Consider the following 107340-nt stretch of genomic DNA (forward strand, 5'->3'; position numbering starts at 1 on the left):
ATATAAATAAATACATTAAGCTGTAGTAAAGGTGTTGTGATATCAATAAATACACAACTTACATTAAGTTGTAGTAAATGTGTTATGATATCAATAAACACACAACTTACATTAAGCTGTAGTAAAGGTGTTGTGATATCAATAAATACACAACTTACATTAAGCTGTAGTAAAGGTGTTGTGATATCAATAAATACACAACTTACACTAAGCTGTAGTAAAGGTGTTGTGATATAAATAAATACACAACTTACATTAAGCTGTAGTAAAGGTGTTATGATATCAATAAATACACAACTTACATTAAGCTGTAGTAAAGGTGTTGTGATATCAATAAATACACAACTTACATTAAGTTGTAGTAAATGTGTTATGATATCAATAAATACACAACTTACATTAAGCTGTAGTAAAGGTGTTGTGATATCAATAAATACACAACTTACATTAAGTTGTAGTAAATGTGTTATGATATCAATAAATACACAACTTACATTAAGCTGTAGTAAAGGTGTTGTGATATAAATAAATACACAACTTACATTAAGCTGTAGTAATGGTACTATGATATCAATAAATACACAACTTACATTAAGCTGTAGTAAAGGTGTTGTGATATCAATAACTACACAACTTACATTAAGTTGTAGTAAATGTGTTATGATATCAATAAATACAAAACTTACATTAAGCTGTAGTAAAGGTGTTGTGATATAAATAAATACACAACTTACATTAAGCTGTAGTAATGGTACTATGATATCAATAAATACACAACTTACATTAAGCTGTAGTAATGGTACTATGATATCAATAAATACACAACTTACATTAAGCTGTAATAATGGTACTATGATATCAATAAATACACAACTTACATTAAGTTATCTACCTATATGCATACATAGCTACCTTCATATATACATAAATAGTTACCCAATATGGGTGTCATACTTACAAGGTACTTTACACACAATTAGATAGAAGTAAATTCCATGTAGTTCCCAGGTAAACCAATAATAAATTACACAAGCATGAACCGCCTGACTAAAGCATACAGGTATGCTCCACGTCTTTCCTAAAACTGATTAGAATTTACGTTTGTATATTCTTCTGAATAATTTATACATCAAGGAAAATCTTAGGCTTTGCTTTCTGCAATATACATTAGCAACCATGTCTTTCCAAGCTCAGGACCGACACAGTGTGAAGAAAAGATCCACCACGTGGTCTGAAATTACACACTGGGATTTAGAACAACAAGTTTACGAGCTAACTCTTGATAATACATTGTTATAGGGCCTTGTACACTATTTAAAACAAAACGTCATGGAACCCTTAACGATAGCTATTAATTTATGTTTCAAAAACACAACTTACACAAATAGAAGAGTTAATTGTGTGTGTGAATAAATCGTATCAGAAATGTTAAACGTCGAGTTATGTTTATTGTTCTAACAGAAGAAAGAAAGAGTTCTGATTATCTCAACCCTTTTATATTTAAAATCCGTTTTAATTAATTTTTAAAAATTGCTATAATAAAAATATATCGATTAATATTCATAATAAATGTTTCTCTGTGAATAAATCCCGAAGCAAATAGGTGGTTGTTTTAGCAATACTGTCGTGTGATGCGGAGAAATCACACTTCTGCACACCCTTCAGCGATTTCCTAAACACCAATTATCATTGTGACCCTAGCGGATCTTTCAAAACATCGTCTAGAAGTTAACACAATAGCTTTAACTATCACCAGTAACTTCTGAAGGTAAAATATAGTGGCAGGTCTATTTTTATAGTATCTACATAATTTCAACGATTTTTGTTGTTGTTTTGCAATCAGAAGTGTAGTTTTCAATGGACTATCTGCATCACCGTCCAACAAAGGAAATCCTCCCAGGATTGTAACGTTAAAAGTCACAAAAAGTGATGCTGACTTTATTAATTAGTCATAATCTCAAATGTACGTTCGTAGTTTGCAGTTTGTCTCCAGATTTTTTTTGCCACCCCAGTGGCTCAGCGGCATGTCTGCGGACTTACAACGCTAAAACTGGGTTTCGATACAGACAGCCCATTGTGCAGCTTCGTGCTTAATTCAAACCAACAATAACAACATATATATTTTTATGCTGTTGTTTTTAGCCCAAAGATACACAGTGTGCGCTCTGTTAATCGTACGGAATTGAACCCAGAATTTCAGCGTTTCAATTATTGATAATTACCACTGACCCATGAGAGACCTCCAGCTATGAATACTACACATCAAACATGTGTAGTATAGAACAAGGTTTTCACTGGATACTTGTTTTCTGGAAAGATAATTTTACTTATCCAAATACCACAAGATTAAATTTAAAAAATAAATCCGGACAACATATTTGGTTAGGTTATCTTAAAGCTTACATTTCAGAAAGAAAACAACATGTATATAAAGTAAGTGCTTAGCGGTGCTTTCTACATTGCACGAGTTTCAAGTCATATGTGTTTGTCATGCTGCGTCTGTCCACAGTGTAAGCCTTAGCATTAAGTATAATTTAGAAACTGCTGTTTATCGAACTGACCACTAGCTGAATCCACACCTCACATTTTGTGTGCCACAAAAAATCCAACAAGAACCAAACATTCATCTCGTAATCGCCCCTAAATAACCTCTGATCTTTGTCACAGACATTCGTCCAACTCGACGATATTTCGTCTTATAACGGCAGCTTTTTATACTGTCAGAAAATCCGGGTGTGAATGAAGTAAGGCAGCGGAAAAGCTTAAGGCATAATCCACGAATGAACTAAAAGTATTATTTTCCCAATATACCTCATAAAGCCACCAAGTTTACTGTTGGCTTGAGGCCCGAAAGAGGTTTAGCGTACTACTCTTTGAGTCGGATCAGGGTTTAGCCTAAATACAACGTGCTAAATTAAGAAAGGCTTAGGCTCGCTCATATATTACGTTTTATTTTCATTTTATAAACGTAGTTCAAGGAACAGTTACATTTCACTTCTTTTCCGCTTTTGCTTTGATATTGGGAAAGGATCTGCAGCTTCGTGAAGGGTTAGTAGTAAAGACATGCATTCTGTTTGATACCCACCAAACATGTGTAGTTAAGGAACACTGTACTTAAAGTATGTTTGTTTAATCAACATAACAAACAAACATATCCTGTTTAAGATGAATATCAGTCCATTCACACTGCTCGTCTTGTTAGAAATGAGAATCTACGAACGGTAAGCAATGATTTTATTTGTGATCAAACTCAAAGCCACATGACCTGCAGTGGCACAGCGATAAATCTGAAGGCTTATAATATTAAAAAACCACGTTTCGATACCCGTGGTAAGCACAGCAAATATAACGTTTAGGCTTAACTACAAGAAACCAAACAAACGCCACAAAACAGACCATCTTCTCAACACCCAAGCCCGGCATGACCAGGTGGTTAAACCACTCGACTCGTAATCTGAGGATCGCGGGTTCGAATCCTCGTCACACCAAACATACTCGCCTTTTTATCCGTGGGGACATTATAATGTTACAGTCAATCTCCCATATTCGTTGGTAAAAGAGTAGCCCAAGAGTTGGCGGTGGATGGTGACGACTAACTGCCTTCCCTCTAGTCTTACACTACTAAATTAGAGACGGCTAGCGCAGATAGTCCTCGTGTAGCTTTGCGCGAAATTAAAAAAAAAACTCACCGCCAACCTCGCGTATCAAACCCCCAATTTTAGCGTTATAAGTGCTCAAATGATCCGTGAGCCAACAGGGAGCGTAACCAATGAGAGCGAAACACATATTAGAAAACACAGTAATATCCACAAGCATATTTAATCTCACATACTTCGCCACAAAATAAACACACCTTAACAACAAATAACGTCTGAAAACTAGAAAACAACAGTAACAAACGTGAAATGGACAGGAACTACTTTACAAAACAGCTGTAAAATATCCTTCAGTTGACAGAATTTTTGTGAATGGCACAGAAATATTTGTTAAGTACACGTAATTTCCAGACCGATACCACGAACAGAATATTTTCCCTGTATAAGAGTATTTCACTTTTAAACACGGTTTTCTGGACGACTCTACAGTTATAAATGTCAGTAACTACTACGGGTGAGAACCAGCATTTTATGAGCAGTAATCTATTTCCTACACAGCAAAAACACTTCGCAACGAGTGGCTCTAAAATATAAGATATCAGTTAACAAGTATTAAAGCATAGGACTTGAAGTATCCCAACTTGCTGTTTGTTACAACATTCAAGTGTTGATAAATCTGATGCTTGTAAGTATTAATAATAAACATGTAAATACAAGATGTAAACCTTTATTTCATTAGGTTAATGTTGGCAACCATTTTATTTGTTTTTTAAGATTTCGCGTCAAGCTACACAAAAACCTCTACACAATTTTAAATTGAGAGACCAGAGAGAAGGCGGCCATCCAACAGGACTCTCCATATACCGTGACGTTTCGTGAGATTCCTCACGAAACGGTCAGAAAATAGTACCTCAAGAGTTGTTTTTACCGAGAACTTAAAACCCCTTGGATTAAATATTTCGCCACGCCCAACCAACGTAGCCTTTTAGTAATTCTTCATGTAAGAACTATTTGTCTAGCCGTCCTTAATTTACCAGTATAAGACAAGAGGGAAGGCAGCTAGTCATCACCACCCACCATCAACTCTTGGGCTACTCTTTTACCAACGAATAGAGATTGACCGTCACATTAATACGCCCCACGGCTGAAAGGGCGAGCATGTTTGACGCGACGGGGATGCGAACCTGCAACCCTCAGATTACGAGTCGCATGTCTTAACACGCTTGGCCATGCCGGGCCGCCAGTATTTAGTTTAGAATTCTCGGGAAAAAGCGTTTCTAACAATGTGAGATTTGTAGTGTTTGATCGAGAAATTTGCGAGGAAAGTTCTAGACAGACAAAAAAAAACAAATGCTAACGTATTATTTATATCGATTTTGTATCAATAAATATCTTACCCATTTAAAACTAATATTTTTTTCGTATTTAAGGATAAACTAGGTAATTCAAACTTTAATTTCATATTCATATTTAATTTTCATGGCAAAGTTTGTGGCTATAATATATCAGCTGTCTTGTTTGTTTGTTTGTTTTTTGAATTTCGCACAAAGCTACTCGAGGGCTATCTGTGCTAGCCGTCCCTAATTTAGTAGTGTATGATTAGAGGGAAGGCAGCTAGTCATCACCAGCCACCGCCAACTCTGGGGCTACTCTTATAACGCCCCCACGGCTATTTGATCAGACCGGAATTCAAATCCGCGACCCTCGGATTACGAGTCGAACGCCTTAACACGCTTGGCCATGCCAGGCGCTCGTAAGAACTGGGACGATCTGTTTTCTCAACTGTACTTGTGAAAGATCAGGTCGGACACTCCTATAATTCGAGTACAGTCGTCCCTAACTGTGTACGGTGGACCAGAATAAAAAGAAACTGCTGCGTAAAACAACTACTGTTAACCAATGAGCTGATATTTCAATATTGCTTACGTAGTGGAAAGATTGAAGGGTGTGAGGTAACTAACAGTGTAAGTAATATCCGGTCACTGACACAACACACACAATTCACGTGTGACAGCAGCTAGAGTAATATCCTGTCAGTGACACAACACACACAATTCACGTGTGACAACAGCTAGAGTAATATCCTGTCAGTGACACAACACACAATTCACGTGTGACAGCAGCTAGAGTAATATCCTGTCAGTGACACAACACACACAATTCACGTGTGACAACAGCTAGAGTAATATCCTGTCAGTGACACAACACACAATTCACGTGTGACAACAGCTAGAGTAATATCCTGTCAGTGACACAACACACAATTCACGTGTGACAGCAGCTAGAGTAATATCCTGTCAGTGACACAACACACACAATTCACGTGTGACAACAGCTAGAGTAATATCCTGTCAGTGACACAACACACAATTCATGTGTGACAACAGCTAGAGTAATATCCTGTCAGTGACACAACACACACAATTCACGTGTGACAACAGCTAGAGTAATATCCTGTCAATGACACAACACACACAATTCACGTGTGACAACAGCTAGAGTAATATCCTGTCAGTGACACAACACACAATTCACGTGTGACAACAGAGTAATATCCTGTCAGTGACAAAACACACACAATTCACGTGTGACAGCAGCTAGAGTAATATCCTGTCAATGACACAACACACACAATTCACGTGTGACAACAGCTAGAGTAATATCCTGTCAGTGACAAAACACACACAATTCACGTGTGACAGCAGCTAGAGTAATATCCGGTAAGTGACACAACACACATCAACATTAGTCGTGTCTGTTAGCAGCTTTATGAACATCGTGACACAACACACATCAACATTAGTCGTTATTATGAAGTTTCGAGTGTTTGTCTTACTCGTCCTTGTTTCTTCATCATTGTTAACCACGTTTCGCTTGTTTCTGTTAGTACACTAATGTAATGCAGACAGATATCTGACCCTAACGTCAAATCGTTCAAAGTAAAAATGGTCAGCTTTTCTGAGTTAAGGTGACATTCTTCACTAGGTATGGCTGAAGGAGAAAAGAAGGTAAATAAGTATGACAAATACAAATATTTCGTATTATGTGTAACTTTAATAAGTCTGCGCTAGCCGTCCCTAATTTAGCAGTGTAAGACTAGAAGAAAGGCAGCTAGTCATCACCACCCACCGCCAACTCTTGGGCTACTCTTTTATCAACGAACAGTGGGATTGACCGTAACATTATAACACCCCACGGCTAAAGGGCAAGCGTGTTTGGCGCGACGGGGATACGAACCCGCGATCTTAAATTACGAGTCGCACGCCTTAACCCACCTTGCCATACCGAGTCAAGCGATGTAGGGTTAACATAACAAATAACGTGGCATACATCAACAATGGAAAAATGTGGTAATATTTCTCTGAACACTGTCAGTTATATGACGTTAAACAAACAGAACAACAAAGAGATGAATATATATATATATATATTATAAAGAGAATGACAGGCTGATAGACAGAATAGTAAATGGTTAACTGGGTAAAGACTTTTGTAGAAATATACGGGATATATATATATAAGCGGATATCCGAGTTCCTCACTTTTCCTGAGAGAAATAATCCGTTTATAGAACAGTTTCCGGAAACAATCGATACCAGACAATAGTATCAAGACAATGAGAGAATGAACATACAAAATGGTGGAACGGCTGGTAACACAATGTAAAACCATTGCTTTCACTAATAATAACCTGTTTTCATATCCTTCACGTTTTTTTAAGTCTGTGTTATATTACCACCGAGCCAGTACCTATCGAATTATTGTTTAAAAACTATCAACATGCTACGGAGGGCTGAATACGTTATTTTAAACCGATTTTTCATGTGCAAACCAACATGTCACATGACAACCACAACTGATATAAAGTAGCGGTGGAACAGACTGTATAAGGTGTATTCATTCTCTGTTCTTCCCAGCTGTTATTATGGATTTTGTAAACGTCACTAAGCCCTTACAGTGCCTTTCACCTCATTAGTAGCAAGCGATATTGTAGAAAAATAATCCAATGCCTTATGAAAAAAATTATGCACGATACGACCCCTTATCTTATTAAGTGTTTGGCGACTGAGTGTAAGAATTTACTGGCTTACTAGGTTCCTCAATATCACATAGAAAACCGACATATAGAGGCACAATTCTAAATATAGCGTTTAATAAGCTGTCATGTGCTAAGCACACAACACCTCCATGCAAGCTTTCCATAATTTATATAATGTATGAGAATGATGTTTTCCAAGCACCACTTTCAAAAGTCCGATCGCATAAAAATCCATAGGTGCTGCAGTCATTGAACTGACTGGTAAATATTCATACTGACTGGTAAATACTCATACTGACTGGTAAATACTCATATGGGGTATCATAGACATCCATTCTGTTTTGCAACTACTGAGGTATGTAATGGTTAAACGGACGAGGCTTGGGGGTAACTTGTGCTCGTGATACTTGTTTCGCTTGTCCAAATGGAGATTCTTTGTGTTTATTTTGCATGTTTTCTGTGGAATGTGGAAGGATTTTGCCAGTGATTTTTGTGTTCGTGGACTCTCAAGTATTGCAATCACGGTATCCAGCCACAGGGTAAACTTCTTCCTTGCAAGGAAAATACAAAGAATTTTACCGGCCGAATTACATTTTTTTTAAAAATCAGTTATACCGTCCAATTTGATGTAAATACAGTATATAGGAATAGGGAGAGATGCAACATTTATAGATTATCTATCATTTTTTTCAAAATACAAAATGGCTACTAGTGATTTTACGTGTCTTATAGTAATGTTCTGAGTAAGCATGCACGTAAAGTCAAAACAAAAATAAGCAATAAGATACTGTACTTTACGTACGACATCTGGGGACGATTTATCATAGGTCTATTTGCATCCCCGTCGCGCCAAACATGCTCGCCCTTTCAGCCGTGGGGCGTTATAATGTGACGGTCAATCCCACTATTCGTTGGTAAAAGAGTAGCCCAAGAGTTGGCGGTGGGTGGTGATGACTAGCTGCCTTTCCTCTAGTCTTACACTGTTAAATTAGGGACGGCTAGCACAGATAGCCCTCGAGTAGCTTTGCGCGAAATTAAAAAAACAAACTGAATGTTGGCTTTTCCATTCAGAATCACCTTACCTATTTTTTGCTCACTCAAACTTTTTAATGCAACAAGTATGCTACAGATGGCACAATGGCACTGTCATCATGTGATTACTGGCTTCAATTTCAACTTTAGTTGGTTTATTTGCAAAGTATTTCAGAAAAACAACATTAACCTGCATGTATTTTTTAAATTGAGGCATTACACAAAATGCAATCGTTATAGGCTTTCTTGACTTATTTAGGTTTAAAATACGCATGCGCAGTTGGTTCAAAACCATATGATTATCACTTTGTAAACATGCATTCAGGCGTTTCTGTATGATCAGCTACGTTTGCCTTCTTTATAACTTTATATTTATATCAATTTGCTTCCATTCGTTTCATAAACTGATATACAGATATTTCAGCTACTTTTTTCTTCACCACGGATCTTTTTACGAGATTTTGTTTCAGTTTCTAAAACCACGATATCTACTGACTACTCATAACTGTATCATTATCAATATCATTACTTTACTGTTCACTTTACGTGTAGTGTCACATCTACACGAGTTTGTTTGTCTAACCACATAAACGTTTTGCAAATACACTTGAATGCAAGAAAGCGTAGCTTAAATACCGTGGATGAAAATGATACAATAAGGAAATTCAAGCGAAGTGAATGAAAATTACCACAAATATTTTGCGGGCTGCTACAAGTTATAATAATGGCAAAGCAAAAGAGAAAATTGTATGTTACCTTTATCAGTCTCTGATAACTTGTTGTAAGTATAGTTGTCATAAGTTATAGAAGTATGTGGTTTCCAACAAAGAACCATTAAGCTAAACAAACCATAATATGCAGTACAGAACCTAGTAATAAATCTGCTGTTAACAACATGATGTACGAAACTCACTTTTGCTCTTCTCATCATGTGTATAAGTACACTAAAACTCCCAGCGTGAAGATAGTCGTATCTTGTAGTTATTCCTACACTATGCGTTTTACAACATTATTTTGGATAGATATGGACATTCCAATTATAACACTGCTTGCTAGCCGTTTCAGTGAAGCCTTAATGAAAATAAATCACAATATCATTAATTCTGTATTGATACACAATAATTTGGTGTTAAATATAATTCCCTTTATCGTAAACTAACCTGATGGCAACGTCCAATGCACAGGAAAGGCGTAGGGACCCCTCTAGAAGGGGGATGGGTGGAGGAATATGGGTCCCAAGATGTAGGGACCCCTCTAAAAGGAGGATGGGTGGAGGAATATGGGTCCCAAGATGTAGGGACCCCTCTAGAAGGGAAATGGGTGGAGGAATATGGGTCCCATGATGTAGGGCCCCTCTAGAAGGGGGATGGATGGAGGAATATGGGTCCCAAGATGTAGGGACCCCTCTAGAAGGGGGATGGATGGAGGAATATGGGTCCCAAGATATAGGGACCCCTCTAGAAGGGGGATGGATGGAGGAATATGGGTCCTGATTGCCATATTTCATTCTCTTTAAATCCTAGGAATACATGCTATATTTTGTGATCACTCGGTCCAGCAATTCGTTCAACAGTTATAAGTACACAGATTTTGTTAAATAATGGCACTTTTAAACACCACGGTTATCTCGGTTGGTTGTTTTCTCCGCAGCATCTGAGGAGCTCCCCATTACAACAAATAATTTATTAACTAAAATAATACAAACGATATAGAATAATAATTTTATTTACACGATAAAACAAATAAACAAAGGTCTAACAATAAGAAATGTGAATTGTGCAAAAAATGAGCACACATTTTGTAACCATTTTTTTTATTCATGTCATTTCAAAATCTAGGAACCCAAAGGCACTTTCTATGTTGCACGAAACCGAGCAATATATTTTTGAGCTTATCAATAAATTTCCCGAGTATCTAACTGTGGATAACAGGAAACGGAAAATTTTAACCTCTGCAGTGAAAAAGGTATAATGAAACATCGCATTATTCACATAAACATCATTAAATAAACCAGACGGCCAGGCACGGTCAGATGGTCAGGGCGCTCGACTCTGAGGGTCATTGGTTCGAATCCCATTTATACGAAACATGTTCGCCCTTTTAGCCAAGGGAGAATTATAATGTAACGATCAATCACACTATTCGTTGGCAAAAGAGACGCCCAAGAGTTGGCGGTGGGTGGTGTTCACTAGCTACCTTCTCTCTAGTATTATACTGCTAAATTAGGGACGGCTAGGACACATAGCTTTGCGCGAAATTCAAAACAAACAAACATAAAACAGACAGAGCTAACAGGAGGTACATATTCCTTCTTCATGGGTGTCAAAGGGTCCTCACAAGCGTTCAGGCTATCATTGTGTTAGAGTTACCGATTTCTTTTAACCCATACCTCAGTATCATCAACCTCAGTTAGGACTAAGTCCTATCAGTTGCTGTACCTACTAACCTTCTTTTCACCGTCCTGCCTCAATAGCATTTTCTATTCCTTTTAACCATCTCATTCGAAGTCATCCTTAATAGCATTTTCTATTCCTTTTAACCATCTCATTCGAAGTCATCCTTGTGGTTTCCAAGTCATCTGCAGTTCGTTTTATTCTTTGGTTTGCTCACTTTTAATATTCTAAATAACATTGTATGATTGGTTTGGTTTGGTTTGAATTTCGCGCAAAGCTACACGAGAGCTAGCTGCGCTAGTCGTCCCTAATTTAGCAGTGTAAGATCAGAGGGAAGGCAGCTAGTCATTACCACCCACCGCCAACTTTCGAACTATTCTTTTACCAACGAATAGTGGGATTGACCGTCACATTATAACATACCCACCGCTGAAAGGGCGAGTATGTTTGGTGCGACGGGCATTCGAACTCGCAACACTCAGATTACGAGTCGAGTACCTTAACCACTTTGCCATGCCGGGCCCATTATATGATCCGAGTCTCGTGAAACATATGGTACAACTTTAAAATATCTTAATACATTTTAACTGTCAGGTCTATCATCAGTATGTTTACACTGGTTCTGCTGTTGGTCACTTATCAATACAACGTCTACTTACGATTAAGATGTAAAACGTGTTCGTTGTTGCAAAACTATAAATTATCCAAAAGTCTCCTACATACAATTCCTATAACATTTTTATTTCCAATATGATTTCAAGTTACGGTTAACATTTCCTGAGCCAAAATTAGTTCATCGAAGTCTCGCTAGGCATGTCGCAGCATCCCAGGACTAAATAATTAATGCTCTCACAAGACCTTTCGGTAACAGATTTTCAATTCTAAAATCCAAGCAAATATTTTTTGACAAATGTCATTTTTTAGTATATCTCATGATCATAAAATTCATCATGTGTTATGACAAGTAGGATAATATTAAATTAGAAATAAGTTTTTTGTTTGTTTTATGAATTTCGCGCAAAGCTACTCGAGGGCTATCTGCGCTAGTCGTCCCTAATTTAGCAGTATAAAACTAGAGAGAAAATAGCTAGTGAACACCACCCACCGCCAACTCTTGGGATACTCTTTTGCCAACGAATAGTGGGATTGACCGTCACGTTATAACGCCCCCACGGCTGAAAGGGCAAGCATGTTTGGTGTGATGAGGATTCGAACCCGCGACCCTCAGAAATAAGAGATCACTGGCAAATACACAACCAGTAAAGTTAAAATAAGTAAATTTAAATGTGCATTAAAGTGATATGAAATGTGAAGTAAAATTATGTTTAAACAACGCGAAACTCCAAAAAAATCAAATCGTTTTATACAGTTCAGTCAAAATAAACTATAACTTCATAATAACAACCATTTATTTCCAAGTAACAATAAATTAATTACTGATTATAAATATTTAATAACTTATTGTCAATTCATTCTAAATTGTGGTCTTTATGGGAACAAAAAGACCTAAGAAAAACAAGGTACACATTTCTAGATACTACAATATAAAAGTGCAACAACTAGAAAAACGAAATGTAATACCATTTCTCTGCCATTTATGTTGTCCTAATTAATATTATTACATATTATGTTACGTAAATTAACATAATACACGTACAGCTAGCTGTCCTTAAATGCGCCACTATAATACCGATATCACAAAATGTGCCATCATTAGTTCTCTATCCCAAAACATGTCATAAAGATGAATTTATCCTACAGTCTATCACAAGAATAATGCTGCCATAAAATGCACTGTCATTATTTGCATATCCCAAGGTGTATCATAAAGAAACGTTTGTCCAACAATGTGCCACAACTACACTGTTATCATATGTGTCATCATGACTGTCGACCCCAAGGTGCATCATAAAGAAACAACTGTCCTAAAATGCGTTGTAAAGATACGTGTACATAACAAATGTTGCCAAGCAAAATTAGATTTTTTGTTTTTTACAGTTACTTTACTTTTTGGAGAATCACGGGTTTCCGTGTTGGTTATTCCGGTTTTTTTTCTTTTTGTTCTAAGGTCGCCTATTCTTTTCTTGTAGCCCTACGCTAGTACAACGGTATGTCTCCGGATTCACAAAGCTAAAATCAGGGGTTCGATTCTCCTCGGTGGGCTCAGCAGATAGCCTGATGTGGCTTTGCTCTAAGAAAACACACGCAAACAAACACTCTTTTCTTGTAATAGTTGACTTCAAAACACAGTATAATGTTTGTACAAGTGGCGAGTGGCTATGTCAATGAATAGCCTATATATAATTACAATTTTAGAAACGTTCTGTCCACATTCTTGTTTGATTAAAAACAATATTCTCAGTTGGTGATTTTTTTCCCAACCCGCCCACTTGCGCGTGACTGATATAAATGTCTGATCACGATTATACTTGTCATAAGGCATTAGTGTTGAGCCTATTACTTTCAGATACATACGTATAACTGTCCTAACATTTACATACTAACCCTCCCCCAACTTGTGTATAATAAACTACTACGCTAACGTTGGTTTTCCATGAATCTGTATAATTTCATAACTCGCCCTTTATTAACGCGAAATATTTTCTTGATAAAAATGTATCCAAACTTATGCGAAATCCGTACGGAAAACAATGTCTCGTACTGCAGCTATTGCACTGATACATTTTACCTCGCCCAGTGGCATGTCTGCGGACACATCGCTAGAAACTGGGTTTCGATACTCGTGGTGGGCAGAGCACAGATAGCCTAGCGTGTAACTTTGGACTTAATTCAAAACAACAACAATTTACCTCAGACTGATAGATGTTGGCATTGGGTCATGTATTACCTCAGACTGATAGATGTTGGCATGGGGTCATGTATTACCTCAGACTGATAGATGTTGACATGGGGTCATGTATTACCTCAGACTGATAGATGTTGGCATGGGGTCATGTATTACCTCAGACTGATAGTTTCAGAATGACATTTATATCAGGAGAGGTAACACATGACCCCATGTCAACAACTTTATTTTATTCCACACCAACATGTTGTTAAAAACACTAAATTTCTTTAAATATCCTTGAAGTATCAGTTTGAAAATCAAACTAATCCACTAAAGAAAGTTTCACGTCCTCTGGAGATTCACTTCAACACATCAGATGATTCTAGAACTTTCTGTTTCTCAACTAGGTAATTCTCTAGTACTTGTAAAGATATTGCTTCAATTAATCATAAGATGTGTCACTCGTCAACCTAATATTTACCAGTTAAGTGAAGACACAATAAAGCTTCTGATATTCCAATAATTAGACATCATATTAATATCTATATAAAGGCAAAAACACGTATAAACGTACTATGGACTTATTTTCCCCTGTACTTGCCTACTGAAATAACGGTCTCCTTGGAGATATTGACTGATATAGGCTTTTTCCTTCCTACAGAACAAAAGTCAGTTTCAAGTTTGTTATCTCCAGTATTCGATACACGAGTTTGTGTTCTCTAACCTCAACTCATACGAGCTAGATAAGCAAGTTAGTACAGTAGACGTCTATGTTTTACAGCGTCTGTTTTTTTTTTATAGCAAAGCCACATCGGGCTATCTGCTGTGTCCACCGAAGGGACTCAAACCCACTGATTTTAGCGTTGTAAATCCGTAGACTTACCATTGTCCTATCAGGGGTCTACAGAAAACACACTAGTTGACAGCCATGTGTTATTCCATAGCATTGAAATAACTGGACTATGTTGTATACACGTGTATCTTACAATCCACTTATTAATAACGATTGTTAGGCAACAATCTATTTCACTACAGCAACAGTAGTTAAAACAATTTAAAATGTTCTCTAGCCTTATCTCAGAAACTGGGTAGAATATGTTTTGTTGTTGTTGTTGTTTTTTGGATAACACTGTTCAAAAGTTTTCTTTCTATAAACTCTTGAATTATATTCACGTTATCACATTGTGTATAAGAAAAACAAACAAAAATGGTTAAATATTAACCATATTTATGTACTAACTCATAAAAAACTTATTAATGTTTTTATTCAACGTTTCATGTGATTATTTTAAGGAATATACAGCACTCAAGTGAAAGACACAAAAGCAGAGCATCGCTATGTCTTCAGTTACACCGTACTTTGCGGCCAGGACTAAAGTCGCTGTCTTTAGTTATGCTGTACTTTGTCGCCAGGACTAAAGTTTGCCGTTGCTATGTCTCTAGTTATACCATACCTTTAAAATACGTTAAGACTGGTGTACGTGCCTTGGTTCTAAATAGCAGGAAGACTTGTCCTGCTTAGATGTTCTATTTCAGTTTTAAACAAGAAAGGAAGTTCGTATTTTTATTTATTTTGGTGAAGAATACAAAATGAGTGCTGGATGTGACATCCTCACAGAAACGCTTGTCATGTGTTAATAATTTGCGTTGGGGCTTTAAGCTTATGAATATCTCGCGTTGTTGCATGAAGAATCTATCAACAAGTGCATGTCATTTTTATATTATTGTTTGTTACCGGTTATAGCACAGTTACACATAAATAGTTCTGTGCGTGTTACTTCTTCTGTTTCAGGTGATGTGTTGTTAACATGTAATATTTTTCTTCTGTAATGGCTCATATAAAAGGCAAACTCTCAAAAACACGTCACAACCGACATTAACCGTGCGACATAATAGCTCCCTTTTCGTTTTTCTTTACAACAGTAAGAAAAACAGTGAAAACACTGTGTACGTCATGTACATTTGTAGAGAGACATTAATTACAATTGTATACGCACTGAAAGCATACAACTTATTTTGTTACGAAACAAAAAGCGTCACATTACAGGTTTACTGTGTAACCAGATAGTGTCATATACCAATTAGTTAGTTCGTGAGGAATCATATTGAGTTGAAAATGACTTCTGTGATATTCGATATTTTTGTCTTTCTAATAAACATAGAAAAACGACAACATTTGAAATTCTATATATGTCAATGCAATATTTTCTTATATTAGTGTAATTGGATGTTACTGTATTTTATAGAATGCTTTCAGAGGGTAATATCACTTCCTACCAAGTGTATGTTCAAGACATCACCTATGATGTCACTTCCTTCCCTCACAATGTCTTCAAAATACCAGTATGTCACAAGAATATACACCGTGAATTGTACAACGTCAGTTTTGTATTCAAACATATGTTGTTTTCATCACAAACGAACGTAATACATTCTGATAGAAAAATTATATACTGACAATAAATAGTTACAAATTAGTTACCTACATACGAAAGTAAAATTTGAAGCAATAATAGAAACGTGTATCAAAAGTTTAAAGGTCATTAGGGCTGTTTTGTTTGTTTATAAACTGCAAAAAATGTCATTTAAATGTGGTTAGGGTCACATTGGAGGGTACATTTAACAGAAGTAAACCACTAAAAATTACAAAAAAAGTTGTTTTTTGAATATCGCACAAAGCTACACGAGGGCTATCTGCGCCAGCCGTCCCTAATTTAGCAGTGTAAGACTAGAGGGAAGGCAGCTAATCATCACCACCCACCACCAACTCTTGGGCTACTTTTTTTACCAACGAATAGTGGGATTGACCGTCACATTATAACGCCCCCACGGCTGAAAGGGCGATCATGTTTGGTGCGACCGGGATTCGAACCCGCGACCCTCGGATTACGAATCGAATGCCTAGCTCCCCCCACTCCCCCAAACAAATCGGGTCAAGACATACTATAATAAAAATATACTTCCATGTACTGCCAATAGAGGTCACGTTAAACTTTATAAATCTTAATATGTGAATGATGAAATTTATCACACAAACTGGATCATGCATAATTAGCAACAAAACGACAACTGAACTTTCCAGACTCAAAATGTTAGTAGTGTTGTAATCGTTAATGTAATTCGAGTTCACTTTTTATAATTTAGGCTGAAACTTGCAGTTTTATAAGGTTTATTTGAGATGACATTTTATCTATGAAGTATAGTTAGTAATTTCTACCGTCAAATAATCACCCGTGGTTTTATAAATTATTATATACACACGTATATAAACTTGAGATTATAAACATTCAGAACCCAAAATACTTTTTAAGTTTTGAGATCGATTGTTTTCTGTTTTGTTTTGATTTTCATTTAAACTTTTTTAATAGTACGCAATCTGGTTTTTACAGTGTATTTAAAACTCATGAAATATGTTTATATCGTTAAAGTTGATATATTTGTGTGTTGATTTTATAGGGCGTTTCACAAACATTGTGGATATTTTTGAGTAAATATATATACACAATAACAACGGATTGGTTGTTTGTTTTAGCGATTCAAGAGGTACATATGCGGACTGCTGTGTCACGTACTCTACTTTTGTGTAAAAAAGTGTAGGTCTAAGAAGTGACACCTATACGTGATATGGTTAAACTCTTGAAACAAATAAGCGGAATAACTGATAGATCCAGAATATTGTACCCGACTATTTGTTTTTCTTATCTCTTTGAGACTTAACCACTTAAGAACCACCTGCTGGATACGGTTTCTAGCTCTGTCCAATCTCTAAAGTAAACAAACAGCGCAGGCTCACGAGACAGGCTCGCTGTACCTATACTTCTACACAATATCCCCTTAGTCCGAAGATATTTCAAACAAGCAGAAGAAACTGTGTAAATACAGATCTGCTATTGATAAAATCAGTTAAAAGGATTGAAGTACTGAATACATATCCGGATACCATTTTGTTCTGTTACATTATAGACTCCACTAATAATCCTACTAAATTGTTATATAAATTGTTATACTACATATAATAAGTACGTGTCAAAAATATCACAATAAAATATTGTTCACCTTTAATGTAAATTCCAGGCGCTGTGTCTACCGCCAAAATAAAACAAGCCCCAAATTCATGTCTTATAAGCCTTCAAATTTAGCGTTCAACTACCTGTAGACCTTGTTTTGCAACCCCCAGATAAGAATTTTTGTTTTTTAATTTCGCGCAAAGCTACACGAGGGCTATCTGCGCTAGCCGTCCCTAGTTTAGCAGTGTAAGACTAGAGAGAAGGGAGCTAGTCATCACCACCCAGCGCCAACTCTTGGGCTACTCTTTTACTAACGGATAGTGTGGATTTATCGTAACATTGTAACGCCCCCACGGCTGAAAGGGCGAGCAAGTTTGGGGTGACGAGGATGCGAACCCGCGGCCCTCAGATTGCGAGTCGAGTACGTTAACCACCTGGTCATGCCAGACCCTAGATTAAAAACCGATGTAATATAAATAAGTTAGATCAGCACTTCAAAATTTCATCACTAATATCTTACTAAAACAAAAATTCGAGAATCAACATTAACTAGTACAGGGTGGCCCGTAAGTCCCTACCCATCCGTATATCTTATGTGTCCAGTTAAGTACTGACTCTTCCACGCTAGCACATGACTCTCTACGTTGAACTGGTCTTCCTGAACGAGGTGTATCCTTAATATTGCAAGTTTCCAACGATCTGCTCTCCCAAAAACGAAACAACTTTATAATGCATGCGTAATTGAAAATAACATAATAACATATGGATGGGTACGAACTTACGGGCCACCCTGTACAGTATTTCTAACAATAAGTTGCATTTTCATCTACTGATCTTGTTTACGTTTTCGGAAAACCAGGTGTTCGGATACCGGCCGATACAACAACATGCTTCTTTGTCCCCCGATAGTACAGCGGTATGTCTACGGATTTACAACGCTAAAATCAGGGGTTCGATTCCACTCGGTGGGCTCAGCAGATAGCCCGATGTGGCTTTGCTATAAGAAAACACACAAACACACGGAGAACCAGAAAAGTAATAAAAGCATGATTAAAGGCTAGAAACATTTTATTTGTGTGCAAGGCTGACATACACCTGTGCAACATGCAATACGAAAGCACAAGTGTTTTTGTACCAAAATCGTAGAACACACTTAACCCAGTTTAAACAGCAAAATTGTATAATAAGCACATATGTAACTAGCAATTCAACATCACCTGGGAGTAATTTCGTATTTTTATTACTGTATATTTATGTTAAAACCTGAGTTTCTTGTAGAAACTTGGAAACCAGATTCAAAGAACATAAAAAGTCACCTTCACACGTTTTCGAACACTGCAAGTCAAATAAACACAACATAACCATAGAAAACACTCAAATATTAAATAAAGAAACAAACATAAACAAACGTAAAATTAAAGAAGCCTTACTTATACAACAACTTAAACCCAAAATAAACCAATATAAAGGAACGCCTTTATACCTATATTAATATAATAAATTATATATTCAAACATCTAATACCGCCCTCTACATTTCGACACACAGTTACACAACCCCTTTCAAACATGTGGTCAGCTTCCGGTCAGTTACCTCTTTCTTTGTGAACCTGACGATGACCGAAGAAGGTCGAAACGTTGTTCGCTCTTCTATGTAAAGTGTTTTCTCAGCCCAAACGAGCCGTTTTTGCATATAAATGAGTTCAAAAGAGATTACATTAATAATTCGGTAATAGATCGTTCTAAAATATTTAATTACAAAAATTTTGAATCATGTAGTTTTGGTTTTAATAATAATATGGACTTTTAACATAATTTGGATTATACTTGTAGTTGCTTGGGTTTCCTGACACCTATCTTATGAGAAAATTGGACCATCCTAGACGCTCCAAACGCCATGCCTCACATTTGACCAAACGTCTGTCAGATGATAAAAGGGTAAAAAAGCTTTAACATAAATAAAAAAATCCAGTTAAATGATTATTAACCAATTAAAATAATTTTGGATAATTCTGCCAAAATATTTTGTGTGTATGTGTGTGTGTGTTAGGATATAATATTAATTACATGTTCAGACCTTATTTTAACTGTTATTTTAAAAAGTTAATATTCGATTTTCCTCGGTAGACTTTGCAGATAGCCCGATGCGGTTTTGTTATAAGCAAAACACAACACATAAGACAACAAAGTTAAAAACCTCTTTCACTCGAGTTAAAAAGTTGTGGTAACTGGCACTCCTTTAACTTGAATAACATTAAAGATATATTTCAAAAACATACATTGTAGGATATTATAAAAAACCCACAGCAAATACTTTTTAACTCCAAACAAAATGGAATTTCGTTATTATTTTCATCAAATGAGCGAACTCCGACAAAAGTAAAGTTTTAGTTACAACTTTTAGCACATTGAAATGAACTTTTAAGTTAACACGAAATTTATTTTAAATTAAAATTGAAATAGTTATCGAGGGTATATTAAGTTTTAGCTTATTAGAAAATATTTCTCTAGATCACTGGTGTCCACACTAAGCCATTTTAATTGATGGCCTCAAAGACAAGGGCTGGACCCTAGTTTATTGGGAAATAATTACAGTTTTGCTTACGTTCGCATTATCTGATCATAATTCAGGCCACGACTCAGATTTTGAAGATCAGCAAGTTGTCTATTCAATATCATCTTTGAATTATCAACGACTTTTTATCTATATTCTGTACTGCTTCTTTTTTCTTACATAATTAACAATCTGTCATATAATCTCTATAAAAAAAAGTTATATACATCTTTTAATGTTTTCATTTTTTTATGATAAATGAATTTTATTGACTTTCAGTAAATAGAAATAAAATTTTGTTTTGTCAGCGTATTTGTTTTAACCGATCTTGTGTGTTATTATTATTATTAACCCTAACTTTCAGATGTAACACTAACACGACCTTAAAATGGTCACAGTGATACTGTACTGATAGAAACTTTTGTTTCAGGTCATCTGGGCAGAGCAACAGATTGCCAAAGAGCGAGTTAAACGTAACTTATTTCGAACTCGAAGAAATCAAAACTATCTAACTGCGGACGAAAATGAACATCGATTTGAGGATGACCTCTGGGGCCATCAATGGTATCTGGTAAGGTGACTGCTTCCACTAAGTTCATTACCAAACCTAAACGTTATAGGCCTACGCTAAATTCATTGCTAGGCCTATTTCCATACAACTGTTCTGTGTAATTTATGACTGATGTCCTTTTGGTATGATTAATTTCTAAATAATGGTTTGACAAAAACACTTTTTATGTTTAAGTTTCAGTTAAATAACCAAATTTTGAAATGAAATTTCGGAACAATATTACCAGTTTGTCTAATTAAGACGTTTCTTATTCCATAATGTAACTTATCTTGGGTAGGACTTTTAACTTGGCATTTTTAAGGCCTCGTATTTCAAAATGAGCAGTTGGTCTTCTGTTACTATTTCCCTGTTATTTGTAAAAAACAAACCAATCCCAATGAAAATATTTTATCCACATTGTTAATATTCACAATATATATATATATTTATACAGCATGACACACGAAACATGCCTGACTTACCTGAATTAGACTTACACGTCACAAAAGTTTGGGATATGGGATTCACTGGAAAGAACGTAGTTGTAACTGTGATGGACGATGGTAAGATAAGTGACGTTACGTATACTTATATCAGTTATATATGCGAGTAATAATTAATTGTAGGTTTTTAATCAAATGTATATATATATATATCAGATATATTGTGAAAACTAGTTTGATTATTATTTATTCAGAAATATAGGAATACCAGAAGAATTTCCTTATATATATATATATATATATTATAACCATGATTTTTTTAAAAAGCCAAAACACATTTAAATAAAAAAATTAAAGAAAAAACTTTTAAATTCAGCGTATTTTTTATTTTAATGTGTTTTGTTTTGGCTTTTAAAAATACTGTGGTTATAATATAATTAATCAGAGGTTGGGATTTGCTATTTTTAACGCAGTCCTTCCGCATAATTTTTGTTTACTTATTTAACTTCATTTACATGTATTTATTTAATTTCACTAGTATATATATATTGTTATTAGTTATGTTCTTAATGTCATAATTTCAAATTTAATTAAAGGGTTTGTTTGTTTTGAATTTCGCGCAAAGCTACACGAGGGCCATCTGCACTAGCTGTCCCTAATTTAGCAGTACAATACTAAAGGGAAGGTAGCTAGTAATCACCACCCTTTGCCAACTCTTGGGCTACTCTTTTTACTAACGAATAGTGGGATTGACCGTCACATTATAACATACCCACCACTGAAAGGGCGAGTATGTTTGGTGCGACGGGGATTCAAACCCGCGATCCTCGGATTACGAGTCAAACGCCTTAACTCACCTGGCCATGCAGGGCCTCGCAGCGATATGTCTGCGGACTTACAACGCTAAAAACTGGGTTTCGATACCCATGGTGGGCAGAGCACAAAGAGCTCTTTGTGTAGTTTTTGGTTGATAACAAACTACATCATCTATACGTTCTAATAAATATACTTGATTATTTCATTTTCTTTCTAAAAACTATACAATGTTTCACTTTTTAGGATTGGAGTGGAACCACACGGACATAAAGAGAAATTATGTAAGTGTACATTTAAATAGTATGTCTTAATAGTTATGTAAGTTTGCTGAAGGTCCTTTGCATCAAAACCCCCAAATTAATAATCACTGTGTGTTTAACGGTGATGTCTTACATGTTCTAAAATTTCTAAATTGTTTGTCTCACGTTTTAAAAGGTTAATTAATTATTTATTTACACTTTGACGTTCTTATTGGTTGATTTCAAAAGCACGTTATGGTGATTGGTTGATTGATATATTTACAATTAAAGTAATATTACAATATAAAACATCTATCATCAACAAAGATCCCTGAGCGATAAATATTTAAGAGTAAACCTCATTTGTAAAATAGGAATAAATATCTACATTGGAGGCATTATATTAACTAAAATATAATAGTTTGAAAGCTGGGTCTGTCAACGAAATCACTCGAAATTTTTCTTTTTTTATAATATCTTCCTTAAAAATATGTGATTTTTTTATTTTAAATAACTGTTTAATAGTTTCCAATAATCAAAATCACACTTTATTTCAAACGAAGTCAAAAACTATAAAAACAAGTTGTGGATTTCATAGCATTTGTCAAGGACTGGTCCTGGCTTTTACTCTCTTCGATGTACGTTTTATATTTAAATAAGATGATAAATCGATTAGTTTATAATAATATTAGCGATCGATACAAACCAGTTCATACCATGACCGATTTTACTCTGGCCGATTTATTTATACGTAAATGTATTTAATTTTGAGTACGTGAATGAATTATTTCTAGCCTTTTGTCCAACAGTTTAAAAATTACTTTAATTAACTATTACAAATTTAGAGAAAATTTGAACTTTTCCAACAACAAATTTAGACTTACTAGTATATTTTTTATCGTTAAAAAGTTCCTTGTAATATTATAGGACCCCAAGGCCAGCTGGGACACAAATGATAATGATCCAGATCCCTTTCCTCGATATGATGAATTTGATTCCAACAAGTGAGTCCACATTTTCAGTATATATAAAAACAAATCTAAACAAAGTAAATTTTCTGTCAATGTTTTTCTTTTAATTCTTTTTTTCCAATACTTTATGCGGTATGACGTTTCTGTAGATTAAATGTTTTAATTTCCCTGTAATGTATTTTATTGGTGGAGTCAGTTGTTGTTTTTTTTAAATTATATACGTTTTTGAAAACATCTCAGTAAAATGACTCGAAATATTCCCTACTTTATAGTGTTAAAATCATGTCTTGAGAATGAGATACACGGACAACGGTTGTTTGTATTCATTACCTATTTTTTTGTTTCTAGTCATGGAACTCGCTGTGCTGGAGAAATTGCGATGGAAGAAAATAACCTCAAGTGTGGAGTTGGTGTCGCGTACAACGCAAGAATTGGGGGTTAAAACCTTTTTTGTTTTTTTAGATTATATTTGGAAATATTGGTTCTAAAGAATAGTTGTAAACTGTGTACAACAATTATTTTTACTGCTACATGGTTATTATCTGTATGTTATGTAATCTTTCGACTGGCTAAATCATCACATTATGATGTCAACCGCACTGGTGTCTTTAGCGCCATCTAGTGCTAAACGAAAGACAATCCTTATCGCTTGTTGATGGCAATACAATATTTTTGTTACGTGTTTAAGTATTTGTGTGTTTCATGGTGCTATAACTAAGTCATAGAATCAATGCTGTTAAATTACACTTTGATATTTGTTGTTAATTACAATGTTCCTTGCAATCTAACGTTTGGACTGATGTACATTTTCTTAAAGTAACGTTTTACTATTACGTATTCAGGTATTCGTATGTTAGATGGACCTGTGACCGATGTGGTGGAGTCAGTATCTCTGGCTTATAATGTGGACTACATTGACGTATACAGTGCATCATGGGGTCCAAATGATGATGGGATGACAGTGGACGGCCCCAAACGGCTTGCAGTTGAAGCTTTAGAGAAAGGAATTTTTAAAGTAACCATTAGATTCTGTTGTAAATAAATAACTGTTAAAGATTTTTATTTTAAATTCGAGATAATATTAGATTTCATTTATTGTATTTTCAAGTAAAATACTATTCAATTACATATGTATATTTCCTTATATCGTGTACCACTTTCCTTAGGCCTAATGTTTCTTGGCATTCAGTAACCAGTGTAATTCAAAGTTACTCAAAACTAATTGTGTTGTTTAGCGTCAATGGAGATTGTCGACTCTCCATGTCATTCGGTTTTTACCAAGTTCACAATGAAGACGGCTATAACTTTACTGCAAAAGATAAAAATTGATTATTTCTATTTTGAATTAAAAACAAATCTGTCATGGCTGTATTGTAACAAAACGTTAAAGATAAAATTTATATAATTACTCAACAGTATTTCTAGAAATATTCACGAATAATTTCACGTGTTTTACGTAACCACAGTAAGTTGACGTAACGAGAATGAAATTATAAAATTTGCTTATTAAAGTTAATTATAGTAGTTACGAAACATTAATTGTATTTTAGGGTCGAGGCGGCAAAGGTGTCATCTATGTGTGGGCTGCAGGTAATGGTGGATCAAGATCTGACAACTGTAACTGTGACGGCTACACTAGCTCCATCTATACTTTATCCATAGGTAGCGCAAGTCAGCAAGGCCAGTTTCCATGGTACGGCGAGAGATGCGCTTCGACACTAGCTGTGACGTACTCAAGTGGAGCATACTCGGACCAGAAGATTGTAAGATCATTCTTTACCGGAGAACTCTTGGCCTTATCTTGTCTGACCGCATGGTGGCACTTCACCGTCACACTCACGGTGCAAACATGTTCCCAAAGTGCGGATCGTGTTTTTTTGTGTCGAAGGGACAAGAAAAATGAACAGTCTGAGCACGCTAACAACTAGGCCACGCACAGCCTTTATTTTATAGAGCAATCATATAATATAAAGCATACATTTCTTTACGGTAAAAACCCACACACACAACTTAAGCCTACTCATGATATTAAATTAGAAAGATGTTATTTGCTTATAATTCAACTGAAATGGTAAAGAGTACAAGATTGTACACACGAGTGCATAAATTATGCTACTTTCTCTTTGTCAGATGGTTAAGGCACACGACTCGTAATCTGAGGGTAGCGGGATCGAATACCTGTCACACCAATCATGCTTGCCCTTTCAGCCTTGTAGGCGTTATAATGTGACGATCAATCCCACTATTCATTGGTAAAAGAGTAGCTCAAGAGATGACGGTGGGTGGTGATGACTAGCTGCCTTCCCTCTAGTCTTACACTACTAAAATAGCGCAGATAACCGTCCCTAATTTAGCAGTGTAAGATTGCAGTGAAGGCAGCTAGTGAACACCACCCACCGCCAACTCTTTTACCAACGAATAGTGGGATTGATCGTTACATTATAACGCTCCCACGGCTGAAAGGGCGAACATGTTTAGTGCGACCGCGATTCGGACCCGCGACTCTCAGATTACCATTCGAACGCCTTAACCCCAGAATTTGTTCAACTTTATTGGCAGTAAACACCAAATTAGTACAACAATACATCACAAGCAGTAAACAACGAAATATAAAAGTTAAATATACTAAAAATGAGATCGATCTTGTATATATAAATATAAATTTAACTTTATCCTGAAAGGTGGCGCGCCGATCGAAAGTACAACGTGGCCCATCATTAGGATAATCTCAATGTCAAGGATTTCTGCATTATATAATGAAATAAAAAAAAATCTCTCTCTTTCCCAGTATCAGCTGGGAAGTCAGAATTATAAGTCAGAATTTCGTCTTTAAGTATTTCACTTGAAAATATTTTTAAATGTAACTTATTTGACTTATACAGTTTTGACTGAGATATGTTTAGATCTACGTGTTAATTCCACTTTTAATATTTTTCCCATCCAAGTCTACGGTTGATATTCACAATGGATGTACGATTGAACACACAGGAACGTCTGCATCAGCGCCCCTAGCGGCTGGAATCGTAGCTTTAGTGCTTGAAGCCAAGTAAGATTCAAATTATTTACTTTGTGACTGTATAAAGTTTGAATTTTCTTAATTTTGTTTGTGTTATAAAAGGAAAAAAACTACACAGAAACTATTATTTCTAGCTAAAGTAAATAAATATGTATATTTTTTAATTTCGCACAAGGCTATACGAGGGCTATCTGCGCTAGCCGTCCCTAATTTTGCAGTGTAAGACTAGAGGGAAGGCAGCTAGTCATCACCACCCACCGCCAACTCTTTGGCTACTCTTTTACCAACGAATAGTGGGATTGCCCGTAACATTATAACGCCCCACGGCTGGAAGGGCGAGCATGTTTGGCGCGACTCGGGCGCGAACCCGCGACCCTCAGATTACGAAGCGCACGCCTTAACGCGCTAGGCCATGCCAGGCCCGATAAATAAATATATGAATGGTATAACAGCCTTCATGAAGTTAGCGAAGTGTTATTGTGATTTAAACATTGGCATTTAAGGTATATCATTTATCTAGTTCATTATGAAACTTCAAGAATTAGAAAAGTATATGATAACAATATTTATATTTTTACGCTTTTCGAAACCATTTTGACAAACGACAGCGACAAAAATAACGGGCCGGCATGGCCAAGCGTGTTAAGGCGATCGACGCGTAATCTGAGGGTCGCGGGTTCGAATCCCGGTCGCACCAAACATGCTTCCCCTTTAAGCCGTGAGGGCGTTACAATATGACGGTCAATCCCACTGTTCGTTGCATGCCGTTATGGGACACCCAGTTGTTTCTCAGTTAATCCAGTAATGGCTACCTTTGGTTGTTATTTATTTTCAGTTTGGAGTAACTTTAAATAGCATTGTAGACATACGAGTCACTGACGTTTCCAACTTAACTTGCATCACGTTGGCTAAACGACCATCTCAAATTCTCCAAAGTACAGTTACAGCCATCACCAACTTAGAACAGTTGACCACACAGCTGAACCGACCACCACAAATATGTCACTTAGCTGGAAAGTGAACTGTACTATACGAGTGCAACATATCACGGTTTAACCCTTGTGCCTTTCGATCCGGTAGGTCATGCCTGATCCAGTTGGAGTTTAATTCACGTGTACTAAATGGGACTGGTACAACTAAAGGTACATTTCTACAGAAGTCATTCAATTAAACCATTTTCACTAAGTAACTTTGCGCTTAAAAATTACACAAGCTACGTTATACTGCAGCTGTAAATCCAACTCTTTCTGTTCTCCCGTTGACCTGCGATAAGATTAAAACACTGCGATACAGGGTTCATTTCATGCGAAGAACACTTCCTAAGTAAGTAACCTTTTGTACAAAATAAACCAAACATTTTTTTATTTACAAAACTCGTTACAGTTTCTTTAAAATAAAACATATAATAAAAAGACAAAGCGTTTGCGATGTTGCTGTCAGTCAGCCTCCAACTGTAAATTTTAAATGTGTTTTAACTGTTTAGCAAAAACCTCAGCTGGAGGGACGTCCAACATCTGGTGGTCTGGACGTCTGACTACGAACCTGTCAAAAACAACATAGGCTGGAAAAAGAACTCCGTTGGTCTGATGTTCAACAGTCGATTTGGGTTTGGTGTGATGAACGCAGAAGCACTGGTCAAAGCAGCTGAGACGTGGAAGAATGTTCCTCAGAAAGCCATCTGCAGTTCGACCACTGACACGAGGTGTGTTAGCATACAAAAACAATGAAACATTTCATTCACTGTATTTGATATTTTCACTCAGGCCCATACACAAAAAGATTGAAAGAGGTAGGTTCTAATTTGAGAGATAAAAACCCAACGTGATAATGCCATGGGTGTGGGTGTAGCCCAGGATTAAGGCATTGGTTTACCGGGCTTAAGCTCAGGGCATCACATTAATTATGAGCCCTCAAGCTATAACTATAAACGTATTCTCGAGATTCTGTTTCGAGAAGGCCTCAGAAGCTGAAAAACGTGGGACCATTAAAACCCTTAATTAGACCACGTGTGGGTGGGAGGTCTGGAGACGTCTAAAAAAACAAAAGGCATTTCGAGATTAAACCTGGAATCAATTGTACATCAAATATAACTTAAACAATTACGTAAAATCCACAATCCTTCAATACCATAAAAAGCTGTGTGATAACTATCTAAGCATAATGATTTTACAACACAAGAATACGTTACCATAATAAGTATGTGAATGATAAAGGCCGGCCTTGATATTTTAGAAAAAACAAACTGAATTTAGATTACAAGACATTATTGTTTTGTTTTTAATTAAGCACAAAGCTACACAATGGGCTATCTGTGCTCTGTCCACCACGGGTATCGAAACCCGGTTTTTAGCGTTGTAAGTCCGCAGATATACCGCTGAGCCACTGGGGGGGGGGCAGTTTACAAGACGAGCAGCTGATATGAACTGGTTGGTTCGATGTTGTCTCAAAATGTCTTACAAACAAACTCGTCAACTTCTATCAGGAAAAACAATGAAAGCTGAAGAAACTGTTTGTTGTTGTTTTTTTAATAACGTGGTAGTTGTTTAGAAAGCGATTATTCCTAAAAAAAAACAACGAATAAAACACGCAAGTTTTTGCGAAAATGCGGCACTTTCTGTAGTACCGCCACCTAGTTTGTGAAATGGTTTCTCTTTAATTAATAAATAAGCCTCAGAATTAAATACACACACCGATTACTTAACTAAACTGTATCAACTACTTTTTTGTTTGTTTGTTTTTTGAATTTCGCACAAAGCTACTCGAGAGCTGTCTGTGTTAGCCGTCCCTAATTTAGCAGTGTAAGACTAGAGGGAAGGCAGCTAGTCATCACCACCCACCGCCAACTCTTGGGCTACTCTTTTACCAATGAATAGTGAGATTGACCCTCACATTATAACGCCTCCACGGTTGAAAGGGCGAGCATGTTTGGTATGACGAAGATTCGAACCTGCGACCCTCAGATTATGAGTTGAGTGCCTTAACCATATGGCCATGCCGAACCAAGTACAACAGTTAATATCCCATCAAACCTGTTGTCCTCGGCGAATTAACCCAAACGATACAAGCCTTTTATTTTTACTGTGTTTTTTTTCTATCTAGTTCTATTACTGTTTAAGTGATAAACCTAAACTATCTGACTGAAATATAGATAAACGGCCCGGCATGTTAAGGCGTTCGACTCGTAATCCGAGGGTTGCGGGTTCGAATTCCGGTCGCACCAAACATGCTCGCCCTTTCAACCGTGGGGGCGTTATAATGTGACGGTCAATCCCACTATTCGTTGGTAAGAGAATAGCCCAAGAGTTGGCGGTGGGTGGTGATGACTAGCTGCCTTCCTTCTAGTCTTACACTGTTAAATTATGGACGGCTAGCACAGATAGCCCTCGAGTAGCTTTGTGCGAAATTCAAAACAAGACAAACAAAAATACTGTTTAAGTTTGGAGTTCTTTTAGGGTTGATATTTTGTCTTGTTTGTTCACTGACTTTTTACGTTATACTTTTAGTCTACCCGTTAGCATCGCTTCGAACCAGGCCGTTTCTGTTGCGTTCGTCACTAATGCCTGTAAAGACACCAACAACGACATTAACTTCCTAGAGCACGTGGAAGTAACAGTCGATATTGAATACAACAACCGTGGGGCACTGGACATATTCTTGTTGTCGCCTTCAGGTAATTATACAAACCTCTCTGCACGCACAATTTAGAAAGGAAAGTAGGCTTAGCATTCGTACTAAGTCGTTCGATTGTACACACACTCATAAGCAATACTAAAACGTCCCATCTTCACTGTTTTCATGGTGACATGTTCGCAACTTAGTTGTCTTTTTTTATCAAACTGTTTTATACCTCACCCGCCACCTAGTTGTGAAATACTCAAACTCAGTTGTTGTTGTTTTGTTAATGGTACAAGATACGATACATATAAGAGGCCTTTTTCTCTCCATGAATATACCGTGCTAAGTAGCTCGTAAGTTAGAATCCTAATTACAGGTTTACTCACATGAGACAATGATCGAACCCATAATATAAGAATTATAAATCCTCTAGTAAGCCACTGGTTAGAAGAAATCACGCTTTTCTGAAATTTCAATGCGTTATCAAAGTTCCGTTTTATAATCAAAATAATTTATGTTTTTGCTGACCAAAACTGCCTTTTACTAAATTCTGATTTGGTCGAATTTGATTTCTTAAGGCTTAAACTTACCTTTATTAGAAATTCAAGTTTACTTTTATGAGCTGACAACGAAACCAATAGCAGATTTTACATTAGTATTGTTAATTTATAAAAGGATCTAACTCTTATATTTATCAGTAATATTTTTGTGTGTTAAAACCCTCATTTTTTCCCTCCTCCGGATTAAGGTTCAGTCAGTATGTTACTATCAAGAAGACAAAAGGACATTTCTTCACTCGGGTTCCGAAACTGGACTTTCTTGACTGTCCACTTATGGGGAGAAAACCCGAAAGGCAACTGGTCACTTCTTGTTCGTGACAAGGTTAAATATATTTTCTCTAATGTTTGTAGTTAGTAAAATTTTCTTTAAAGGGCACTAAAAAATAGTTTCTGAGATTTAGATACGAAAACGAAACCTAAACCTTATTTCACTGATCTAGAAATACTACGATACTATAACCTATTGAACTACCACCTGTCCCTTAACTGTTTAAGATATCACTAATATGAAACTCCTTTCAGTCATTCCATATTAACTGCGCTTTTTATATCGGTAACTTTTTAAACTAAATAAATTGCCCAACATAAAACATTCTAGTTTATCTGTGGTTTGGAGCTCTAAGATTTCCGACATATCTTTCGTATTTTTCCATTACATATTTAACGTTCTGGTTTATCCAAACGTTTCTTATTCATCTGTAAAATTTGTGACAAAAGTGTTTGTTTTTAATTTCGCGCAAAGGTACACGAGAGCTATCTGCACTAGTCGTCCCTAATTTAGCAGTAAGTTTGTTTTTTGGATTTCGCGCAAAGCTACTCAAGGACTATCTGCGCTAACTGTCCCCAATTTAGCAGTGAAGGTTTGTTTGTTTTTTGGAATTTCTCGCAAAGCTACACGAGGGTTATCTTCGCTAGTCGTCCCTAATTTAGCAGTGTAAGACTAGAGGGAAGGCAACTAGTCATCACCACCCACCGCCAACTCTTGGACTACTCTTTTACCAACAAATAATGGGATTGACCGTCACATTATTACGTCCCCACGGCTGAAAGCGGCGAGCATGTTTGGTGCGACAAAACTACAAGAGTTTACTGCATTTTTTAAGCACTCTCAAAATCTACACCTTATAGTTATTGATATCGATAATTGTACATCTTTATGTACCTTCTTTAACATTCTGCTATTCTGTGTTATAAATATCACACACCTAAACTTTAATATCCAAAACAATTAATCAAATTTAACATTAAGGATGAACCCCTAAAGTGCCCCAACTATTCAATAGTCTAGAATCTATAGACTTTTAATAAATTTGGTTTTAAGTGAAAAAATAAACTATCTTACGTCAGAGCTTCATTTTATAATACCAATTTTACAAATATCACATTTTTTTACCAGTTTTAAACAATTTTTTTTTTCTCCTTTAGTATGGTGAAAACTATTACGGACACATCAATAATGTTACCTTAACATTTCACGGAACTCGTGACCAGCCAGATCACATGAAGAACGGACGAAGGAAATACCCCAATGAAAGAGATATCGAAAACGTTATCGATAGAAAAATGGTACGTACAGTGAGGACTAGAAAGCTTTACTGATCTAAACACTTTTAGTGCCTATTTATCACGGTAATCAGTCCTTACTGTCAACGAAACATATATGATAGATGATGATTTGTAAAAATGGCCATACTTCGTTTAAAATCCTTCACTACCATACACACACTTTTCGTACAATACTGTAGCCTAACCGATCTGATTAGTTATTGAAACGAGCGAAAGGCCTAGCCCGTTAAATAGCGAAACGGTAGGTTGGAAGTTTGTATGTGGCAAGTAAAGAAAGATTTATTAGCAATTACCATTTATTTTAGATGTCACGAAAATATTTGTTTGGAATGAGGTGATTTATGTACATTAATGACAGAAGGTCTTGATGAATATTTTGAAAGCCGTAGAAAGAATTTTATGACGGTGATAGTACAGTCGAACCTTGTGAAAACTTAGTAATACGTTAACACTAACTAGGCATACTTTTGGGAAATAAAAGGTTATGTTACATCATATCTCAACTAACCTGGTGTTCAGAAGAACATCGATCATTGGACGATACCGAAGAAAAAGTTGTTTTTTGGGTGTTATGAGGGAGATTGTTGTACCATGGTGTACCTCTTATAAACGAAGATTAGGCCAAACAAAGGATAGCTTAGTCTTAACAAGCACGTCTACTCTCGACCACAGAGAACATCCTGTATTGTGACGTGATACTGTTGTTTTTAACACTCTTTACTTAGCATCACTACCAAACAATACTGCTACTTTATTACAAATATTGCTATAGTAAAAAATATATACCTAATTCTATTGTCCTATAACACGAATAATTAACCATTATCAAGCTTCACCAATTTGTAAGGAAATGTTTACACCATATTTTTTGCTGCAACAAATTATCTATTAATACTAAAATAAATTATTTAAACCATATGAAGCTTTGTACTGTAAGTTTCGTTTGTGTTTCAGTGAACGCTACTGAAGAAACGGTTACTGTCTAATTAAATAACATTTCGGTGTCATAAGGTCGTTCATTTCTAGTATTCTTATGTTTGTTCTATTCAGTGGTGGGATTCAGGGGGTTCGCAGGGGTTCGCGCGAACCCGTTCTTAAAAATTTTCGAGCTTAGCGAACCCGTTGATGGCTTCAATTATACCGTCGAATTGTTGATGTCGTGGAAACTGATTGCGTCACACTTCATCACACATTTCGACAAGAAAGATTTAATGAGAAAATCACAGACCGTATTATTGACAAAGTTCGTCAAGTGAATGCAGTCAGTTTCTTAATTGTCCATACGTTGAACCCCATCTCGTCGATGTAGATGACACGGGGTGCGCGAAGTGCCGTCTCCATGAACCACAGGGCATAGTCTTTCCTTTCAGCCTTCACGTCAGGCCGATTTCTGTCGGCTGGGGCGGCTTGCAGTTTCTTCAGAGTGAAAAGCATTCCATGACAAATTTTCCCCAGATGTTGTGGGGTGACAGAAGGCTTATCTGGAAACTGTCTCCGGAGCTCAGCACCACAGATAATAGATAAAGTAGATAGCCACACTTCTCCCATTTGCATGTCGGCGCGTGTGACCGTTTTCCTATTACCATTCCCGCTACGGGGGAAAATCGATAGAGTAAGTAACTCGCTTGCTTGCGCTGCAGTCATGTCGGCTTATGCACGAGTCATCATAAGCGTGCATTCGTTTAAGTTTAATTGACTATTTGGAAATTTTAAAATGAAATAAATAAAAGATTTTAAAGCACTTTTTCCATTATTTTCCTTTTCAAATGATGTATCAGTATAGACTTCCGGAAAAGTAAGAGAACCCGTTATTATTGAGGCCTTCCCTTGAGATAACCCCTTCTTAAAATTTTTGAATCCCACCACTGGTTCTATTCCAGCCGGCCTAATGAGCTCTGGAACTGAACTCAGAGCGTCACTGGTATTAAATATGGCGAATACAGTGTGAAATACTAATATCTGAAAATATAATGATATTGTGATTAAAAATACAACAGGCCTAATACTCATGTCTTACGAAAATTAATCATAAATATTAGCTGTTCTACACTACTAGCAATAATTTATGGTGTTCTCGATACGATAGAAGTTACACAAGAGTAAACTTTAATTTGTCTAGGAATACGACGAAGACGATGAGCAATTCGTCACAGAAGAAAAACAGAGAGGCGACACCCTGAACGAAATTAAAAGTGCCAATGGTGGAGAAATAGATTGGAAAGACTTGCTTGGCTACCAGTTACGGAAGTCACTTCCGGTTATTATTCCTAAACAGGGAATCTCGTACAAAAACCTACAACTTCTATACAGTTACCCGGATTTGGCAAACGAAGAATTCGATATTGACGACATACCACGTTCTCAATACCATGGAACCCGTCTAATTTGGTAAAGTAATATAATAACGTATTGAAAAAAATAGTTTTGCATATAAATAAGAAATATGCACGGATAAGGGCAACACAATGAATTAGGAACTTTTTCTTTTAAATTATTGACGTTTGTAAACAGTTTACTATTTTTAATCATTGGGGTTTATATCAAAGCATAAAACTGTACAAAAATTGCGGTACTAAAAACAAATTTATTCACACAAGTAAAACTTTCAAAGAAATGTTAAAAAAGAATAATTTATAAAAAAATAATTACTTCTTAATTAACTCCAAAGAGGGCTATCACTAATTATGGAAATATTTCGGTTATCACAAGGTAATGTTTAATGTATAAAAGTGACATAAATAAAAATATATATTAAAACTATTGCTACAGGAAATTTTTACATGTTCCCAACAAATTACACATTTCTTTTACTTGATAAAATTACATCAAAATCTCAGACATGGTATATTTGTCAGATCTATCAGTCGTTTTTCCTGAAGCAAAGAGCAATTTTGACAAACATCTTCTTTGAGTGCTTCTAGTTTGTTTACAGCGAGGTAATTTCTTGGACAATACTGATTATGACAAAGAGCTACCTTACTCCCCCAGAAATGCCCTCTCTGTTGGGGAAAACGTGAGACAATCTGATGTATCCATCATCTGTACTTTAATATTTCTACTCAACACTGTAGATAAAAAAAAACCTACAAAAATAACTACATAAAATGCTACAACGAATCCACAATTACCTTTTATAAATTAAAATAAAATCGTGTTCTGAGTAAAAAAAACGAGACTTTAAAAGGAATGGACTTTTGTCAGATTGCAGATTCTACTAGGTGATGTCATATTCTACAATCTGAGTCAGAACACTAGCTGGAAACATCATTCTCTGGAAATAAATATACAAGAAGTTTCTCGACATGTTTCTACTGGTCATTTATTTCACCGTAATCTAGTCTTAAGCTCTCTTTATAGCTCTGAACTCAGAAAAATATGTATTACAAAAACTTAAATTTATATATCATTACCCTAGCATATTTTGAACAATGCTAAATTTAGTACATGGTTTTTACATGACACAACATTAAAATTCAATTTTTCTAAAATCTTACTTTTAGAAAACACATTGCTCAATTTACCTACCAGAATGATGATTTAATACAAAAATTAAAACTTGTGTCGTTAAAACATACAATATTGTTACCAGTTCCTTACTTTGTTAACATCTATGTTCACATTACCTGCTACTTGTGTATGACAATAAAATAAACACCACGTATTTTCACTTGATTAAAACCTTCACTACTGCTATTTTGAATACTTCTACAAACCTATTTGTATCTGATCCTAAGTTTTTGATTTGTAGGTTTAATTTCAAAGCCATAATACAACCACACAAATATTGAAAAAGTTAACCCTACCCACAAGTCTTATCTGAGGGCTGTGTGTGGCACAAATGGCAATTATCCAGATTTATTTTCATAATGTCAGAAAAATACATAGCTTCAAAAAGTCTTTATATAAAATGATAAAAACCCAAGCACTTATAAAAGACAAATCTATCTTCTTACCTTTTAAAAGCACACAGATTACAAGGTTTTTATCATTTTCAATTTAAAGTACACCTTTCCCAAAACTAGTCATTACAATATAACACACACACATTAGTTGTAATTCATGAAGTATATACACTAAATAATATACAAACAAACTTATTCTAAGTATATTTGTGTTGTGGTTGGGTGGATCTATGTAGGAGTGCTAAAATGTTTGTGATAAATCATTTTAAATATCATAATATATTCAGAAATACAAGGCTTAATACCAAAACAGGAATAAATATTACTTTCTATATAACCAGTATAAACTCACTATATTATACACTTGTAGGCACATTTATTCACATGGTACATTGCGTGTGTCCAGCAAGGCACATGTATCTAAGGTTGTACCAAATGTTCATAAAACTTTTGTTCTTATGAGAATGAGTTTTACACTTGTTTCATACATTTCAAGGACCCTTATAAAGACAGTGTTAAAACTACAGAACCTTTACTGAAAATAACTCCAAACTACAAAATCCTGTCGTGAGAAACGTTTAAACTACAGTGTCCTTGATAGCTTCACTGTTATTTAACATGGTGCATATTAAAATTCACTTCCAGACCAGTCTAGTGTTTCCACCCCAAAAATGTATGTTTGTCATACACTGAAAACTTAAGAACTGATACAACTGTACTTTAGAAATACTGCTGTTGCTTAACAGGGCTGCTGTACACATATTCATGTATTACTTTTATATGGTTTAGCATCTGTGTAAGTGTATTTATCTATATATGTAGTGGAGTTGATGTTTGTAGGGCTCACAATATACAGACATTCCACTCATAGAGTAATAATAGGGATAACATTACTGCCAAAAGCCTAAATATATAATTAACGACAACCCATCTACATCCCTTACAATTCTTTATCTTGCTTATTGTGACTGTTATTCTTCTAAGTAAAGATTTTGTACTTGAAGAATTCTTTTTACACATTTCTTTATCTGTTACCTGTCTGTGGAAATCCATTAACATAAATAAACTGACCACACGTGATTCACCTACACTGAATACATTGGCCACTTTATCAGTTAACTGTAACCTGTCACCAAACCTATGGAGATAAGTCTTCACTGTCATAGTACGGTTTGACGGAAGGTCTGCCATTCTTATCTTCATCATGGTAAGGCACTGCCGAAATGCTGTTTTTAATATCCACGTGATTGGAGTTTTCAACAGGAAGCTCGCTATACTTAGTTTCTTTTGTTAAACAGCTGCATGGAGAGCGGGCTCTCTCTGCTATCAAAATAGCAGCTAATATTAACGTTATAATGCACAAGACGACAAACGCTACCGTTACAGTAGTATACCAATGTTCAGATTCTCTAAGTTGTAACAGTTCCAACCGGTGGCTGCAATATTTCTCGTTTAAATCTGCATCTTTGTGACAGCTGGTACACTGGTAATCGTTTGGACCATTACAAGTTTTACACGTGTAGTGACAAGTGACACACAGTCGTATTGTCTCACCGTGGGTCACTACAAGAGGATCTTGTTCATCTGGGTAGTACCCATCGGGACATTGTTCAACACATTCTTCATTCAGAAGATAATACGTTTCAGGACATGCTGATGACAAATAAACAAAATAGAAGTAATAATTTGATTATATTGAAAATAAAAACATTAACAGTCATTGTGTAAGTAAGCAAGCAACAGGTCACAAGTATATATCCAAAATACAAATTAACAAACTAATGACTAAATTACAACTTGAGAGAGACTAGCTTTCTTACTATAAAAAAAAACTGAAATGTTTTATTCTTTGGTTACCTAAAACCAATGAAATGTATTAAAGTATTCAAGTTTTTCTGAAAGACTTAAAAAAAAATTCGATGTTATTCATAATTTACACGCTACCAAGACAGATCACAAACGATTAACACAGCAAATGTTACAATACAAATATTTATGGTGCATTTATTTACTAGCTAATAATAACTGGAAGGTGAAGTCCTTCCAAAGTTGTTGCATAACAACTCCTCCCAAAAGCAAAATTACAAACATTTTTTAATAAATTAAGTCAGAATATTCTAAATGTTTTTCTTGCAAATGCCTGAACCCAGAACGTACTTGAAACATGGCCACCTTTGCGTATTTCAACAGATTCAATCTCCTGTTTTGCATCTACAGAACTGCCATCTGTGTGCTTAAAGATCAGCTGACTTGTACCAGGAAACGCTGATGCATTATAACCTAAACTATTAATACTATAGTTGATTCCACTTGTAAGATCTTTATCCCGAACCACGGTGCTTATTGCAGAAGAAAGCAGCGTTCTCGTTTCAATTGAAGTGACCGTTGACACGGAATTTCTGTAAGCAGGTGTGGAAGACATAAAGGGGTCATAACTCATCCTCTGCAAAGGTTGGGGATCCTCGGTTGTACCATACAAAATCATCGTCCAGTTGGTGAGTGTTGCTCGACCTGGTGGACAGAAAATAAGTCAATTTTCATAGGTCATTTCTAATTATTTAGAAGAGATAACAAAATCAACTAATAAAATATATTTACTGCTATCACTCGTGTCTGATTTGCATAAGCTCCTCAGTAAAATGTTACACTGGTTATGCACCAGTAGTAAAAGTGAAGAAAAATATTATTTAATGATGTGATGCCATGGTGTTGAAATATGCCACAGGTCTCATGCTAATGAAGTGTTATTGCACATGATAATGGATGCAGAGCTAACATGAGCTATTTTTGCTTCACCTGGATAATAATCAGTTGCTGACACCTAGTTTTATAGATAAAATCATTGCTACAGATGGGACTTTGCCTAGTTTAAATACATACATTACTACATGTGAGACCTCGCTTAGTTTAGATACAAACATTACTACAAGTGGGATCTTGCTTAGTTTTGATACAAACATCGCTACAGATAGGACCTTGCTTAGTTTCGATATAAACATTGCTACAGATGGGACCTTGCTTAGTTCAGATACAAACATTACTATAGATGGGACCTTGCTCAGTTTGGATATAAACATTGCTACATATGGGACCTTGCTTAGTTTAGATACAAACATTACTACATATGGGACATGTATCAAGTATTTTATTTCATGCTCATCACCTCTTTAAATTATTCCTTAACAGCACTGGTCATCATTTCACATCTCTCCTATGCCTATAGTTACTTAGTGTGTGCATACATCTATAAAGCCAGTAATCTCTTACACTTACAACAAACATTCACTACTATATTTAATGATGAAAACTTTCTTTTACATAAATGTACACAAGCTTATATGCAAGGTAAATTAAGAATGTTTGTGAGCTTTTACTTTACTGCTTGATTTATTAGATATAAATAAATGATAATTTTCAACACATTAATGTTTTTACCTTAACCTTCAGACTCGGGTAACAGTCAAGATAAAACAACGAACAAGAAATGTATCACAGTAACACTGTTCAACAAATAAACAAACTCTGTTCATATTTACCAAAAAAGCGTCCTTCATTATGAATCTCAAGTTTCCACTCTCCGTTTGGGTTCTCTCCCCAGTTATGCACGGTAAGAAAAGGCCAATTAACAAAACCAGACCGATACGTATCAAGAGGACGTCTTTCTAGAAGGGTCGACCTAACAAATAGTTAGAACAATTAAAATATGTTATTTGTTCTTATTCTGTTCGTAAATATAGAACTTCATAAAGAATTTACAGTTCTTAGGCCTTACCATTTTTCAAATTATCTTATTAATTAATCTCTACCTCTTAAAGGCTCACTCCTTTTCTCACTCTGTTGAGAACACTTACACGCTTCTCTTTTGGTAATATACAACACTGTTGAGCAACAAAACTATCACCTGCTGTTCTTAGGCCTAGTATGGTGTTTATGTTGAATGCTCAATATTCGTGTTGATTAGTTATAAAGGTTTTTTTTATTTATTATTCTTTAATTTTAGATAATTTTTGTGATATGTCAGCAAAATAGTTTAATCAGAAGTTTTATGACACTGAGTTAATCAAAAGCAAAATAAAATTTACCAACAGTGTCTCAGCTAAGCCTTACATTAAGTTTTTGTTTTAGGCCTGATGCATAATGAAACTTCAAATAGGCCTACTGTTACTGACATTATAGAGTCAATGTTTAAAACGTTTTAAGTGCTGAGTAAGTGCTAATTAACAAATATTCTTATGATGTTTCAAGGAAATTTATCTACATGGCCTTAAAACATAAAGAATAAACATTTATTACTACTAAGTATCTTTTATCCTTTGTACAGTTGAAAGAAATTAAAATTTGTTTTGGAACATCTACACTATTTTTCCACTTCCTGATCTACAGGGTGTTCGGAAAGTCACTGTGCACTTATATATTTATTAACAGACATGTTTCAATAAAGAATACAGGAGGTAAATATGAATGACAATTATAAACAATGTTGAAAGTGACCCCCATAGACATCAATACAGGTCTGGATCCTTCTTATTTTGTTTCTAAACACTGCTATCAGTTGTGGCTTGAAATAGACTGAATAAAATATGATTACAAACTGCACAGTGACTTTCCGAACACCCTATATAATACAGTGAAAAGACACACAAGAGTGCAATTCTTCAGAATGTACATGTGCTTCTGTTCATCATAATATTTAATTTTTCTGTGTGGTTATTTTACTAAAAATGCATTGATTACAAAATAACTCTGAGACTGATAAAATACATGAAAAGTAGAGGGATTTTGAACGTACAGATAAATTGTCATAAATCATTAAACAATAATTATCCATTATTTTTGATGGACTTTTATACTAGTTTGAAATGTGTGATAATAAAATCAAACTTGTACTCAAGTATTTCAGAATGATTTGAATCTGTTGATAAGTTGAGTGTAAGGTAATTTACTTAGGTTATGACAATTTGAGTGACATGTTTAAAATGGTTTAGAACCCACTCTGCATGTGTACTGAAGGAAAGATTCTTAATAAAGTAGTAGAGCTAACAAAGTTAACGGGTGTTACTAATCACATGTCAAAACAGGTACTCTCTATGCAAATAACAAGTTAGGTCTTCAGTGGAATAACAAGTACTATTTTGGTGTCTCTATCTAAGAATACTTGTTTACTGGAAAGTCACTACGATGCTGATAATAAAAGGTAAAATATGATACAAAACTTTACAAGATAGACAGTAAGTAGAATAAAAATCACTTACTTCATTGTAATGAGATTGCAACAGGACAAGTAGTGTTAGGCTTACGGGTGGATGTGTAAACACAGCCTATTATGTTATACGAGTTGCAAGAAACGATCCACAGAACATGGAAACAAGCTTAAAGACAGACCATTGTTCAATCTTGTGTTGTTTTTTTTAAACACAGAACAGTTTTACCCATTACAAGAGAACACAGTTGTTATGACCCTGACAAGCTTCAATTTTTAAATCATAATATTTTGCATGTTCTACTGGAATTATTTTCAGTGTTCTGGTAATTACCACCATACCTTGTAAACTTCTCAGCCCATTTATAAAAAGTGGACATTATCAGAAACCGGATTAGTTTTCAACCAAAGAGCCACAAATGTTATCAGTCTTTATCAGAGTCTGATAGTTGATCCAAAATATTTGACTGGATGCTGACAGCATCAACTTGGGTTAAATGAACTAATCCAAACTAAAATTTGAGTACATTATCTGTGTAGCTTTGATAAGATTATCTCACACAGAATTGTTATGATATTTATGCCTGTGTAGTTAATATACATCAAGAACTTTGAAGTATACACAAGGATCAGTTAGCTACTGCTGAATTATCTCTACAAGACAAGGATGACTTACTTTGTACCCATTGGAGACTGAAGATAAATGTGGATATCACCCCTCCGAGTCGACGACAGAGTGATTTGTGCCTGAACGTGTTCCAAGTACTTTACATTTTCACAATGGATTTTCAGATAAACTTCAATGTAACTCTTTGGTGATATCATCCTAATGAAAACAGGAACACTTTAAAATCCAAACACATTATTACATCTTTTTCATTCCAATCTGACTTTGAAAAATGTTCACTAACAAATAACAAACTTACAAATCTTGACACTGTAAAACTTATTTTTCTTCTCAGTCTTTTTTTTGTCCAAGGTTAGTGACTTCAACAAACTTGCACCATTAGTGGATCAGGTCTATGTATGCAAAAACAGCTCGTTTGGGTTGAGAAAATATTTTACGCAGAATAGTGAACAGCGTTTCGACCTTCTTCGGTCATCGTCAGTTTCGCAAAGAAAGAAAGAGGTAACTGACCGGAAGCTGACCACGTTTGGCAGGGGTTGTGTAACTGAGTGTCGGAATGTAGAGGGTGGTGTTAGATGTTTAAATATATAATTTTATTCAGCAGACAAATAACCAACTTTTGGCAAAAACTAGTAACAAAATATGACATTCCAGTTAATACCAAATTTATTCAAAAACCAGGCACAAAACTGAGATCTGTACCATGTAAAAACTACACTGACAAATACCACACCAACATTATTTATAAAATACAATGTGATAACTGTCGCGACTTCTATATTGGAGAAACAAGTAGAAAAATGGAAACCAGATTCAAAGAACATAAAAAGTCATCTTCACACGTTTTCAAACACTGCAAGTCAAATAAACACAACATAACCATAGAAAACACTCAAATACTAAATAAAGAAACAAACATAAACAAACGCAAAATTAAAGAAGCCTTACTTATACAACAACTTAAACCCAAAATAAACCAATATAAAGGAACGCCTTTATACCTATATTGAATATAATAAAATAAATAATATAAAATTATATATTAAAACATCTAACACCGCCATCTACATTCCGACACTCAGTTACACAACCCCTTCCAAACATGTGGTCAGCTTCCGGTCAGTTACCTCTTTCTTTCTTTGTGAACCTGACGATGACTGAAGAAGGTCAAAACGTTGTTCGCTCTTCTACGTAAAATATTTTCTCAACCCAAACGAGCTGTTTTTGCATATATATTTCCCTACAAGTGGGTTTTCTCGACATCACTGAGTGGATCAGGTCTGTTGAGGTCACTAACTGAAGACAAAGAATATCCTCAACACTGCACTTTATCCCACTGCTTACCGTTGGATTTCCTGAGCAAGTGACATTGAATGTAAGTTTCTTCATGTAATTTATCAAAGTTGGAACGTTTCATGAGGCTAAATATGAAATTACTCACGATGTAGGCCTCCAGTAGCCAACAGTAAGCAGTTGGATTGTGTACAATACTGATGATATTCTGTTTACACTTATCTGTGGGGTTCATTAAAGACCCACGACCAAGTCAGTTTTCCCCCAAACTCGTTAAGAACAAATTAGGTGAACATCAATCAATAATTCTAAGACTGGTCATGTGTTTGACCTCAATTTCTGTTCTCAACTGAAATTATTTCTTACACTAAAAAATGCTACAAGATGAAGTGAAAAAGCCATTTTGAATATGTCCATGAACTTCCTTCATAATCTGAAACTGCTTGTTACTGTTATGAAATTCTGACAAACTATTATTTTGCCAACTGTTTCTTTCACTTTGACGTGGTGGCAACACTGAAAGCTTAGAGTCTGATTTACGACGGAAAAAACAAAATAATACAATAAGCTATAATGAAAGTTTCCACACTAAAGTAAACAAGTTTTAAAACAGATGCAACTACTAGATTCACATTCTTTAAACATAATTTACAATACACTGTGTTTCTAATTACAGAAGACAATAATATTTATACATTTCATGAAGGATGAGAAAAATAATGCAAGTTTGCCAACACTTCTAAACATTATGTTTGATCTATAACTTCCTGTGACCAAAAACAGACACGAGTTTCTCATTCAAAGTTAATTTTAAAATATAGTATAACAGTTCTTACTTGTCCATGGGGTGAGCACGGACTGTGCAAACTTTCTGTTGTGGAACAGTCTTCCATTTTCTGGACAGTTTTACCATTGCTGCAGCATCCATTAGTCCATATCCAAAGGAGTGACTCACTGAAGGATAAAATAGATATAATAACATGATAAAACTTTCAAGAAAAATAGAGTTGAGATTGAACTATCATAGAACTTCCTACTTTGCTAAAAGCACAGGAAGGTTTAGCTAAGCTACAGATCTGTCTCAATCTTGTGGTGGTGTGAAACATGAACTACTATCTCTTTATGGTGAACTCAACAGACAGAAACCACGATAGCATTTTTTTCACGAAAATTTATCCATCATAAAAACCCAGGTATCAATTTCTTACACTAGTAAAGACAACTATATGATAGACTGGAAACACCTCGTGTCGAATATCATATGAAAGACATTTACCATTCCTTCCTACGCCGTTGGTCTTCCAATCGGTGGAATGTAGATTAGCCATTCGGGCTGTTCTTACAACAATATGCTGCATATCTCTCCACGTTAAATGGTTGCTACAACAAAAATAATTAAGTTACTTTTCAATTATGCCTTTGATGTATTTTAGTTACTGAGTGAGTTAGGGTAAGACTAAACTTTCAAAATAATTCTAAATGGTTCTTATTATTTTACAGCTTTGTAAAATGTGTATGAAAAAAAAAACGTGGCCACAATATGAGAAACAAAACAGTAACAGTGAAAGAGAAAAAGATATTTTAATTTGGAGTTTACTTATAAGTATTATTTTATTGTTACGACAAATTATCCTTAAACAAAAGGATATTAAGAGATTTGACTAACTTAGCTTCAAGTGCAAGAGCACAAATTCCAGCAGCTAAAGGAGCAGAAGCTGACGTTCCGGTGTGTTGTGAGGTGCACGAGTGATGCAGGTCCGATGTGATCTACAAATAAAAATACATTCATTTTTGTTCGTGTCTGTTTGCTTTAAAGCACAGAGCTACACCATGGGCTATCAGTGCCGTGTCCAACACAGGTATCAAAACCTAGTTTTTAATGTTGTAAGCCGTCAGACTTAACAAATGAGCCACAGCAAGCTTTTCTTGTCACACAAACTTTATTTTTTAATGAAATACAATGCATTATTTTGTTAAAAAATAGAAAAGACATAACCAGAAAACAGCATATAAACAAATGTAGAACATTTAAATGTGAAAGAAAAGCTGATGATGTTTGTATTCAAACTCTTAACTACACATTCTTTGAATTATTTAATCAGTTAATAAATTACATTTCATTCCTGGTTTCAGTAACACACACACACACACATAGCATTTAAGAAAAAGGCAAATATTTTTTTTTAAATTGTCCCACCCCCCGTCCAGTTGACTACTAAACATAATGATTTATGTAGTAAGAGTAAATAATTGTATTAAAATTAATATAAACTGTATCAGTCCTGCATCATTACTAAACGTAATGGCTAAAGTACAAGGGGTAAAAAAAAGGCTGTTTATATGAACTTACGATTTGTCTTTCCCCTCCAGATCCACTACTGTATGTCGTTGCCAATGTGGAGGAACAAGCCTCACTATACCATGGAACCAGCCCATTCTCTGTGGCACTGCTGATGGACAAGGTCCAGATGGAGTTTGTGTAACCATCACAGTTACAGTTGTCATGGTTTCTACCTCCATTACCAGATGCCCACACAAATATTGAGCCCAGTCCTGCTCGACCCTGAAAATAAAGAAAGGGTATTTTTAGTAACTTCTATGAATGGTTCTTCTTTTGGCCTCAGAGCAAGGAAAGTTAATACATTTGTTACTCCTTTCTATTTCAAAATAAGACACAACAAATAAGTAGCTATCTTGTTACACTTACAGATTAGTGATGTGTTCCTTATCAACTTTGGTATAACAAACATTCACGATGAAGAGAAACCCACTTGAAGTAAAAATGTATTCTAAAGACGGCTGGTATGGGTGTTAAAACTTTTAATCAAAATAAAGTACAGAACAACATTTCGACCTTCTTTGGCCACCCTCAGGTCAAAAAAGGCAGTTTGAAACTGATCGTTGCTTAGCAGATGTCTCAGGGACAATCTCAAACCCAGTCACACTCTTATCAGTTTCAAACTGTCTTAAACTGATGATGGCCAAAGAAGATCGAAATGTTGTTCTGTATTTTATTTTAATTAAAGTTTTAACACCACACCAGTTATCCCTAGAATACATTTAAACCACAAACATTAGTTCTTATTAAAACCTTAGTATAATAAAAACAAACATTCACAAAAAGATGAACACCAAAATGCTAACCACACAAAGAAACTTTATACCCATAAAGGTGCGAGATGATTTTTATAACAACCATTACATGCAGATAATCACATCACACTACTGTCAAGTGTGAAATGATGACATGTAAATTATTTACTTAAAGTCTCAGCAGAGAACAGAAGGTTGTCAATCACAGACGAAGACTTTTTCTTAAGCATTTTATTAACATTTTCAAAGTTACAATGAAATCTCCACTAGGTTATATCTGTTCCACATATACAGGAGTTAAAGATGATTCTAAAACACATCTAAATAATAAATCCAGTTTGACTTGATTACTTACTTTCAAGTTATCATTACAACCTAGTAATAGCTTGAGGATATCTTTTTATGTGTAATTTTTGTTAATTAATATGCAACCGTGGTTTAGAAAAACAAGACAACCTTTTCAATGCCACGAATAAAGGCCTTGGTTGCCAGTTTTCCCGGGCCATCAACCGTTTTTCCATCATCGTCGGGTCCCCACGAGGCACTGTATATATCAATATGTTGCGTATTTAAGCTCAACGATCGAGCTTCGACTGCATCAGTAACATCTCCATCCAACATTCGAACACCTGAGAACACAAAAATGTTAGTTTGTGTTCAAAGATTAAATCAAATGGCTGGTAAACATGTAACCTTGTTCATGTATTAAACAATATATACAATCAAATAAACAGAGATATGAGCAAATGGATCAATTAATATTCAAAAATGAGAATGTTGTATAAGCATAACCTTGTTTAACCCTTAAACAGAGACCATCATCAACTGATACTGGTACCAACAATATTCCTACTGCTTAAGGGTTAAAGAATAGAATAAAACTATATATACAAATATGATGTTAGATAGGCAGACACTAGTTTAAATGATCAAACTATACATACAAATATGATGTTAGATAGGCAGACACTAGTTTAAAGGATAAAACTATATATACAAATATGATGTTAGATAGGCAGACACTAGTTTAAAGGATAAAACTATATATACAAATATGATGTTAGATAGGCAGACACTAGTTTAAATGTTCAAACTATATATACAAATATGATGTTAGATAGGCAGACACTAGTTTAAAGGATCAAACTATATATACAAATATGATGTTAGATAGGCAGACACTAGTTTAAATGATCAAACTATACATACAAATATGATGTTAGACAGGCAGACACTAGTTTAAAGGATAAAACTACATATACAAATATGATGTTAGACAGGCAGACACTAGTTTAAAGGATAAAACTATACATACAAATATGATGTTAGACAGGCAGACACTAGTTTAAAGGATAAAACTATACATACAAATATGATGTTAGATAGGCAGACACTAGTTTAAAGGATAAAACTATATATACAAATATGATGTTAGATACGCAGACACTAGTTTAAAGGATCAAACTATACATACAAATATGATGTTAGACATCATGACACTAGTTTAAAAGATAAAACTATACATACAAATATGATGTTAGATAGGCAGACACTAGTTTAAATGATCAAACTATACAGACAAATATATTGTTAAACAGGCAGACACTAGTTTAAAGGATAAAACTATACATACAAATATGATGTTAGATAGGCAGACACTAGTTTAAAGAATAAAACTATATATACAAATATGATGTTAGATACGTAGACACTAGTTTAAACGATCAAACTATACATACAAATATGATGTTAGATAGGCAGACACTAGTTTAAAGGATCAAACTATATATACAAATATGATGTTAGATAGGCAAACACTAGTTTAAATGATAAAACTATATATACAAATATGATGTTAGATACGCAGACACTAGTTTAAAGGATAAAACTATATATACAAATATGATGTTAGATAGGCAGACACTAGTTTAAAAAATAAAACTATATATACAAATATGATGTTAGATAGGCAGACACTAGTTTAAATGATCAAACTATATATACAAATATGATGTTAGATAGGCAGACACTAGTTTAAAGGATAAAACTATATATACAAATATGATGTTAGACAGACAGACACTAGTTTAAATGATCAAACTATATATACAAATATGATGTTAGACAGACAGACACTAGTTTAAATGATCAAACTATATATACAAATATGATGTTAGATAGGCAGACACTAGTTTAAAGGATAAAACTAAATATACAAATATGATGTTAAATAGGCAGATACTAGTTTAAAGGATAAAACTATATATACAAATATGATGTTAGATAGGCAGACAATAGTTTAAATGATCAAACTATATAAACAAATATGATGTTAGATAGGCAGACAATAGTTTAAAGGATAAAACTATATATACAAATATGATGTTAGATAGGCAGACACAAGTTTAAATGATCAAACTATACATACAAATATGATGTTAGATAGGCAGACACTAGTTTAAAGGATAAAACTATATATACAAATATGATGTTAGATAGGCAGACACTAGTTTAAAGGATAAAACTATACATACAAATATGATGTTAGATAGGCAGACACTAGTTTAAAGGATCAAACTATATATACAAATATGATGTTAGATAGGCAAACACTAGTTTAAAGGATCAAACTATACATACAAATATGATGTTAGATAGGCAGACACTAGTTTAAATGATCAAACTATACATACAAATATGATGTTAGATAGGCAGACACTAGTTTAAATGATCAAACTATACATACAAATATGATGTTAGATAGGCAGACACTAGTTTAAATGATCAAACTATATATACAAATATGATGTTAGATAGGCAGACACTAGTTTAAAGGATAAAACTATATATACAAATATGATGTTAGATAGGCAGACACTAGTTTAAAGGATAAAACTACATATACAAATATGATGTTAGACAGGCAGACACTAGTTTAAAGGATAAAACTATACATACAAATATGATGTTAGACAGGCAGACACTAGTTTAAAGGATAAAACTATACATACAAATATGATGTTAGATAGGCAGACACTAGTTTAAAGGATAAAACTATATATACAAATATGATGTTAGATACGCAGACACTAGTTTAAAGGATCAAACTATACATACAAATATGATGTTAGACATCATGACACTAGTTTAAAGGATCAAACTATACATACAAATATGATGTTAGATAGGCAGACACTAGTTTAAATGATCAAACTATACATACAAATATATTGTTAGACAGGCAGACACTAGTTTTAAGGATAAAACTACATATACAAATATGATGTTAAACAGGCAGACACTAGTTTAAAGGATAAAACTATACATACAAATATGATGTTAGATAGGCAGACACTAGTTTAAAGGATCAAACTATATATACAAATATGATGTTAGATAATGTAGACACTAGTTTAAAGGATCAAACTATACATACAAATATGATGTTAGATAGGCAAACACTAGTTTAAAGGATGAAACTATATATACAAATATGATGTTAGATAGGCAAACACTAGTTTAAATGATAAAACTATATATACAAATATGATGTTAGATACGCAGACACTAGTTTAAAGGATAAAACTATATATACAAATATGATGTTAGATAGGCAGACACTAGTTTAAATGATCAAACTATATATACAAATATGATGTTAGATAGGCAGACACTAGTTTAAAGGATAAAACTATATATACAAATATGATGTTAGATAGGCAGACACTAGTTTAAAGGATAAAACTATATATACAAATATGATGTTAGATAGGCAGACACTAGTTTAAAGGATAAAACTATATATACAAATATGATGTTAGATAGGCAGACACTAGTTTAAAGGATAAAACTATATATACAAATATGATGTTAGACAGGCAGACACTAGTTTAAATGATCAAACTATATATACAAATATGATGTTAGATAGGCAGACACTAGTTTAAAGGATAAAACTATATACAAATATGATGTTAGATAGGCAGACACTAGTTTAAAGGATCAAACTATACATACAAATATGATGTTAGATAGGCAGACACTAGTTTAAATGATCAAACTATACATACAAATATGATGTTAGATAGGCAGACACTAGTTTAAATGATCAAACTATATATACAAATATGATGTTAGATAGGCAGACACTAGTTTAAAGGATAAAACTATACATACAAATATATTGTTAGACAGGCAGACACTAGTTTAAAGGATAAAACTACATATACAAATATGATGTTAAACAGGCAGACACTAGTTTAAAGGATAAAACTATACATACAAATATGATGTTAGATAGGCAGACACTAGTTTAAAGGATAAAACTATATATACAAATATGATGTTAGATAGGCAGACACTAGTTTAAAGGATAAAACTATACATACAAATATGATGTTAGATAGGCAGACACTAGTTTAAAGGATAAAACTATATATACAAATATGATGTTAGATAGGCAGACACTAGTTTAAATGATCAAACTATATATACAAATATGATGTTAGATAGGCAGACACTAGTTTAAAGGATAAAACTATATATACAAATATGATGTTAGATAGGCAGACACTAGTTTAAAGGATAAAACTATATATACAAATATGATGTTAGATAGGCAGACACTAGTTTAAATGATCAAACTATATATACAAATATGATGTTAGATAGGCAGACACTAGTTTAAAGGATAAAACTATATATACAAATATGATGTTAGATAGGCAGACACTAGTTTAAAGGATAAAACTATATATACAAATATGATGTTAGATAGGCAGACACTAGTTTAAATGATCAAACTATATATACAAATATGATGTTAGATAGGCAGACACTAGTTTAAAGGATAAAACTATATATACAAATATGATGTTAGATAGGCAGACACTAGTTTAAATGATCAAACTATACATACAAATATGATGTTAGATAGGCAGACACTAGTTTAAAGGATAAAACTATATATACAAATATGATGTTAGATAGGCAGACACTAGTTTAAAGGATAAAACTATACATACAAATATGATGTTAGATAGGCAGACACTAGTTTAAAGGATCAAACTATACATACAAATATGATGTTAGATAGGCAGACACTAGTTTAAATGATCAAACTATACATACAAATATGATGTTAGATAGGCAGACACTAGTTTAAATGATCAAACTATATATACAAATATGATGTTAGATAGGCAGACACTAGTTTAAAGGATAAAACTATACATACAAATATGATGTTAGATAGGCAGACACTAGTTTAAAGATAAAACTATATATACAAATATGAATATAGGATGTATAGGCAGACACTAGTTTAAAGGATAAAACTATACATACAAATATGATGTTAGATAGGCAGACACTAGTTTAAAGGATCAAACTATATATACAAATATGATGTTAGATAGGCAGACACTAGTTTAAAGATAAAACTATATATACAAATATGATGTTAGATAGGCAGACACTAAAGGATCAAACTATATATACAAATATGATGTTAGATAGGCAGACACTAGTTTAAAGGATAAAACTATATATACAAATATGATGTTAGATAGGCAGACACTAGTTTAAATGTTAGATAAAACTATATATACAAATATGATGTTAGATAGGCAGACACTAGTTTAAAGGATAAAACTATATATACAAATATGATGTTAGATAGGCAGACACTAGTTTAAAGGATAAAACTATATATACAAATATGATGTTAGATAGGCAGACACTAGTTTAAAGGATAAAACTATATATACAAATATGATGTTAGATAGGCAGACACTAGTTTAAAGGATAAAACTATATATACAAATATGATGTTAGATAGGCAGACACTAGTTTAAAGGATAAAACTATATATACAAATATGATGTTAGATAGGCAGACACTAGTTTAAATGATCAAACTATATATACAAATATGATGTTAGATAGGCAGACACTAGTTTAAAGGATAAAACTATATATACAAATATGATGTTAGATAGGCAGACACTAGTTTAAATGATCAAACTATACATACAAATATGATGTTAGATAGGCAGACACTAGTTTAAAGGATAAAACTATATATACAAATATGATGTTAGATAGGCAGACACTAGTTTAAAGGATAAAACTATATATACAAATATGATGTTAGATACTAGGCAGACACTAGTTTAAAGGATAAAACTATATATACAAATATGATGTTAGATAGGCAGACACTAGTTTAAAGGATAAAACTATATATACAAATATGATGTTAGATAGGCAGACACTAGTTTAAAGGATAAAACTATATATACAAATATGATGTTAGATAGGCAGACACTAGTTTAAAGGATAAAACTATATATACAAATATGATGTTAGATAGGCAGACACTAGTTTAAAGATCAAACTATATATACAAATATGATGTTAGATAGGCAGACACTAGTTTAAAGGATAAAACTATATATACAAATATGATGTTAGATAGGCAGACACTAGTTTAAATGATCAAACTATATATACAAATATGATGTTAGATAGGCAGACACTAGTTTAAAGGATAAAACTATATATACAAATATGATGTTAGATAGGCAGACACTAGTTTAAAGGATAAAACTATATATACAAATATGATGTTAGATAGGCAGACACTAGTTTAAAGGATAAAACTATATATATACAAATATGATGTTAGATGAGGCAGACACTAGTTTAAAGGATAAAACTATATATACAAATATGATGTTAGATAGGCAGACACTAGTTTAAATGATCAAACTATATAAACAAATATGATGTTAGATAGGCAGACAATAGTTTAAAGGATAAAACTATATATACAAATATGATGTTAGATAGGCAGACACAAGTTTAAATGATCAAACTATACATACAAATATGATGTTAGATAGGCAGACACTAGTTTAAAGGATAAAACTATATATACAAATATGATGTTAGATAGGCAGACACTAGTTTAAAGGATAAAACTATACATACAAATATGATGTTAGATAGGCAGACACTAGTTTAAAGGATCAAACTATATATACAAATATGATGTTAGATAGGCAAACACTAGTTTAAAGGATCAAACTATACATACAAATATGATGTTAGATAGGCAGACACTAGTTTAAATGATCAAACTATACATACAAATATGATGTTAGATAGGCAGACACTAGTTTAAATGATCAAACTATACATACAAATATGATGTTAGATAGGCAGACACTAGTTTAAATGATCAAACTATATATACAAATATGATGTTAGATAGGCAGACACTAGTTTAAAGGATAAAACTATATATACAAATATGATGTTAGATAGGCAGACACTAGTTTAAAGGATAAAACTATATATACAAATATGATGTTAGACAGGCAGACACTAGTTTAAAGGATAAAACTATACATACAAATATGATGTTAGACAGGCAGACACTAGTTTAAAGGATAAAACTATACATACAAATATGATGTTAGATAGGCAGACACTAGTTTAAAGGATAAAACTATATATACAAATATGATGTTAGATACGCAGACACTAGTTTAAAGGATCAAACTATACATACAAATATGATGTTAGACATCATGACACTAGTTTAAAGGATCAAACTATACATACAAATATGATGTTAGATAGGCAGACACTAGTTTAAATGATCAAACTATACATACAAATATATTGTTAGACAGGCAGACACTAGTTTAAAGGATAAAACTACATATACAAATATGATGTTAAACAGGCAGACACTAGTTTAAAGGATAAAACTATACATACAAATATGATGTTAGATAGGCAGACACTAGTTTAAAGGATCAAACTATATATACAAATATGATGTTAGATACGTAGACACTAGTTTAAAGGATCAAACTATACATACAAATATGATGTTAGATAGGCAAACACTAGTTTAAAGGATGAAACTATATATACAAATATGATGTTAGATAGGCAAACACTAGTTTAAATGATAAAACTATATATACAAATATGATGTTAGATAGGCAGACACTAGTTTAAAGGATAAAACTATATATACAAATATGATGTTAGATAGGCAGACACTAGTTTAAATGATACAAATAAACAGACACTAGTTTATATATATACAAATATGATGTTAGATAGGCAGACACTAGTTTAAAGGATAAAACTATATATACAAATATGATGTTAGATAGGCAGACACTAGTTTAAAGGATAAAACTATATATACAAATATGATGTTAGATAGGCAGACACTAGTTTAAAGGATAAAACTATATATACAAATATGATGTTAGATAGGCAGACACTAGTTTAAAGGATAAAACTATATATACAAATATGATGTTAGATAGGCAGACACTAGTTTAAATGATCAAACTATATATACAAATATGATGTTAGATAGGCAGACACTAGTTTAAAGGATAAAACTATATACAAATATGATGTTAGATAGGCAGACACTAGTTTAAAGGATCAAACTATACATACAAATATGATGTTAGATAGGCAGACACTAGTTTAAATGATCAAACTATACATACAAATATGATGTTAGATAGGCAGACACTAGTTTAAATGATCAAACTATATATACAAATATGATGTTAGATAGGCAGACACTAGTTTAAAGGATAAAACTATACATACAAATATATTGTTAGACAGGCAGACACTAGTTTAAAGGATAAAACTACATATACAAATATGATGTTAAACAGGCAGACACTAGTTTAAAGGATAAAACTATACATACAAATATGATGTTAGATAGGCAGACACTAGTTTAAAGGATAAAACTATATATACAAATATGATGTTAGATAGGCAGACACTAGTTTAAAGGATAAAACTATACATACAAATATGATGTTAGATAGGCAGACACTAGTTTAAAGGATAAAACTATATATACAAATATGATGTTAGATAGGCAGACACTAGTTTAAATGATCAAACTATATATACAAATATGATGTTAGATAGGCAGACACTAGTTTAAAGGATAAAACTATATATACAAATATGATGTTAGATAGGCAGACACTAGTTTAAAGGATAAAACTATATATACAAATATGATGTTAGATAGGCAGACACTAGTTTAAATGATCAAACTATATATACAAATATGATGTTAGATAGGCAGACACTAGTTTAAAGGATAAAACTAAATATACAAATATGATGTTAGATAGGCAGACACTAGTTTAAAGGATAAAACTATATATACAAATATGATGTTAGATAGGCAGACACTAGATTAAATGATCAAACTATATAAACAAATATGATGTTAGATAGGCAGACACTAGTTTAAAGGATAAAACTATATATACAAATATGATGTTAGATAGGCAGACACTAGTTTAAATGATCAAACTATACATACAAATATGATGTTAGATAGGCAGACACTAGTTTAAAGGATAAAACTATATATACAAATATGATGTTAGATAGGCTTACACTAGTTTAAAGGATAAAACTATACATACAAATATGATGTTAGATAGGCAGACACTAGTTTAAAGGATCAAACTATACATACAAATATGATGTTAGATAGGCAGACACTAGTTTAAATGATCAAACTATACATACAAATATGATGTTAGATAGGCAGACACTAGTTTAAATGATCAAACTATATATACAAATATGATGTTAGATAGGCAGACACTAGTTTAAAGGATAAAACTATACATACAAATATATTGTTAGACAGGCAGACACTAGTTTAAAGGATAAAACTACATATACAAATATGATGTTAAACAGGCAGACACTAGTTTAAAGGATAAAACTATACATACAAATATGATGTTAGATAGGCAGACACTAGTTTAAAGGATAAAACTATATATACAAATATGATGTTAGATAGGCTTACACTAGTTTAAAGGATAAAACTATACATACAAATATGATGTTAGATAGGCAGACACTAGTTTAAAGGATAAAACTATATATACAAATATGATGTTAGATAGGCAGACACTAGTTTAAATGATCAAACTATATATACAAATATGATGTTAGATAGGCAGACACTAGTTTAAAGGATAAAACTATATATACAAATATGATGTTAGATAGGCAGACACTAGTTTAAAGGATAAAACTATATATACAAATATGATGTTAGATAGGCAGACACTAGTTTAAATGATCAAACTATATATACAAATATGATGTTAGATAGGCAGACACTAGTTTAAAGGATAAAACTAAATATACAAATATGATGTTAGATAGGCAGACACTAGTTTAAAGGATAAAACTATATATACAAATATGATGTTAGATAGGCAGACACTAGATTAAATGATCAAACTATATAAACAAATATGATGTTAGATAGGCAGACACTAGTTTAAAGGATAAAACTATATATACAAATATGATGTTAGATAGGCAGACACTAGTTTAAATGATCAAACTATACATACAAATATGATGTTAGATAGGCAGACACTAGTTTAAAGGATAAAACTATATATACAAATATGATGTTAGATAGGCTTACACTAGTTTAAAGGATAAAACTATACATACAAATATGATGTTAGATAGGCAGACACTAGTTTAAAGGATAAAACTATATATACAAATATGATGTTAGATAGGCAGACACTAGTTTAAAGGATAAAACTATATATACAAATATGATGTTAGATAGGCAGACACTAGTTTAAATGATCAAACTATATATACAAATATGATGTTAGATAGGCAGACACTAGTTTAAAGGATAAAACTATATATACAAATATGATGTTAGATAGGCAGACACTAATTTAAATGATCAAACTATACATACAAATATGATGTTAGATAGGCAGACACTAGTTTAAAGGATAAAACTATATATACAAATATGATGTAAGATTGGCAGACACTAGTTTAAAGGATAAAACTATATCTACAAATATGATGTTAGATAGGCAGACACTAGTTTAAAGGATAAAACTATATATACAAATATGATGTTAGATAGGCAGACACTAGTTTAAAGGATAAAACTATATATACAAATATGATGTTAGATAGGCAGACACTAGTTTAAAACAATGTTGACGAAGACAATGTTACATAAGGAGACTGAAAAACACAGGAAGATAATGTCAAACAAGGAGATGAGGCAGACAATTACAGACTGTCATTAACAGACCAATGTACAAACAGAAACTGTTAAACAAACTATATAAGTAGCGGTTAGAGATAGATTTCTGAAATTTATTTATTTCATTAGTTACTCACATCTAACAAACATTTTACTTATGAAGCTTGAATGATTTGTTACAACTTTATGGCTTATCATTTTAACCAATACAAGTATCTTTAAATTATTTAGAATAGCATTGTTGTCTTACCTCCTATACCAGCATCAAAAGCTATGCCCACTGAACATATACTGTTGTTTGCCACAGCAGCAACCTCTCCAGCACAACGGGTTCCATGCCTATGAACATAGAATAAAGTAAATATGCTGCTTTTAAAGTAATATGTTCTTTACTTAGATTAGTGATGACCTAAAGGTAACTACAGTATAATCATAGGTGGTAGCATTCTCTCACTACTTAGTTACTATGTCTTGTTTATTCAGGTTTCACTACTTAGTTACTATGTGTTGTTTATTCAGGTTTCACTACTTAGTTACTGTCTTGTTTATTAAGGTTTCACTACTTAGTTACTGTGTCTTGTTTATTCAGGTTTCACTACTTAGTTACTGTGTCTTGTTTATTCAGGTTTCACTACTTAGTTACTGTGTCCTGTTTATTCAGGTTTCACTACTTAGTTACTGTGTCCTGTTCATTCAGGTTTCACTACTTGTTACTGTGTTTATTCATTCAAATTTCACTACTTAGTTACTGTGTCTTGTTTATTCAAATTTCACTACTCAGTTACTGTGTCTTGTTTATTCAAATTTCACTACTCAGTTACTGTGTCTTGTTTATTCAAGTTTCACTACTGAGTTACTGTGTCTTGTTTATTCAGGTTTCACTACTTAGTTACTGTGTCTTGTTTATTCAGGTTTCACTACTTAGTTACTGTGTCCTGTTTATTCAGGTTTCACTACTTAGTTACTGTGTCTTGTTTATTCAGGTTTCACTACTTAGTTACTGTGTCCTGTTTATTCAGGTTTCACTACTTAGTTACTGTGTCTTGTTTATTCAGGTTTCACTACTTAGTTACTGTGTCTTGTTTATTCAAGTTTCACTACTTAGTTACTGTGTCTTGTTTATTCAAATTTCACTACTCAGTTACTGTGTCTTGTTTATTCAAGTTTCACTACTGAGTTACTGTGTCTTGTTTATTCAGGTTTCACTACTTAGTTACTGTGTCCTGTTTATTCAGGTTTCACTACTTAGTTACTGTGTCTTGTTTATTCAGGGTTCACTACTTAGTTACTGTGTCCTGTTCATTCAGGTTTCAATACTTAGTTACTGTGTCTTGTTTATTCAGGTTTCACTACTTAGTTACTGTGTCTTGTTTATTCAGGTTTCAATACTTAGTTACCGTGTCTTGTTTATTCAGGTTTCAATACTTAGTTACCGTGTCTTGTTTATTCAGGTTTCCATACTTAGTTACTGTGTCCTGTTCATTCAGGTTTCACTACTTAGTTACTGTGTCCTGTTTATTCAGGTTTCACTACTTAGTTACTGTGTCTTGTTTATTCAGGTTTCACTACTTAGTTACTGTGTCCTGTTTATTCAGGTTTCACTACTTAGTTACTGTGTCCTGTTTATTCAGATTTTAATACTTAGTTTGTCTTGTTTATTCAGGTTTCACTACTTAAGTTACTGTGTCTTGTTTATTCAGGTTTCTACTTAGTTACTGTGTCTTGTTTATTCAGGTTTCACTACTTAGTTACTGTGTCTTGTTTATTCAGGTTTCACTACTTAGTTACTGTGTCTTGTTTATTCAGGTTTCAATACTTAGTTACTGTGTCTTGTTTATTCAGGTTTCACTACTTAGTTACTGTGTCTTGTTTATTCAGGTTTCAATACTTAGTTACTGTGTCTTGTTTATTCAGGTTTCACTACTTAGTTACTGTGTCTTGTTTATTCAGGTTTCACTACTTAGTTTATTCAGGTTTCACTGTAGTTACTGTGTGTTTATTCAGGTTTTATTCAGGTTTATTCAGGTTTCACTACTTAGTTACTGTGTCTTGTTTATTCAGGTTTCAATACTTAGTTACTGTGTCTTGTTTATTCAGGTTTCAATACTTAGTTACTGTGTCTTGTTTATTCAGGTTTCAATACTTAGTTACTGTGTCTTGTTTATTCAGGTTTCAATACTTAGTTACTGTGTCTTGTTTATTCAGGTTTCAATACTTAGTTGTGTCTTGTTTATTCAGGTTTCACACTTACTTACTGTGTCTTGTTTATTCAGGTTTCACTACTTAGTTACTGTGTCTTGTTTATTCAGGTTTTACTTAGTTACTGTGTCTTGTTTATTCAGGTACTTAGTTACTGTGTCTTGTTTATTCAGGTTTTAATACTTAATTACTGTGTCTTGTTTATTCAGGTTTCACTACTTAGTTACTGTGTCTTGTTTATTCAGGTTTCACTACTTCAGTTTCACTACTTAATTACTGTGTCCTGTTTATTCAGGTTTCACTACTTAGTTACTGTGTTGTTTATTCAGGTTTCACTACTTAGATACTGTCTTGTTTATTTAGGTTTCACTACTCATTTACTGTGTCTTGTTTATTCAGGTTTCACTACTTAGTTACTGTGTCTTGTTTATTTACGTTTCAATACTTAGTTACTGTGTCCTGTTTATTCAGGTTTCACTACTCAGTTACTGTGTCCTGTTTATTCAGGTTTCACTACTCAGTTACTGTGTCCTGTTTATTCAGGTTTCACTACTTACTGTGTCCTGTTTATTCAGGTTTCACTACTTAGTTACTGTGTCCTGTTTATTCAGGTTTCACTACTTAGTTACTGTGTCCTGTTTATTCAGGTTTCACTACTCAGTTACTGTGTCTTGTTTATTCAGGTTTCACTATTTAATGTGTCCTCCTTTATTCAGGGTTCACTACTTAGTTACTGTGTTTTGTTTATTCAGGTTTCACTACTTAGTTACTGTGTCCTGTTTATTCAGGTTTCACTACTTAGTTACTGTGTCTTGTGTATTCAGGTTTCACTACTTAGTTACTGTGTCTTGTGTATTCAGGTTTCACTACTTAGTCTGTGTCTTGTTTATTCAGGGTTCACTACTTTGTTACTGTGTTTTGTTTATTCAGGTTTCACTACTTAGTTACTGTGTCTTGTTTATTCAGGTTTCACTACTTAGTTACTGTGTCTTGTTTATTCAGGTTTCACTACTTAGTTACTGTGTCTTGTTTATTCAAGTTTCACTACTCAGTTACTGTGTCTTGTTTATTCAAGTTTCACTACTGAGTTACTGTCTTGTTTATTCAGGTTTCACTACTCAGTTACTGTGTCTTGTTTATTCAGGTTTCACTACTTAGTTACTGTATCTTGTTTATTCAGGTTTCACTACTTAGTTACTGTGTCTTGTTTATTCAGGTTTTACTTAGTTACTGTGTCTTGTTTATTCAGCTTTCACTACTTAGTTACTGTGTCTTGTTTATTCAGGTTTCAATACTTAGCTACTGTGTCTTGTTTGTTCAGGTTTCAATACTTAGTTACTGTGTCTTGTTTATTCAGGTTTCAATACTTAGTTACTGTGTCTTGTTTATTCAGGTTTCAATACTTAGTTACTGTGTCCTGTTCATTCAGGTTTCACTACTTAGTTACTGTGTCCTGTTCCTTCAGGTTTCACTACTTAGTTACTGTGTCCTGTTCATTCAGGTTTCACTACTTAGTTACTGTGTCCTGTTCATTCAGGTTTCACTACTTAGTTACTGTGTCCTGTTTATTCAGATTTTAATACTTAGTTACTGTGTCTTGTTTATTCAGGTTTCACTACTTAGTTACTGTGTCTTGTTTATTCAGGTTTCACTACTTAGTTACTGTGTCCTGTTTATTCAGGTTTCACTACTTAGTTACTGTGTCTTGTGTGTTCAGGTTTCACTACTTAGTTATTGTGTCTTGTGTATTCAGGTTTCACTACTTAGTTACTGTCTTGTTTATTCAGGTTTCAATACTTAGTTACTGTGTCTTGTTTATTCAAGTTTCACTACTTGGTTACTGTGTCTTGTTTATTCAGGGTTCACTACTTTGTTACTGTGTTTTGTTTATTCAGGTTTCACTACTTAGTTACTGTGTCTTGTTTATTCAGGTTTCACTACTTAGTTACTGTGTCTTGTTTATTCAGGTTTCACTACTTAGTTACTGTCTTGTTTATTCAGGTTTCAATACTTAGTTACTGTGTCTTGTTTATTCAAGTTTCACTACTTGGTTACTGTGTCTTGTTTATTCAGGGTTCACTACTTTGTTACTGTGTTTTGTTTATTCAGGTTTCACTACTTAGTTACTGTGTCTTGTTTATTCAGGTTTCACTACTTAGTTACTGTGTCCTGTTTATTCAGGTTTCACTACTTAGTTACTGTGTCTTGTGTATTCAGGTTTCACTACTTAGTTACTGTCTTGTTTATTCAGGTTTCAATACTTAGTTACTGTGTCTTGTGTATTCAGATTTTAATACTTAGTTACTGTGTCTTGTTTATTCAGGTTTCACTTCTAAGTTACTGTGTCTTGTTTATTCAGGTTTCACTACTTACTGTGTCTTGTTTATTCAGGTTTCACTACTTAGTTACTGTGTCTTGTTTATTCAGGTTTTAATACTGAATTACTGTGTCTTGTTTATTCAGGTTTCAATACTTAGTTACTGTGTCTTGTTTATTCAGGTTTCAATACTTATTTACTGTGTCTTGTTTATTCAGGTTTCACTACTTAGTTACTGTGTCCCGTTTATTCAGGTTTCAATACTTAGTTACTGTGTCTTGTTTATTCAGGTTTCACTACTTAGTTACTGTGTCCCGTTTATTCAGGTTTCAATACTTAGTTACTGTGTCTTCTTTATTCAGGTTTCACTACTTACTGTGTCTTGTTTATTCAGGTTTCACTACTTAGTTACTGTGTCTTGTTTATTCAGGTTTTAATACTGAATTACTGTGTCTTGTTTATTCAGGTTTCAATACTTAGTTACTGTGTCTTGTTTATTCAGGTTTCAATACCTATTTACTGTGTCTTGTTTATTCAGGTTTCACTACTTAGTTACTGTGTCCCGTTTATTCAGGTTTCAATACTTAGTTACTGTGTCTTGTTTATTCAGGTTTCACTACTTACTGTGTCTTGTTTATTCAGGTTTCACTACTTAGTTACTGTGTCTTGTTTATTCAGGTTTCACTACTTAGTTACTGTGTCTTGTTTATTCAGGTTTTAATACTGAATTACTGTGTCTTGTTTATTCAGGTTTCAATACTTAGTTACTGTGTCTTGTTTATTCAGGGTTCACTACTTTGTTACTGTGTTTTGTTTATTCAGGTTTCACTACTTAATTACTGTGTCCTGTTTATTCAGGTTTCACTACTTAGTTACTGTGTCGTGTTTATTCAGGTTTCACTACTTAGATACTGTCTTGTTTATTTAGGTTTCACTACTCATTTACTGTGTCTTGTTTATTCAGGTTTCACTACTTAGTTACTGTGTCTTGTTTATTTACGTTTCAATACTTAGTTACTGTGTCCTGTTTATTCAGGTTTCACTACTCAGTTACTGTGTCCTGTTTATTCAGGTTTCACTACTCAGTTACTGTGTCCTGTTTATTCAGGTTTCACTACTTACTGTGTCCTGTTTATTCAGGTTTCACTACTTAGTTACTGTGTCCTGTTTATTCAGGTTTCACTACTTAGTTACTGTGTCCTGTTTATTCAGGTTTCACTACTCAGTTACTGTGTCTTGTTTATTCAGGTTTCACTATTTAATGTGTCCTCCTTTATTCAGGGTTCACTACTTAGTTACTGTGTTTTGTTTATTCAGGTTTCACTACTTAGTTACTGTGTCCTGTTTATTCAGGTTTCACTACTTAGTTACTGTGTCTTGTGTATTCAGGTTTCACTACTTAGTTACTGTGTCTTGTGTATTCAGGTTTCACTACTTAGTTACTGTGTCTTGTTTATTCAGGGTTCACTACTTTGTTACTGTGTTTTGTTTATTCAGGTTTCACTACTTAGTTACTGTGTCTTGTTTATTCAGGTTTCACTACTTAGTTACTGTGTCTTGTTTATTCAGGTTTCACTACTTAGTTACTGTGTCTTGTTTATTCAAGTTTCACTACTCAGTTACTGTGTCTTGTTTATTCAAGTTTCACTACTGAGTTACTGTCTTGTTTATTCAGGTTTCACTACTCAGTTACTGTGTCTTGTTTATTCAGGTTTCACTACTTAGTTACTGTATCTTGTTTATTCAGGTTTCACTACTTAGTTACTGTGTCTTGTTTATTCAGGTTTCACTACTTAGTTACTGTGTCTTGTTTATTCAGCTTTCACTACTTAGTTACTGTGTCTTGTTTATTCAGGTTTCAATACTTAGCTACTGTGTCTTGTTTGTTCAGGTTTCAATACTTAGTTACCGTGTCTTGTTTATTCAGGTTTCAATACTTAGTTACCGTGTCTTGTTTATTCAGGTTTCAATACTTAGTTACTGTGTCCTGTTCATTCAGGTTTCACTACTTAGTTACTGTGTCCTGTTCCTTCAGGTTTCACTACTTAGTTACTGTGTCCTGTTCATTCAGGTTTCACTACTTAGTTACTGTGTCCTGTTCATTCAGGTTTCACTACTTAGTTACTGTGTCCTGTTTATTCAGATTTTAATACTTAGTTACTGTGTCTTGTTTATTCAGGTTTCACTACTTAGTTACTGTGTCTTGTTTATTCAGGTTTCACTACTTAGTTACTGTGTCCTGTTTATTCAGGTTTCACTACTTAGTTACTGTGTCTTGTGTGTTCAGGTTTCACTACTTAGTTATTGTGTCTTGTGTATTCAGGTTTCACTACTTAGTTACTGTCTTGTTTATTCAGGTTTCAATACTTAGTTACTGTGTCTTGTTTATTCAAGTTTCACTACTTGGTTACTGTGTCTTGTTTATTCAGGGTTCACTACTTTGTTACTGTGTTTTGTTTATTCAGGTTTCACTACTTAGTTACTGTGTCTTGTTTATTCAGGTTTCACTACTTAGTTACTGTGTCTTGTTTATTCAGGTTTCACTACTTAGTTACTGTCTTGTTTATTCAGGTTTCAATACTTAGTTACTGTGTCTTGTTTATTCAAGTTTCACTACTTGGTTACTGTGTCTTGTTTATTCAGGGTTCACTACTTTGTTACTGTGTTTTGTTTATTCAGGTTTCACTACTTAGTTACTGTGTCTTGTTTATTCAGGTTTCACTACTTAGTTACTGTGTCCTGTTTATTCAGGTTTCACTACTTAGTTACTGTGTCTTGTGTATTCAGGTTTCACTACTTAGTTACTGTCTTGTTTATTCAGGTTTCAATACTTAGTTACTGTGTCTTGTGTATTCAGGTTTCAATACTTAGTTACTGTGTCTTGTGTATTCAGGTTTCACTACTTAGTTACTGTTTTGTTTATTCAGGTTTCAATACTTAGTTACTGTGTCTTGTTTATTCAGGTTTCAATACTTAGTTACTGTGTCTTGTTTATTCAGGTTTCACTACTTTGTTACTGTGTCTTATTTTTCTCAGGTTTCACTACTTAATTACGGTCTTGTTTTTTCTGGTTTCACAACTCAGTTACTATGTCTTGTTTTTCAAATTTCACTGATCTGACTTTGTGCACTGTGCATTGTAACTTAAAGAAACCAAAAACACATTTTCAAGAAACAGCCCACTTACAGAACCACAAACCTAAAAGCCAAACAAACACTCAGGTTAGATGTTTCTGTTAACTGATAGAAACTGTAACGTTTGTTCAGCCAGGTGCTTTGATAATTAACACAGAGCATATAAACATGAATACAGTAACTGTATTCATACCTGTTGGAGTTAATGAGGTCGTATCTTGGTTGGGGATCTTCATCATTGTTATTTACATCAAAACTGGCTTTACGATCCTATAAAGTATGAAACAATTATTATTACAAATAATATCCTTTATTATCTTATCTACACACATTTAGAGATCGACTTAACTGTATAGTGCAAATTGTAAAGTAGGAATTTAAATGAAAATATAGTGTTTTACTGTTACTGTATGCTTTGTGTTATGATTCTGATACTGAACGAGAAAAACTGGTTCTTCTAATGTTGAAAATAACAAAATAATACATTGTATATATATATACTTTTACAGTGCATGTTCATGATGTGGTAGAATCCTAACAAACAGTGATATTTTTTCATGTTTATAAAAATGGATATATTACTAAAATATTACAGAATTTACAATCAATATACTTTCGCAAGGGTTAACTTAGCCTACAATGTATGGTATAACTTTCTTACTGTTAATGTTACTAGTGACAGAAGAATTGAACCTAACTAAGAAACAGAATCCAATACAGGTTTCGAAAACTACATTTTCCTTTCTTGTCCCTAATCTTATGAGAACGATGCCTCAGGTGAGAAGACCCTTCCTTCATTCCTCGTAGAATAATTGTTTACAGCGCCATAGCTCACTGTTAGCACCACCAGCACAAACGTGATTAGGGTTAGGTCACGAACAGAACGAGGCCACTTGACTCGTTTCTTGCACAGTACCCATCTTCGTAGAAAAACTGTGTCACGGGACAAGCGGTGTTGTTTACTTTTTACTATTTCGACGTACGTTAACTAAATACGAATTAAACACACTAACATTGTGATGAACATCGGACGTATGTAGACTTAAGATATTTTAAATCAAATAATTTGGGAATTTTCATGTTGCTGAAGAAACACGGCACAAAACTGATTCGTGTAATATAGCATAAAGTTTGGTTCACATGATTTCAAACATTAGATTCTGAGATTTTTAGTCACAATCTGAATATCCCTAGACATGTAATTAGGCCTAAGTGCTTAACACACACAGCGTTAAATGATGAAAGTAATAAATCGTTCTGAAAACAAGTCTGAACTCTTACGCATTATACCAAATATTATGGAAATTTCCGGTTACCTTGGTCCAATCTGATAATGTTATATAATTACCGATAACACGACTACATTCACACACATATACCAACAATCCTTTTGAAAAATTGCAAGACAAAGTTTAAAATTTGTCAAGAACCAGTAATGCTCTCTTACCTTCTTCAGTTCATGAGGCGCCAATGCATGCACGTGGCGTTTGGCGCACTATCAGAACAAATTTCAGAATGGTATGTTGTATCACATTGATAATAAATATTTTCAAGATGGAGGTTAGTTTTCTGTTTTCTACAACTAACTACCGAGAAAGAAAAAAAAACGGTTTTAATCGTGTACTCAAAGGATTAAAACTGTTTTTTTCTCACCATTAGGTCTCTTGATAGATTTATGGACCTAGATAACCGTGGATTGCTAACATTATTACGTAAAAATCGTACAAACAGTTACGCAAAATCGAAGCGCTTTTACTGGTGTTATTAATTATTTTTTTCTTTCCAAACGCTACAAGCTACAGTGCACCAAAAATATCTCTGAAATGGAAATTACGTTTTGAATACGAAACGTTTTACCTAATGGTGACCACACACGTGCGACAGACATGTTGGCTGTGCTTCGTACTATAACATTAGCAGTTCTCCTCTGAGCACGACTATTTCAAATATTTGCTTTCAGCTCGTGTTTGTTTGTTTTTTTTTTTGTGTGTGCAATAATAAAGTTCTTACAACTAAACAACTCATTAATCTATTAATTTTCAGTAAAACCATTAAAATAGTTGACTTGGAACAATTTTTGTCCTCTAAACTCTAGAATTTATCAAAGTTTAAGATGTCTCAATCTCGAATTAATTACATCAATGATTTAGTTGTATATTTCAAAACCATTTCGTTACGAACACTGGGCCCCGTTTCACACTAGTAAAACTAACAAACAAATACTGGACGAGATGGGGGTATAAAATTACCAAGAACTCTGAAAAAACGACAGTCTGAAACCAGCAAATTAGATTTTCTTCGATCGTATTGTTAAATAAGAAAATTACAAAGTTAGAACCTCGTGAAACAATCATTCGTTCGGTTCTATTGTTAAATAAAAGTCATAACTTAAATCAAAAAGAAAATATACCACCTCACTCCGAACTTTCAAGCTCCATATTCTCCCGTTGTGATGTACAATGTTTTTAAAACGTCTCCCTTAATCCTGCCACGTGGTTAGATACAATGTCGCCAGTTGGTTAGGTGCACTTGATCTGTATTTTATGGATCGCGCGTTAAAATACCCGACCCACCAAACATGCTCGCCCTTTCAGCCGTGGGGGCCTTATAATGTAAAGTTATATCCCACTATTCGCTAGTAAATGAGTAGCCCAAGAGTCGTCATTGGATGATAAGACTAGCTGCCTTCCCTCTAGTTTTTCACTGATGAATTGTAGACGGGTAGCGTTAAATTTAAACAAAAAAAAAAATCCAGTCTGTAAACTTTGACGTCCGCGTTCGTAAATCTAAGAATTTTGTTTCCTTTATGTAATCGTACAACACAACACTACAGGGTCCGGCGTAGCCAGGTGGGTTGAGGCATTCGACTCGTAATTTGAGGGTCGCGGGTTCGAATCCTCGTCGCACCAAACATGTTCGCCCTTTCAGCCGTGGGAGCGTTATAATGTGACGGTCAAACCGACTATTCGTTGGTAAAAGAGTAGCCCAAGAGTTGGCGGTGGGTGATAATCACTAGTTGCTTTCCCTCTAGCCTTACACTGTTAAATTAGGGACGGCTGGCGCAGATAGCCCTGGTATAGCTTTGCGCGAAATTCAAAAAAACAAAACAAACAACACCACAGCTCCCTCTGTACCAAGCAGAATCGATTTAGAAAAAAGACAGTCTACACATGACGTTATCAAATCTTGGCCTAAATTCTTAATTAAATGAATTCAGTACAGAATCTTTCCAATATTGTGTTTATTTTGTTGTTAAGCAACATTAACACTAAATGCAACATTACAAAAGGAAGGTGAAAAAATCACAAGAGGAAACAAAGTTTGTGGTGGCTTCACTGAGAAGAGTTGATCAGCATGTACACGAATTTAAGAACAAAATACGAACAAAGTGACTTCTGGACAAACAAAATACGAACAAAGTGACTTCTGGACAAACAAAATACGAACAAAGTGACTTCTGGACAAACAAAATACAAACAAAGTGACTTCTGGACAAACAAAATACAAACAAAGTGACTTCTGGACAAACATAACCCCTCTTTCTTTTTTGTAGGGGGGAAGCAAGCTAATCTTCTGTTTTTCTTCCTGGTGAGAGGGGGAGATATATCAGAGAACAATGTGCCTCAAAACTTGCAATCTGTACTTTGGGAGAGACAGCCAAATTGAAAATAGTAATCAGTGGAATACAATTATACCAAGAACTCTTTCATACCAAACAACACTCCAATAAACTACATCCATACTTTGTTACTGTTTCTACAAGAACTACACCAAATTTGTTTGTTAATACATAAAGGACAAATTTCTCTCAACTTCCAATTGGAATATAATTAACACTACAGAGACCCAAGATGCAACAGCTAAAAACAAATAATTTGTGTGAAACTTGTTCATATTGTTTAGAAGTCTGTTCGGTCATATATAGTGTGTTTGAACATTTTTGTATCCCACACATTACACACAGTTCAGGATGTGGACAAGACAGTGTAGACTGAGTAGACATATACAGTGCAGCTTAATCTTGATGTAATGTTTCAGTGGTGTTACACCCATCCATCACGCAATGTTTCAGTAGTGTTACACCCATCCATAACGTAATGTTTCAGTGGTGTTACACCCATCCATCACGCAATGTTTCAGTAGTGTTACACCCATCCATAACGTAATTTTCAGTGGTGTTACATCCATCCATCACGTAATGTTTCAGTGGTGTTACATCCATCCATGACGTAATGTTTCAGTGGTGTTACATCCATCCATGACGTAATGTTTCAGTGGTGTTACATCCATCCATGACGTAATGTTTCAGTGGTGTTACATCCATCCATAACGTAATGTTTCAGTAGTGTTACATCCATCCATAACGTAATGTTTCAGTGGTTTTACATCCATCCATCACGTAATGTTTCAGTGGTGTTACATCCATCCATAACGTAATGTTTCAGTGGTGTTACATCCATCCATGACGTAATGTTTCAGTGGTGTTACATCCATCCATGACGTAATGTTTCAGTGGTGTTACATCCATCCATGACGTAATGTTTCAGTGGTGTTACATCCATCCATAACGTAATGTTTCAGTGGTGTTACATCCATCCATAACGTAATGTTTCAGTGGTGTTACATCCATCCATAACGTAATGTTTCAGTGGTGTTACATCCATCCATAACGTAATGTTTCAGTAGTGTTACATCCATCCATAACGTAATGTTTCAGTAGTGTTACATCCATCCATAACGTAATGTTTCAGTAGTGTTACATCCATCCATAACGTAATGTTTCAGTGGTGTTACATCCATCCATGACGTAATGTTTCAGTGGTGTTACATCCATCCATGACGTAATGTTTCCATGGTGTTACATCCATCCATGACGTAATATTTCCATGGTGTTACATCCATCCATAACGTAATGTTTCAGTGGTGTTACATCCATCCATGACGTAATGTTTCAGTGGTGTTACATCCATCCATAACGTAATGTTTCAGTGGTGTTACATCCATCCATAACGTAATATTTCAGTGGTGTTACATCCAACCATAATGTAATGTTTCAGTGGGGTTACATCCATCCATAACGTAATGTTTCAGTGGTGTTACATCCATCCATGACGTAATGTTTCAGTGGTTTTACATCCATCCATAACGTAATGTTTCAGTGGTGTTACATCCATCCATGACGTAATATTTCCGTGGTGTTACATCCATCCATGACGTAATATTTCCGTGGTGTTACATCCATCCATAATGTAATGTTTCAGTGGGGTTACATACATCCATTATGTGTTATTTCAATAGAGTTACTAACTTGTACTTCTCACTCAAGTACCCTATGAAATGTAAATAGTGGCAGACATACTGTGTGAGCACCTCAGCTCAATTTGCACAGTTGAGGTTGAGCTTCCCTTAAGTCAATAATTTGAGAGTTAAAACTTCTACAGTGTATGAGAGACCCATGCTGACAGAAACAAGGTTTTATAGCAAAGTCACAACCTTAACAACAATATAAATAGTTAACAAATATTGAAAGCACAGGTTCGTTTCTTACATAGTTCTTTTTTATGTCTGGATGGTCTTTCTCAAGTCCATCGTCCAGTATAGTGACCACGATACCTTTCCCAGACACTTTCATGTCCCAAGCTGGCTTCACATTCATGTCCAGTCCATTCCCTCGATTCTATATATCAAAACACAAACCAAATAATATTAATAACAAGTGTTCAGTTGCCAGTAACAAATACTAAGCTTACACGCGTTTAACAAAATAATTAAAATACACACGTTATACTGATATCAACGAGCACTTAGAAAATGATTTTCTGAACAAGTTCTATTAAGATGACAGGTAACTAGGTAAATGTTCCTAACAACCAAGTATACAAGATTAAACGATATAAAACATTCTTTCTCTCTGAAGTAGGCTAAAGATATTGTGTTTTTGTTAAATGTATTTAATCTATACAAGTTCCCCCAAGCGGAGTAGTCACGCTATCCACTTAGAGGGAGCAGAAAGCTGAAATTGGTCTAAATCTTTAATGAAATGGTCATTAAAACAAATCAAATGTAGTATTGTTTATAGAGGTTTTTATATACATGTTTAAAAATAACAAGTGATTAATATATGCCCGAGTTCTTCAGAGAACTGGGCCCCTATGATTATGCCTCTGATTATCCTGTAACATATTCAAACTTTCTGATCAACTTTAAAATATGCACTAAACAAACTGTCACTACAATTACATTCGGTTAGTATCCCCAGTGGCTCAGCAAGAAGTCTAAAGGGTTATAATACTAAAAACCGGGTTTTGATACCCGTGGTGAGCACAGCACAGATAGCCCACTGCGTAAATTTGTACTTAATAACAAGCTAACAAAATAATAACTGATAACAAAGTTGACGACCAGGACATACCTTCCACAAACATAAGTAATCTTTCTGTTTGTGTGTGTTTGTCTGTGACAAAACTAGCTCTAAGCTGTAGCTCAGCAGAAAGAATAAAAAACAAAATGTGCTCTTAAAGTCTTTGCAACATCGTAAAGTTACAACCAAGATCTGACAAGTTCAAAGGTTCTCGTAAGAGAAGAAACACGTCTAAAACAACTTACAAGATACCACATCTCTTTCCATTTGGGGTCATTCAAGTACACATCAGGGTCAGAGTTGACAAATGACAGTAGATCTCGTTTCATTCGTCGTTTCAGTTTCTGTTGCGAGAGCCACTTCACCTAAAAGAAAGAAATATTTAATTGCTAATGAAAAAGTAAAACATTTTCACCAAAATATCAGATTTTAATACCATTATGCATGTCAATAATATTAACACTGTGTTACTTCATCTGGTATTACAGGTATGTAAAAACTGTAACCCTTAACTTGTACTTTTCAGTCTTTCCGTGTTTCGTGTTACAGTATTCAAGTCCATTAAAACCGAAGAAGTGACAAACTATTAACATGTATTTTGCAGAAAATATTTACCATTAAATTATTACAGGTGGTAACACTCTACGTACACTTATTTATTACAACGTTCATGATTAATAATCATAAAAATATTTTTAAAAAGTACCTGCTTTTCTGAATGAAGTGGTGCATGGTGGTGAAGGCTTGGTGCTAGGGATCGTTTGGACACCTGGTGGTGCTTTAGGTGATAATAATCGTCCACTATCTGTATAGAAAGACAGATATTTCAGTCATGCAAAATGAATGAAGTATTTTAACATAACGTAATGTTGATTCCTCACATGAGACCCTAAAAACAGCCAGAAATACTGTTAATAACTTGTTTGTGCAAAGATGCTACAAAACTGCTACGTGGTAACATCTCCTTCCTAATATTGTGATAACAGACTAGAGGGAGGTGAACTCTCGGCAGACTAAGTAGTGGAATTTGACTGTCACTCTTATGATACACCCATAGTCCCAAAGTACGTGAGAGTACATTTCCAGGAACATGACAAGAAACATAAATCCCCTGGATCATAGTCTGACCACAGTACTCACCAGGCCACGCCCTGTCCCCTGTTAACTAAATAGATATCTAATGACCTTCACAAGGTACTAATAATATCATGTTTTGTTTTACAAATATGTGGTGATAAACAGCAATTATATTCTCGTATCAAAAACATTCTACAGTAGTTTTGCTAATATTATATTTGATTTTATATCTGGTCAACGTAATGCTATTTAAATCTCTTTAAAATTCACAAAACGTAAAGATATATAGGTGGGCCCTCATGCATGTGGGATATCATATAAATTCGTATAGTTTGTTACGATTTATATAAAATTTTGGCCCGGCATGGCCAAGTGCTTAAGGCGTTCGACTCGTAATCTGAGAGTCGCGGGTTCGAATCCCGGTCGCACCAAACTTGCTCACCCTTTCAGCAGTAGTGGCGCTAGTTATATCGTTACGGTCAATCCTACTATTCGTTGGTAAAAGAGTAGCCCAAGAGTTGGCGGTGGGTGGTGGTGACTAGTTGCCTTCCTTCTAGTTTTACACTGCCAAATTAGGGACGGCTAACGCAGATAGTCTTCGTGTAGCTTTGCGCGAAATTTAAAAAAAAAACAATCCTCATTCAGAATAACCGCTACGTTAAAGTTTATTTACTATGTTCAGTTGAACAAGAAGCTATTAACTTACTGCTTATACTTGTTAAAATCACACAAATATTTTCTCTATATGGAATTCTATGTTCTCTACTTTCATGAGCTTCAATATTTGTTTTCCTTCTAACGCCTAGCAGTCGTTTCATTTCTTATGTTTAAAACTTTCAGTTCTTAGAATCTGTAGTTAAGCCGGTTAAACATTCTCCATAAATTCGGCGAATACTTGTGTAACATTTTGTTTTTCTTACTGGCCCCAGACTTCGCGGATAACGTTTTCGTTTATGTTAAAATATGTTATACATTCTGCTGTATTAGCAGAAATGAACGTATATTATAATTCTGTAAACACAGCTCTATGATTTTTGTTGTATCTTGTTGTTAACGTATTACTCCACGTGTTCTCGCGGTTTCACGGAATAAGTGTGAACATATTCACACGAGACACACTGAGTAACCAACAGCCAATCAGCTGAAGGAAACCTAGCTGTTGTTATAAACTAAATATAAAGCTTTCTTTATATGACCAATTCGAAACTGACGCTTACATTTCTACAGAACGTAACCACTGGTAGGTTTCTACCTTTAAATTACGTTAAGAATAGAATTTATGATCATTTTGGTCAACTCAAATAAGACCGTAAATTAGACAAGGTGACTAAATTCGACCCTATGATGAAGACAATGACCATATTCCTCGTTCTCTTCTTATCAATAAATGTGTTAATACCCACACCAGCCGTTCTGACATACAATAACCAAATTTGACTCTCTGATCAAGAGAATCATGAAATTAGACCATCTTAATAAAATTCCAAAAGTTAATTATGAGATTGTTTGAATCTATGACTAGAATTAATTGTGACTAAGTGATTACAAGTAGCACACATTGACCTTGGGGGTAAGGCAATTATTTGGGTATCCCCGGAAATGATATATTTGTTACCGTAAGCGAACACATATGCAAGTTCACTCAATGACTATCGGTTTTAGAGCATTGTTTGTACATTCATGATGACATCTAATCCAACGAGACTTTTCAACCAGCATATGTGACCTTTTGTACACAAACACACACAATATTTCAACAGGTTAAACATATTGGTACAAGTAGTTAAATAATTAGGAACTTACAGAAACATTTCCAGAACTTCATATTAACCTAGGTAACAGAAGCCCCCCACACACACACACACAAACGTTTAAAACTTCGAATGATATTTTTAAAACATATCCGATCAAGCTGTTATTAAACAATATTTTCTTCAGCTTACCGACCATAGCTTTTTAAAAAAAAATCTCTTCCACTCTGGTGGCGCAAAATGGGATTTGTTGTTTTTTTATAACAGTACGTTAACGGCAGGAAATAATTACAAAAGAGCATACAGGACAAAATTTGTCTATTTTGTGTTGAGAATTAGAGGCTTGTAAAACACAACAAACTCAGTCATGTTTTGTGTTCCATGAACAGAAAATACACGGTTATAGTAACTTCAATGTCCCGTATTTTGTCAGGTACCTCGCAGTAATTTCAACTTAATCGTTCGTTCAATAACTGGATCAAATGGGCCGACTCACATCATCCATAGGTCATAGGTCATACATAAATCCAAGAGTGTGTTATTTAGGCGCGAAATCCACTAAAAGCTAGCGCCGCCTGTCTAGTAAGTAGAAAACTACTCGGGTATCGTTTATTCAATGCAACATTAGAAAAGTGTTATGGAAGTTGAAACAGAATTGTTTGTCCTTTTTTTTTCTTCTTTTCGAATCATTCAACATCTGTACACAACAGTTCACCTCTTGTACAGAAGTAATTTGAGAACGCATCTTTCCACCTAGTTTTTGTCGAGAACTTGGTGCCGTTTGAAAGATTATTTGTCTATACGAGACCTATTTTCAGTACTACACTTATCAACAGACTTAGTGACATGGACTGTAAACACGTGGTGAGGCTCCAAAAATAGTTTTATAAGATAATGTACTCAACCCTCTAGGGTTAGAATAAGATAATTTGTTACTAATGTTATTACAATAGTGGCTTAGATTGTTCAGTGATTAATCAAACCTCAACCAATGTAACTCATGACAAATAACCGAAGATCATTCATTTCGTTTTCTCCGTTATATTAACTGAATGATTTTCTTAATGTCGTGACCACGTTCAAAACTTTAGAGTACAAATCAAGGTCAAGATGGGATGACCCCGAAGAAAAGTTGCTTCGCTTCGAGAAGACTTTTGGGCAACCTATACTCTCCAAATTATTTAGTAAAGTAACCACTGGCTCAAATAACACATTCTCTTCAAACTGCTTGCAACAGTAATGATTGGCTCAGGTGACAACAGACACGTATTATTAACATTACTGCCCAGAGTTAATAGCGTGAAGATATATGCAGTGCATTCTTTCTACCTGAAATGACAACTCATTTGTAACACCACGCTATATGAACTAACACCAGCGACCGGATCACGGCTAGCTTCATTAACAGTTGTCATTTATTCAAACATTTCTACGAAGTCACATACCGTTTCAATGTTAACATACGTTCACAAAGTATATAAAGTTTCATGACGTGCACTTACAACTTATGACCTGTCACGGTGACGCTCCGAAACAGAAAACGAGCAATGAACCTGGGAAAACGTTTGACCTCATAATCTGCATAAACAATAATTCGATAACCAAAAACGACGTTGTTATGAACTTACCCACAGTTTATGAGCAATCACCAAATTTTATTGGCTTGATCTTAAAGTTATCTTAACAAAATTGAAATAAATGGTGTTAAAAGCCACACCGAAAAAACAAAAAACACTTAGAAATGCTCACACCAACCAAAACCTAAACAGTAAAACTCGCTTGAAGAAACCCCAGACCACTGGTACCAACAAAACACAGGCAATAAAACACTTAAAAAATACACCCTTATACCAATCAAAACCCAAATAATAAAACACGCTTAGAAGAAATCACCATACCAGTGGTACCAATCAAAACCAAATCGCCGTACCAGTGGTACCAATCAAAACCAAATCACCATATCAGTGGTACCAACATTAGATTGTTGTTGTTTCTGTTTAAACTGTTGTCACTCCACAATGCTTTCAAATATATATAATTATAGATGTGTTATTTCCAGTAATGAAAATAACAAACAACAATTTCTCCTATGTTTGTTTATAGGTCTGAAAACCAATACAACAACAATCTGAGAACGAAATACTGTGTTAAACAATGCATGGTGAAGGAAAATAAGTGTGTGAACATTGTATCTCACAATAACATTAAACAATGCACTCTTAACATTACGAAAACAATACAAACAACAATAATCAATAATTATAAGTTTGTACAAACAAATAAAGAATTACAAGACAAATAAAGATGTAATTAGAATGTTTGACAAAACAGTTTTACCAGTAATTAAGACAGAAATTAACATTAACATATAAACCTACGAATATAGTTGTTCCTGCATATTTATTATATATATATATATATATATATTTTAATCAAAAAAGACCTGCTACAAACGGCACTCCATTCTGGACCGTCTGGGTTGATACACAACTTATGACGGTCGCCAACAAAACGTTGGTTTAAAAAACAAAAGTAGTTCAGTTTGTCTCTAAGAACTCGTTTCTGAAACCTGAATATTCCGATGTATTTTGTTAAACTGATGTAGACAGAGAGAATAAGGGCACATCCAAAGTGCTTTTAATTTCACCTCTAGTTGGAGCAACATGAATATAGGGAAACAATGATGTATTAAATGTGATATAAAGATACAAATTAATGGCATGTTTGATCTTTATTACACCGTATAAACTGCACACAAGTTGTTTATATTAACTGAAAGCACAATCATAATATAAATCACTCAATAAATCATCACCCTTTATACAAAATAAAAATTAATTGTTTCTGAACACAACAATGGAAACTAAACGTTTCTTCAAGGTACTTGTTACAATGTGCATTGTTTCTAAACACAATCATATCCAGTTATGACATTGTAACGACTTAATTAACAAAATTCAGGTTATAATAATGTTGATTTTCTTTTTATTATTTATGTATACACACTGGAAAACATAATAATTTAAAGGTACGACTTTATAACGATCAAACAAACACACGTGAGTCGATATTCTAAAATACAAATATCAGGTGTACAGTGTCGAACAATTATTTACGATACCGACACCATTTCCCTTCCTTTGTTGAAGGACATTGTACAGTCATAGTTGAAGACGACCTCACTAAACAATCGGATGTCTCTTGTTCTATTGCTAACCGGTTTTGGATACTTGAAAAGACACAAGGAAATGTACGTGTAAAACTAACTAGTTGTCAGCACAGGTTTTCCTATGTGGAAAGCCAGACCAACTGTATGAAAACTAATTTCTGATGAAGCAAGTGAACTTTCTCTAACAAGTTACTAATCCTATACAAATCCAAATATTAAAGTCGCCCCTGGTTTCTTGTCCAATGTTTTTTAGGCGTCAGGGTTACTGATTATTACTCGCTCAGCGACACTGATTACCTTGTAACGAAGTAACTATGCCAATAATAATATAGAAAAAATCGTTGAGACAGTGCATTCTCATGACCCACCATGTTCCAAACCTCACTAATATCAGTATTATGACCCACCATGTTCCAAACCTCACTATTATCAGTATTATGACCCACCATGTTCCAAACCTCACTATTATCAGTATTATGACCCACCATGTTCCAAACCTCACTATTATCAGTATTATGACCCAACATGTTCCAAACCTCACTATTATCAGTATTATGACCCACCATGTTCCAAACCTCACTATTATCAGTATTATGACCCACCATGTTCCAAAACTCACTGATATCAGTATTATGACCCACCATGTTCCAAACCTCACTGATATCAGTATTATGACCCACCATGTTCCAAACCTCACTGATATCAGTATTATGACCCACCATGTTCCAAACCTCACTGATATCAGTATTATGACCCACCATGTTCCAAACCTCACTGATATCAGTATTATGACCCACCATGTTCCAAACCTCACTAATATCAGTATTATGACCCACCATGTTCCAAACCTCACTATTATCAGTATTATGACCCACCATGTTCCAAACCTCACTGATATCAGTATTATGACCCACCATGTTCCAAACCTCACTATTATCAGTATTGTGACCCACCATGTCCCAAACCTCACTATTATCAATATTATGACCCACCATGTTCCAAACCTCACTATTATCAATATTATGACCCACCATGTCCCAAACCTCACTATTATCAATATTATGACCCACCATGTTCCAAACCTCACTATTATCAGTATTATGACCCACCATGTTCCAAACCTCACTGATATCAGTATTATGACCCACCATGTTCCAAACCTCACTGATATCAGTATTATGACCCACCATGTTCCAAACCTCACTGATATCAGTATTATGACCCACCATGTTCCAAACCTCACTAATATCAGTATTATGACCCACCATGTTCCAAACCTCACTATTATCAGTATTATGACCCACCATGTTCCAAACCTCACTGATATCAGTATTATGACCCACCATGTTCCAAACCTCACTATTATCAGTATTGTGACCCACCATGTCCCAAACCTCACTATTATCAATATTATGACCCACCATGTCCCAAACCTCACTATTATCAATATTATGACCCACCATGTTCCAAACCTCACTATTATCAGTATTATGACCCACCATGTTCCAAACCTCACTGATATCAGTATTATGACCCACCATGTCCCAAACCTCACTATTATCAGTATTATGACCCACCATGTTCCCAAACTCACTGATATCAGTATTATGACCCACCATGTCCCAAACCTCACTATTATCAGTATTATGACCCACCATGTTCCAAACCTCACTATTATCAGTATTATGACCCACCATGTTCCAAACCTCACTATTATCAGTATTATGACCCACCATGTTCCAAATCTCACTATTATCAGTATTATGACCCACCATGTTCCAAACCTCACTGATGTCAGTATTATGACCCACCATGTTCCAAACCTCACTATTATCAGTATTATGACCCACCATTTTCCAAACCTCACTATTATCAGTATTATGACCCACCATTTTCCAAACCTCACTATTATCAGTATTATGACCCACCATTTTCCAAACTTCACTATTATCAGTATTATGATACACACGTATAATGATTATTCCCGATAGTTTGTAACGAAGGTGAACCAGCTGAACAGTTTATTCGACAATTTATATATTTACATACGCGTCATTCCTGACGTCCACTCTTAACTACGTCTGATACGATAAAACTAATTTCACTTCCTATTCCAAGTGACATGCATCTACAACGTTCTTAATACAAAATGTTGACAATGTTCGACAACTGTGTTTGTCCAGGTGATGGTTTCAGTTGTTTCTCCGAGAGAGTCACAACCATTTTTTGTTTTTTGTCACAACACTGTTCTAAATGTAACTACACCATATTCTGTTTTATATATGTAAAAATGGCTGGTTTGGGTTGAGAAAAATTTCATGTAATGGAAGCGAACAACGTTTAGACCTTCTTTGCGGCCTGATATTATTAATAACTTTTTTAATTCAAAGTTTAAGAATTCCCCTGCTCTTGTGTTATGTTCTATGTTAAAAACTCAATTTGAAAGAAAATAAAACAGCGATTATTTTATACACAATTCTAAAAAAAAATAAACAGTTTTTCAGGTTCAAAATTACAATGAAATATAAATAACTCACTGTAATGGATTAAAATAAGCAAAAACCCGATGAGACAAGAAAACAGCCACATACTGTATCTCAGAACGGCTGGTATGTTCCAAACCTCACTACATCAGTATTATGACCGACCATGTTCCAAACCTCACTAATATCAGTATTATGACCCACCATGTTCCAAAGCTCACTATTATCAGTATTAACTAATCAGTATTATCAGTATGGGTATTAACGTTCTGAGATATTTTTATTTCAAGTGTTTCTCATCAAGTCTCACAAACTACGTGTCTATACGTATTTCGCTGAGGATGGCGCAAAAATGTGTACAATCATTTTTTAAACATATTTTGTGGATTGTTAACATAATTCAACATTTGCAAATAAATACACAGAAGCTGTTCCACTAGGGGAGCTATTATCTCACGTAAGGTACTTCGTCCTATCCGGTTGAAACTTAGTTTTATTAAACTTCTACAAAATATTAGTTATCGAAGACATTCTGTTTTTGTTTTTTCATAAAAATCCTAAAAGGCTAACGACATTCTTCAGGTTCTCAAAACCTTGTTATCTGCGTCTAACAAGGAACAAGTAATTATTCAAATTTCGTAAAAGTGGTCTGCTAAAACTTAATAGCGCGTGCCTGTTTTTCATCACTTGCACTTGAACAAAGCGCAACAGTTCGAGCTGCACTGTCAGTGACCTCATCTGACTTCGTGTGAAGTATTATTAGTCAAGAGAGCTTTTCCAAATTTAGTTAATGTAATGACAAAGGATATAACCAAAAATATGTTCATACTGCCCATGTTAGAAAAACTATTAGGCCTTTATCTAACTCGCTGATTCATTAATAAATTATAGAAACAAGGTTTTGTCCAACATAACCTCACCAAAAAAATCGCTAGTGTTTAGAGTAGATAGGTTTTCTTTCAATATGAAATGGAACTATGGAAAAGGCTTATTGTTTTTTTATCAGAAATTTTATGAAGGACAAACATTACACAACAAAGGTGAGATTGCCTGAGTTTCTAGATAAGTAGATAATACTTTACAGTTCTTACGTCTACTGCACAAAGTGTTAAGATTAACACAAATTATCTACTGCATAAAGAAGTCACAGTTCACACCTCTCATAAGAAACAAGTCTTAACAGATACAAATCTTTCAAAACGAAAAAAAATGTTACAATATAATAGTTCTTACCTCTCCTAAATAAATAAATCCATGTTTGTTTGCTAATTCTTTGGCAACAGTTGGACCTCCTTCGACACGAATAACAAATTGATCTGTATAGATATCTTTTGCTTCTAGTAGCTTCACAGTGATCAATACTGTAATTAAACACACTACAAAGTGTAGTTCTGTACAGTTAATATTTAACATTCTAATTGTTCGACGCTGGTAAACGCAATTAAAATGTTTTTATTATGCCAGTAAACTGATAGTGACAACACGAACACCAGTCAAACTTTACAACGAATGTTCCACTACCTGCCAGTATTACTATTACTAGTACTAAACAAGTTTATTCTAACTTTCAAGCTTTTTCAGTATAATTAACGGTGAAGTTTGAAATTAATTAGGCTTTGCGTTGGCATTAGATAAAACTTTTTTCCGTATACGGTAGAAACACAAGGAAAGCGAAAAAAAAATATCTCTTTATCTCAAACCTTGATGGATTATGAAATCATTTAACCGACTTCCACGAAATTTCGTCAACCATCCAGAGCCTATTTCCCGGACTAACGTACAAAAGTAATTTCGTAAAACGTTTCACAAACAGCATCGCTACATCTACACAGCGACCCCTGTGCCACATGGCGGCGATTATCGTAAATATAAAACATGTATGATTTTAACTATTTTTTTAACAATTAATATTTTCATTACAAAATATTCGTTTATAAAATAACCATTCTTATATCATTTAATGACGAAAATATCACTTTAGAACAAAATGCATCATTACGAAAACTTACTAAAAATATTGGACCTAATTCAAGTATTTCGTATTTTTTTAATGTTGTGATACTTGACTGTTTGTTTTAAATACCGGTTTCAGATGTCCAGACCGATATGTTGATGCACATAACAGAAAATTCGTGGTTAGAACTGAAGTTATGTCACTTTAAAATCAGTTGATTAATCAAAACAGCCTTACAAGGCTGGTTAACACGGCTGATCAGCGTAATGGTAGGTCCGGCACAGCCAGGTGGTTACGGGCATATGACTCACATTCCTTGGGTCTCGAATTCGAATCCCTATACCATTAAATTTGTTCGCCTTTTCACCTGTGAGAGTTATAAAGTTATGATAAATCCCACTATTCGTTGGTAAAAGAGTAGCTCATGAATATGCGGTAGATGGTGGTGACTTCCCCTGCCAAATTAGGGATGATTGGCTCTGGAGTAACTTTACATTAAATTTAAAGCAAAATAAATCATAACGGCAGCTTTCACGTAATTTTGTAATTTTATGAATCGTATTGTTTCATTACACATTGACAGAAAGTGCTTATACTTTACTAGACTCTCTATACTTATAGGATGAGCGGAATAGTTTGTTTTTGAATTTCGCACAAAGCTACTCGAGAGCCATCTGCGCTAGCCGTCCCTAATTTAGCAGTGTAAGGTTTGAGGAAAGGTAGCTGGTCATCATCACCCACCGCCAACTCTTGGGCTACTCTTTTACCAACGAATAGTGGGATTGATCGTCACATTATAACGCTCCCACGGCTGAAAGGGCATGTTTGGTGCGACGGGATTCGAACCTGCAACCATCAGATTATGAGTCGAACGCCTAAACCCACCTGGCCACGCTGGGTCACTATTTTGTTTGCATTGCCGAAAGGAAAAACAGATGGATTTCCTTTTTGTAGCACAAGCCCAGAAATGAACCAAACCTTGAGGTTGGTAAGTTTAGAATACTTTTTTTACAAACGATTTTAAATATTCTTGGGGACTTGGGCCTGGCATGGCCAAGCGCGTAAGGCGTGCGACTCGTAATCCGAGGGTCGCGGGTTCGTGCCCGCGTCGCGCTAAACATGCTCGCCTTCCCAGCCGTGGGGGTGTATAATGTTACGGTCAATCCCACTATTTCGTTGGTAAAAGAGTAGCCCAATAGTTGGCGGTGGGTGGTGATGACTAGCTGCCTTCTCTCTAGTCTTACACTGCTAAATTAGGGACGGCTAGCACAGATAGCCCTCGAGTAGCTTTGTGCGAAATTTTCAAACAAAAAAAAAATATTCTTGGGGACTTATTACAGATAAATACCCATGTTGTTGTTGGTCTTAAAAACAGAAATAATTGAGATTTTAGAGGTGGGTAGACAAAAAATGGATATTCTTAAGATAGGAAAGTTTGGGAATCACTTAGGCATTTCCGGAGGCATCTTTCACTTCCAACTTCAAAAGTTAGGCAAATAATTTTTAATAATGTTTCAGAGCTTGCCTATTTTTGTGCACATTGCAATATTAACATAAGTAGTAAACAGTGTCAACAATGGTTTGTGGCCAATTTTTATTGTTGTTGTTATATTGACCCAATATATAAGCGCCATCTGTTTTTTATTCCTGTATTACATTCATATACAACTAAGCCTTTTTTTCAGATGTGTGTGTGTTTACACTTCTTTATAAATATAATTTATATGGATTATGCATCTAAAAAATTTAAAATGTACCAGTTGTGGATTAAAACATACTTGTTATCAGTTTGTTTTTATAATTGTGCTGCTAAAAGTCGTAATTATCTGCCAATGAACGAGATAAATAAAACAAAACAAATTAGCACTTTTTTTATAGAAGATATATATGTATTTCATAGTCTTATATTAATAACTATCTACACATAACATCAGATTTGCTAGAAATACGTTTTATTTCCAAGAATCATTGACAAAAATAATAACACATTGGTCACTAGTGTACTGTTTTAAATACTTTTTGTATTTTTAAAAACATTTATGAATAAAAAGTGATCATTATTATAACCAAGCAGTGAAAGACTTCAAAATGGTCAAAAGTTGTGTAAAAACAGTTTGCTACAAGTTTTAAGCCTATTAATTAAAGGAAATTAAAAAAGGGAGATACCAAGAAAGATATCTGAATATAAAACTCATAATGGACAACCTGCTAGAATGACAGGACAAAATCAGAAGGGATTAAACACAAACTGATATGATTCATTCAGGAAGAGGTTAGATTAAAGTCATTTACTTAGAAGATGACAACCAAGGTTGAAGTGGTTCATTTAGAAGCAGAAGAGGTCATCCAAGGTTGAAGTGGTTCATTTAGAAGCAGAAGAGGTCATCCAAGGTTGAAGTGGTTCATTCAGAAGCAGAAGAGGTCATCCAAGGTTGTAGTGGTTCATTTAGAAGCAGAAGAGGTCAACCAAGGTTGGAGAGGTTCATTTAGAAGCAGAAGAGGTCAACCAAGGTTGGAGAGGTTAATTTTAAAGTCAAATTTCTGATGTTCATTCATTTCTCACAATGTTTTCAACAAACTTCATTAGTTTTATTCTAGTCACTCTTATTAAAGTACAAACTACAGGTAAAGAACACAAGTTCACACAACGTTAGTTCTGGTCAGATACTAGAAAGAAATTCAATGGAGTAAATTAGAACAAGAGTTGTCTCAACAGTTGTCCTTTAGGAACATTCCGAAATTTGAAACTTTAAGGATGTCCAACAACTTAATGTTAAAATATTATCTGAGAACCAGCAATAATAAAACATCTGCTCCATGCACCAATGTAGTTTCATGACAACAACATTAACAGTGTCATACTTTACTTTGAATAATTATGAAAACAAACACTTAGTTCACATTTCTTGTAATTTCAAAGTTTTTAACACAATTCCATAACTGGTAAATTGGAAAATGTAGATGAATACTCTCATTATCCAAGGTTATTACATATTTAAGTTTAAAACACAGATTCATTGTCCTTGGTTATTAAAGACATAAGCACAGATTCACTGTCCAAGATTATTAGAGATATAAGTTGTGCACAGATTCACTGTCCAAGATTATTACACTTAAGTTAAGCACAGATTCACTGTCCAAGGTTATTAGGGATATAAGTTGTGCACAGATTCACTGTCCAAGATTATTAGGGATATAAGTTATGCACAGATTCACTGTCCAAGGTTATTAGGGATATACGTTATGCACAGATTCACTGTCCAAGGTTATTAGGGATATAAGTTGTGCACAGATTCACTGTCCAAGAGTATTACACTTAAGTTAAGCACAGATTCACTGTCCAAGGTTATTAGGGATATAAGTTGTGCACAGATTCACTGTCCAAGGTTATTACAGACTTAAGTTATGCACAGATTCACTGTCCAAGGTTATTACAGACTTAAGTTAAGCACAGATTCACTGTCCAAGATTATTAGGGATATAAGTTATGCACAGATTCACTGTCCAAGGTTATTAGGGATATAAGTTATGCACAGATTCACTGTCCAAGGTTATTAGGGATATAAGTTATGCACAGATTCACTGTCCAAGGTTATTAGGGATATAAGTTGTGCACAGATTCACTGTCCAAGAGTATTACACTTAAGTTAAGCACAGATTCACTGTCCAAGGTTATTAGGGATATAAGTTGTGCACAGATTCACTGTCCAAGGTTATTACAGACTTAAGTTATGCACAGATTCACTGTCCAAGGTTATTACAGACTTAAGTTAAGCACAGATTCACTGTCCAAGGTTATTACAGGCATAAATTAAGCACAGATTCACTGTCCAAGGTTATTACAGGCATAAATTAAGCACAGATTCACATTTCGAGGTCATTACAGGCATAAGTTAAGCACAGGTTCACTGTCCAAGGTCATTACAGGCATAAGTTAAGCACAGATTCACTGTCCAAGATTATTACAGACTTAAGTCAAGAACAGTTAAACCTTAAAAATAGAGAGATCAAACTATAGTTCCTTATAATTTTTTAAACTAAATTAGCTAATATATGTATGAAATACATGAACACTTAAAGTGAAATTCTGGTTATCACCATCAAATCACTAATCTTCACACGTTTATACCCTAAGTGTCACTAACACAAAAATAAAACAGACAACAAGTATCATCTAGGCTTTTCAAAGATGCCATCCAACAGAACTTGCACACGTTCTGATATAAATTAAAATTATACAAATGGAAGAAAATACCATTTCTAATTAACAGTGTGTCAAAGTAACACAGATGACAGTTCGTATCACATTGAGAAAGGCACTGACTGGACAGAGAGGGTTAGCACATGTAAAAAAATCTGCTACAAAATTCACTAGTTTCAAGAACAATTATAATAATTTTGAAGATATAAGAAGAAATAATGAAGAGAGACAAGTACCATAAAAATATTTTGTATTGAAAGTGCTTCATGTTAACTATGTCACTCCATAATTATACTTAACTAATTGTCATAAATTCTGTACAAATTTGAAACTAAGAAACTATCAAAACACATGTATTCCAACAAAAATTATCATCTCTTCACAGAATTTTCCATGCATTTTACCCTAACACTATGTCCATTTCAATGGATTTTAATCCATGTTAAGTGTTTAAATTAGGTAATAACAACAGTTTTGTTAGTAACACATTTAAACACATGGTTATCACAATATTACAAACTAAAATTACCATATCATCACAAATGTTAAGTATTTGTTACTGTCACGTTCACGCATTTTACCATATCCACAAATACGTGCATTAACTATTCGAGATCCTAAAATGTTCATCGAATCTTGTTCAAATACCAAATGCTGGAAAACTGAAACACCAATCAGAAGCTTGGATTGTCATAACCACAGAGCTAAACAATGTACACGCATGACTAGGGAAGTTTTCTTGTACAATCTTGAACTTATTGACAAATTTTAAGATTTAAAAAATACATTCTTTCAAATATTTTATTTGAGGAATGAAACCCCAAGAGACAGTAAATAGATCAGGCCTTTATACAGAACAAAAGGTTCCCTATTCACAAAACCTTATGCTCTCTTCCATCAAAGTTCTGTGTGCTGTACTCATGTGACATTGGTTTGTTAATTACTTCCTGTAATTAGTAACACCCTACGTCTAACACAGAACTATCTGAGAATGTGCTTTATGTCTTCCTGGTTAGATACTTTGTGTAAGATTTTACGAGGTAAAGGTTTCTTGTAAAGACCACTCTGAATCAAAACCTCCTTGCTCTGGTGTGGGACAGCCCCGTGGTCCAACTGAAATTGACACATGGCTTTCAGTGGATGCACCAACAGCTGAAATGAAAATAATCAGAATGTTTGTAACTATGCCTTCAACAGTGATATTTAAAGTAAAATACAGATTTTAAGTAGAAAGCTTAAATATAGAACAAAATCATCTCATTATTTCTATAAAGGTCCTTAATAACAAAAAAGTGCTGAATTAGTGTTATAAAACATTAATAAAATTATATTGTTATACAGAGGTTTAACACATTATATTGGAGGCCTCTCCACATCTGCAGAAGTCCTGCAGCACAGTTTCCAATGCAAAAGGTTAACTTATAAAAATGTTATGTTTAAGGCACACCCATCCTCCCTACAGGCTTTCTATTATCCATTTACTTTACAACAACAACAGTTTCTCATTGACAATTCAACAGTATGATTGTGGAAAAACCGAGAGGTACTGTGTTTGGTAGCTTGACTGGTGTATCTTTGTATGGCATAAAATGAACACTCAGTTCATTAACCAGTTGCTTGTGATATGCAACACATAAACTGATGTCATGGAAGCAACCTTTTAATTCTTTATTATGTTGCACCCTGTTGTCAGCTACACTCATAGGTTTTTTACACTAATTTGTTGGTTCAGAAGGTTCTCATTTATTTCAAGAACCTGCACTTAGCTGATCACAACTGGAATAGGACTTGTTACAGGTCTTTTTCTGCATGTTCCTGGTTACCCAAGTTGATTCATATCGATTTGTTTTTTAATACTAATAAGTAAAAGAGATGCCCCAGTCTTGGTAATCCTATATCCCCAACTTGAATAAATACCCTTCCCAAAAGCTACAAATTTTTGAATGCATCACACTAGCGACAAAATGCCAAATAATGTTAAAATGTAGTTGCTATGTGTTGTGCCATCATGACTTTATAATTGGCTCTGCATATTTAAAATCATTTTGACATGATTTATGTAATTATCACTACACTAGTATTAAAAACCCATTAATAAAAAAACTGTTGCATGATTAACAAAAGGTTTTAAAAATTACTTGTCATGAGTTTTAAAAGACAATAGCAGTATTTAAAAAAGAAGAGCAAACAGATATTTCCAAAACCTGTCAAACTAAGCACTTGAAAACACGTGTAACAGAATTGCAAAGATCAGAGACAGAAACATGATCAAACAATTCTATAGCACTATTCAAATAAATCTTTAAATTCTTACCTTATAGTCTAAACCTACATTTATAATTCTGAAGAAATAAATAAAGTGGTCAATAGTTTTCTTAATCTGTCTTGAATAGACCTGGAACATAAAATGTTTTAACTTATTGGTGAGACTTTTATTTTCTGCCTGAAACTGCTGTATTTCCCTACTGGTGTAGATAGACAGAAACAAGTTTAAATGTGGACTCTTCATTCACATATTCTGTTTACCTCATGAATCTCAGGCAACTCTTCGAGATAGGAAAGGGCAATTGCAACCGTTTCCACAGTTGACAAACATTCACTCGTTGGCTGCGTACGGATAACGTAACTGCTGCTGTAACTGGGCTGAACTTGAACCTAAGAGGAAAGTTGATATTGTTCAGACAATGATGTTTTCACATAACACCATGTTCCTCAAATTATGTTTTATCTAACAATTACCAATTATTAAGTACTCCAAATGCATATATCCATAAAGTACTTACTTATGAGTGATTATAATAGCATTGAAAAACAAAAGGTTACTTCTGTTGTTATTTTGACTACATTAATATAATTTCCAAACAACAGACTGATATCAGTGACAGGGACTTAAGTTCAGAACCCAAAACTTGAAAAAAATTATGTTACGGTTACAGACAATAATTTTGTTTATTTATCACAACAAAATAATTTTCACTAAAAATTCTCATAAAGGAGTGAATACAGTGTTTTTGTTTTCTAATAAGATAGACTGATCAAAATTCTCACAGAAGAAACTGTAACAACACCCTCTAGAGAAAAACAACAAAAAGTAATGAAATGACCCAAAACATTCTAAATAATTACAGTTACAACAACCAACATGATTCTAAATAATTACAGTTACAACAACCAACATGATTCTAAATAAATACAGTTACAACAACCAACATGATTCTAAATAAATACAATTACAACAACCAACATGATTCTAAATAAATGCAGTTACAACATCCAACATGATTCTAAATAAATGCAGTTACAACAACCAACATGATTCTAAATAAATGCAGTTACAACAACTAGCATGATTCTATATAAATACAGTTACAACAACTAGCATGATTCTAAATAAATGCAGTTACAACAACCAACATGATTCTAAATAAATGCAGTTACAACAACCAACATGATTCTAAATAAATGCAGTTACAACAACCAACATGATTCTAAATAAATGCAGTTACAACAACCAACATGATTCTAAATAAATGCAGTTACAACAACCAACATGATTCTATATAAATACAGTTACAACAACTAGCATGATTCTAAATAAATACAGTTACAACTAACATGATTCTATATAAATACAGTTACAACTAACATGATTCTATATAAATACAGTTACAACTAGCATGATTCTATATAAATACAGTTACAACAACTAGCATGATTCTATATAAATACAGTTACAACAACTAGCATGATTCTAAATAATTACAGTTACAACAACCAACATGATTCTAAATAATTACAGTTACAACAACCAACATGATTCTACATAATTACAGTTACAACAACCAACATGATTCTAAATAAATGCAGTTACAACAACCAATATGATTCTAAATAAATACAGTTACAACAACCAACATTATTCTAAATAAGTACAGTTACAACAACCAACATGATTCTAAATAAATACAGTTACAACTAACATGATTCTATATAAATACAGTTACAACAACTAGCATAAACTCAACTATAGAATTACACCATTGTAAATGCTGTAAATAAATAGTTACAATGACCAACTAATTCCACCACACAATAAACATTATAAACACTCTACATAAATTAATAGTGCAAACAGTAGAAACTCAATTAATAAAAATACTATAAGTTAACAAACAAACACACTCTGTTTTTGTTACTTTTTATATCACTAAATATTTATCACATTTAATCTTCACATATTTAGAAGTTTGTCTTGATGAAGATGTCTACCAACCTGTTTAAGACGATGAAGCTCCTTGCTGTTATAAAAGATTGACCTTGCCTGCGACCAGGTCCCGTCAAGAATAACAATGTTGTACGGTGATCTTGTAGTTTTAACGGTAGGTAGTTCAGTCAAATCTGTAGCCTTCTCTCCAGGATAGAGAACAAGAGTATTCTGTGACGTCAAAATATCTTTCATGTCATTGTTTCTGTCAATACCAACATAAAATGAATATCTTTGAGTCAATAAAGTGTTCAAATTTCTAGCCTTCATTTAAAAACAAAACAAAAACAATTGTTACCTTTCAAACGAGAACTTTCGACCTTTTCTCACAATACAATGCCCTTTTGGAAGCGCAGCTTCTAAAATAGGAGACGTTCTCAAGCATCGTTTTTCCTAAATATACATGTTGAAAATACAGATAACAAGGTTTATGGCACAATATTTGCAAAGAATCAAATTTCCACATCATATTAATAAACTCCATGCTAGCCTTTAATATATTTAAACACTTATTACTAGTACACAAATACATACACACATTTAAGTTTTTATCAAATCCAAACATGTTTTCTGGATGAGCGAGTTGAATTTTTACAATTTAACAGAATTGTTTCAGATGTTTATTACACATGTGACTCACTTCTGAATGTTTACTTTTTATTCCTGTACTACTAATAACCCAAATTAATGTAACCTACATAACATTCTGTTACAAAACAAATTTAAAAAGGAAAGGATAATTCTACAGGTACAACCAGACGGAGGACAGATTTTAAATTAGTTTATAATTCTCAATGTTAGTAACAGTGACCAGAGGAGAAACTAGACAACCGGACGTTTCATGAATACACCATTTATTCACAACCATGGTTTCAAAAGCATTATGGTAAAACCACGGTCATGAAAAAATGAGGTTACGTGTGAAACATGAAATTGTCTGGCTTTTCCTCAGTTCTGCATTTTTCATTCCTGTTTTCAAATGAAAAACTTGCTTTTGTTAAACTTGAAATATGTATTTGAAAAAATGAAAAGAAAAAAAACTCACTTCGGCAGGATGCTGCAAAATAACCACCTTACAACTGACATCTAATGGTGAGGATGGAAGAAAACCACACCAGCACACTCTGGAGGGTCGTCTAAGTGCCAAGTAAATATAATAAATATAACTTAAATACTAAAACTGTCACAATTCTGTTCAGTAGAGAAAATAAGATGAACAAAATAAACTTTATTAAATATTTTTCTGAATAAAAACAGTCAAATTGGAGTATCTTAAGACAACATAGCTTTATGACATTTACAGTTGAAGTAACAAATACATTGGAATGATGTGTTAACTGATCTGTACATCATAAACAGTGCCCTGTTCTCTTCAAATATACATCCTTCTAAGATCATTTTGTTTTTACAAATGATGCAAAACAAAATACAAAAATGGTAAAACAAAAAGTATATTCAATGAACACTTGTTAGTTTTAAATCATAGCTAACAGTATAATGTAGATTTTAAAAGAATATACTAATATACAGCTTCCACAGTATCAAATGTTTTACTAAATATACGATATACAAATAAATACATAAATATATATCTTATGCTTCCCATACTTTGAATTGACATATAAATACAGGAACACAAGGAAACTGTCGGTCCATCTAGATTGTACCATCCATTGTACTAAAGTTTTAAATAAAATACTCTGGTAAAAGATAAAGTTCAAAATAACTCAAAACTTGTATCCATATATCTTAATCCTACCATCCTCACCATTACTAATACAAAAAGATGATGAACTAGCAACATAATTTCCACAAAATAACAATTTCAAGAATATTATCCTGTCCTCATAGCCCACTTCTGAACCTTTTATTACAAAACAATGTCCTTCTGAGATAAACAACCCAAGACCAAAAAGCAGTACTCCAAATGTGGTCTACACAATGATGTAGTTTCTTTAGACTTGTATTCATTATTCTAGAAGATAAACAGTAAAACCCTCTGTGCCCTACCACTAATAATAGCAGGTAACCCTTTACTTTTACCATGTATACACAAGTAGCTTTAAGTTCTGCTGTACTTAATATCTTACCAGGTTTATATTGATATAAGTAAATATCATAAAATATTTGGGTAGTTGAAATGATTAATGTTAAACAAAGTACAAACATCTTGAAAACTAAATAATTAAAAGTGATATATTTTGCTTGAGCAGTACAAGAATTGTAACCTAGAAGAATCTACACTGGAAAAAAAAGTTATCATTTTACACTCACTACTTTACACATTACAGAAATACCTTTAACTTTTTAAAAACTCTCCATTAACTTTGTTTATTAGTAAGTTTAAAGTATGTACCACTTCACCTGAAAGGTTATTACAACAATAAAAATACAAATAAATACTATGAAAAAGGCCTAGGTTTTCAAATGTCCAGTGTCATCTCTTGTGTCATGGTTCAATAAAACACAATCAAAAACATTTTTCTGCTTGTCAGCAGGATATGTGCATAGGTATGTACTGAATTACACAAGGAACTATCTGGACAGAATATTATGTGAAAGTTACAATTACATTAGCAGGAAATTTAATAAACTATAATTGGTATCATGTTGCATTATATTCGTAAAAACGTTATTAATAATTTAGTTTTATCGATTATTCTCATTTAAAAATAATCATTACTCTGTGAGAGGTTGAAAGTGGAACATACGTTTCATGATGTTAAAGCTATTTTCGAACTGTTAATTTTAAACGTTTCGTTAGACCCTATCTGCGTAATTTAAGTTCGATGATTCAATGTCTACTTCAGCACTATTACCAATATGAGACTAGTCCTAACCTGCATTGAACACAGAGACTCCTTTTCGTAGGTGGTTCTGCGGTAATGACAGATAGCTCTTTTAAAGTCTCACAAACCTTATCATCTTCATCAACTTGAACGTTTCCTGCCATTATTCTTAAAAACTATAATTTATATTTTCATAATTTACCAGTCAACATAAAAATATACATTACCCTATCCACTCACACAATACTTTCTCTCATTACTACACTTCTGCCAAATATTTAATTTACAGTATTGCCTATAGAGGGCAATAAAATAGCTTCTTTTTCATTCATCTAAGAGTGAACGTACTCTGAAATAGTTGTTTATTATACTAAATTTGGCAATCAGACCAATATGTATACGTATAAATATATACATATATAGACATATTATATATATAGCTAATTAATATAATAACTAAGAGTTACATGTACTATTGTTAAAATTATACAATTGTTTTATTGTTTATTGTTGGCTATAGCTTTATATCAATAGCTTCATATACTTAATCCTCCTTTGAAAGCAATTAAGTTTAATATCAGTTATCCTAATTCTGCATATGAAAAAAAAACTATTTTAACAGTACTTATTACCCGTGCTATTCAGCACGGATCGTTGCTTTGACTCACTAAGCTTAATAAATTCGTAAGAGTTCTCTCCGTTTTATCTCCCCGTGATTCAGTGGCAAGTCTGAAAAGTCGTGCTACTAAAAACCAGGTTTCGATTCTCATGGTGGGTACAACACAGACCCATGACACAGCTTCCTGCTTAACAACAAATAAGCTCTGACTTACGAGTAATTTCGTAATAAAATTATCAATAAAATCGTACTTTGATGTTTCTTTAGGTAATAGATATACAAGTTCTAACATTTCTTATTTGTACATACTTAGATTAAACTAAGACCACCATTTTTATTTGCCAGAAAAAAGGAAAAATTATTAAAATTCATCTTGTCTTTTCTTTACACCATCAGATGAATGTTTCTTTTCTATACGAAGACTCTCCCAAGACACACAGGCACCGTTCCGATGGCTTCATAATAAGTCTGTAGCTTATGAAGCTAAGAAAACATCGGGTTTCGAAACTCGTGCTGGTTACAGCACAGAAATCTCGCTATGTAGCTTTATTCTAACAAAAGAAATGCACCCTATGTAGAGGAGTATAATTATATGTGTTGATGTAGTTTGTTTTTTTTTTACTTAATAACAAAAAATATTGAAATTTTGAGCGACATCTCTTGGTTGATGAAGTTTTTTTTTTCACGTGTGTTTGTTGAAAACTGTATCAATTTAACATAAAGTTGTGTTATAATTGTTTTGAAAAGAATGATGATTTAATACATCTGTGGTATTCCTTTGGTTTTTAGTAATTGAGTTAAAATCTGAAGAAACTAAATTAAAAATGGAAAAAGTCAAAGTTAACGTTCAGGTGACGTAATCACAAATTAATGCTGTGGCTTATTTTCTATTTAACTAATAGTAAGGCTTAGAGTAGTTACAATGTTATGGCTGATCTGGAACTACATAACATTACAACTACTACAAATAGATGTAGAAGTTATTGGTTTTAGAAGTGAGTTTTTATAATTTAAGAAATAAATCGACAGAAACTAGTCGTAGATTTCAAATTCAACTAGACTAGTTTGTTTCCAACATTTCATAAAAAGGTTACAGTCGAAATTGTGAAGCTTTGAAAAACCCAAAGGAATTGTTTGTTTATTATTATTTTTTTAACTTTTCATTTCACTGTACGTTGATGACTTGCCACACTTAATAATATGATACAGAAGATAAGAGATAAAATATAGTTTCACTGAAAAACTTTTAATGTTCAGTTTAGAAGTTTTAGACATTAAACAGATGAAAACTATAAGATAAAAGTAAGTTTATTATTCATAACAGTAAAATTATCTTTCACTTAGACTGACTTGGTAAAGGCTTTCTTGATGACGATAAACCCAGTTGAGGTAAAAATATGTTCTCAAGGTGGCTGGTATTTAATTAAAGTTTCAATATCCATACCAGCCATCTTGAGAATATATAATGAAGGATTGGTAAGTTCATTAAAAACCTTTAATAAAATCGCTGGTGATTTTTATATACAACAGATCTGTATTGTGGTGTATACTAGAAGCTTGTTAAATTTTGTAAAGATATTCTTGGAAAATTCAGAGTTATTGGCTTTGTGATTGAGATTGAACAACTTGTGTTGCTTTGTGGCAAGACTTAAAATTCTTGTTTACATTTTAGGTTGTGAAAATGAGAAAACCTGTCAGAGAAGCAAAAGTTTTATTGGTCAGAAAATGTATCAGACAAATAAAACAGTTGATGAATAAAAGGTGCAGTATTATCTGGTAATAACTTATAGCAGTTGTGAATAATTTTCAAGTTTTTGTCTGACAGTTGGAATGTAAGACAAAAGACAGTTCAAAATTTTATTGTTTTTCTGAAACAAAAATTAACATTTTTGTACTGGATTAACTGTTTTCAGATTATGTTAATGTAAATAATTAATTAGATAATGATGTTATCTAGTGTATCTTTGTGTGTGTGGCTTTAAAAGGTTCATGCTATGTAGTTTGTGTTTTCCAATTATAGTTTTATGTGATCTCTTTAAGGAACATGTTTTCAGTATAGATACTTTAAAAGGGCTTTCTAAAGGATTGTTGATGTGGCTAGAAGAGAGAATAACTTGGTTTAATGTTAACTGAAGCTTGAGGCCAATAGTTGACTTTTTTTTTAGCTGTTCTGAAGAAAATATTCTGTGTTTGTTACCTGGAAAAGAACATTGAATTGTTTGAAGAAGTTAAGAGGTAGGATAGCTGGGTTTTAAAGGTTATCACACAAGGATAGATTAAGATCTCTAAAATAATTTTCTCTTTAAAAAATAGATAAGGATGGTCTGATAGAGAATTTTTAACATGTTAAAGGAATGTACAGAATTGATGCATCATTGTTTTATGTATTTAGTGGTGACAATGGTAGGACAAGGGAGTACACACACATTTTTCTAAGGTGGGAGTCATCTTCAATTGAGATAGCTTTATATTTCTAATAAGTTGATTGATCTTTTGAATGGTTTACTCCAAGATATAGTGGATGTAAGGAAGCGTGAAGGACAGATCAATATATATTTGACTGATAAGAACTGTTTTTTTTAGTTTAGTCGATAGGATAGACAAACAGGAACCCTCATTATCCTCAAATTTTATATTACGTGTTCTGTGAGAATCTTTTACCCCTTTGCTACAAAAAGTGTATCATTGACATGGAAACCCTTTATCTGTGAAGAGAGGTGCAAATATAATGAAGCACACATAGAAATTAGATGTTGAATGATGTTAAAACTTTGAGTGGTAGAAATCAAAAATTGAAAACATGAACTTGTATGAGTAAGGCCAATAAGTGAGAGTTTCCAAAACCAGAAGTAGATTTGTTCTTAATCAAAATGATATTTTGGTTACAGACAGTCTTCAGCAATGTTTCTTCGGTTAATATGTTTTAAACTTACCATTTCTCTTCAGAAATTCATTAATTTCCCTCTTAAACTTCCAAAATGTGCCAAACTTCCACCAATGGTAGCTTGTTTTATAATCCAATCCCTCTGTTTTTCAAATCAAGACCTCCTCTCCACTAGAACCTGTCCTATCTTTTTTCAAACCATGACCTTGTGTCATCTTATTGTTCTCGGAACAGAAGTAAGGAACTCTTGTTCTATTGGTATTTTAGGTAATTTTGTAAACTTGTCTTCAGAATAGAAGTAAATAAATGGATATCTTGTGAACCTCACTAAGATAATTTCTTACTCTGTTTTTTTGTTTTTAAATATAGGTTACAAAATCATCCTAATATGTTTTCTCTGAACCATTTGTTATTATGTAAAAATGTGTTAAAAATGTTTGCTACAAAGTGTCTATATGTGCAGTTATATAATGTGTTACGTTATATTCCTTATGGCCACTAGATAATATTTATCCTTGTTTTATCTAGAAGTAGTAGAGAAGAACTAGACAAAAACCAACGAAAGATCACTCGTCTGTGTAAAGAAATTAATGTCATAAAGGTATGAAACTTGGAAACGACACGAGTAATTCTCGTATCAACTTTCAGTTAATTTCTTCTAAAATCAACTTTTTTTGGTCCTTTGTAGTTTTATTTATTGTGGTTTCTTCCCTATGTCTGCATTTTTACCTCAATATTAAATACCTGAAAAACAAAATCTTATGCTATAATAAAAATGGTATTCTGGTAGCAGAGTTTGTGATATGTCTATTTCAGGTTTATCTAATAACAATAAACTCCAGCTAACATTAAGAAAAAAAACACTTAAATTACCGAGACATTTTTCATTGTCACGTGGCTAGTTATAGTTTGTTTTTCAAAACTCCTTAATAAGTAATGTTGTATATTAAATAAATGTAATTAGCTTTTAACATTTCTGTAATATCATTACCTAATTAAAGGTTAAGCAAATATTTCAAGTCCAGCAAACATTGAAACCACAAAGTTTGAAATGTTCGTCAAGTGTATTTGTTAACGTGAATAAAATGTCTGAGCACGTGGTCGAGCCTGTTACGTAGCTTGCACGTGGGTTTCTTTAGTCCTAGTTTGTTATCTAATATGTACAACTATTTTTTTTTTTCATTCAAAATATGTTTCAGTGCTACCTTGCTTCAGTTCAGGTCATTTTATAAATAAAAGGATGTTGGAGAGAGGTCAGACAAGAACAACCAGGAATTTTCAAGGTTTGGAGGGAGGGAGAAACATATTGAAGAGATTGTTACACTTATGTTTGCTCGGGGTATGTGGGGGGCATTACTGAAGATTTTAAGATTTGATAATTGTCACTTTCCTAAGCAGATTGTTGGTTTAAGGAATAATTTACCTTCAAGCATGTTAGAAGCTATAATGTTGGAGAACTTTAGAAGAAGATAGGTTTTTGTTTTTTAGCAATCTCAGCTGGATACATAAAAAGTTTATATGAATAGTTTAGAGTAGAGCAGCAGTAGAAAAATAGATAGCATAGATAGGCCTAATGACTGCTCATTACCCCTTCAAACTTGCATGAAATCTAAAGATTGCTTGAAATATTTTGGTTGTTATTGACAGATAAATAATTTTTATTAGTTTGTAGTAGATCAGTAAATCGTACAAGGACTAGACAGTGTGTAGATCAGTAAATCGTACAAGGACTAGACCGTGTGGTGTTATCATTAACATAACTAGGTTCATGATAGGATATTTCAAAATGAAACTGTACATGACATCTGATATTATTGATTATTGGAATTATCACCTTTCATGGTCTTTCACACTCATAGTTTTCAGTTTCTGAGCTGAATTTGATGTTTGTGTTTTCAGGTTTCTCACAAAGAGTAATTATATATTTTGTAATTTCATGTTATGTTATTCCTCTTTTTTAAGTTCAGCTCCATAGTGATGATTTAATGTTCTTTTGTAAAAAATTATATTTTATTTAAGAAATCAATTTTTAGGTTTCATTTTGGTTTTTTTAAACTGGTTGCCTTTGAATGGGATAATTTAATTTGTAAAAATATAAATTTTATATCTTGTAGCATAAACCGATCGATGACGTATCAAGACAAGCTCTTGCCAAGGATGAACCTTGGGATGAAATCTGTAAACAGGTAATATTAAAACTTTAATATATTTCTAGTTTAAATATTAACCTGATTAGTTTCAACATTTATTGGACTAGTTTAATATTTATTTTAGTAGTTTCAATGTTCACATAGCTGGTGTAACATTTATTTGACTACTTATAAAGTCATTGTGGTGTGTTTGTTGAACCTTTTCATGATAAAGTCATTGTGGTGTGTTTGTTGAACCTTTTCATGATAAAGTCATTGTGGTGTGTTTGTTGAATCTTTTCGTGAGACTTATCTGGAGATACAGATACAGATCTGTATTTGTGTATCTGGAAAGAGGTTTGATACATCTTTTAAATTATGTAATATTAAAACTTATGAAAATTATTTTTGAGCAAGAGTGTTATTTCCTTGTTTATAAAGATTTCTGTTATTCAAGAGTTATGATGATGAATACATTACTTTGGTAAGAGGCCCAGCATGGACAAGTTGGTTTAGGTGTTCGACTCGTAATCTGAGGGTCACTGGTTGAAATCCCCTTCCCACCAAACATGCTCGCCCTTTTAGCCGAGGGGGCATTATTGTGATTGTCAATTCCACTATTAATTGGTAAAAGAGTAGCCCAAGAATTGGCAGTGGATGGTGATGACTAGCTGTCTTCCCTCTAGTCTTACACTACTAAATTAGGGATGGCAAGTGTAGATAGCCCTCATGTAGCTTTGCACGAAATTCAAAAAACTAACAAACAATACTTTGGTAAGAACTGAATACAAGCACTTACTTTACAAGTATCTTTACAATTTAGTGTCTACAGAAATTTTTTGTATCTTTATACGTAAGCACTTGAGAAGTAACAACATAAAGTGATATCTTCGTGTCGTTATGTTTTCCGTAGACAGTCTTTAAGTATTGAATATTTCGTGTGTTTAGAAGGTTATTTTACATCTTGTGTTGTGACCGTTATGTTGGAAGTTTCAGTTTCTCAATGTGGTTTTAGGGTTAGTGAAGCTATTAGAGATTTCATTTCTGAGTGGTTTGAGGATTTGAATTATAAGTTCAAGTTTTTGTGCATAATTTGTTGAAATTTTAAGATTTATCTGTTTGAAGTTTTTTCCCATTACTGTTTATTGAAGGTATTTTTCATGTAATACAAAGTGCAGTTTTTAAGCATGTTTTTGTTTAAACGCAGTTTTCAAGCATGTCATTGTTTACATTTGGAAATACCAGATCAGGTCTTAATATCTCACAGGCTCTTGGATTATACCGAACTTTCACAGTGAAGAATAAATGTTGAATTTGTTATAAAGTCAAGTTTTTGAAGACTTATTAGAATGAAATTTTCTGCTGTAATTTCAGAAAGAAGATTCACTGGAGAGAAAAGTAGAAGCTAGATTAGCTGGTCATCCAAAAGTCCAGAAGTGTGTACAACATTTTCGTAATAAAAACCCCCAGTGGGAGTTGTGGGTTCCCTCAGTTCTTCAGGTGTGGCAATCTCAACACGTTATGCAACTGACAGGTGGGGAAAAGTCAAAGATAGTGAGAAGAAAAGAAGCCCCAAAAGGTGAAACTCAACAAAATAATTTAAAGCAAGAAGAAGGCGATGAAGAAAAATCGTTACCTGACAGATCTCGACCTTCCAGGGAAGATGTAGAATCTTTGGTGACGAACGTATCATTAGGTTGTGCATGATAGTAATGGCAAAGATACTAAGGAGTCGGACAGTAATTCAGAAATCAGCTTAAGTCTAAAAAAAGACACTGGAGAGGATAATGAACAACGAAAGCATCCGAGACGACAACATGAAGAAGGAAATGTTCGGTCTAAGTACAGAAAAAGCAATAAAAATAAAAGTAAACATGAATCAAACAGTAAAATTAACAAGAATAATGCAAAACACGAGAAGAAAACTGATTTCAAGGACAGTGGTGAACGTGTAGATGAAATAAAAACAGAAAATACTGAAGTGGCAGAGTACAATATCGAGCCTTTATTAACCACTGAGCAGAAGCTAAAAACTGTACTCGGTTCAGATGAGACGAAAAATGAAGGTGGGAATAGTGAACATGAAAACAATCCAAAAATCGGGAGGAAACGTAAGAGGAGTAAGAAGAAGGTGGAAAGAGGTGGAGTTAAACCTTGCGAAGTCAAGAGGTCACTTGTAAAAATTTTACCTAAATGTGAAGGAAGCTTAACCATTGCACCAGTTAATTTAGATGAACTCCAAGATCAGGAAGAAATAGTCTTAAAGAAATCCAAAGAAGCGGAAGATGTCAGTATAGGGAATGAAGAAACGTGTGACGATCAAGAAGGTACGCATCATGATGCATTTTTTCTTGGAGGATTACAAAAGATGGAAGAAGTTTCATCTGATATGGAAACAGAGAACTATGAACATCCAGTGAACCAAAACTTTAAATCAAAGTTTATTTCTAGCCTTTCAAGAGGTAAAGGAAGAAACAGAGTGTTTGAAAAGCAAGTAGGATTTAGGAGTCGTCGTGGTTTTGGTAATTCTAGAGGGACCACTCGAGCGGTATCAGCAAGTTCGACTCTCAGGCACAGAGGAAGGTGTGTCCTTCTCTGCACTACACTCTTGATTTCAATACATCTTGATTACTGTTACTGTGAAACTATACACGTTTCTCAGTTTGTCTGAAATAAGTGAACTGTAGTGGTTTTAACGTTTCCTCTGGAATTTTTCTCCCATCAGCATTAAAGATTGTTCATAAATTAACAAAATAAAAACTTGACTTTACAAAACCTGTAATGGATTGTGAGTTGACAGAGTTTGTCATTTCAAAAGTAGTTTCAGCCTGGAAATACGCTACATATCAATTAATTGTTGGTTGTCGTAATATTTATCAGACTTTAATATTCTTGAAGGAAATATATTTTGATATCAACCCTTGGAACAGTATATTTGTTTACATACAGTTCAGTTTTTTTAATTATAATACCAGTTGTGTAAAGAAAGGTATTTTGTGGTTATATTAATGTTTATTAGGGATTTTATGTGACTTGGAAATGTACATGTGTATCATATGAAAGTTTTAAAAATTTTATCCTCAAGCAAAGTGTAATTTTAACACAAAAATCTGTGTAACTGAACGTGTGATAGATTGTTTTAGGAATAAACATTTCTGTTTTATTATTTTGGTTTAGATTTATAGAAAGAGAATCAAATAGAAGAGATACAGGTAAACAACATCCCGGGAAGAGGAACCATCCTTCAAAAGTATTCAGTCCCTGGGAGAAATCAAGTTCTTATGAAAAAAACAGAGAGAAAGGTCAGCTAGACATATTTCGTAATCTTCTTACAGTTCGATGTGAATTAACCACACTTTTCATGTCGGAACCTGTCAAATGCAGTAGTGATGAAATGTGTTTAGAATTTCTTCCTTGGATATCGTACTGTGGAATTTGTTTTTATACAATAAATACGTTTTTATCTTATGATTTTGTCTTGAAGGAACGTGTAATTGCCACTTCTTGTGGTTATGTTCAGAATATTTATTATATTAGGTCTTAACTGCTATCAATCAAAGTCTAGTTTATGCAAGGTTTAATTTCAAGTTGTGATGAAAATGTCAGTGAATCTGATACAATTAGGTTAGCATTTACTTTATAATTTTAGTGTTCTACATGTAACTACTGTGCAGTTAGGGTGCACAAAAACAACCTCCGTTAAAAATGACCCTTCATGTTATAAACACGTACTTGGAAAGGTGAGCAAGTGAAAATATTAGTGTAATTAATTTGTGTTACTAATTGAAGTGTTATTTTCAACCTTGGTAGCTTATATTCAAGTACATTAAAAAGGCATGGGTGAGTTTATTATCAGTTTTTTAAACATGACTGTTGTTTAGTTTGCAGTTGACACTGCAGGTGGCATCTATTATGAGTTTATTTGTTTCATATTTTTGTCTTATGTGAATTTTTAAATCTATATATTTTGCTAACATCATGAACAGAGTTTTTAAATCACCCATTCTTACTAAGCTTTTAACCTGTTTTCTACCAGCCATGAGCCAAGTTCCAACAAACCAAGTTTTACACCCTTCCTGGGAGGCTAAGATGAAACTGAAGGACAAACAAAATCAACTTGTTGCTTTCCAAGGAAAGAAAATCAGATTTGATGATGAATGAAAACATGACAGTCTGTAAAGTAGAGGTTTAATTTTATGGGTGTTTAAAGTACTAATAACTATTGTCTGATTCCTATCAAGAATGAAATAACTTTTTATATAAGACTTTGTTTGTCTGTCTGTGCTCAGACCTCAACTGTAGAGATGTAATAAATTAAAAACTTTCTTACCATCTTCTTGATTTAATTGTGTTTGTAAAACATACACACAACTTTGTTTACTTCATAAAATTGTAACCTGAAGAAGAATTTCAAAGTTTTCTAAATCAGCACAATATTTGTTCATTCATATCTTACACAAATTATCAGACTACCTTAAATGTTGTCTTTATTAAGCTTTTGTTTCAATTTATCTAGTTTCACAGAGCAAAAAACATTAAGGTTTTAAAAGAGATGTGGTAATCATTCTAAATGTTCAGGAAATATTTGTATTGAATCTTTCTGTATAAAAAATATATCACTGTTGTCATTTTTTATGTAAGTATTCAGACACTCCACATTACACAATAAAAGGATTTCTTATTTTGTGCTGAAGTTGAGAAACAAAATGTCTTTTAGAACAAATTGTGACTTCACATTTCAGGTGTTTCAAAGCTTTCCTTATGCAAGCCAAGAGTATATATATTTTTTTAAACTTTCAAAACCACAAATGCACACTGTATTTATTTTAGATTTTGTATAGGTACGGGGGTGGTATTTTCAATCACTGACAACACTAAAACCAACAACGTGATTCTCCACTGTGAAGACATTACAGAAGATTTATCACTAAAAACGCTAAAACAAATTTAAAGGTACGAGAATCTTGAAAAGAAATATAGAAAGCTTGCAGTAGTGAGGGATGTTCACCAGAGTGTGTGATGGCTTACAGTAGTGAGGGATGTATGTTCACCAGAGTGTGTGGTGGCTTACAGTAGTGAGGGATGTTCACCAGAGTGTGTGGTGGCTTACAGTAGTGAGGGATGTTCACCAGAGTGTGTGGTGGCTTGCAGTAGTGAGGGATGTTCACCAGAGTGTGTGGTAGCTCGCAGTAGTGAGGGATGTTCACCAGAGTGTGTGGTGGCTCGCAGTAGTGAGGGATGTTCACCAGAGTGTGTGGTGGCTTGCAGTAGTGAGGGATGTATGTTCACCAGAGTGTGTGGTGGCTTGCAGTAGTGAGGGATGTATGTCCACCAGAGTGTGTGGTGGCTCCAGCAGTGTGAGGATGTATGTTCACCAGAGTGTGTGGTGGCTTACAGCAGTGAGGGATGTATGTTCACCAGAGTGTGTGGTGGCTTACAGCAGTGAGGGATGTATGTTCACCAGAGTGTGTGGTGGCTTACAGCAGTGAGGGATGTATGTCCACCAGAGTGTGTGGTGGCTTACAGCAGTGAGGGATGTATGTTCACCAGAGTGTGTGGTGGCTTACAGCAGTGAGGGATGTATATTCACCAGAGTGTGTGGTGGCTTACAATAGTGAGGGATGTATGTTCACCAGAGTGTGTGGTGGCTTACAATAGTGAGGGATGTATGTTCACCAGAGTGTGTGGTGGCTTACAGTAGTGAGGATGTTCACCAGAGTGTGTGGTGGCTTGCAGTAGTGAGGGATGTATGTTCACCAGAGTGTGTGGTGGCTTGCAGTAGTGAGGGATGTATGTTCACCAGAGTGTGTGGTGGCTTACAATAGTGAGGGATGTATGTTTACCAGAGTGTGTGGTGGCTTGCATTAGAGAGGGATGTATGTTCACTAGAGTGTGTGGTGGCTTGCAGTAGTGAGGGATGTATGTTCACCAGAGTGTGTGGTGGCTTGCAGTAGTGAGGGATGTATGTTCACCAGAGTGTGTGGTGGCTCACAGTAGTGAGGGATGTATGTTCACTAGAATGTGTAGTGTAGGTAATACTAACTTAAAAAACAACTTTCCAAATTACTTATGAACTATATAAAGAATAGAAAAATACAGTATTTTCTATTGTACATGTTAACAGTGATAGATAACACTATGTAACACAAATTATGTTCCTGGATAGTATATGTGTTATGTCTTAATTGCTAGGCCCAGCATGGCCAAGAGTGTTAAGGCGTGCGACTTGTAATCTGAGGGTCGCGGGTTCGCATCCCGGTCGCACCAAACATGCTCACCCTTTCAGCCGTGGGGGCGTTATAATGTTACGGTCAATCCCACTATTCGATGGTAAAAGAGTAGCCCAAGAGTTGGCAGTGGGTGGTGATGACTAGCTGCCTTCCCGCTAGTCTTACACTGCTAAATTAGGGACGGCTAGCACAGATAGCCCTCGAGTAACTTTGTGCGAAATTCAAAACCAAACCATAATTGCTTGTATTGTAAAAGTACAGAAAATGACCATTATTCACTTCAAACTTTGCTTCTGTTACCTGGATAATGAAGTTTAGAAATTAACCTATTTTCTATGTAAAAACAGGCAAATTTGCACATTTTCATTTACATAAGGTCTGAATAAAACAACATATGAATCAAGATTTGCATGTATTTATACTAAAGTTATACAGAAATGTTTACAAGTGAGTAGTTTTTCGAAATTTGCGACTGTAATGTAAATCACTTTCACGTATCAGCCCCCAAATATAGTCTCCCATCATGTTTTTGTTATACGCTCCAAGGTCACAAAATTAGAGTTTGAAGAGAAAAATAGGCCTTTTCCATTTTACTTTAGGCATAAGTAATTGGAAAATAACACTTGCTGCCCAGGAACAAGAAAAAGTAAAAATTTTGTTACATAGTGTAACATATTTATATCTATCTTGCATGTTAACAGTGGTATAAAATACAGTTCTCTTGAAAAATACAAGCCCTTTTTTGAGTAATGAGAATGTGACATCTTACAAGCCAGATGTTTTAAAGAAAAGAACAAAACTGAGTTTCCAGAGGTCTCTTTCTACAGCACAATATTAAATGGGAAAATAAATCACACATAAAAATTATTTTATTTAATAAACGTTTTAAAATTTATGAAAATGGTTGTTGTTTACTATCTGATCTAAAACTTTGTTGTGTTCAGAAATTGGAATTTGTAAAAATGTTATTGAGAAGTTATAAAGAATTTATCTGTAAACATTTCTACTTGTGCTCAACTCCTAATCTGGGGGTTGCAGGTTCAAATCCCCATCACATGCAAAGCCTTTCAGTTACTAACTGCTAAATTAGGAATGGCTGGTGCAGATAGCTCTCGTGAAGCTTTGTGTGAAATTCAAAACAGAACTTTTATACTGTAAAATCAGAAGAATGTCAGAGGCTTTCTAACATTGTTAGCCAGGATGAAAGTTTTGGTTTTCCCTAATGTTATTTATTTGAGAGAATAGAGGGGTGTGTCTTAACACTCCTACGAAAAGTGATGCCTAATAGGCCCCAGAGAAACTTGAAAGGTTATTAATATTAGGCTAATAATTTTGTATTTAAATGAAATTGCCATTTAAATCCATTAATGAATGGATTAACGAGATTCCCACTGTCCCTATCTACTATCTAGCGAAACCACAGCCAGGGGAACGGGCTTGGAGAAATCAGGACTAGAAACGTCTTTTCGTAGGAGTGTTAAATGAAGGTTTATGATTTTTACAGATAAAATCTTTAAAGTATATTTTGCAACAGAGACTGATGTTAACACTAAGAAAAACAAATATGTTTATATATTTTAATAGCTGACGACTTGTGATATAGATTCATGAATCCTCATCAGTTTATATGTTGTCTGGAGTAAAATTCAAATTTTCATAAAATACTAAGGAAATTACCAAAAATGGTTATTAACTTAAGAAAAATGCTGTGGTTATATTTATAAAAATATTCTAGTTGTAATTATAATAACATGATGTATGTATTTATAAATACTATATTTGTATTTATACCCACTTCTGAGAAAGAAAAGTGTAAGCTGTAGTAATTTTTATTTCTCAAAAAATAAAGATAAGTATTTAGAGAGTCTACCGAGTACAAATGGGAAGTTATTCTCTTTATATGTGCTGTTTCAAGTGTTAATCTTATTGTATTAAAAAGTTAAAATTGAATGAGATATTTGTGATTTCAAACATCATTGTAAGCGTGTATAAAAAGGTTTAATTTCATGTAAGTTTTCTGAGATTAGTCATAAATTTGTTTTACATATTAAACAGAGGAACGTATTTATAGATCTTAATCAAATGTATGGCTTTATGACAGTACACATTTGTTCCTGTGGTGGCTGATGAAGATGCTACAAGGTTGTGTTACAAGAACATGACAGGACTTTGTAATTAATTGTATTCTCAACATGGATGGTTTGGTTATTAAAATTTTAATTAAAATAAAGTACAAAACAACGTTTTGACCCTTTTTTAAACCTGAAGATGACCTGAGAAAGTTGAAACATTGTTCTGAACTTTATTTTACCAGCCATCTTGAGAATACATTTTTACTTCAAGTATGTTTCT

The 107340-nt window shown here is 33.9% G+C and overlaps 4 protein-coding genes across 13 annotated transcripts; 2 read left to right on the plus strand and 2 right to left on the minus strand.

Annotated features, from left to right (window-relative positions):
• Positions 1-19669: 19669 nt before the first annotated feature.
• LOC143246907 (neuroendocrine convertase 1-like) lies at positions 19670-35485 on the plus strand. The gene is made up of 14 exons (XM_076494167.1): positions 19670-19792; positions 20839-20979; positions 21413-21521; positions 22461-22498; positions 23384-23460; positions 23776-23864; positions 24270-24442; positions 24978-25190; positions 26373-26473; positions 27927-28145; positions 29947-30113; positions 30807-30940; positions 32044-32184; positions 34304-35485. The coding sequence occupies exons 1-14, from the start codon at positions 19715-19717 to the stop codon at positions 34574-34576; spliced, it is 1953 nt and encodes a 650-aa protein (XP_076350282.1). The 5' UTR covers positions 19670-19714; the 3' UTR covers positions 34577-35485.
• LOC143246906 (proprotein convertase subtilisin/kexin type 4-like) lies at positions 34749-81764 on the minus strand. Of its 2 annotated transcripts, none has more exons than XM_076494165.1 (15): positions 81152-81764; positions 72145-72243; positions 71684-71803; positions 70626-70754; positions 65271-65347; positions 57678-57766; positions 46757-46929; positions 45558-45770; positions 44874-44974; positions 44484-44587; positions 44044-44161; positions 41963-42112; positions 39623-39762; positions 38244-38597; positions 34749-37739 (listed from the first exon to the last, which is right to left on the minus strand). In XM_076494165.1, exons 1-15 carry the CDS (start codon positions 81329-81331, stop codon positions 37225-37227), a joined length of 2562 nt encoding a protein of 853 aa, XP_076350280.1. In that variant the 5' UTR covers positions 81332-81764; the 3' UTR covers positions 34749-37224. The 2 variants fall into 2 exon arrangements, with proteins under 2 accessions (XP_076350280.1, XP_076350281.1); XM_076494166.1 differs by lacking the exon at positions 81152-81764 and adding an exon at positions 73222-73249.
• Positions 81765-83807: 2043 nt separating this feature from the next.
• Dtwd2 (DTW domain containing 2) lies at positions 83808-93439 on the minus strand. The gene is made up of 6 exons (XM_076494169.1): positions 93178-93439; positions 91383-91473; positions 90636-90730; positions 90347-90542; positions 88600-88728; positions 83808-87225 (listed from the first exon to the last, which is right to left on the minus strand). Exons 1-6 carry the CDS (start codon positions 93288-93290, stop codon positions 87055-87057), a joined length of 795 nt encoding a protein of 264 aa, XP_076350284.1. The 5' UTR covers positions 93291-93439; the 3' UTR covers positions 83808-87054.
• A 967-nt stretch (positions 93440-94406) lies between these two features.
• LOC143246911 (serum response factor-binding protein 1-like) lies at positions 94407-100470 on the plus strand. Of its 9 annotated transcripts, none has more exons than XM_076494170.1 (5): positions 94407-94596; positions 95418-95521; positions 97161-97230; positions 98744-98815; positions 100133-100470. In XM_076494170.1, exons 1-5 carry the CDS (start codon positions 94570-94572, stop codon positions 100463-100465), a joined length of 606 nt encoding a protein of 201 aa, XP_076350285.1. In that variant the 5' UTR covers positions 94407-94569; the 3' UTR covers positions 100466-100470. The 9 variants fall into 9 exon arrangements, with proteins under 9 accessions (XP_076350285.1, XP_076350288.1, XP_076350287.1 ...); XM_076494173.1 differs by having other exon boundaries at positions 95418-95506; XM_076494172.1 differs by having other exon boundaries at positions 94408-94596; positions 95418-95506; positions 97158-97230.
• The last annotated feature ends 6870 nt before the right edge of the window (positions 100471-107340 follow it).

This window comes from Tachypleus tridentatus, chromosome 3 (assembly GCF_004210375.1).
Source record: "Tachypleus tridentatus isolate NWPU-2018 chromosome 3, ASM421037v1, whole genome shotgun sequence".
Taxonomy (NCBI): Eukaryota; Metazoa; Arthropoda; class Merostomata; order Xiphosura; family Limulidae; genus Tachypleus; species Tachypleus tridentatus.

Bases quoted from the DNA above. Each gene is read 5' to 3' on its own strand.
- LOC143246907 (XM_076494167.1), top strand. From the start codon at position 19,715: ATGAGAAAATTGGACCATCCTAGACGCTCCAAACGCCATGCCTCACAT. The intron at 25,191-26,372 runs GTAAGATCATTC...TTCCCATCCAAG, and splicing joins CATACTCGGACCAGAAGATT to TCTACGGTTGATATTCACAA. The intron at 28,146-29,946 runs GTGTGTTAGCAT...TTATACTTTTAG, and splicing joins AGTTCGACCACTGACACGAG to TCTACCCGTTAGCATCGCTT.
- LOC143246906 (XM_076494165.1), bottom strand. From the start codon at position 81,331: ATGTTAAATATTAACTGTACAGAACTACACTTTGTAGTGTGTTTAATT. The intron at 72,244-81,151 runs GTAAGAACTATT...CTTTCTATACAG, and splicing joins GATTTATTTATTTAGGAGAG to ATAGTGGACGATTATTATCA. The intron at 45,771-46,756 runs GTTGTCTTGTTT...CTTTATTTTCAG, and splicing joins TTATTCGTGGCATTGAAAAG to GGTCGAGCAGGACTGGGCTC.
- Dtwd2 (XM_076494169.1), bottom strand. From the start codon at position 93,290: ATGGCAGGAAACGTTCAAGTTGATGAAGATGATAAGGTTTGTGAGACT. The intron at 90,731-91,382 runs GTGAGTTTTTTT...ATGTATATTTAG, and splicing joins TTTTGCAGCATCCTGCCGAA to GAAAAACGATGCTTGAGAAC. The intron at 87,226-88,599 runs GTAAACAGAATA...TTTTCATTTCAG, and splicing joins AGTTGCCTGAGATTCATGAG to CTGTTGGTGCATCCACTGAA.
- LOC143246911 (XM_076494170.1), top strand. From the start codon at position 94,570: ATGGAAAAAGTCAAAGTTAACGTTCAG. The intron at 95,522-97,160 runs GTAATAACTTAT...TTTATCTAGAAG, and splicing joins AAAAGGTGCAGTATTATCTG to TAGTAGAGAAGAACTAGACA. The intron at 97,231-98,743 runs GTATGAAACTTG...TATATCTTGTAG, and splicing joins AAGAAATTAATGTCATAAAG to CATAAACCGATCGATGACGT.